This window comes from Eublepharis macularius, chromosome 1 (genome assembly GCF_028583425.1).
Source record: "Eublepharis macularius isolate TG4126 chromosome 1, MPM_Emac_v1.0, whole genome shotgun sequence".
NCBI lineage: Eukaryota > Metazoa > Chordata > Lepidosauria > Squamata > Eublepharidae > Eublepharis > Eublepharis macularius.
The window spans coordinates 17284248-17428426 of record NC_072790.1 but is presented as its reverse complement, the minus strand read 5'-3'; the positions used below and the strand labels follow the sequence as shown (position 1 = coordinate 17428426).

Below are 144179 nucleotides of genomic sequence, written 5' to 3'. Positions count from 1 at the left end.
TAGGAAAAGCTTTTTATGGGACTCATTTTTTTGAGATGCTGCACAGAAAGGGAAATGATGGAGGTGAACAGATGTCACTACTCCAAGTGCAAACTGAGGGCACCATAAAACAATTGCACAGGGTGTTCCAGGTAGGGTTGCTAGCCAACTGGGGACAGAGATATGGGAAATGGTGCCATGCTGGAGCCGTGACCTCACTTCCAGTGAATACCAGAAGTGGCGTCATATTTCCAGCATGACATCAAGGAGCCACTCTAGGATTTGAGTAAAACTCTGTGGTTAAACCAAGTTTCGCCCAAATCCTAGGGTGTTCCTTGTCACATCAGTGACACATCACTCATGACTATTTGTGGCATCATTTTTTCACTTTTTTAAAAAACAATTTATTTGGGCAAACTTTACAAATTTTCCACCCAGACCTGGTCTCCCTAGTGCCATCAGATATTTATTTATTCTGAGACCTCATCTGTGCCACTTTCTACCAAAAGAACTTGAAAAAACCATTGTGAAAACTTTTATTGTTGATCAACATTCCAGTTATCAGTAATGTTAAGATGTATATTTTCAGTTATGCAAATAGGCTTTTTTATACTGGCTCTGTATTTTGACGTAGTTTGGCTGTTTGATTGTAAAATGTTTCTGACCCTTCATCAACACTGTATACTTTAACCGGTTTAACAGTAATCCGTTCTCCCTACACCACTCAGAGAACTGTTCTTCTGCAGGCATGTGTTTGAACTTTCTACCTTCCCTGAGACCTTCTCCATATCAGTTTGTAGAATTTTTCACTTTTTCTCTGTTATGTGTGCAGGGCTTTTTTCCAGCTGGAATGCAGTGGAACGGAGTTCCGGCACCTCTTGAAAATGGCCACATGGCCGGTGGCCCCACTGGCGCGGAGGGCAATCTAAACTCCCCTCTGTCTGGAGATCAGGGGGCGGGGCCACCGGCCATGTGACCATCTTCGCCGAGGGCAATTTAAACTTTAAAAAACTCCCCCCTTGTTCCAGCTGACCCAAAGTGACGTCATTGTGCAGTCTTGAGAAAAAAAGCCCTGTATGTGTGCACATTTATATATATTCCTAGCAAAAAAGCCAAGATCAAAATAGAAGGCGCATATGTAGAAAGACGAATCCCCTGTAATGAGAATGGCTGCACTGGTGCGGTGGGGGCTTTTGCACATACTCTTGGGGACAAACCTTGCTGCAGCTGCGGCTTTTCCCAGCCGCAGCAGCAGCTCATTTAGAGAGCAGAACATGAGGATATTTCCCAGAGCTACAAAACAATGAATGGCTGCATTGTTTACGATTCCATTGGAGACCTGCATCCTCCTCTGCCTGGAAGCAGAGGGCGGAAGCCTTTATCTGTGCTTCTGGGGCAGAAGTGGATGGTTCCTGGCGGGTCTATCACAGCCCCCCAGGGAAGGACAGAGAACTCAAAGTCAAGGAAGGAAGTTGTACTGGATAAACAAAGAAAGAGCCTCAGGAAAGCACTTCAGATGGGCAACACAAACCCCCTCGAGAGCTATTTAAGTTCTAACTAACATTAACCAGTTTTAGAAAGGAATAAAGAAATGTAAGCAGGCGAGACTCGTTCTAAAAACGTCACCGAAGCACTCTGGCTTTATGTCCTGTATATTTAGGGTGCCTTCTAAGCTAGCGGACTCATTGTTAGAAATATAAATAGAATGTTTTCAGAACATGTGGGTTCACGTTGAACTTCCTTAAGAATATTAATAGTTTGGCTGAAAGCGTGTTAACAGTTTGATGGTTTTTCTTTGAAGGATTTTTCTTTGTTAATTTTTATAGCATGCTGTTTTCTTTTTACATGTTACAGAGCTTTTAAAGGCCAGACCTGACCATTTCTTGAAAGCTAATGCAACGTTGTATAGACTCAGTGTGTAAGCGGAGAGGAATTTGGGTAGGTCAACAACAACATTTGATTTTACATAGTGCCCTTCAGGACAACTTAACGCCCACTCAGAGCAGTTTACAAAGTGTGTTATTATTATCCCCACAACAAACACCCTGTGAGGTGGGTGGGGCTGAGAGAGCTCTGAGAAACTGTGACTGACCCAAGGTCACCCAGCTGGCTTCAAGTGGAGGAGTGGGGAATCAAACCCGGTTCTCCAGAGTCCCGCTGTTCTTAACCACTACACCAAATGTAGCCCTGTAAAGCTGGGCTTGAAAGCATGCAGGCAACTTATGGCAAAATTTACTAAGTCAGAGATGAGCACAATAAAAATACGAAATGCCATTAGTAGGCCTGCATATTTCACTAGTCCTTCACAGAACTTAGCAGAATTATACGAACTGCCAAAATATACATAAATCTGCTTGTTTCATACACAGTATGAAAATTTGCCATTGGTGGATTGCCATTGGTGGATTCACAACTCATGATTTCACATCTTCATGGCCCTTCCACATGATGTGGTGTGATACTTTTGCGCATACTCTTAATTATGGCACCAAAAAGGAACCAAGTGGTACAGACCAAGATACAGAGGGGGTTGAGAGGGGTGATGAACAGGAATAAAACACTTATTAGCATTTTATTGGTATTATTGGACTCTCTCTGATTTCCAGTGTCATAATCATTACATGGCCCGTTTTCACATTGCTTACCCAATCACGCAAAACTCCCAGAGCGATGCACCTTCCTGGCGTGATTTCCTGCGATAACTCTGGTTGGAAACGGCCATGGTTACATTTTGTGGGAAATGTTGTTTTGTTACTAGGAGTCTACAGACCCCCCCCCCATCTTCCATTATTCATGGATTTTGCCATTTGCTGGTGTTGAATCCTCCATGAACTGTGAGGGTCTACTGTAGTGTAATTCTGCAAAATTTGACTTTACTTGGCAGAGAATTTGGATCACTTTGGAACAGGATTTGGACTTTTTTTTCAAGAGTACAAAGAACCGTGAAATTACTTGAGCTCTTTTTTTAAAAAAAACGTTGTGGACAGAAATATAGCCTTGCTGCCCAGTTTATCTCCTTGTGAAATGGACCAAGTAATAAGAAGCAAAATGGCATGTTACAGATTTGGGTTGTCTCTCTGTCGTTGCATCCAAATTTGTTACAGGCGTGGTCCATGTCAACAAGAGAGTCCTCACAGACAATTAAATTAGCTCCAGACTGCTCTTTCAAATGTTACTGAGAATAAAATAAAAACAAATTAAAACAACAAAAAGGAGAACTGGAAGAAGGAATGTTTTAGAATGATTTTTGTTTCATAGTAATTGGGGACAAATCGTAAAAAACAGAACCGCACCGTGTGAAGTGGGTTTTTCAAGATGATCCCTACCACGGTCCATGAGGCCCTGGTGAATCACAGTCTGTCAGCCAAACTATTTTACATTGTTGTGAGGTTGGAAAGGAGAAGACCAAATATCTTGCGCTGAGTTGACTGGAGGAAAGGGTTAGATCCCGTGGGAAATTTTCACTAGTGGAAGGGAAGAGCTTTTTTATCAGTCTCTCTTCCTGCTACAATCTTCCCGCTCACACTGACAGCAGTGTTTCCGGCTGCAGTGGCAGCAGAGAGGTGAGGGAATTCTGTTCTGCTGTCAGAAATCCGCTTCCATCATCATAGAGGCACCATGGGAAAGGTTGCCAACCTCCACGCGGTGGCTGGAGGGCTCCCACAATTACAACCCATCTCCAGGCGACAGAGATCAGTTTCTCCGGAGAAAAATGGCTCCTTTGGAGGGTAAGACTCCACTCCCCACTGAAGTCTCTCCCCACCAAACTCCACCCTCCCCAGGCTCCACCTTCAAAACCTCCAGGAATTTAAAAACCTGTAGCTGGCAATCCTACGGTATTGATGCCGTTGTGATAAATAAATACAATTACCTGAAAAGTCCAAACCAATAAACTGGTGTGTCAGATAAGCCCCAGCTTACTACATATCTGCCATGTAGTAAGTGTTCTTTGATATAGTAATATGCCTCTGAGTACATGCAGAGTAAAACCTGATTTCTGTTGCGTTGTTGCTAACTGCTTATCTTGCAGACAAGGTGTTTTGATTGTGAGTAGACATGGGCACGAACAGAAAAAAACCGAACATGGTGTTCGTTGTTCGTTGCTATCCACAAACAACGAACATTGACGAACATGATCTGTTCACGAACTTGTTCGTTGTTCGTGGGGGCCAGCAGGCTCTCCTCCAGCCATGAAGATCTCACACCACTCCCAGAAACCCTACCTGAGCAGGCAGCAGGAAAGATACCAGTAATAAATAACAGCTTGGCTCAGAGCCTGGCAGCAGCCCTGGAACTTGAAGAGGTAGATCCCTATCCCACCACACAAAGAAAATTCAAGCTCCAATGCACTCTCTCTATCAAAATGCCAACAGCAACTCTCTCTCCACTGTCTGCACAGCTGGGAGCCCCCCTCCCCCCTGCTCTTTGCTCCCTTGTAACAAATCTGGAGCTCCACACTTGAAAGGAAAACCAGCCTATCAAGCTCAATTGGGCTTAGATTGGGGTTTCCAGGGCAACAGCAGGAGTTCAGAAAGAGTTCAGGCAGTCCCTGCCTAAGTTGCCAAGGGAATTGATTGCAGGTGCCAGACTGTCTGGCTTGACGAACAGCAACGAACGAGGCTTGCAACAACCACCTGTTCGTTTAGAATGAGGCCTCAAGAACAGCCTGTTAGCGAATAGCAGATTGGGCTGTTTGTGGCTTTTTTAGTTCGTATTGCTGTTCGTGCCCATCTCTAATTGTGAGTTCCTGCCAAAGCCTGGGAACCCGACCTTGAATCCAACACAGAGACTGAACTGAGCTTCCCTTTTTCCTCCTCCCCTCTTCCCAGGCACTGCGCACCAAAACACCTAACGGACTTTTCTTCCCACTGCGGGGACAGAGACATCAACCTATCACTGACCTTGTTTCACTACCTTTAGGCATTTCAGCCAATTCCACTGTCATAGTATCTTGATACTGGTATCTTTCTTTAATAAAAACAACTTTAACTCATACACCTGAGTGATGCAGTGAAGGGTTTGGGGAAGTACCTGGCAAAACCTGACAAGGTGAAGAAATAAACTGGAAGAATTCAAATTCTGCCTCACACACTCACCTTCTAGCTATGCCTCAGGAACTTCCTTCCGTCCTTCATACTTGTTCCTTCCATTGGAGGATCTGCAAAGTCATGCTGTGAAGAATATTCATTCCCCCTCAGGCTCCTGAGCATGTGAGAGGTCAGTTGGTACTCCCCCCACACCCGAGAAAACATGCCAAATTGTGTGTCCAAATACTTGCAGACAATTAAGCCTAGTTCCACCGACTGGGCTAGACTATAACTGACGTCCTTGGAGACTCTCTTGGGCCAAAGAGCTGGCTTCTTTTTCTCTTTAGGCTTTGTGAGAGATTTCCATGGCACAGATGTAATTTTACTTTTGAAACAGCCTGAGCTCAGTCTCCGCTAGAAGCCTTGGACCTTATCTGTCACATATCATTTTAAATATACAGACATACTTCCTTCCTCGAATTTTACAAGACCATTTTTATTTTTAGAACAGACAGTGAATTCAAGCACTGCAGAAGCTAAAGTGATTAGAAAACAATATACTCACAGGGGGGGAAATGTTATATGACCCACTTTGATATATAGGGACTGATATGGACTCTATGGCTTAGATCCTAGGAAGCAAGAACAAAATGGCGCTTGTGCATAGAGTCTTTCCCTCTGATTCTGCCCCCTCCCCCAACTCTCCTATGAGACTTCTGAAAAGCTGATGCTGGGACCCGGAAGGACATTACACTAGAAGGTCTGAGGGGCTGCAATGAGGAAGTGGAACACACAAGCACCACTTGTGTGGGAAAGGAAGGAAGAAGGGAATTATTAATTAGAAACATAGAGCTTCAGCCTTCCTAACACTGGCTGTTTCCACACGTCTTACCTTCTGCTGGAACATCGCAGAAGACAGTGTCTTCGTGTGCAAAATCACATCAGGAAGATGCTGTCATCCGGGATTTTTGCACGAAATCGCGTCTTCCTGGCGCGATTTCGCACAAGAAGACGCTGTCTTCCGCGATGTTCCGGCAGAAGGTAAGACGTGTGGAAATGGCCGTTGTTTCTACAAGCACTGGCAATTTGTTTATATTCATCTTTGGTTATACACCCTTCCTTCCCTTTCTTAAATTGATTGATTTGTTTTATTTATTAATTTTCCTTTAATGCAATAATAAATAATCAGAAGCAGTACACAAAGCAAACAAGTTCAGATGACAAATTAAAAGTAAATGAAGGAAGAGTGTATGCTGTTTCTCCTTTTTTATCCATTCATTTCTAACAGCTTAAGGATTTTTTTAAAAAAATGCAGCCATTTGTTGCCAATTTTTATCATTGAAAATATGCTTAGAATTTTCAATTGCTCTTAGATTGATTATTTATTCCCACATCTTAAAGAACCATTCTAATTTGCCAAGCAATGTTGGTTGTTGCAGAGGTCAGAGCATAGAGTAGTACTTCTTTGGAATCAGTACTTATGGTACTGACACAATTTAAGAGCTGTATTTCAGGTTTCAAATTAAGGCTCAATCCCCATATCTCAAAAACTATCTTTTGTATTGTTTCCCAATAAACTTGAGACCTGGGGCATGGCCACCATATAATCTGTTTTTGGAGAGGTACAGAATCAGCACATACTACTAACTTTAAAGTTAATATCTGTTAGGTTCTACTGGTGAACTGTCATAAAGCAGCTCTCATTTGTATGCTGGAAGAAAACTACATTCCCATAGCATGAATAAATTTCCATTTGTCAAGAATCAAGTAATAACCACGTCTCTTATTTCATTTAAGAATACAGATTTTTTTCTCTTAACTGACTTCAGAGTATGCAGGGTAGAGTAGATCATAGAAAATATCTTCTTGTCAGATATCATTTCAAGCTGTTCGAATGGTGTCTGTTCATATACTGTGTTACTAGACTGAATCTACTGTATGAAAAAGCTTTCATTTATTCCATTATTCTGTGCCTTTCTCATGGAGACCCAAGGCCCATTGCAGAATTATTAAAACCAGGGCTTTTTTTCCAGCTGGAACGCAGTGGAACAGAGTTCCGGAACCACCTAAAAATGGTCACATGGCTGGTGGTTCCAAAACTCCGTTCTACCACATTCCCGCTGAAAAAAAGCCCTGCCATAAACAATGTAGTAAAGAAGAAAGAACAAAGTTGCAGTTGTGGGTGTGGTTTTTTCCTACCCTGCCCCTTCTCCCAATAGTCCCATGAAACTTCTGAAAAGCTGGACCTGAGTGGACAAAAAGCTACATGGCCTCTGGGATTTGCAGTGAAGAGGATGCAGAGGAGTTAGAAGAGGAGGAACTAGAGAGCCAGTTTGGTGTAGTGGTTAAGAGCGCGGGACTGTAATCTGGAGAATTAGGTTTGATTCCCTACTCCTCCACTTGAAGCCAGCTGGGTGACCTTGGTTCAGTCACAGCTCTCTCAGAGCTCTCTCAGCCCCACCTACCTCACAGGGTGTTTGTTGTTGTGGGGATAATAATAACATACTCTGTAAACCGCTCTGAGTGGCTGTTAAGTCATTTTGAAGGGCAGTATATAAATCAAATGTTATTATAGTCTCCACCACTCTTGTGCTAATAAAAGTTCTCAGCCGGAGGAACCACCACTGATGAAAAAGGAAGAAGAGGATTATTTATTCATTTATACTTCATTTTTTGTCTGCTTTTCTTGTTGAGACTCAAGGCAGATTACAGAATTATAAAAATAGAGCAATGAAGACCAGTATAATACAGACAAGAAGCAATGCAATAAAATGGGTCAAACAATTACTGAATAAAAACATCATAATATATCCAATAACCTGGCTTTCACAGAGAATGAAGAAATGAAGACAGTGCAATACATCCAATAAAGAACACTGTATGAAGGTGGAAGACAAAAAGAAAACTCCCTCAAATTTTCACAGGCATTTAAAATGGTGGTGGTAGGAAGTGCTGTCAAGTCGTAGCTGGCTTATGGTGACCCCTGCTGGGGTTTTCAAGGCAAGAGACTCACAGAGGTGGTTTGCCATTGCCCGCATCTGCGTAGCAACTGTAGACTTCCTTGGTGGCCTCCCATCTAATTACTAACCAAGGCTGACCCTGCTTAGCTTTTGAGATCTGATGAGATCAGGCTCGCCTGGGCTACCCAGTTCAGGACTTCAATGCTTTTACCTCTATAAAAAGTGCCTTCCTGCACAACTGTGCTTTGCCATAACCCTATTCTGCAGATAAACGTGCCTTTCTGAACAATTCTGTCCCACACAATCTGCAGAACTATAGAAGTATAGGAGCCTTCCTGACCTCATAAGACAGGCCATTCCACCGGGTGGAAGTCATATCAGAGAACGTGCAGGTACAGGCAGCTGTTCTTGTGGTCCCACAACCTTTTAGCAGCAGCCATTGGGAGGTCTCAGGGAGGATTCTGAGGAATGGAGAAAGGTAAGAAAAACTGCATTGTGAATGGTTATTGTGGGTTTTCCGGGCTGTATTGCCGTGGTCTTGGCATTGTAGTTCCTGACGTTTCACCAGCAGCTGTGACTGGCATCTTCAGAGGTGTAGCACCAAAAGACAGAGATCTCTCAGTGTCATAGTGCATTGTGAATGTTTTGGCACTTGTTAAGGGACCAGGGGTGGGGGCAAGATCACTTGGTCCTGTCACGCTGTGGACATACTCAGGATTGAGTCCTCACTGCATTTTAAAATGGATGAATTTTTCCCTAAAATGATGGTTGGACCTGTGGATGCCGTAACGTCTAGTTTGGCCCTCATACTTTATGGGACCCAAGCTTATTTTTGTGGCCTACTATTCTGATCTTTCTTTCTCCCTTCTTCTGCTAACTTGTGATCATCTTTCCATCTTCTGTTGTTCTGCATACCTTGGTTTCTTACGTTTAGGCAGATCTGCTGAATGTAGGTTGTTGAATCTTATAGTTCAAGGAGCCTGAGAGATGGCTTCATAAAATTCCATCTTTATAGGGTGGGTTGTAGGATCAAAATCTTCTATAGCAAGTTCTCTAGCATAAGTAGGCAACTATGCCAAAAGATGTAGGTTATTTCTTTTGATTTCCACCGCAAGAGAGAGTTTGAGATGTGAACTAATACTATGTAAAAAGAAATCCAAGTATAAAAATGCTACTTAAACACAAATGCAATGGCTTGAATTCAAGCTTAACCCATACCAGTAAAATACCATTGTTGGGCACTGAGCATACTGCAACTCTTGTGTAGGACTTAGACTGGAGCATGTTTCAACACAAAGAAACGAATGATTTGTTGAGAATGGAGGTCTTTTGTATGTGGCAGCCTTAATGTTTCTTTTAAAATGCTTTTTCTTTCAAGCTGATCTTGTATCGAAATAAAAAAGAACGGAACTGAAATGCAGAGCTTTTAAAAACTGCATTTTCTAACGAGACAATCTAGTTCAAATGGCATCATTTCTTTGTTGGGTTCCCAATCTTATGAAGTCTGTTGGCACATTTGGAATATTGAGGATGGGGTGTAGCCACCATCACAAAATGGCTGCTATGGGGATTGGGGCCAAGCGTAAAATGTTGGAAGGTTCCAAGCCAAGCATTCTGTTGAGATGCCCAGATGTGCTTCCAGATGGGCACTCCCTGCAGACACAAAGGTGATACTTCCTGGGGTCTTCTAAAGCTCTTCCTGCTCCAGGGAGGTGGAGGAAAGCCAGGACTGACTTCGGAGAAGAATCAAAGGGGCACCAGGACACCCATAAGTACCACAGTGGGAATTACTGGTCTTAGGAACATAGTGGAACTTCTTATTAAAAACGGTACAGGATACAGCTGTGTTACAAATGAAGTCCATTAAAAAAACTAGTTCACAAAATCGTTACTATTCATACGTGCTCATATTAGCCATATGTATGAGATAGGTTCAAATTAACTTCAGTCTTGTTTAAAAACAGTAATATCTAAAAGCAAAAGTTCAGAGATGGCATTAAAGAAAAATCCATGCACCTCACCTATTAAGTTCTGGGACTTGTCTCATAGTGATTTCAGCCAGGCAGTGATTTCAGCTCATAAGAACATCTTTATTGCCAAATACAACTAAGTAACTTGCTCCTGGGAGAGCCACATACACGCATCCAAACTATGCCCCGTTTCGGTAAAGAAAAATCCATGCATCCCACCTTTATTGGCTTTATGGAAGCAATGTATATCCTAGAGACCCATCTAGGACATTCTCTGCATCACAATTGTTTTCTTTGAAGAAATTGTTTCTTTCTTCTGGTAATTTTCAACATGGATAATTTCAAAAAATGGGTACAGGTTTTCCCACTATTTGCTATGAGCACGACAAAGCCCCCTTAAAATCCCATCCTGGAGAGCAGAGATGCTGTTGCGAAGGGCAAAAAGTGCCGTGGCTCTCTGAATGCAGGGCATGCCTGTCGGGATGTGAACAGCATTCCAAAGGGCAGGCTGTAGAACAATCTTGACTTCTTTTCACCAGCAGCTATTTTGCAGTCCGTGTAAGGAGCAGCCTTGAATAGAGGCTTAGCAGGCAAGGCACCCATGGCAAATCGAGGGAGGCAGGTTATCATGTGGTACTTCAAAAGGCAGACCAGATGTCCTGAGAGAGACATTCAGTGGTGGGGGGCTGCAGTAACATACCATTTGCGGGTAGCCTCACTCCTGTGTCCCCTACACATTTGTTCTACACAGATAACAAACAGAAAAGAGCATCTGGGAATATCTGCCATGAAAAGTGACCATGTGTGTTATCTTCCAACCAGAGTTTGCAAGTGGTTTCAAAAAGGTTGTGGGTTGTGTGCCTGTAGCTGCCATACAATGGTGAAGGAAGTGATCTAATCTCACCAAAAACATCTTCAATTTTTGTTGTTTGGGGGTGGGAGGAGGGGGAAAGAAGAATCAAACAGGTATCTGCTTGAGGATATTTTTTATAGTGGAATGACAGCACAGTGTCTAATGCGGCTTAGATGCTGAGCATCCTAAACAAGCAATCTTAACTCTTTTTAGGATTGCACCGCCATTGCTAGTTGATGGGAAATCAGGAGGGAACTTATGAGGCAGACTTCCCTTGGGAAGGGTTGTCCGTATTTGTAAGAAATGTATGTGGGAAAACCATACTGCTTTGATACATTTCAGCCCAAAGGCCCAGTAGTCCCACCAGTCCGTATAATCCTCCTCCAGGTGGAATTTCCAGTCTTCAGCCGTACTGAGTCCTCTGCTTTATAAGAGTCTAGTAAATTCAGCAGAGGATTACAGCTTGTGCTTGGCTAAAGCTCACCTTTATGCCTAAAGTGGATTAATGTAGGTTAGCTTCAACTTAACCCCACACGGTATTAACCAAACATGGTATTAAGTTCTCTGCTAAAGACAATGTTTTTGTTTTTCACCAGTCATGATGCATTCTTAATAGACCTGCGAGCTAAACCGATTTTGTGAGGGATTAGGTTGCTGCTTTCCTAGCAAGAAGATTTGGCATGCTGAGAACATGTATAAATGTTTATGAACCAAGGCTGGTGTCGTATTTCACTTGGTATCAAAATGATACTAACTCACCTACTGAAGTTCCAGTGACACCAACTGCTTCGTCATAACTATAGACTGGATGTCCATGTGACCACATCATGGTAGACTGTCATGAAGGACTTTCCCATCCTGCTAATTCAGAATAGCAAATGAGCAACTCCAACTGACAGCAACTGGGGTGTTCCAATCATCTTACAGGAGCCTTCCTCTAACTTAGGGGGCGCCTCAGGCATCAGAAGGGCCACTTAACTTGAAGGAAGAGCGAGATTTGAGTCCAGGAGCACTTTAAAGTCCAACAAGATTTCCCAGGATATACGCCTTTGAGAATCAAGCTCCCTTCGTCAGATACAAGTAGAAATAGAGATTCCTGAGCCTTTCTATCCCATTCAGAAAGTGGGAGGGGCATTGCAATGATGGGAGTCAGGATGCAAAAGTACAATGCAAAATGTATTCAGCTTGGTTAGGACAGGGGAGGAAATGCAGAAAATCAGCATCTGTGGCGAGTTAAGAATCCTACGTCCCTATTCAGTCCTGGGGGTGGTGGGGAGGGTCTATTGTTCAGAATTGTGGATGAACTCAGTTTCTTCAATCTAGCATTGTCGTCTCCCCTTGAATTTTCTCTGCCACTGTTAGGTCAGCAATGAGATGTCCTGGGAGATTAAAATCTTCTCCTATTGGTTTTTGAGTATTGTGATTTTGAATGGATTTTTCTCTGCTTTGAGGAATCAAAAGGAGTGAATGTGTACAGCCCAAAACAGAGGAGGATGTGATGATGCCAATGGACAGCTTCAGACGCAGTCCAGGGCTTGCTGGTTAATATACTGGTAAGCGATATGGTTAATATACTGGACTACATTTATCTTTTTTTAAAAGCCATTTTACATTATCTTATTCAGACGACTAAGTGTGGACTGCCCATTCCTATCAATGTTTGGACATTGCAAGATTTTGTACAATACAAAATATTTTTCTGGAAGATATGGGCAAAGCATACTAGGGACAAAAGAGTGAGAAATAATAGCAAGAAACAATGAATCATGAAACTCCCAGGAAATGGAATTCCACCCACCTCCCCTCTGGTCCCCGATGTCTCTGCCCCAATGCTGTTTGTGTTCTCTTTTCCTGCTCCCCTAACGCTGCCTTTTCTCCCTTCTCTATCCAGGGTGCTGGGGTTGCTAGGCAACCCTAAAATGCCACCCCAGATCTCTCAATGTTTCCTGAGATCCTAGTCGGCGTACTCAGCTTGGGAGGGCTTAGCCTCTCAATTTTCCAATTTTTGTCTGTCAACCAAAAACATCTTCCCTGTCTTTACCTGGCCCCATTTGTGAATGTTCTTGATTTGCCCTCTGGGAGGCAGATTTAGAATCAGATATAAAATGTTCTACAAATGCCAGTAGCTTCAGAGAGAATGCTGTTGGGAAAAGAGAATCTCCGACAGAGTCGCAATGCCATTCAATTTACCATGGAAAACCTTTGCCAAAAATTAAAGTAACTAAGAGTTTTTCTTCATGAGACTTATGACACATGAACAACACATGTCAGGACATGCAATGTTAGCTGGGAAGGGTAGTTTAAAAAGACAGAGCTGGCAGCAGGGCAAAGGCTTTGCTATACACTGGAGCTGTCTGAAGGGGCTGTGAAATGCCAGAAGGGAAGCTTCAGCCCATTAGAACCTTTTCAGATCCAATCCCAGCTCTGGAAGGCAGCTCCAGCCCATTTCCATTCCTTGCTGCCCCTCCGGTTGTGATACCACACAGTTTTAGACTGGAGAGGTGAAATTGACAAGAGCCTTTGGGGAGGCGAAGATTAAATTAACAAACCCTCTGAGGAGCGATCTCCACTGGCTTTGTCTTTTTAAACTACGCTTCCCGGCGAACATTGCGTCTCCCTACACTTGACGAACATGCCAAGGCGTCTCATGTAGAAACTCTGAGAGAGAGCAAACCTAAACAGATCTACTCAGAATCTCCCTTGGTTCTATTCAATGGGGCTTACTCCCAGGTAGAGTTATCCCAGTCTAGGCCCATTGAAATCAATATACTGGAGGGACTTGGAATAGAATTGCCTTGCAATCTGATTTGACTGTAAATCTAAATATGGAGAATATGGGGACTCACGACTGAGGGGAACAAGCTTATTGACCTGTAAATGCTGTGATGTAACAGCCTTGACATTAGTTCAGGGTTGGATTAAGTGAAGGTGGTAAAGTTTGTCAAGGGACCCCATAGAATTATCAAACAAGTAGAGGTAGAGTTGTAGAGTGGTTAGCAAGTCAGACCAGGATCTGGGAGACCCAGGTCCGAATCCCCAGTCTGCGATGGGAACTTGCTGAGTGACCTTGGGCCAGTCACACTCTTTCCACCTAAACAACCTCACATGGTTGCGGTGAAGATGACACGGGCCGCTTCCACACGGCTTACCTCTGCCCGTAACGACCCGGTAGATCGCGCAAAAAACGTGGAAGATCGCGTTTTCTTGCGCGAGATTTGTGCGACGTGACGTCGCGCAAATCTCATGCAAGAAAACACGATCTTCCGCGTTTTTTGCGCGATCTACTGGGTCGTTACGGGCAGAGGTAAGCCGTGTGGAAGCGGCCATGGAAGAGAGGATAATGACGGAAGCCACTTTGGGTCCCCATTGAGGAGAAAGGTGGGGCATAAAATGAAGTAAATAAATAATTCTAACAGGAGCATGAAAACAGAGGCCCCACATAATGTGAGCTCCCAAACTGTAGTTTGCTTTTATCTTGTGCACGGATCTGAATTTGAAGCCTTTTTTTAGTGGTATTCTAGAAAGGATTTCGCCTAAAGGAAGAGGTCCATCTCTTGCCCCGAGACATCTGCTGTCTATTAACGGTAGGGGTCAAGGCAAATCATCACATCCATTCAACAAAGAAAAGGCCAAGTGTCCAAGTATCATTTGTAGAAGGTATCTCATGGATTCTTGATTACAATCCCATGGCTTTATCTTTAGAATCACAGGACTAAAAGAAAACATGTGAACACCATCTGCCATCTTGTCCCTAGTTCCTTTACAGGCGAAGACGGACAAAAAATCAGATGAATGGTGGTGCCTGAATGTCCAGTAATGCAGGGTGCGGGAGCTCTCGACATTCTGAGAGGTGCAAAGCCATTGCGCCAAAAATACATGCATAGTTTCCACCCTCAAAGTATCTGGTCAGGAGCCAAGCATTTTGTCATTTATGCCATCAGAACAATCAAGAAATATGACAGCGCCGTAGCTGAAATTCAGTGTGTTTGGTGGTTTTTCCAGATGAAGATAAGCAGAGGCAAACAGTGCTTGTCCGACGTTGTCTACCGAAGGCACAAAGCTGTTTTTGTGGAGCCACAAGTAGGTACTCTGAGTTATGGCAAATAGCTATGGCGGAAAAGTTGACACATCAACTTAGAGTTGTTAAAGGTAATGCCAGAATGTCAGATCTCTATGAAACGTGGCAAGACTTTATTTCATACACTAATCAGAACAGTACCCGATACCAACATTTATCGGAACCCTTCCTTAAGTTACGTCAAAGACATCAGATTTACACAGGGCTTTTTTTCTGGGAAAAGAGGTGGTGGAATTCAGGACTGCATAATGACGTCACTTTGGGTCAGCTGGAACAAGGGGGGAGATTTTTAAAGTTTAAATTGCCCTCAGTGAAAATGGTCACATGGCCACTTGGCGGCGCGGAGGGCAATCTCAACTCCCCTCTGTCTGGAGATCAGGGGGCGGGGCCACCAGCCATGTGACCATTTTCAAGAGACGCCGGAACTCCGTTCCACTGCTTTCCTGCTGAAAAAAAGCCCTGGATTTACAGTATGTATTGTTTTACATTTTATTTTGTTTTATATTGTGTAAGATAAATTAGAAAAGTCTTCTGTTGGCTGTTTGATTCAACATTGCCTGTTTTCTTTTTCATAATTTTTCCTCTCTAATTTTTCTTCCTTTTCTTATTTAATCTTTTTTTTGGGTTGTATTATATGCTCATGCCTTATTCTTATACGTAATATTGTATGTTGTGTATGTGGTTTAGATGGTGGGGTTTTGTTGTTGTTGTGTTTGAAAAATTATATATAAAATATATATTTAAAAAAATTGTGAAGCCACAAGTAGGCCAGTTCTGGAGATGTGGAGGATTGTAGCATAAGGACTCATAGAAAGAAGAATTGGCATCAGCTCGTCATTGAAAAGGGATCACCTAAAGTTTGGAACATTCTCCAGGGGACCCACTTTCTCCAAAAACCCATACCTGTGGGTTTCACACATTCCCACAGTGCCATGGTTTGACTTAAGACACACAAGATTTTGATCAGGGTGAACAACTGAAAATAATCCACTCGGTACAGATGTGCAGTCCTCACTTTAATATTATTAAGCAGGGGTATCCTGCTAGATAATAATAACAACATTCGACTTATATACCACCAGGGTTTTTTTTCTGGGAAAAGAGGTGGTGGAACTCAGTGAGTTGCCCTCGGAGAAAATGGTCACATGGCTGGTGGCCCCGCCCCCTGATCTCCAGACAGATTGTGAGGGCAATCTCAACTCCCCTCTGTCTGGAGATCAGCGGGCAGGGCCACCGGCCATGTGACCAGTTTCAAGAGGTTCTGGAACTCCGTTCCACTGTGTTCCTGCTGAAAAAAAGCCCTGTATACCACCCTTCAGGACAACTTAAGGCCCACTCAGAGCGGCTTACAAAGTGTGTTGTTATTATACCCACGACAATCACCCGGTGAGGTAGGTGGGGCTGAGAGAGCTCTGAGAGAGCTGTGACTGGTCCAAGGCCACCCAGTTGGCTTCAAGGGGAGGAGTGGGGAATCAAACCCGACTCTCCAGATTAGAGTCCTGCTGCTCTTAACCACTTCACCAAACTGGCTACCCAGAAGGGAAAGGCTGTTGCTTCTTTTGAATGGCAGTGCTCCACCCCCAAATTTGGTTCATTCATTCCAGCCCCTCTCATGTGCTTTAGTGTCACTATGGGGTTGCTAACTGGAATTACAACTGAACGACTTCAGAAGGTGGCTTCCATGGCATCATACCCAGGTGAGTTCCCCCCTTCCCAAAACCACTCCCTTCCCTGGCCCCATCCCCAAATCTCCAGGAATTTCCTAACCCACCTACCTCACAGGGTTGCCATGCAAGTAAAATGGAGAGCCACATTCACACTCCTGAGCTCCTGGGAGGATAGGCAGTGTAAAAATGCATTAGATAGGTAGAAAGATCAGCATCATACGTAGTGCTTAGTATGGGAAGTGCTTATAAATAGTGAATGCAAACGTGAACTAGAAAAACAATTATGTTTTACTTCTTATCTATCTTTTTTGTTGCATGCTACCACATTTTTGTTGCTAATTAAATAACTTTTTGTTTTAACAAAAGCATTGATCAGTTTACAGCACAGATTGGCCATCAGAGCTATGTCCATTATGATATGACACAGAGTCCCTTTTATTAAAAAAATGATATCCTCCATCTTTAGATTGACTCCTGCAGCTACAAAGAAAAGAGTGTAAGGTGAACTTTCTCTAGGAAGTACTATGAAATAAAATACTTATCAGTGAAGAAATATAAAGATATTGGATATTTTGTGAAAGGAGTATGACCTTTCCGAGCCTCTGGGACTTTTAAAAATCTTGTCTAGTTTGTGCTCTAAGTAGACTCTTAACCGAACTTTTTTTTTTACTCTCTTGATGAGAATCCATCTCTTTGACTTTTCCTCCTTCTCCATAACAAACCTGGCTTCTTTCATGAACAGGAAATCCTCTATTCTATTTTGTTTCCTAATGTGAGAGCCAGTGTTGTGTAGTGGTTAGTGTGTTGGACTAAGATCTGGGTCTCACATCCTTACTCTGCTATCTCTGCTGCGTGACCTTGGGCCAGTGACTTACTTGCTGACTAACCTACCTCACAGAGCTGTTGGGAGGATAAAATGGAGGAGCAGAAGAGAACTACGTAAGCTGTTTTGGGTCCCCATTGGGGAGAGAGGAAAAGTATAAAAGAAATAAGTAAATAAATATAAATGTGTGCACACATGGATACCTTTGACATTTCCTTCTTCACTCTTGGCATTTTCTGGCCTTTTTGTTTTGCTCTCAGGATGTACGCCGTTATCCTTCATTTATTGCACAAAATGTCCATAGGGTATTTTAGAACCCTCCCCGCCAGCATTTTATTTTTTCCCACACATCCCTTGTCATTCTGCTTTAAATACCAGACTGGCTGGTACCTCAACTTGAAGTTTTTTTCCCATTATCATTGCCTTTACTGTATATTTCCACTTTTATTGTTATAAAAACAGCCTAGCTTCTACTTCACCGGTCTGCTTATAGATTTCTCTCACCTCCTTTAATGTTATATTTAAACAATGCTTCCTTCTGTTTCTCTTCACATTATGGTATGAAATTTCTGCATTACGGGGGACTGCTAGTATAATTTCACCCCTCTCCACATGTTTTAGAAACATTTATGGGGGTCACCCCACAAATTATTATTTTTAAACAAACATTTATCAGTCATTTTTGGACTTTTGCTGGTAAAGGAACCTAAACTGACCAGTTTTCTTTCACAAGCAATTCTATGTAGTTACTCAGTGTTTTTCAGACCATCACTTTCTGTTGTAGCTCAACATCTAAGGCCTCACTTTTTTGCCCTGTTCACAAGTTACGATTAATGTGCTTCCAATCCATGTGCAGTGGACGCTTGATTTTTCTTTAAATGTACATTGAGTAATTCTTCTCTTACATGTACTGCATGCAGGCCTTTTTTTCTGGGAAAAGAGGTGGTGGAACTCAGTGGGTTGCCCTCGGAGAAAATGGTCACATGGCTGGTGGCCCCGCCCCCTGATCTCCAGACAGAGGGGAGTTTAGATTGCCCTCCGTGCCGCTGGAGTGGCGCAGAGCGCAATCTCAACTCCCCTCTGTCTGGAGATCAGGGGGCGGGGCCACCAGCCATGTGACCATTTTCAAGAGGTTCTGGAACTCCGTTCCAGCTGAAAAAAAGCCCTGACTGTACGTACAGCTGAATGTGTGATACAAGCCCCATATTTATCCAGCTATTGGTCCCCGATTTCATTTGTACATTTGGCTCTTTTTAACAGAGATGTACATGCAAGATGTATGTGCATTGGTTTAGGCACTGCCTTCCCATGTAGGGCTGAAGACATTGGCAAGCATCCTAACTGAATTTGGCTAACAGCATCTGTTCATTTCATACTTGCAGAAGGCTGGAATAAGACGTCTTCCTTTCAGCACACTTTGCTCTACTTCATTACAGGTCCAGGTCTAAGCAAAAGATAACAGTTAAGCCGTTCAACAACGGCTGTTGTTTTGGATCACTGAAAAGCCATGCCAGAGTTCATCTATTCTCTGCACACCGTCTTAGAACAAGCTGCTTGATCCTTGCTTTGATTCGTACATAATTTCACAAGCTGTTACCTACTTAAGTGTTTGATTTTTGTAGTATCACAACAGATACTGCAAAAGAACATAGCACTGGTTCAGTCTTTACTGCATACGGAACAGCAGGCTGCACTGAATTTAATTCTTTGAAAAACCTGCACTTTAAGACTCCTAAAGTATGAAAAAAACAGATTTGTTTTGATATGATGTATTTATATTTACATGGTACATTTTTAAAGCAATAGCTATAATGATCATACATATTAGAAACAATAATAAAAAAGTTAAGAACTAAAATGTACATCATACACTTGTATATATATTCTTTACACAGAGGTAAAAAGGCTTATAAAAATCAATACAACAGATTTTTTAAAACTTTTTGTATACAGATACATAATGGAAGTTTGCTTCAGGCACTTAAATTTTGTTAATGTGAGCAATAGCTTGGAAAAAAAATTTCACAACTAAAAAACCAAACAAACCACCTTTGGGTTAATGGATTGTTACCACAGATACAAAAATAAAATCTGAATAATTACTCTTGGATGATTTGATGTCAGTATTGAGAAGCTGATGAGGAGGAAAAACATAACCTCACACTGTTCAAGCACAGTGTGGAAATCAATGGGAAATATTTACAAAAAAATAATCCCCCCCCTCCAAATCTCCCAGTTCTACCCTTGTGCCCGTTTTACTGCTCCCTTCACAAAATAACTCCCCCCTCCCACCATACAGAAGAACAAAACCTTAAAAACAACATGGATCAAAGGAAAACCAAGGAGGAAAAAAGAGGGATATTTCAAAGGAGAATGTACATCAAGGCTTGGCGCATGACAGCTTTAGCAAAATAAATAGGGGCACTTGACAAAATCCGTAAGATCTCTTCTGTAGTGTTGTGCTTTGTAGAGGGGTGGGCAAGACCTTACAGGAAATCAAAAAAGTGAAACAACTTACTTAAAAAAAAAAAACCCAGAAAATGTCATTCCATTACTTTTTTTTTTGAGGCTAACTTGATGTTCACTAGACACCCTTGAGAGATTTGTCGTTTGCAATCAGGCACAAAAACATTTAGTTTATTTTTCCCCATGAGATTATCAAGAACTACAAAAAAAACCAAACACAATTTAACAAAGGAACTTCCCTTACCCTCTTGCATTCTTTTAATATACAAACGGGAAACCTTCAATTTCTGTAAAACTGAAGTCTATTCTCCACATTATATTACTGGCAAATCCCATGCCTTGAATATTTAACGGAGGAGATTTTAAAGCCAACCAACACTTTCTGCAGAAAGAGGTGAGAAACATGTTTGGATTGTACTACTTCAGACTGCAACTGGGGGGGACTGCATTCTTGAACGCTCATGGAACAAAACAAAGCAAAACAAAACCCAACTCCTTGCATAGCAAAACAGCACCCCAGTCATGCCCGATCTCTCCCTGCTATTAAGGGTGTGTGATTTGATATTCTCAAAAAGAAAATATACCCGAATAATACTTTTTTAGTATTATTTGAGCATATTTGGTATACCCAGATAATTCTGGATGTATTTTGGTGTACTGAATACTGGACTCCCGAATATACCTGATTTATTTGGGTTTATCTGGGCCATGTGGTCCATTTTAAAATTGGCAGGCTTCTTCCTTCTGTTCTATCCTGGACATCCCCCCCACTCCATGCAGCATGGAAGAGGGAGAGTGACAGATTGAGGGACCAATGGGCGGAGAAGCTCTAGTTGTCTGCCCAATCATAGGGAGTCTTTCACGGGGGAGCCTTTTTCAAATTCTTGCAAGAACATAAAAGCAGACCTGACTCAGAGCAGACTCCATTCTGAGTGAGATTTCTGGAGAGCGCTCTTAGCCTCTGGTAGCCTTTTGTATTTACCACTATCTTTGGGATCTGTGCTGTGGATTACTGCTACTGCCCGTCTGAAGGACCACCTGAGGAACTTCTGCCTGTTTTTTCTCTATGGGAGGCAGGCTTGGTGTTGGGTTGGGCTAGGGTGGACAGGATCAAGGCGCATGACGTTTTTTTTCCTTTTATACATTTAATTGCTTTTATGTTGCGGGGGTGCTTTTGATTGTTTTGTGGCGGCTATGTAATATTTGTTGCTATTGGCTGATTCTGCACACGTTGGATAATGCACTTTCAATGCACTTTATCAATCGTCTGAGGTGGATTTTTTGTTCCGCACACAAAAAAATCCGTTCCAAATGATCTATAAAGAGGATTGGAAGTGCATTATCCAACGTGTGTGAAATCACTCATTGTCTGTGGAGGAAGTTGCTTTTCATATGTATTGAAGAGTTGTTAAACGGTTTTTGTTCTGCATTGCAGTTGTTTGTTTTTGCTTCTAGTGGACTTTCCTTGTGCCATGTTAGTGGGTCTGTTGCTTTATGGTTGATGTATTGGTACTTAGTTCGGAATTCCCCCCCTCATAGGAAACCGTGGAGCGCAACAGGGGGTACCTTGTTCAGGGGCCCATAGAATGGGACCCCTTGGCCCGATCCTCTTGCAACTTGGAGGGTCTACAGCGGACAGGAAAGATTAGGCTCCTTGCAATTTTGGTGGAGTTTGCATATAAACAGCGCCCCCCCCACTCCCCAGATAGGTTCCCCATAGGATTCCTAAATAAAACCTGGATTAGAATACTATACTGGCATTTTTGGACCTGAATATGAAGAATACTGAATATATATGGTATTTTGGATACTCGGATCTGAATAATACCAACAATCTTTTTTAGTGCACACCCCTACTTTTTACGGTATCTTTAGTATGTAGGGAATTGTCGGTGTGCAATTAAAAAACAAACACAAAACAACGCCCCACTTGCAGACTGTTCAGCATTCCACTTTGACCCATCACCACACGCTATGTAAATTGTAGATCAACTCTAGTCTCATGATTGGTTACTTTTATGGGTGAAAGTTGTTACTGCATGGCTCTTTTCCATCCCAGAAAGGTAACCTGAGAAGCTGCAGGCCACATTGGAAGACCTGCACCCGCAACTCCTCCCAAACTCGACGCTGTCACTGAAGCAGAAAGGAACGCCAGCCCTTGGCTTGCAATCCCTGGAGCACTGAAAGGTGGGAAGACTTCTTGGAAGCAACTTCCTGTTTTAGAACAGGAAGTTATGTCACGATACTAGGAATTTCAATTCCTTGAATGTCATGCTATCACTTCCTATTTTGAAACAGGAAGTGATTCACCTTTGCTGTTTTCACCTTCCATTTTCCTCCCACTGCTCCACTGAGTGAGGATGGAAGGCAGGGAGCATCGCCAGAAAGATGCCTGTCATGGCTGGGTACGTGGCCACCCTAGATGCAGGGAAGGATTGCAGGGTAAGATCCTCTCACACATTCCGGGGCTTCTGATCATCCACAGCCTGAGAAGGGGCCTCTCTATTGAGGCTCTCAAGTCATGTGAGAAGGGACCACCGAAAGAGTTTCTGGATGTACGTTTCCACATACCAGGCTTCTTCCTTTTCAAGACCGTATCAGAGGACTGCCCCCAAAAGTTTCAGGAGTGGCTTGTCAGTTGAATCTGGAGAGGATGCAGGATCTTATGTTTGGAAATAAAATGTCCTCCCAGGGTCTACTTGCCACATGGCCTTTTTTGGGGTGGGTGGGTCCCATGTTTTTGGAAAGACCCAGTGCATACCAAGATTTGTCTGAGTGGGCAGACCCTAACATTTGGTCAAATCATACGGTCAAGAGTGTGTATCTCCTAACATGCTCGAGCTTCATGACTGACCAGATACACCATTGCATATGTAGTTCCATGTGATTTTAAAAAAGGGGGGACGACAAGACTCCTGGAAAGAGCTGCTGTCCCAAGGAGTAAGCAAGCTATTTGGCGAGCAAAAAAAAAAAATTCCAAGAAGCTCCTTTCCCTTTAAGACTTCGCGTCAAACATGCAATAAGGAAGGCAGGGGCGGGGCGGGGGGGGGGGCACAGGCATGCACTCACTGGCAATCGACTGCAGAAAGAAATTATGGCGGGAACAGAAGTGCCAGCTCACACAAGCCGATCCCTAGCTGCCTCGGAATAGTCAGATTGTACTATGCTATATTATAGCTAAACGGCTCTCACATTATTCCTTTGAATAAAAATTATTTTGCTATTCCACATCACATATTAGAAAAATATTATTTCCCCAGCTAATTACAAGCCTTGTACACAAGACATGGCTTTAAAAAACACAACACCAGAAAGGAAAAAGGGGGGGGGGGGAAGGAAATCAAATTCACACAAAATTAGAAGTGTCTTTTTTTTTAAAACCCAGCTGTACGTATTTCACCACATACATAAAAGCCAAATGGATACAGGCCCTGCAAAGCAGATGTGCCTGATGGATAACCAAAATAGTTAACAGTCCAGTAGCACCTTTAGGACTAACCAACTTTACTGTAGCACAAGCTTTCGAGAATCACAGCTCTTTGTCAGATGCATGGCATGACGAAGAGAGCTGTGGTTCTCGAAAGCTTATGCTACAGTAAAGTTGGTTAGACTTAAAGGTGCTACTGGACTCTTTACTATTTTGCAACTATAGACTAACATGGCTAACTCCTCTGGATCTATGGATAACCAAGTTATCGTGAAGCATATGATTTATTGGAACCAGGGTGACCAGGTATCTTGGATTTACACGGCTCCAACCCTGACTGGTTGAGGTTGCCCATTTTTGCCCTTGTGATTGCCAGTGCAATCCTATGAAGAATTACTCCAATCCCAGCCCACTTGAAATCAATGGACTAAGACTGGAGAAACCCTTTGTAGGATTGCACTGTTAGTGCAGCCAAAAACAAAATGCAACAGGGCCCTCTGCTGATGTTGTTCACATGGCAGACAAAAGCATGGGTTGGCACAGGTCCCCAAAGAGAAAACCTTTTAGTGCTATAGCAATTGTTTTGGGCCTTGGTGCTGTTTTCTGCACCATCTATGCGTCACAAGCATTCAAATGGAAATGTGGGAAGTTTCTCATGTGGATGTTACTTCAGTGTTAATTTAAGCGCATTCACAGTGGAAGCACATCTGCTTTGCAGGTTCAAAGGCTTGGAGAACAGGAGGAGGAACAATGTCAAGACATTTGTGAAGTATGCACAGTACAAAATCCTCATCTACAATGTCCAAAAAACCGCATCGCCCCAAGTTTGCTGCATTCCCACCATGCCAATGCGGTTCCTAATATTATTTCTATTCCCCTCAACATCTCACATAATACAAACATTTTGGATGCCCTATTGGAAGTTTGGATAAATGAGGTTACATTGTGTATATAAAATGATTATTTTGAATGCATCTCAACTGGGAATGCGTAACTCTCATGCATGTATACTTTCCCTGTATATAAAAATTAGATTCTTGTTTGGTGCTCACTTTTGCAAATAGCTTAGCTACTATTTTAAAGATTCTTTGCATAATGATTAAGATTATTGGGGGGGGGGGAATGTAGATCTGTTAGGGCAGCGTTGCACATTAAAACACATATAAGGATGAAGTCCAACCAGAGTTAAAACCCTAAAAGACTGCAAGCCTATGTATCATAGATCCAGAGGAGTTAGTCATGTGTGTCTGTAGTTGCAAAATAGTAAGAGTCCAGTAGCACCTTTAAGACAAACCAACTTTATTGTAGCAGAAGTTTTTGAGAACCGCAACTCTTTTTGTCAGATGCATCATCAGCTTTCGAGAACCACAGCTCTCTTCGTCAGATGCTGACGATGCATCTGACGAAGAGTTGTGATTCCCGAAAGCTGACGATGCATCTGACGAAAAGAGTTGTGGTTCTCAGAAGCTTATGGTACAATAAATTTGGTTCGTCTTAAAGGTGCTATTCAATCCTATGTGTATGCATGTAGGGAGTAAATCACATTGAAATCAGTGAGATGTACTTCTGGAAAAAATTGTAGAATTTCAGGCTGCAAGCCCTACAGAATTCAGTCTGTGAGATAAGGCCATGTTTAAGTACCTTCCACTGAGATCAACAGAATTATCAGTGTCTAACAGTGCAATTCTGATTTCAATGGGCTTTGACTGGAACAACTCTGCTTTGGATTGCACTGTAAGTAATGCACACCTTGGGAAGGGGCAGGGTGCTCTAACTTTGATATACACTGATCAGCTCTGAACTGGCAGTTACTCTTGAGCAAGAGATCATATGATAATCAGTGCAATTGTAAGAAAACCCCAATGAAATCAACAGGCTTGGAAAGAGGTGCCTCAGCTTAGAGTTACACTATATGGCATTCAGCTCCATGAAAACATCAATGCCGCAAGAAGCAGCATTTAAAAAAGGCAAAATTCCCTGTTCAAGACAATTAAAAAAAAGGAACTAGGGAAAAAAACCTTGGCAAATCACCAGAATACATTTCTATTCGCAGTGTACAGTACTGGTTACTCCCAAGCCAGAAAGGACATCTAAGGTGGGAAAAGGTACACAAAATGGTGTTGAACCATCCACCTATGAGGCTAGCACACGGAGCTTTTAAGAGCGGCAGGACTCTAACCTGGAGAGCCAGGTGTGATTCCCCACTCCTCCCCTTGAAGCCAGCTGGGTGACCTTGGGCTAGTCACAGCTCTCTCAGAGCTCTCTCAGCCCTATCCACCTCACAGGGTGTTTTTTTGTGGGGATAATCATGACATACTTTGTAAACTGCTCTGAGTGGGCATTAAGTTGTCCTGAAGGGCAGTATATAAACTGAATGTTATTATTATTATCATCATCATTTTTTGGTTTCAAGGACAGCTAAGTGGTATAGATGGGGAACAAGCTATTTCTAAAATTGTGACTGGTGTGCTTGCGTGGAGGGAGGAGAGCTGTCAGCCTCTCTTAATAAAGAAGGTCAGGGGAAGTTAACCAATGGAACCAATTAGCAAGAGATTCAGGACAGGAAATGCTGTTTAACGTAAGAAATAGTTAACCTGGGAAATTTTTGCCCACACTGGCTTAGATGACTTATATATATATATATATATATCTCCTTTTAAATATAGGTTTCTAACAGCCTTGCTGGATCAACAAGAACCCATCTTGTTTTCACCATCAGCTGGGTCAAATGATTTCAGGAAATCCTCAAGTAATGTGTGAGAATAAGAGCGGAACTACAAGTGACAAAAGGCACAGGTTGGACACTTGTCAGCTTCCCTCAAGTTTTGATGGGAAATGTAGGCAGCTTGGCGGAATGTTGGACAAGTGACAGTTGAAAAGTCCACTGGACAGCAGTCGGAGAGCGAAGCTGCGAGACCAGGATGCCTACATTTCCCATCAGAACTTGAGGGAAGCTGACAAGTGTCCAACCTGTGCCTTTTGTCACTTGTAGTTCCACTCTTAGAAGCCTCTCCCATTTTTTGTCCTTATCACAACCGTACTTGCAGATTTCCTGAAATCATCTGGCCAGCCAACAGCCATCAAGGCTGTTAGGAAGTTAAGCAGGTCTACTAAGAAGTAAGCTCCATTTTATTCAGTGGGGCTTAACTCCCAGGAAAATGTTCTTAGGATTGCAGCCTTCGTATAGTTTTGGTTGGATCAGGCCCCAATATGTGTACATGAATATTTGCCACCGTACAAGAGGAACTCATGCCCTTTGACTACACGGGCACTCTGTCACGGTCAGAGGTCTTTCCCACTATGGGATGTACTGCAAGCGCAGCACACAGGTGCTAATTTCCTAACCTGTAAAGCTATCCATTATTTTAAAATAGACCCACCTCAGGATAAAGTGTATTCTGAACTGTGAAGAATGTCAGCACTAAAGCTTTATTTGCTTATTAGGGAGTGGGAGGAAAGGACGACAGTAATTTAAAGTTTCCCTTTCATCAGGGCTTTTTTTCTGGGAAAAGAGGCGGTGGAACTCAGTGGGTTGCCAGCACAGGGCTCAACTCTTGGCGGGAGGTGGTGCCCCTGGTACCACATGCACACATGCAAAGTATGCGCACACTCCCTGGACCACACAATGACGTCACCTTGGGTTAGCAGGAACAAAGGGGGAGTTTTTTAAAGTTTAAATCGCCCTCGGTAAAAATGGTCACATGGCTGGTGGCCCCGCCCTCTGATCTCCAGACAGAGGGGAGTTTAGATTGCCCTCTGCACTGGAGCAGCGCGGAGGGCAATCTAAACTCCCCTCTGTCCTGAGATCAGGGGGCGGGGCCACCAGCCATGTGACCATTTTCAAGAGGTGCCGGAACTCTGTCCCACCGCGTTCCAGCTGAAAAAAAGCCCTGCCTTTCATTGATAATTGTTCTGAAGTGAAGTAAGGCTTCACTTCACATAGTAAGGCTCACATCCTTCACTTGATTGAAATTCTGAGAAACCACTGAAAGCGACTGTTGAAAGAAATGGCGACGGACCCCTGGAGGAGAAATCTGCTGCTGGCTTGAATCGTTTCGCTAAAGATTGTCAACAATACTGTGCCACGGTACACCCTGTGAACAAACACAGCCTCTGTTCACACACACAACAGCAACTGGCTGCAAGTTGAACACACTTCTGAAGTGGGATTTTTCTCTGTTACGTTTTCACGGGTGCTAACAAGCTTGCCGTGGAGATACCAACCTTGAGATGTCTGAAAGTCCATCCCACTGAACTGTTCCTGCTTCTGTGATCTCTCAGTGGGGGTGTGGGGGAGGGAGGTATAAACATGTACAGGACATTCGGCTCGTTACAGATTAATAATACAGAAGTCTATGCCGCACATTAGTCTGTTAGGAGTCGGTGAGCAATCGATGCATAGCAGCCAACGGGGAGAGAGGGAAAGAGTGAGCCAACCGGGTTTCTGAATTCCATCCGGCTCCCGGGCTGTATCCCGATGTATATAGCTTTTAAGAATGCTCCAGACCAAGGTGCTCCTTAGTTAAAAAGAAAACATAAAACGTAAAACGTACTTCACAAGCTTTGAGTGTCGTCATCCAGCCGCCTTGTGTTTCCCGCCGCAGCACTTGCACGCGACCCCGCAGCGGTAACAAGCCCGCAGCGGCAAGTAACAGCACATACAAGGGGCAATAAAGGACAAGGCGATAAGAGCCAACCACCGGAGGCAAAACTTTTCGTCACTGGTGTCGCAAGAACAAGGGTCTGTATAGTCTCCTTCGGGATCAGACATGCAGTGATACAGCATACTATCAGCACACCACATACAGCTGACTCTGCGGATGCAGCTCCTCGCGCGGTCCGGAGCGTCCTGGCACTGACCCCGCCGGTTTTCTTCATGATTGAACATGTCCCTGCAGTAGACACACCGTGACCTCTCTCCATCTTCCTTCCACCGCCCTGGTTTGCAGCGGGTAGGCTGAGTCTTTACCACAGTACCCTTGAGGTCATCCCCCAGGTCGAAGTCCGAGTTGCCCACGTAGGGGTAAGTGTAATCGTGTTTGGGAGCCCCACTTTTGGCAAACTCAACGTATGAGTCTCCGTCGTCCGGATCAATGTACGTCCCCCGCATAGGGGTATGGCGGTAGTCCTCGTAACCTGTCACCCAGATCTTTTCCCGTGGATTGATCCGCACAATTTCTTCATCGTCATCTGGAAAGTTGGCGTGACAATAAGATCTTGGGAGTGACTGTTGGAGGAGATACACCGATACATACAATTTTAATATGTTAACTAAGTTACAAGAGATTCAGTGAATGTTGTTAAAGGAACAAAACAGATTTAGACGTGATAGGTAAGTAAGCACAGCATATATTTTTTTCAATTTTGCCAGCCATTTCCGTATTTTCCATCAAGACTTCAAAAATTTTCAGAAATTTTACATCTGTATCCAAATGCCACAGACATGACGTGTCGGATCATTCATTCATTCAAAATGAATTCTCTGTTAAAAATACGTCCAATGAAGATCCATCTATCTATCTTATGTGCAGTTGAAAGTTCACAGAACACACAATAAGAGCCAAACTAGTGTCATGAATATAGCTAGAACTATAGGGGAATAGTTGCAGGATATGGCCACGGAAGTCATTCAAGATACCTCAGCGCACAGAAACAAGGCTAGTCTGGCTGCGTAACTGGACAGGCCACAAAAGGAGGCCTAGAACAGAACCACCTCGGAAAGGGGCATAAAACCACAGAGTTACACAGTAATATTGCCATGTGTAGATTAGAAGAGCCATCTAACTCATATCACTATATACAACGTACCAAGGCCCAGGTGCAGGGAGTATCTGAGAATGGCAGGAACGAAGAAGCTGGCAATGTTATTTGAGGGTAGTGGTAGAGGGCAAAAAGATATTCAGATGTATGAGAAACTTGTAATCACTAATTCTACATAGAATTAACTTGTTAACACAACAAGTAGCAAGAACGAACTAACTATTGCTATATGTTTCAAGAAGATGTTTCAAATATGGATAACCTTGTCAGAAGCCGTAAGTTCATAAATCAGCCAAGAATTTGAGCCTGTGGAGCAGGACAGACTAACTTGATCGAGAGCTTCTCCTTAAAAGGGGCTCCTCCTTCGTATCTTTGGGTAAGATACTTTTTCTGGACTCGTGTAATTGCCCCCCTTTAATGATCTATGTAGTTATAACGGATGGTATCATTTTCTGTGGACTGAGTTGATATTAAGAATGCTGAGTAATTATTTTGTAATAAGAAAGGCTTAAAATGGAAGCAAAAAACTCTGTAATTGAATTACTTGTACCTCTTTTGACAGGAGTTAAATGATTTGATATAGGAAAGCTAACGAGACGCTCAGGGCTTCTTAAGCGCACGCCTGTATCTCAACTAGGCCTGACCAAAGTCCTCCAGAACATTAGACGTGACCAGGGCTTTTTTTCTGGGAAAAGAGGTGGTGGAACTCAGTGATGGAACTCAGGACCACACAACGATGTCACTTTGGGTCAGCTGGAACAAGGGGGGAGTTTTTTAAAGTTTAACTCGCCCTTGGTGAAAATGGTCACATGGCCAGTGGCCCCACCCCCTGATCTCCAGACAGAGGGGAGCGGCAGGGAGGGCAATCTAAACTCCCCTCTGTCTGAAGATCAGGGGGTGGGGCCACTGGCCATGTGACCATTTTCAAGAGGTGCCAGAACTCCATTCCACCGCATTCCTGCTGAAAAAAAAGCCTGGACGTGACAGAGCCTACAGGTCCAACCTGCAGGCGCTGCCTCCATTTTTATTTTATATTTATATTATTCACAATCCGCCTTTCTTACTGAGATTCAAGATGGATTACACGATGTAAGTCAATATGATCAATGGCTGGGATGTTCAATAAACCATCAAGGGATTTAAAAATGCCACGAGAGCCCGATCCTGATTAGTTCTGAAATGTGACGTGCTAAAGTGCTCTTCTCCCCTGCAGTGTGGAGGCAGGTTGATGTGGCCGTTTTGATATTTGAAAAGGCATGGGAAGGAACAAGGGTGATTCAGGCTGCCGTGCTGTGGGACCAATCAGGACTGGGCTCCTGCGGCATTTTTAAGTTCTTTAAAATAGTGGTAGCGCCCACAGGTTAGACCCGTAGACACTGACACATCTAGTCTGGCCCTACAAGCAGATAAAAAAACTGGACCATACATGCCATCCACATACATGTGAATGTCTCTTGTCACATGATCCCTTCCAACTGTACCCAAGAAAATGATAATGTAGCAAAATTAATGCAACCTGGGCTATACAAGGATTCCTCTTATTGCAAGATCTGGGGGAAAAAAGGGAGCTGATGCAATTGAGGAAACTAGCCAGCTAACAAAGGAAGGGGCTTGCAGAGCTCCCGAAAGGCCCACCATACAGTACCACAGGAAATCAAAACAGTCAAGAATTCTTAGGAAGAGGGCTTGCTAGATTAATTTTCAATGGAACTGCATTTGTAGAGAGTCCTTTAAGCTAACCAGAGCCATATAAACATAAGAACATCTGAATGCCTTGCAGGAGTGTATGACCGGAGAACTATTCTAGATCAATAAAAGAAAGGACTCACTTGTTCTAGATGGTAGTGGTCCGAGCTAAAGTGCTCATGAAGACGTCCCAGGGTGCAAATTCTGTGATGATCGCAGGACGGAGGAGATGCTAGTGTTTGCAAAGGCTGCTCCCTCTTTTGAGAAGAATTAGAAGAGCTGTCTGTAGCGTTCTGTTAGTAACATAAATGGGGGAAAGAAGAAGGGGTGAGTAAAAGATAGCTCGATATTGGTAGACTTCAGTCACGGCCCCAAGACTTTGTTGCTGAAGAACATCAGCACAACTCAGCCTCCACAGCAGAAACTGTTCTGTAAACGGCATGTGAAATTCTGGATTCTCAAGCAAAACCAAACTCTCACCTTGGTACCGTCTAAAAATTAGTGAGGAATAGCTGTGAAGTTCTCTTGTTTCAGCCCCTCCACTGTATAGAAGATCCCATCTGGGTCTAACCACCACGAAGTTAGGAAAGTCACACTAAAATATAGCAACTCCTGGCTTTCTATTAAGGTTTCCCAGTAGAACCATTGCTTTTTATTTCAGACTGAAGTCAGAAGAGGTCGCGACTTCCAAAAATGCTTTGGAGCAGGGACCTGCCCTATCTGTGATTTCCAGAACTTAAAGAAGAGTTCCTAGGTCAGGCAACATGTGGGACCGACAGGAAATTGCACACAGTGTAGGTCATACTTGGCCACTAAGCGAAAACCTTCTCTAGAGCTTCACAAACTACCCTCCAAATGGAGGTCTGATTCCTAATGAAGGTGAGTTTTTCACACCCATGGCCCATTCTGCATTTGGCAGCCTATAACAAACCAGTAAGTCCTACTTTAGCATCATGAGTCCAGGGCTTTTTTTCAGCTGGAACGCGGGGGAACGGAGTTCCGGCACCTCTTGAAATTGGTCACATGGCTGGGGGCCTTGCCCCCTGATCTCCAGACAGAGGGGAGTTGAGATTGCCCTCCGTGGAGTTCCGGAACCTCTTCAAAATGGTCACATGGCTGGTGGCCCCGCCCCCTGATCTCCAGACAGGGGAGTTGAGATTGCCCTCCGTGGAGTTCCGGAACCTCTTGAAAATGGTCACATGGCTGGTGGCCCCGCCCCCTGATCTCCAGACAGAGGGGAGTTGAGATTGCCCTCCGCGCCGCTCAGCGGCGCGGAGGGCAATCTCAACTCCCCTCTGTCTGGAGATCAGGGGGCGGGGCCACCAGCCATGTGACCATTTTCTCCGAGGGCAACCCACTGAGTTCCGCCACCTCTTTTCCCCGAAAAAAAGCCTTGTCTTCATATATACCTTAAACATGGAGTGACTGCAGCAAAAATGCAGGAAAGGGCATTCTTATTCACATCACAACAAATCTGATACGAACTGGCACTCAGCCCATCCCTTAAGTTTTATATTAAGCAAAATATTCCCTCCGCCCGTTTTTTAAAAAAAGCATTTTGTTTAAAACACAAACTGAATAGTAAAACATAATCCTAAGCAGGAAGATGACAAGTCACGTTCCCTGTCTCTTGGTTCTACTGTAGAGGAATTAACGTTTAACTTGAACTGTTGACGTGGCAGATCTTATCGCACAGGAAAGGGATATAAAGCCAGCTTAATGATCAGTTCTGAGACCGGTGCTTTTCTTACCACCGGAGATGGGGTCAACGTGGTCCCGGAATTGGTGTTCAGGAGGGTTCCAAAGAGAAACTTGCCTCTGACTAGGAAGGCCGCACATTACCGTGTTACCAGAATGCCTCCGTACAAGCCAACTGGCTTCAGATACTACAAAGCTTGTGGGCTTTTAGAGACAACCACGTTACACTGAAATCAGTGCATCTGTAAAGGGTGAGAATGGCCAGGGCAAATTCCTAGCTCATACTTTCTAGGAACCAGGGGTTTGGATCCATTAATGGAAGGTGTCAAAGGGCATGACTTCTTCCATGCTATCCTTTCCCCAGCAGTCATTCCCGATACGGGAAATTCTATTTCCAGGGTCGTGGGACCTGCATGGATGGACAGCAATGGGGTCAAGGAGGCTGTAGTGTTGACAGGAAATAACAACAACAATAGATTTATATACCGCCCTTCTTGGCAACGTAATGCCCACTCAGAGCATTTACAAAGTATGTTATTACTATCCCCACAACAATCACCCTGTGAGGAGGGTGGGGCTGAGAGAGCTCCGAGAGAGCTGTGACTGACCAAGGTCACCCAGGTGGCTTCAAGCGGAGGAGTGGGGAATCAAACCCGGCTCTCCAAATTAGAATCCTGCCCCTCTTAACTGTTACACCAAAGTGGCTCTTCCTTCCTCTTTTGTGCTGGTATTGCTGAGAGAGAGCAAGCGAGCAGTTTTGTTCCCTTCTCCCTTACCACTGATCCACATGGCTATTAAGTCCACAAAAGTCCCAAGACCCTAAAAATAAACTTTCTGGGATCTTAAGAGACTGCTGGGACGAGGAGAATGCAGAAAAGATCCATGATCTCTGCAGCTGCATTGCGCTGAATTCAACCCAGGGTGACCTGGTATCTTGGATTCATGTGAACTGCTTTCATCTTTTGATCAATGCCCCTATAAATACTGCTGTGATCAATGTTTTCACCAAGGCAAGAGTTGAACAGAGTTTGCAAAAACATGTAGTGAAGAGAGTGGTTCAATGTTTTGAGCAAAAAACCACCTTTGCATCTAAAATATGAAAAGAGGGGTACCATCACGGAAAAAAACCCAAACAAACAGAAGCCCGGCAAAGAACAGCACGTTTTTGTTCTAGTACGACGCTCTTGTGGACTGGGGCCCACCCACTTTGGCTGTCTCATGACATCAGAATACTTCATGGGTGGAGTTGTTTACCTTTTTAGAAGGTGACCCTCTTGTTTAAAATGACACATATTTGAAATAGTCTATCTATCACTAGTAAATATTGCACTGGTTATGTCAAACACACACCACAGTATTTCAAGTGAATGTACATTAAGCTATCTTTTGTGAAAGTTATTCATTTATTCACAAAATTTATACCCTGCATTTCTGCCCAGTCAGGGCAGCTAACAATTAAAAATGAAGCATTGTAAAGAGTACATCGTAAAACCAAATACATATAAAACTCAAAGACAAGGGCCCTTTTCACACTGCTTACCTTCACTCGCAACGACCCGGAACATCGCGCAAAGAAAGCGGAAAATCACGTTTTCTCGCACAAGATTTCGATATCACGCAAATCTCACGTGAGAAAACGCAATCTTCTGCGTTTTTTGCGCGATGTTCCGGGTCGTTGTGAGTGAAGGTAAGCAGTGTGAAAAGGGCCAGTGATGAAAACATGAGGGAAGAATGAGGGATTATTCGACAAAACAGAAAACTCTTCACCTGCTGGTGGAAGACCGGGGACAGAGGAGCATCCCTAGGGAGGGAGTTCCATAATTTCGGTGCCACAACTGAGAAGGCCTTATCTCAGGTTGCCACCCGTATAAAGCAGGGGTAGCTGAAGCAGGGCCTGAGAAGATGACTATAGTCAGATAGGCTCATGCGGGGGACAGGCAGCCCTTTGATACGCTGGTCCCAAACTGTCCAGGGCTTTTAACTTTCGCACGGATACTCTCCAGGCAGGTAAGCATCCTTGCTTGCATGGAGCACAGAAACATATTGCTAAACTATCTGCATTTGGTTAGAAAAGACTCCATTTTGATGGAATCGTTTAAAAGTCTAGCTTGACTCAATTCGCCAGCTACCTCTCTTTCTGCTTTGTTCCACGAGACGAAGAAACTGGAGATCGCTAAGTGTTGCAACACTTTTACACAAAGCTCAACATATTTCTGCAAGAATAGCTTGGAAGTTTTAGTTGTATCAGCTGTTTGAGTTCTATTTCGGTGGCAGATTCCTGCTAAAATAAACATGGAGGGTCATAAATACGAATAAGTGACCCCATCTGACTTCTTAAAATATCATTTCTGTCTGCTGCAAGAAGTCTCAGCCCATAACAACCTTCCTTTTAACTCTTAAGCATTGGCTAATGAACGCACAGCTGAAGTTCGGTGGCATTTTTAAAAGCTGAAAATAGCCAAATATGAAGGCAGAGCAGGTGGACCTGTGTGAAATGTTTTCGCAAAAAAATTGAATCCAAATGATTCTATTTCAGACAAAAGCTTAGGGAAAACATTCTTGGAAGGGGCCACATTCTTTAAAAAAAATATTTCTTTGCTCCTCCTAATCAGCCCACATTTTGAAGCTTTCCTCCTTCTCCAAGGCTTAGTTCTCCTGCTCTAAAACCAGGGCTTTTTTCCAGCAGGAACGTGGTGGAACGGAGTTACAGCACCTCTTGAAAATGTCACATGGCTGGTGGCCCCGCCCCCTGATCTCCAGACAGAGAGGAGTTGAGATTGCCTTCCGCGCAGCGGCATGGAGGGCAATCTAAACTCCCCTCTGTCTGGAGATCAGGGAGCGGGGCCACCAGCCATGTGACCATTTTCGCCGAGGGCAATTTAAACTTTAAAAAACTCCCCCCTTGTTCCAGCTGACCCAAAGTGACATCATTGGCCCTGGGAGAATGTACTTTGCGCATGTTCATGTAGTACCAGGGGAATTACCTTTCGCCAAGAGTTGCCCCCTGCGCTGGCAACCCACTGAGTTCCACCACCTCTTTTCTCAGAAAAAAGCCCTGTCTAAAACCATTTTTCCATTTTAAAATTTTGGAATAAAAGGAACAATAATATTCGCTCCAAGATTTTTTTAAAGAAAGCCATTGTTCTTTGATTATGTATTCATTTAAAAAGAGCCTCAATTGTAATTTAAAATGTCAAAAGCACTGTGTGGTTTTCACAACCAGTTAACTGGTTATTTGCAGCAATGTTGCTGTTATTTGTAAACTGTTATTCAACTGTATTTCCTGTAGCCCCTAACATCAAGTAACACACCTAGGGAAAAAGAATTTATCCCTAAGTGAGAGATTGGTCAAAACATTACATTTGCAATGGTTTAGAGTGTCAGACGCGGATCTGGGAGAGCAGAATTCACATCCCACCCTATGTGGAATGTTCCTAGCAACCTCTTAGCGACCTACCTCACAGGACTTCCTAGCAACCTACCTCATAGGATTGTTGTGAAGATAAAATGGTTAAGGGAGAATGATGCATGCCATCCCGAGCAAGCGAGATGGAAACAGCAAGAAGCAAAGTGGGATAAAAATGTACTGGGTAAGCAGCTTGGAGACACCCAGTGTGTAGAGAGGAGAAATTAAGTCTTTCATTGAGTCCTCCAGGATCCCCTTGCAAATTTAGAGGTTATTTTTCCTTTCCTGGACTTCCATCTCATAACTCTCCCAGATTCTCTGCTGCACTGCTCTGACAACTGGCTTGGAAGTCTTTGGGCTGCAGTAGGAGGGCGAAGTTGAGGAAGTCTTGCTCCAGTGATGGAGCTCTTGCTATCAGCTGTGATGTTCTGAGGGATCCAAGCTACTGAATGATTTATTTTGTTTTAAGCAAAGCATATTGGGGGTGGGGGTGGGTGGTGATTTAATTGCTAGTAAAATGTTATTTTAAAAGGAGAGTTTCTTCTCTTTGGAACCTTCATGTACATTTCCCCCTAAGCAACAAGAGAACAGAATTCAAAGCCAGATCCGAATATGGTGAAAATGTCTGTATTTTGGCTCTGGTTTTAATTGTTTTAATGATACTTTTTTTTCAAATGGTTTTTAAGATGTGATTTTATTATGTATGTCATAATTTGTTAGTTGCCTTGGTAGCCCTTATGCAGGCAGAAAGGTGGTGTATGCATTTTAGGAAAACAAAATAAAAAAGTAAATAAGGAAAAAGCCAACAGAAGTTAAGAGCACAGTTCCTTATCTACTCGCCTTGAGGTCTTCTATCAGTTCTCCTCTTTCCACAAAGATAAACAGTTCTAACTCAGCAATGTGAAGAAATCTCTCTCCCCTTCCTAGTGATAGGCCAGAAACAACTTCAGCCACCAAGTCCATATCTTGGGTCCCTTCAAGCATTCCAAACTGCCTTGATAATGCCTCTGCAATCCAGGTGGAAAGCAAAGTAAAAAGGATTAGGGAACAGCCTAACAGGAAGTTGTCAATCGCTGCCTTGTCAGGCAGCCAAGGGCGTCCTTCTCCAATATGTTTACATGCCAAGAATGGCTCTGGCCCCGTGTGTCACCTTCGTGAGCAAACTGCAGCGAAGGACAAAATCATACGAGGCTCTGGGAATTTCACAAATGCACCATCATTGAACTAAGCATTCACTTCAACTTTAATTTTGTTCGACTCCGTCAAACTTATTGTCATTCTACAATACGAGTGATTTTTTGTGTGGCCCAGGATGATTTTCTAAAGGCTGTCTCTATGGGTGTTAACCAACAGGTCATTATTAGCTGCACTAAATTTTTCTCAGTGGCCATTGTGAAATTTTATGTATGGATTTTAAATTTTAACTTTTCGTCATTGGTCCGACCAATTCTATTTTCCTATGACTTCACTATATAATTATTGTTTCTGATTTGTACTGGTTGATGAACAAATAAAGAAATTGATTGATTGACTAAACCAGTCTTGCAGTTGGTGACTGGCTTCTTTTGCCTGGACCAAGGAAAAATCCATGGACAAACTACTCATAAGTTTCTGGCATGTAGGTGTACACAAGCAGAAAGAGAAGCAAATGGGTTGCATTTCCCAGCATGACCGTGTGTAATGCAACGTGTCTAACTCTGCAAGTGTATTCTTTGGTCTCAAGACACGTGCATACCAAACACAAGAAACACTCAAACTCAGGGCTTTTTTTCAGATGGAACGTGGTGTAACGGAGTTCCAGAACCTCTTGAGAATGGTCACATGGCTGGTGGCCCCGCCCCCTGATCTCCAGACAGAGGGGAGTTGAGATTGCCCTCCGTGGAGTTCCGGAACCTCTTCAAAATGGTCACATGGCTGGTGGCCCCGCCCCCTGATCTCCAGACAGAGGGGAGTTGAGATTGCCCTCCGCGCTGCTCAGTGGTGCGGAGGGCAATCTCAACTCCCCTCTGTCTGGAGATCAGGGGGCGGGGCCACCAGCCATGTGACCATTTTCTCCTAGGGCAACCCACTGAGTTCCACCACCTCTTTTCCCAGAAAAAAAGCCCTGCTCAAACTATCGCAATTACCTAAGTAGCCATTCTAATCTTTCAAGATTTCAGCCCAATGCCACTCAGAGCTTTTTAGGTGTGCCAAGAGTCCTGCCATTTTGTCAACTCAGTCATTAGCATTCTAATTTTAGAATCCAAGAGTTACCTCCAAATAACGGGCGCCCATCAATCTGGCAGCATTTTGCTAAGGGCCGCTCCTCCATTAGTTACAAAAAAAGTAGCTAAGAATATCATAGTATGCAAGCTGTTGATTTGGGAGACATATGAGTAAGCAATGCTGTCTCCTTTGTGTATTGCTTTGCATGCATAGACTCAGCTCACAAAGGTCTGCCAATCCTCCAGACCTGGTTTACAGACCATGAATCAGCATCACACAGGGAGCACAGAAAAAAAAATCCCTTTGTCTATGCCAAATGAAAGGTACATTTAAGAAAATGTAGAAATACTTTATTTGCTTGAAATGTTGAGCCTGTACATTTGCAAGCTACTGCAGCAAGGCAACCTCCTGTCCCTGCTCAGTCTTGGGCAACTGAGAGGTGAGAGAAAGTTGGAAGGGAGGTGACATTGCAGGAGTGGCGATGTCACTTCCAGTTGCCATGTCTGCAATGATGTAGGAATTTCTCCAATCTTGATGGTCTTTACCACAGAGACTGAGGGCCAAGCTACAAGTGACGAATGACACTTGAATGGCAAGTGGATTGAGCGGAGGGCAAGTGAACAGGGAGAAATACACTTGCTGTTCAAGTGTCATTCGTCACTTGCAGCTTGGCCCTGAGAGAACTCCTGATGCAGTGCCGTCATTTCCAGGGATCTCCCAGAAGAGACCCTGTTCTGCCAGCAATGCTCCCCCTTCCCAAGCTTCATCCGCCCAAATCTCCCAGGGATTGCTTGCACAGAGATGGCAAGCAGCTCTAACGGCACAACATATACAATTAGGCATTCCTATATGCAGGCAATGCAATCACACCTCAGAAACTTTGGGGACCACTGAAAGCCAACCTTCTCAGAAATATTTTTTCTTTGGGAATGAATGACATGCTTTTCATTTGTATTTCTTTACTTCCTTTATTGTCCACCTTTTTCAGCTTATCCAAAATGTGTAGCATGAAAGTGTTTATGTAAGACACACTACACTAGAAAATTATAACCCCTGTTTACACTATCCACATACTAAGATACAGATATATTCAAGGATGTGTTTACTGGTTAAGTGATGCTAATTTTGTCCACAATTACCGTAAGTATGATAATATACTATTGAAGAGATCAGTGTCAATAAATAAGTAAGTTCAATCTCCAAATATGCTTTGAGTCCTATTTGTATGAGTCTTACCTGGAAAGAAATACATTTCCTATTGCTTACTGCACAATTTGTGTTTTCTATTTTCAACTTCAAGTTTTTCTGCCTCTCAGATGAGGAAAATTGAGATACGTGAATTAAGGTTTTATAGGATGCAGGAATGTACAGTTCTAGCACACACACACAGGGCTATCATCACCCCGAACAAACTCAGAGCATGTCTCTAGATGGCACCCAACAAATTCTTACGGCTAGCCAAGTATTTTCAGCTGACCCCAGTGGAACACCCCATGAACTCAAGAAGGCAACTGGGGGGGGGGGGGCTGCCAGCTTGCTTTTTAGGGTACCGTTTGTTAGCAAGGGTGAGAGAGTGGAGACTGTTTACCCACTAGCCATGAAACAGGCAGAGTGTTGAGCTAGGACGGCATTCCTTGGTTTGTGGAGAGCCACATTTCCAACTCCCATCAGCCAAAAGAGCCACATTTACTTCCATCTCTGGCATGAGACCTGCACTTCAGGGAGGCTCGCAGGTTACCCATTCTTCCGGCAGCGGTTTGGAGTGGAAACCACCGGCCACCCGCAAGTGCCACTGGACAAGGGCTCTGCCCACTTTCCCGAAACACAGGACAGGTGCCACATTGGGGAACGGTGCTCAGAAAAGCCACATGTGGCATGTCAAAGAGCCATATGTGGCTCCCAAGGCACAGAGTTAGCACCACTGGGGTTGGACCTGGAAGACCTGGGTTTGAATCTGTACTCTGCCATGGAAACTCACTGGGTGACTGTGGGCAAATTCCTCTTTTTCAGTCCAAGCTACATTGTAAGGTTGTTACGTTTATTTTTTTTTTGGTTGTTGTGGGTTTTCCGGGCTGTATAGCCGTGGTCTTGGCATTGTAGTTCCTGACGTTTCGCCAGCAGCTGTGACTGGCATCTTCAGAGGTGTAGCACCGAAAGACAGGGATCTCTCCGTGTCACAGTTATTTTTTTTTGTTTAAAACATTTTTATGCTCCCTTTTCACCCACCTTAGGGTCCCCAATGAACTGTCAAAAACATTAACACAACTTAAAACACACACACACACAAATAAATAAGCAAATAAATATAACGACTAAGAGAAATGTATAAACAGGAAGGAGAGGATGAATGGAGGAGGGGAAAATTATGTTGTAAGTCCCTTTGGGTCCTCACTGGGGAAGGAAGAAGGATATAAATAAAATGGAGGCCAGCACAGGAAAACTTCTCCTTCCAGCCCCCTCCTGGAACCGCAGGCATCTCCAAACGGAATTGGGGAGGAGCCATGGCTCAGTGGTAGGAGATCTGCTGGGCATGCAGAAGATCTCGGATTCAATCCCATCATCACCATTGGAAAGGATTAGACAGTGGGTGATCTGAAAGACCCTGGAGAGCCACTGGCAGTCTGAGTAGACAATATTGCCTTTGACGGACGGACTAAAGGGCCATTGTCATGTATGCCAGCGTACCTGCCATTATTGTATTATGCATTTCGCGCTGATCAGTGCTGTGCGCCAGAATTATATTCTGTATACTGTGTACGTCATCTGAGAGCGTCTTAACTGCTAACATTAATTGCAGGAGAGCCAGTGGGGCCTCTCCGTTATCTGTTGAAAATATGTACTTTCACTTTTCCAGCAAATGTCCTTGAAGGCGAGCTGCTAGCAGCAAACATTGTATCTTTTCCCAGAGACTGGGATATTTTCCTTTGTACTTCATGTATTCTAAACTAATCTGTTCTCATGTAACTTCTTTGGGGTTTCGCACCAGAATGTCAACGGACCCCAAAGGGCGGGAAGCTTCCCTATAATTAGTAATGCCTTTGTTTGAATTGTCACTTCTGCCAATTGTCACCTTCGGGTGAACACCCTGAACGGTATGGATCTCAATAAAGCTACTTCAACTGGAACACCTGTGTGTTAACTGTGGAGGGCTTGAGGGACCTAACTGCCAGGGACTGACAGCCATTTTCACATTGTCCTTATTGTAGATCCACAGTACTGCAATTGTTCCACTATACTCACAGCCGTACATATATCCTTGTAATCCACCCGTGAAAACCTGTCATCCTCCCATAATCACTGCGCTTTCGGCGAGAATGCAGATTTCGCGTGTATTCCGCTGTGTAATGCTTCTTTAGCGCTTTTTTCGCCTGCATGAGAACGTTTGGAAACACTTCTCCAGAGACCGGCCACTCAACCCCTCCTCCTTTTTTGTTTTCTGCATCCTAGGAAGACATTTCCCCGCACACAACCAGGGATCCCTGCAAGCCTTTGCAGGCTCCTGGCAACAGTGATCTTGGATCCTTTTTTTTAAAAAAAAGGCAAAATGGACAGGAAGGTGCTTTCATCAACTGTGACACGAGCGCATCCACTGCCCACAATTGTGCTTTTTCTGTGGAATATGAATTTCCGGAAGTGCAACAAAGCGGCACAAGTCAAGGCAACGTGATAGTGGGATCACAACTAACGGAATCATAGCTCAAAATTAGGAGAAAATTTAGGATATTTGAAAATGGCCAAGGTCCGATTCGGCATAGGGCAGCTTCATGTATTCATACGATTCTTTAATAGTTGCTATTATTTTTTTCAATTCATTAAAAAAAATTGCAAGTGTACTGATCATGGTTTTCCAGGAGAAAAGCCAAAAAGAAGAGCAATGCTCGGGGAATCATTCATATTTATAGAAACCTTCCCTAATGTTTGGTTAAAAAGACTAATTCACTACAACACGTGCGAATGGGGGTGGTGTACATGAGGAGAGGACACAGGTAGGGAGAAAACAAAAACTCTTCAATGAAATCTCTCAATTCATCAACAACTGGATGCAATTCAATGTCCTTGACCGATTATTCTATGGCTTCACAACAAGAGCCACCTTATTTGGCAAAAATGTTCAAGTTGTTATTATACTAAAACAAAGTTAACCCTATAAACTATTGGACCATACAGATGCATCAATGGACCAGAGTTTTTAACTGGTCTTACCTGCACCTATGCACCGAAGAAGAAAACTTGGAGAGTTGTTACCTGTCCTTCTGGAAACTTCCAATAAAGGCTAGCAGGACTTGAGTCCAGTAGGCCCTTAGGGACCAACAAGATTTCCAGAGTGTAAAGCTTTTGAGAGTCAAAACTCCCTTCCTTCTTCAGATGCTCTGAAAATCTTGTTGGTCCCTAAAGGTCCTACTGGACTCAGATCTTGCTGTTCTGCAGACCAACATGGCTACCTCGTAAAACTACCCAGTTGAAGTTGCATCTATACATCCCTGATCTATCATTGGATCATAGCAACCATTTTTAATAGCCAATGATATGTGGATAAAGTCAAAGTTTTGCAATATCTTGGAAATGCCACAAGCCCATTTTTTGCCTTCAGAATTTTATCAGTAGAGGAGGGTTGAAAAATCACCTCCCATTTCTGATACTCCTCCACTCAGCAAATAACAGGACAATTCACCCATTGTTCTCATATACGCCAGTTTGGTGTAGTGGTTAAGGGTGCTGGACTCTAATCTGGAGAACTGGGTTTGATTCCCCACTCCTCCGCTGGAAGCCAGCTGGGTGACCTTGGGTCAGTCACAGCTTCTAGGAGCTCTCTCAGCCCCACCCACCTCACAGGGTGTTTTGTTGTGGGGATAATAATGGCATACTTTGTAAACCGCTCTGAGTGGGTGTTAAGTCATCCTGAAGGGAGGTATATGAATGTTGTTGTTACACATTGCAGCTTTTATGGGGCAGAATATCTTACTCCTCATTTAGACACTCAATATTTATGATATTAAGTTGGCGCCACCATCCCTCTAAATCCTTTAGCAAATTATAACTTTCTTTTTTTGAAACTGAAGTTGTACGTTGGGGGAGGGGAAAGAAACGGAGGCAATGGCAGAGGAGAAAAAATAGTCGTACCCCTACGGTTAATGACTGGAGAATGCATCTTTGGGAACTATTTAATTATGCACACAATTGTGGTCATTTGAGATATGCCAACTAATAATAACTCAGTAGAAAAGTTTATGTAGACATGGTATTGTAGATTTGAATATTTGATGTAATATGAAGTTTTGCCAAGCAATCTCTTTTTCCAAAAATGGCTATCATTTTGATTCGGCCAACTGATTTTTATATTTGTATCAAATGATTGTATTATACGTTATTTTCATTTGTAGGTAGTTCATAATAATTGATGTTTTAGATATTTATGATCTGATAAGTAATTTTTAGCCTTATTAATCATATGGATTAATGTTTATCCGAATTTACTATATCTGTATTTTACTGGTTAACTAAATAAAATTAAAAAAGAAAAAGATGCAAACTGGCTATGCTAAAGAGAAAAATAGAGCGTGGGATGTCTCCAGTGCAGCTTTAATAGTGTGTTGGTAACATACTTGACACCCATCTGGGGGAGAGAAGTAAGCCAAAAGGTTTTAGGATGGAGTCATCAAGAAGCGATCTGGTTTTTAAATAATGTAAAGGATGGAGAGGAGAAAAAAATAAGATCAGACATGTTTTTGCATTTTACATAATTTATACTGACTATGCAGACAAAAGGATACTTCCTCTGTTAGCAGGATCAAAATATCAAGATAAATCTTACCAGCTTCCTATAGATGGGACAAGGGCTTTTATTCAGCTGGAACGTGGTGGAACGGAGTTCTGGAACCTCTTGAAAACGGTCACATGGCTGGTGGCCCCGCCCCCTGATTGCCTGACAGAGGAGAGTTTAGATCACCCTCCGCGCCACAGTGTGGAGGGCGATCTAAACTCCCCTCTGTCTGGAGATCAGGGGGCAGGGCCACCAGCCATGTGTCTATTTTCTCCGAGGGCAACCTGCTGAGTTCCACCACCTTTTTCCCAGAAAAAAAGCCCTGGATGGCACCAAGCAAGTATGCAAAGCAGCTGAGCTTGTAGGCCGTGGGCGCTGGAGGGAGGTCCGACTAGAAGGTTGTCCAGGCCAGGGGGATGTACACACACCCCTGATCCGGAGGTGGGCGACTAAGGCAGTCATTAGCTTGGTGAAAGTTTGTGAGGAGGAAAGACCAAATGGGAGGGCTTTGCAAAGGAAGCACCGACAGCACTGGACAAACCAAAAGAATTGTTTGTTTTCATGTAGAAATGCTTCCGACTCGCTGGTGTGATGAAGTGTTTTAGGTCGAGAATCATTCTCCAGTTGCCATTGTGCTAGGACACAACAAATAAGATACAGCAAGTCCCAGAAAACCATTCCTTAGATCAAGGTACCGCTTATGACTAACTCGGCTAAAGATACAATTCACTTAATTAAAAAAACAACAACAACTCTCCACCAGCTGCATATATTGCAAGCCTGGACATAATTTGTCTTAGGAAAGACTATATATTACTATCAGCCAAAACCTTGGCCTATCTCACACCTAAAACAAGGACACAGTGGTGTCTCACCATATGTTCCCTGGAGGATCCCTGGCCACAAGGATACTCGCTTGGCCTCGACCAGGGCCAGGGCCTTTTCAGTCCTGGCACCAACCTGGTGGAACTCTGTCTGTTGAAGTTAGGGCCCAGCGAGATTTGCTATCCTTCCACCGGGCCTGTAAGATAGAGATGTTCCGCCAGGCGTAAGGCTGAGGTTGGGGTGGTGGCAGGCAACCCTGCTGGTCTCCTGTTGAGGGTAGACTGAAACCCCTCACCCTGGTTTTCCACTGATATGTTTAATACTGTCTACCAGTTCCCATCTCAGGGGATATTTGGCTGGGTTAATGCAATATGGGTTGCCGTCTAGAGCTTATGTTTACTGAATTTTATACTTCCCTTTTAATGTGATTTTTTTGGTAATTGCCCGATATATGATGTTATTTGCTCTGAGCCTGCCTGCAGGGAGAGTGGACTATAAATTAAATAAGAAACAAAATACAATGCTGTGGCTAGTGGTCCGTTTCTATCCTTGGCCTCCCCTTTCACCTGCCCCTTTCACAAAGTACAACTACGAGAACTTGCTTACAGCTTGCTGTACCCAGGTACAAGTCAGCCCACCAAATGGGTAATGAGTATAGAAATGCCAACCAATTAACGGGCTGTAAACATTTGGTCAGCTGAGTGGTAGCCCCAGCTAACTTACTGACCTTCCAAGCTGGACAGGATTTAAGGGCAGCAAGCCAAGAACGTGTCTCTTGGCCTGCTTACAAAGATCCTACTTTCTTCTGGCTATTTATTTACTTAGAGCTTTTTAAACTCAGCTTTCTCCTGAACTGGATTAATGAGGTATTGTTCTAGCTCACTATGTCAAAACTCTAGGCCATAATACAGCCATGTTAGAATCCTTTCCTTTTATCCCCTTAGCTCATTGATTCATAAATCGAGCAGCAGAAAATACTTATTCCATATTTTTTTGGATACAAGGGCTAAAAGGACTGAGACATATTTTGCAATTGCGAAGTTAAATTTAGGATCCTTATCGTTAAGTGAAAGAGCAGGGTTTCTAGAGTATAATAGGATGGTTGGTTAATTAAAGGCTTAATATAATAATCCTTTATATTTTCAAAGAACCTACATTCGTAACGTTAGAATCAATGAAACCATAAGATGGAGGAAGAGAACTGGAAGAGTGCTTTCAACTTGTAAAACTTGTTGGGCAGATGGAAGTAGAAAAGGGGGAAATGATCAACAGTAAGGAAAGACAAAGGGTGCCTGAACATGTTGGCCTACAAGCTGGATTTTACCTATCAAAGAACCACACCGGGGTGCCCAAGCCACGGTTTCTCCTCCCCGCCGTGCATTCCGCCATGATCCACTTCCCTTGGCATCTACTTCCTCCTTCTCCATCATTTCTTCTCTTGGGCTCTATTCGCTGCCTTCTTCCCTTGTTATGGACTTTGTCTCCATTCTTCCTTTCCCACTGTGCCTCATTTTGCTTAACAAATTCTGTATTTGCTTCCTGGGCACATCATATGAATATATGAAGCTGCCTTACAATGAATGGGTCCGTCCAAGTTAGCACTGTCTACCCAGACTGGCAGTGGCTCTCCAGGGTCTCAGGCAGAAAAGCCTTGCACATCACATGCTCCCAGATCTTTCAACTGGAGGTCCTGAGGATTGAACTTGGGACCTTCTGCATGCCAAGAATATGCCCCACCACTGAGCCATGGCCCCTCTGTTACCTCTCCATGCAGTAATTAAAAAAAGAAAATGCTATGCTTAAACTTCACTCTTGAAACCAGTTTAGAGTAAGTGGTTTTTGATGACCGGATAATCTAACACTCCGAGCCAAAATAGACTAGATGCCTGTCACGTGGAGGACATGCGTCAGTTTCCCGCAAGGTTCCATGGGAAGTGTAGTGAGAATGAACCTCTGCCAGGGAGAAGAGGGAGACACTCCTTCTTCTCCCTGGCAGAGGTTATTTTTATAGGTATCTTGTCTAGTCCGCTCACCTCCCTCTCGCCACTGCCAGCTCCTCTTGCTCCCCTAAAAGGACTCCACAGCCAGAGCGAACCAAGAGTGTGGGCAGTGGCGAGAGGGAGCGGATTGCGCCGGTGGCGGTCAGAGGGAGCTGGCAGAGGTGATTGGCTCCTTGTCCCTCTTGCTCCCTGCCAGCACACTCCTCTTGCTCCCCTAAATGCACTCAGCAGCAAGAGGGAGTTGCGCGCACTGGCAGCAGCGAAAGGGACAAGGAGCCTATTGCCGCTGCCAGCTCCCTCTGACTGCTGCTGGCATAATTGGCTCCCTCTTGCCGCCACTTGCACTTGGTTTGCTCTGGCTGTGGAGTGCTTTTAGGGCAGCAAGAAGAGCCGGTGGCGGCGAGAGGGAGCCGAGCAGACTAGACAACGCATCTAGAGAAAGAACCTCTGCCACAGAGAAGAGGGATTCTCTCGCTCTTCTCCCTGGCAGAGGTTTTTTCTCCATTACACTTCTTGTTAAACCTTGCAGTAAATTGACGCGTGTCCTCCATGCGTCAGATATCTCATTGGTTTTGGCTCTCAGTCTACACATTTTCACCTATCACGCTTATCGGTGAACTACAGCAATGTTTCACAAGTGGATTGCTTTGTCCATGCAGAAAAAATCCAGCTGCAAATGATGGCTAGAGCACAACATCCAACAATGTGCGAGCTCAACCTTAGATGAAGCGGTGACCTGTGAGTAACCCAGAGGCAACTTCCTCCATCCGTAACATGGTCCAGTCTTGGCTTGCCAGACAGAACACGCAAATGGCAGGAAGAGGACGTGTCCACAAATAACCGGGGATGTGACTGCACCCCCCCCCCCCCCAAATCAGAAACCAAGTCTTAAAATTCAAAGGAAAAACAATGAAAATTCAACTGGCAAGGTAATTTTTGAAAAATAAAAATAACAAGCAAGAGATGATGGACCAGTGCTGGTTCTGGAGAGCGCAGCAGAGTCAACCAGGAAAAGGTGAGGGGAGTGGAAAAGTGTTGGGAAGGTAAAGCCCAGTTTCGGTGTCAAACCTTATCCTTCTAGGTTTTGCTGAAAGTGAACTAAATGCTGAAGGTTGCCTGCAGTAGCGGCGATCTTGTTCCAGACACCCAGTTCCAGCAGGCTGCAGTGACTAGAATGTCAGAGGCAGAAGCGCTTCAGGTGGGGAGCTGTGCTGGTCTGCAGTAGGAGAGCAAGACTTGAATCCAGCAGCACTTTAAAGACCCAACAAGTGGGCGGTTGTGAACAGGATGCAATTCAACACAGGTAAGTGCACAGTGTTACATCTGGGCCACAAAAACGTTAAGCACAAATACAGGATGGGGGATACACTTCTGGGTAGTAGTGTCTAAGAAAGAGATCTTGGAGTGGACTGTAAACTAAATATGAGCAGTCAGTGTGATGCGGTGGCAAAAAAGGCTAATTCAATCCTGGGTTGTATCAAAGGGGCCATATCATCGAAATCGCAGGAGGTCATAGTCCCTCTCTATACTGCCTTGGTCAGGCCACACCTGGAGTACTGTGTGCAGTTCTGGAGGCCTCACTTCAAAAAAGATGTGGACAAAATCGAGAGGGTGCAGAGGAGAGCAATGAGAATGATCAGGGGTTTGGAGACTGAGCCCTACGAGGAAAGGCTGAGGGCCTTGGGAATGTTTAGTTTGGAGACGAGGAGATTGGGGGGGGGGCATGATTGTTCTCTTTAAATATTTGAAAGGCTGTCATTTGGAGGAGGGCAAGGGGCTGTTCCAGTTGGCAGCAGAGAATAGGACTCAAAGCAACGGGATTAAATTACATGCAGAAAGGTACCGGTTGGATATTAGGAAAAACTTTTCCATGGTCAGAGTAGTTCAAAGGTGGAATCAGCTGCCTAGGGAGGTGGTGGTGAGCTCCCCTTCACTGGCAGTTTTCAAGAAGAGGCTGGATGAATACTTGTCAGAGATGCTTTAGGCTCATCCTGCATTGGGCAGAGGGTTGGACTAGAAGGTCTGTATGGCCCCTTCCAACTCTGTGATTCTATGATTTCTAGGGTGTAAGCTTTTGAGAGACAAACTCCCTTCATCAGATAAAAGTAGGAAAGATCAGGACTGGGTCCAGTAGCGCTAGATTTCCAGGGTATGGAGCTTTCAGATCTCAAGAACACAATCTCATCAGATCTCAGAAGTTAAGCAGGGTCAATCCTGATTAGTACTCGGTTGAGAGAGCAAGGAAGTCCAGGCTCGCTAAGCAGAAGCAGGCAGTGGCAACCAACCTCTGTTTGTCTCTTGCCTTGAAAACCCTAAGGGGTTGCCATATGCCAGCTGTGACTAGACAACACACACACACACAACACACATGAAGGCAAGACATGCTTTAGTAGGTACCACACATAAATGTGTTATTTATATTAAAGTAAAATTGTATTATTAGGCACACAAGCCTTCCAGGACTACTTTTCTAAAATACACGCCATCGCAGTACATTTCTGTAAAGAATGTGCAAACTTCAGTTTGTGTTAATGGAGGATACTGTCCAACACAATTTTTCTGTCCCCCCCCCCCCACACAATCCACTAAGCTCTTCACAATGTCCCCTGGCCCCTGGGCACAAACGTTTTGGGGAAATCACGTCGTTGCAGTGGAAGACAGGGAGTTCTGTTCCACTGACAGAAGTGCCTTCCGGTAGCAGAAAATTCAGTCTGGAACCAAAGCATATGGTTTTCAGCCTGCTACGGATTGCCAAGTCTAGCACTGTTGTTCACTTCACAAAAAAGTTTCTCACTGATTTTTTGGAATCTCATATCATGGCTGTCCTCAGCTCAGCTGCACAGCGAAATTGTGGCTGTGGAGTCCAAGAACATGTCACCTCGTGACTCAATGGGCCCTTCTTGACGGAAGGACTCTTATCAGAAGGGAAATGCTCTGAGTGGAGAGAGTGTTATTAATTAATTGGAGGCAAAGTCCACATTCAGACTGCTGGCAAGCCAATGCGTTCTCAACAGAGGCAGAACAAATGACTAGCTAGAATAAGGTTGCCTCCAGAGAAGGACAAGAGCTCCAGGGAAGGACATTTATTTTCAGCCATATGGAACACATTTAGGAACTGCAGGGAGGCGCTGGCATTCAGGTAACACTGCATTATACGGTAAGGAGGACATTTAAAAAGGCAAGCTTTGCCTTTGGAAATACGAAGTCGGAGCTGAAGCCCTTTTAATCCCCTTGAATTTCACTGAAAGAGAGTTAAGCATATGATTTATTTCCCTATGGAAAATCAACGGGACACAGTTTGGCACATAAGAGGAATCCTTGCGGGATCAGACCAGTGGTCCATCTAGCATAGCATCCTGTTGCACACAGAGGCCAAATATGACGGGCTGACAAACAGGGCATAGAGGCTAAGACCTCTGTGATATTCCCTCCTAGGACTGCCTTTGGTTGTGGTTCATCATGGCCAAGCAGCCACTGATGGACCGATCCTCCATGAATCAGTCTAATCAGGGCTTTTTTTCTGGGAAAAGAGGTGGTGAAACTCAGTGGTGGAATTCAGGACCGCACAATGACATCACTTTGGGTCAGCTGGAACAAGGGGGGGGGGGTTAAAGTTTAAATTGCCCTCTCGAAAATGGTCACATAGCCGGTGGCCTCGCCCAGGTGGGGCCACTGGCCATGCGACCATTTTCAAGAGGTGCAGGAACTCGGTTCCACTGTGTTCCAGCTGAAAAAAAGCCCTGTCCAATCCTCTGTAGCATTTTGCTCTCTTTATGAGACTTGCATTGCCTCCCTGTCTTTCTTTGTGTTCCCTTAGATTTTTGCTGCTGCCAAAGGCTCTCATCTTAGTTCTCTTTCAGTCTGACCCACCGTACAGGATGGCTTAGTTATATTTGGTAGACTGACAGAACGGTTAGCATGTGGGGAGGGGGTTGTGAGGTAAAAGAGGATCCTTTATTCTAGATAAAACAGATGTTTTGCTTAAACAGAACTAGAGTTTATTTCTAAGTACATATGCATAATGGTTTCATAGTAGTTCATAAATGTAATGGTTTCAAGGCAGGTACAGATCTCCAAATGTTTCTAATGGACTCAGTTACAAAGACTTATTTTTAGCTGCCACTTTTGCTAATAATAGCTACAAAGAAAAGAATACACAGACTCCCCTCAGATTACAGCATTCCACTCTTTCCCCAGAACAACTCTTAACAATGAGAGCCAGTGTTATGTAGCAGTTAGAGTGCTGGAATAGGATCTGGGAGACCCAGTTCGAATCACCATGGAAGCTTGCTGGGTGATCTTGGGCCAGAGACACCTTCTCAGCCTAACCTACCTCACAGGGTTGCTGTGAGGATAAAATGGAGAAGAAGAGAATAAGCCACTTTGGGTCCTCATTGGGGGAGAAAGGTGAGGTACAGATGAAGTAAATAAATAACGACACTCGTACATTGCACTGAACTCTTTTCCCTCTGGACGACTCCTATCAATACCATAGAAAACCAACCACAACACACTCCACTCACCCATCCAGCCCCTTTCTTTCTTCCCTTAGAGGACTGCATTTTAAACCACAGTAAACATACAGTCAAAACTCCACATGAATTAGCTGTAATAAAGCACACAAAAATATGCGCATGGCAAAATGTAACATCCCTTTTAAAAGTCATCTCTGCGAACAGCCACCACTGCATCCACAGGCAATGAGTTCCACAACTGGTTACTTGTTGTGTGCAGAATTTTACACTGGGGGGTTTCTCTGGTGGAATTGTTTTGCTTTCTATTTTGTTTGGCCTTGTCAGGAAGGGACTATTTTTAAGACAAGGTCCTCACTTTGTAGTATGGCGCGCGCGCGCACACACAGCACTACCATGTTAAGCCCAGACAGATGAAAACGTACATACACAGTAACGTATGGAAATGGAAATATGCTCAAAAGACACTGCTACATGGTTGTTACACAACAGCCAGCGATTCCAGCTCCTCCTTCCTGAGATCGATAAATCACTTCTGGCAGGTAGCTGGGAAGCAGCTGCTAATGATAGTTTCACTCTGGAGGAGAGGAAGTAACCTTTTAACCTGGCCTGCTGCTGTTTGTCTTACAACTGTGACAAAAGAACAGATGAAAACAACAGGCCAACAACGGTCACGGGAGACCTGGGTGCAGGAGAACAGGCCCAGACTCACAGCATGAGCACGTATTTCAAATACTGGGAAGCAACCGCCTCAGTCCACAGATTCTGCCTTTATACTCCACGGAGCAATTTTTTTTCTCACACAGAAAACGTGGCACAGTAAGAAATCAATGATAAAGTGTGGCATGGCAGTTAGAGTACTTCACTTAGGATCTGGGAGACCCAACTTCGAATCCTTGCTCTGCCATAGAAGCTTGGGCTACTTTGACCTTGAGCTTGGGCCAGTCACTAGCCCTCTGCCTGAACCTGCCTCACAGTTGTGTTGTCCTGACGATAAAATGGAGAAGAAGGATGTAAACTGCTTTGGGTCCCCACTGGAGAGAAAATCAGGGTATAAATAAAATAACTAAAAATAAATAAATCCAGAGGAGTTAGCTATTAGTCTGTAGTTACAAAATAGTAAAGAGTCCAGTAGCACCTTTAAGACTAACCAACTTTATTGTAGCACAAGCTTTCAAGAACCACAGCTCTCTTCGTCAGATGAGAGAGAACTGTGGTTCTCGAAAGCTGATGATGCATCTGACGAAGAGAGCTGTGGTTCTCGAAAGCTTATGCTTATGCTACAATAAAGTTGGTTAGTCTTAAAGGTGCTACCGGACTCTTTACTATTTTAAAAATAAACAAAAGACTGCCTTGCATAAATATCTTCATACTACACATCTGGAGTAATCTCCCCTCCCCAGCATTTACAGAAAGCCTCTGGTGGATTCAAGTTTATTGGAGGCCAAATTTTCCAATAATCTGAAGGTGTGCAGGTGCCATAACCTTGCTCAGGTTAAGAAAGAAATTATCTGGGAACCCTATATACACTGCTTTGAGCTCAAAGCAACAGTGGGATATAAATGTAATGGCATGTATCCAACCCCTTCACTCCGAAAACTTTGAAATTTTCCTCCATCTTAATAATCCTCCTTCCAGGTAAAGACCCAAGTCCCCTAGGCTACAGGAAGGCTTTTAATTTTGCTGTGCAGCATGGCAGGATTTGGGCTACTAAGTTAGTGAAACATGTCCCAATAAACTGTTGTTTAAAGAATCACAGGAAGTCAAGATTGGTGTCACGTATCTTGGATACTGCAATCTATTGCAGACCAAGACTGCTACCCCACCTGAAACAGAAAGTCAAGTTTCACAACCACAAGCAAAATCTTGGTACCACCTGTGATACTTTCTGTGGCTTAGACAGAGCCACATTCACGGTCACCGTCAACCAAAAGAGTCATGTGACTAACATATGCGCTGAACATCTCTAATGTATCCGCTGCATGGAAAGAAAACCTTCAGAAACCAAAATCAGAAGAGATTTGAAAGACCCAGCCGCATGTGGCTCTCAGGCCACAGAGTGAGTATCACAGCATGAGACCATTAATATTTTCACCCACAGCCTACATTCTTAGCCACTAGCTCTTCACCATCTGCAAAGACTTTCCATGTATATAAATCACAGGGTGGGCAAACCAGGTTGGAAGGCAACACATCTGTTTGTGAAAAGGAACGAAGGCACCTGAGTCCACAGAAAATAATCCTCTGCGATTTTTTTTTTATCCATCATGCCTGAATCCGGTTGCATCTCCCTCCAAGCTACCAAGTGCCATAACGAAGTCCATCAGAGGGGAAAGAGGCAGCAGCCGGGCATCCTTGCTCTGAGGCTAGATTCATCTCCCTCCAAGCTACTAAGTGCCATAACGAAGTCCATCAGAGGGGAAAGAGGCAGCAGCCGGGCATCCTTGCTCTGAGGCTAGATTCATCTCCCTCCAAGCTACCAAGTGCCATAACGAAGTCCATCAGAGGGGAAAGAGGCAGCAGCCGGGCATCCTTGCTCTGAGGCTAGATTCATCTCCCTCCAAGCTACCAAGTGCCATAACGAAGTCCATCAGAGGGGAAAGAGGCAGCAGCCGGGCATCCTTGCTCTGAGGCTAGATTCATCTCCCTCCAAGCTACCAAGTGCCATAACGAAGTCCATCAGAGGGGAAAGAGGCAGCAGCCGGGCATCCTTGCTCTGAGGCTAGATTCATCTCCCTCCAAGCTACCAAGTGCCATAACGAAGTCCATCAGAGGGGAAAGAGGCAGAAGCTGGGCATCCTTGCTCTGAGGCTAGATTCATCTCCCTCCAAGCTACCAAGTGCCATAACGAAGTCCATCAGAGGGGAAAGAGGCAGCAGCCGGGCATCCTTGCTCTGAGGCTAGATTCATCTCCCTCCAAGCTACCAAGTGCCATAACTAAGTCCATCAGAGGGGAAAGAGGCAGCAGCCGGGCATCCTTGCTCTGAGGCTAGATTCATCTCCCTCCAAGCTACCAAGTGCCATAACTAAGTCCATCAGAGGGGAAAGAGGCAGCAGCCGGGCATCCTTCCTCTGAGGCTAGATTCATCTCCCTCCAAGCTACCAAGTGCCATAACTAAGTCCATCAGAGGGGAAAGAGGCAGCAGCCGGGCATCCTTCCTCTGAGGCTAGATTCATCTCCCTCCAAGCTACCAAGTGCCATAACTAAGTCCATCAGAGGGGAAAGAGGCAGCAGCTGGGCATCCTTCCTCTGAGGCTAGATTCATCTTCCTCCAAGTGCCATAACCAAGCTACCAAGTGCCATAACCAAGACAATACCATCTGCGGGGGAGGTGGGGGCAGCAGCCAGGCATTCTTCCATCATACTTGGGCCCAGTTTTCCCTCCTGGAATGCTCTTTTTAATTCTCTATGAAACAACTTTCGAAGTGATCTGTGTGTGTGTAAAAAACAGGGCGCGCGCGCGCACACACACACACACACACAAATCCACTGAATGAAAACCAAACAGTGAGAAGTACTTACTGTAAAGACATCGTCATCTCCAACTTCAGTCTCATTATGGATGGTGGAGGAGGAAGTCGTGGATCCTAGGAAGACATATGATGATGTATGTTATTTTTATAAACTGCTCCTGCAGTCCAGCAGACCTGCTTAGATGGCTGTGAAGGACTATGATTTGGCAGCTTGCGCTGCACTTCCTTTTGGCCCAGAAGCCCGTCTTAAAATTGGCCCACATTTCAAAAGCCATTGGCAACATAAGCAGGCTGTGCCAGAAAAAAAAATCCTAACAAAGACGCCAGCTGCATGCTTGGATCTGATGTATATGTTCTTCTGGACCATGGCCAAAGATTTTTGTTTTTACAGAAGCAATTAATTTTATCGAGATATTCTTGGCGAGTTCTTAAACACATCTTTGAAAATGGTAAAAGTAGGTAGGTTGGAAAGATGACTAAAACCTGTTTAAATGTATTTAAATGTCTTTAAACTGAATTGGGGTTTTTTTTGGAGGGGGGGTAAAGGAAAAATATGAAGCAAGCTAGTCTTAAAATGTAACTGCTTTACCTGGAACCATACAGCCCTGAACAACTTATTCCAACACAAAGAGCAGGCAAGGTTGGAAGTCCTAATATCTCATGAACGGTACTGGGTTATGAGTTGTACAACTGTATTTGATAGGATAATCAAGAAAACAAGGAGACAGATGCCATTAACAGCGATTCTTTCCAACATAAGGGGAAGACTGCTATATTGTATATTCAGACTGGCAGGGGCTTTCCAGGGTCTTGAGGTCTTTCACATCATCTACTGCCGGATCCTTGTTAACTAGAGATGCTGGGAATCGAATCTGGGGCCTTCTGCATGCCAAGCAGATGCCCTAACCACTGAGCCACGGCCCCTCCCCTAATCCAGTCAACCCCAGGAGAACTACAGTAGGTTACTAGCAATGGACAAACTTCTGATGTACAAGTTCTTGGATTCACCAGCAGATGGAAAGCTTTATCATTTCAATCCCATCCCCCCCACCCACAAATGGTAATTTGATATTTTGATTTAAGGGCCGGTAGAAATGAATAAATGGCTTTAGTCTCCAAGTTGGGACCAAAGAGCCAGATTTCTGCTGCAACAGGAAGGATCGAGAAACGTCTTACGCTACCTTCGTTGAGATCTTCAATGGCTTTCCTTACACCTCTGTCAAATGCACGGGCGTCGGCAGGACTTAGAAACGTCAGCCCAAACTTGCGGTTGTCAACTCTCCAGTGGTGAAATGTAGGGTTTGCTTTAGTGTAAATCAAGTCCTTTTTCACATAGCATTCCAGTACCACCTGGAGTTTAAACACAAGCAGAGATAAAGCGATGATTATCAGTAAAAGATGGGTGGGGGACTTCCTCTAATGTACTCAAAAGAGCCAACTGCTTTTTTCTCCCTGCTACAGGGAGATCTCGCTTCATAGAGGTAGTCAGTAAAAACAGTTGGGGAATGCAACCGAAACATGCTCGAAAGCTTCCTGATTGATGAGGAAATGATACACTTCTAGTTCACCCAGAGAGTTTAATTTCCGCACTAACCAAGCTTGGCTCCTCTTCTCCCGCTAGATTCAGTTGCAAAAATATGTAGCTGCTATAAAAGCCCTGGGGTGCAGAGTGGTAAGCTGTAGTGCTGCAGCCCAAGCTCTGCTCATGACCTGAGTTTTGTGGCTAACTCGGGTTTCTGCAGTCCCAGTCGGATGCTCTAACCACTATGCCACACTGACGTGGACAGGGAAGGCCAGGGATTCAATTAAGGGTTGTCAACTCCAGATCGGGAAATTCATGGAATATTGAGGGTGATATCTCAGGAGGGAGCCCAGTTGGGACATGACGCCATAGAGTCCACCCTCTTAACCTGCCATTTCCTCCAAGGGAACTGATTTCTGTATTTTGGAGAAAAGTTGCAATTCCAGAAGAACTTCAGGCTCTACTGGCTGGTTGGCAGCCCTAATCCAGTCACCACAGCTAGTTAACTAAATGAGCCTGGACTAGCACAACAACTCTTGATGGCAGACCACATAGCTCCAGGGGTGATCTACAGATCTGGGGTGACAATTAGGTCAGGATTCAAGGCAGCTGTGTCTTCTTGTTTGTAAAAGCTTCTGAAAGCTAGTGAAGGAGAGCGGAGAGAGCTCCGAGAAGCTGTGACTGGCTGAAGCTGTGACTGGCCCCCAAGGCCACCCAGCTGGCTTCAAGTGGAGGAGTGGGGAATCAAACTCAGTTCTCCAGATTAGAGTCCCATCGCTCTTAACCACTACACCAAACAGGCCAACAGCCAGTGGGCGCAAGGGTCTGAAGGAATGAGTGCCTGAGACCTGTTGTGTCAAAGACAGATATAAATGGGACATATTGTGGTGGAACTCACTGATATGGAGTACTGGCACCTTTGGGGGGGACTTTCCCAAGCCCTGAGGGGGCAACTGGTGAAATTTGGTCCACCTTATACAAAAAGCAGTACATACACATAATGCATCTACCTATATAAATAAAGTTGCCTTCATCGGAAGCACGGTTTTTGTCCACATTTCCAAACTGTGGCTGGGGGGAGGGGCATTCAGTTATAAATACTGCATATTTTGGTGGGTGACCCTAGATTAGAGCTTAAGAACCAACGGGACAGTTTTGTTACCGCCACGCTGAGTTGTGGGGATTAAATGGGCGAATACCACATGCGCAATTCTGAGCACTTTGGGAAGACTGGCACTGATAAAAACAAACAAGACCTTCTTCTCAGGCCTCTTGGTTGATTAAAAAAGCCTGCTTTCTTTCTTGACCCACCCTCTTTCCCATTCAATTTGGTGCAAATCAGCAAGACCTCTCAGTTCTATAAAAAGGTAGGCATCAATCCGCAAGACAAATGGCTCTCGCCTTCTCTCTCTACCAGCCCCATACCTTGAACAGAAGGTGGCATACATTATTCATTGCCATTTTAAAAAGCTTGAATTACTCAGTGCAACTGTGACCAGCTTTGCAGATACTTCACACTTCAAATCCATTATGCAGTTAAAGGCAGCATTTAGGGGAAAAAATAAAGCATCAGTTTCACTTTTTGGAGTAAAGCGTTAAGGATATATACATTATTTTTCTTTTTTTAAAGGAGGTTTGAAACATTAATGTGCAGCTGCTATTTTTGGCAGATGACAGATAACGTTCCTTTGAATTTAGAGGAGAACTATTTTTCACGAAGTGGCATGCACAGTCTTGTCACATGTTAAAGCTGTTTGCATGTTCGGTTCATTTTCTCGTTATTAAAAAAAAAAGCAGAGACTGAATTAGATTCCATTACCAGCTTGTCTTTTTGCCTTTCCCCATGAATCAGAAATCCACTTCTGCCACTGCCCTCAGGGTACATAATCTTGCAGACGCCAACTCGACTAAGGCCGCCTCCTTCTTGAGGAAGCCATCCCCCACTGGAGTCATCTCGGGTCATAACCACAGCTTTGACTCTAACAATATAGCTGTCACTGTAACAGACAACAAAGAACAGGGCATGGTTAGATCAGATTGGGAACTGGACAAATTTTAGCATGTACCTTGAGCTACAGAATCTAAACCTAGAGATCAGCAGCCGTCTTGCAGATGAAGACACTTTTCATAACAGATTCCACCCCCCCTCCCCCGAGGTCCTGGAACTAAAATGTGGAATAGGGTCCACCACTATCCAACTTGATGTTCAACAACACCAGAAAAACCTTTAACTGACTTGGGCTTATGGTTCTTAACCTGCATGTGTGAAACCTGAATTCTGCAACCTCTAAATTCTCTCCTTAAAACATTTAGGTTTCTTAACTCTTAAATGTTTCATTTTTATAAGCTGGAAAATATTTACCATGAGCGTTTTATTTTCCTATTTCAACACTCCCCAAAGATGTATTGAATGCATGCCTTATTCCAGAAGCTCAAACAAGGCCCTGACCTGGGCCGATTCCAGACGGCCCTCCGTATCCCGAAACGTCGCGCGTCATCGCGTTTTCTCACGCGACGGAAATGCAATATTTCACATTTTACGCGCGACGTTTCGGGATGCGGAGGGCCGTCTGGAGTCGGCCTTGGATGGCCTAGCCTACACAATCTCATCAAATCTCAAAAGCTAAGCCGAATCAGCACTGGTTAAGTATAGAGTTGCTATGTAGAGGCAGGTAATGGCAAACCACCTCTGAACATCTTATGCCTCGAAAACCCCACAGGGTCACCATAAGTTGGCAGTGACTTGACAGCACTCCCACCCCCATCCCGTGGCCCAACATGTAATAAGCACGTATCTTATTTCAGAGTTCTGAACACTATGTTGTTCTCTTTTCCCATCTCAGTGTGCCAGTTGTATCCAACACAATTCACTTATTTTCAGCGCTTCTTTACTATTTCCACTTTCTGGACAAATGCCTACTACTTATGAGTTTCAGGTCTTTCTTATTTAGAATTGACAAAAACGTATAATCTAACAGTCCACTTGGAGAGATCACAACTGTTATATTCTTAATTCCAGAAATAACTCATTTAAGATTTGCACATGGCCCATCACATCTCTCCCTCTCAACACTCTATACTTGATGTGTAGCCGCTGAGAGCAGAACCACAAGTGACAAAAGGCACAGATTGGACACTTGCCAGCTTTCCTCAAGTTTTGGCGGGAAATGTAGGCAGCTTAGCGGAATGTTGGACAAGTGACAGTCGAAAAGTCCATTGGACAGCAGTCGGAGAGCCAAGCTGCAAGACCAGGATGCCTACAATTCCCATCAAAATTTGAGGGAAGCTGACAAGTGTCCAATCTGTGCCTTTTGTCACTTGTGGTTCTGCTCTAAGAGACTTTCAGTGCCATCCTACACAGTTACTCCGTTCTTATCTTGCTGGAATTAATAGGCTTAGACTGCATTCCCCTCTGAACTATAAGAATCGGCAAATCCCCCTTTTGAATCCTGCATCTACCATGAACCTGCAAGGTGGGTGTAGGTAAGCGGCTCTCAACCTCCATCCCCCCCAACCGTAATATGTGAATAATAAAAATATAACTAGTGTCTACATAATGCTCTGAACAATCAAAAGTGCTGTAGAAGTGCTGAACGAATGGTAAAGATTTCTTTCCTGTAGCTTTACAGGTGTCCTTCACCATCTGTTTAAAAATTCTTTAAGGTAGTTCTTTTCAATCAAGGCTAGCAGAAATAGAAGTATTCTCAATTAATAAATGTAAGATTCGAGTCCAGTAGCACCTTAAAAACCAACCAGTTTTCCAGGATTTAAGCTTCTGAAAGTGAAAGCTCCCATCATTAGATACCTGGAAACCTTGTTGGTCTTTAAGGAGCTACTGGACTCAAATCTTGCATTTCTCCTGCACACCACCTGAAACTATCTTCCATAAATGTATGTTCCCCAAATGGTTTCTGAAATGGTGTTTGAGTCAGAACACAGCCCCATCTAATTCTTAACTTATGTTCACTGCCTCAAAAATATGTACCTGCACTTTACGGTTACACTTTCTGCACATTTCAGTTCCACCATCTTACCTTCTAGATGTTAGATATTTCTGATTTCCTGTGGGAAAGTTCATGGATTTAAATCCATGTCAGGACGCTCAGAAATTTAGATAGCATGCTCAGTTAATGTGTAAGGGAAACCCATTTCATTTGAATGGGGAGGGGTGGTGGTTGTGAATTTCCTGCATTGTGCATGGGGTTGGACTAGATGACCCTGGAGATCCCTTCCAACCATACGGTTCTATGAGGTCTTATTCCAAGAAGCCATTTTTTATCTTCTCCCTTCAAAATACATTATGTAGGTTCTCTAGGGGCTCTTCTTGTCTGATTATGTACTCAACTGCTGCAACTACTGCCTTATCAAACAGCCAGGTCTGAGATCCAAGCCACGACCACAAAGCTACATATATTTTTGGAATCGTTCCCCTATATTTCTCCTCAGCAAGGAACACCTGCTATTAGATGCTCTGCTTTGTGATACAAAACCACACACAATTATGGTTTGGTTTCAATTGGTGAAATTATTGAGTATCTTTAAGGCAATTATTCAGAATGCAAAATGTTACATACAATATAAAAAAAACTTTTCTAAAAAAGATCACATAATAGTTATGTGAGAAAGCACCACTCAAAGAGAACCCACGCACTCTTTTCTCTGATGGTGTTTTCTAGCTTATGTTAACTGAGTAAAACATAAATCAGGGGGCATCTTTAATACTAACTCAGTTGGTTTGATTAGTCTTAAAGGTGCCACTTGATTTCGGCTTTAATTTTCTTACAACAGACTGACCTAGCTGCTGTTTCGAAAATATCACACTAACTGGTTGGAGTTCTATTTTAGCTCAGTTGAAGGGGAAAAAATACTCATCTCGAGACTCTCCAACTGCCTAGCAACCTTCCAGTCCTTTCCATGGCTGTGTTTAAAGGTTCTTATTCATCCCACCCAGAACAAAAGCTGTAAGGATTCTCACAGCCAAGATACTGGAGAAGACCTCATGTTTTTACTTAGCAGACATTACACTTTACCTCACATATGGAAACAATGGGCTACACAAGGTTCTTGCAATACATTCAATCGTCATTTTGTCTGAAAGGGACAAGGTGCCTATTTTCTGCCTCAGGTGGTTTTTCATAGCATGGGGATGCATATTTATTTACGTCTTTTATACCTCTTTCCAACGGGAATCCAGAGCAAAGTAAATTCTCTTCCAATTTATTATCATACCCTGCTGCTTGCAGATAAAGCTAGAGTTAATAGCTTAGTAAAAGGAGTTGGCACTCCTGGTGTTGACACAATCTGTCAAGCGTGTCCTCAATATAGTCTCCTCTGAAGGTAGTCTGACACACACACACACACACACACACACACACACACACACACACACACACACACACACACACACACACACACACACAACTTTTATAAATTCTAGCTGCCAACTTATTATTATTTACTTCATATATATCCTGCCTTTCTCTCCAGTGGGGATCCAAAGCAGTTTACCTCCTCACAACAACCCTGTGAGGTAGGTTAAGCTGAGAGTCAGTCTGGCCCAAGGTCACCCATAACAGAGTGGGATTCAAACCCAGGTCTGCTAGACCTTCGTCCAACACTGCAAAAATAAGTTAGCATTGGTTTTCAAGGATTCAGTTAATACAGATCATGTAAATTTGATTTACAGGGCAATCCTAAGGACACTTTCCTGGGAGTGTCACTGAATAGACCTGAGTAGGATTCCAAGTAGACCTGTTTAGGATTGCTCTCTTAGAACTTTACTGGCTGCTTCACACACAAGACTTATTTACACTTCTAAATGCCCAATTAAACAGGCAATATCTGAATTGGACACAATTTTTTATAACTTTATTTAAAAGAAGAAAAAAGAGAATGGAAAGTGAGTAAAGAATCCTGAAGAGAATACAGAATAATAGATTTAAACTACAACAAAAAATGTAAGCAAGATATATAACGACATAGCTAATTTTTGTAATATTACTCCTCTCCCTCTCAATTATTTATACCCAGAATTTTATACTCAACATTCTATATTCAATCATATACATCACATTTTTTAGTCAACATTTTTAGGATCTTGATTTTATCACTGATCTATGTCCTCGTTAACTATTCTTGATTTTTCTTAATTTCCAGCTACACATTTCTGGAATGCCTATGTTGGTCTGTTGTGCATATAAGAAGTTAATTTAGTCAGAGGCATATTCATACAATTTATTCGTTCGTTCATCTGGACAAAATTCCGTTTTCCATTTTTCTGCATAAGGACACACATTTTTGAAATTGCTACTGGTGGCTATTTTACTGGTTATTTTTTGATAATTTTGTGAAGTATTGTTTTTATTTTTACCACCTCACTTGTGTCTGTTTTGTGGGAGAAAGGCAGGCCTGTAAAATGCCTATGAACCTACCCATTCACTCTGGTTGTCTCCCGATGCCCTGTTTTGGCTGCCCCTGCCATCTGAGAATAGACAGGTGGCATTCTGAAAAAGGGCCTTCTTGGTCGTGGCACCGAGACTTTGGAATTCCCTCCCCATGGAGACGTGTTTGACTCTCTATCGTAGTCTTCCATTACCCCTTCCTGCTTATGTGTCTACATGTTTCATTTCTTTTAAGTATTTTATATTATGCTTTTTAATGTCTCAAATGTTTTTATTGTTCAGTGCCTTGGGGAGCCTGACTTGGGTGGAAAGGAAGCATAAAAGATTTTAAAGTCAATAAATAGAACACAACACTGATCTTCAGGTTTGGTACAGGATGAGTGTTCCAGCACAAAAATCTACACTTCCACTATCAAACCAAAGCACAGCAAGATCTGTGCTAAAATCCACAAAGTACATTTTCATACCCTTGCTTCACCTCTTTTTAAAAATTAAACTTAGTGGACATGAGGTATTGATTTTATATAATGTTTTATGTTGCTCAGAAGTAGATTCAATGCATTTCCTTTGGAAAAAAGGATTTGAAAAAAAAACCATGCTTGCAATTATTATATCATATTACTTCAGCTGAAAATATTATTGTGGCCCATTGTATCTTTTGAAACACCTTATAAGAAAATGCTTCCTGGAATATTTGCATTAAGTACCCATCACGGTGTGCTCTTTACTTAGCAATCACAGGGCTTTGGCTAAGAAGCAGGATATAAATGTAAAATTATAGGCATTTGTTTAACTGCCTTCTGTTGGTACTTAAGGTTAAAAAAGCATTACAGCTCTTCGTTTTTTTAAACTAGGAAATAACTCTGCCAAAGTTTGATCATGGGATCCTTTTATAGAATTCTACCAATAAAACCACTCCTTTGCTTCTGCTAAGCAGGGCGGAAAGATCTATCAGCACCCACATTCCAAGGGATTTCACCAATGTTCCTATCTATGGGATACGAACTATTCGAGCTGGTTTTGTGCATTTATGCCTATCCATTCCAATTTCAAATCTTTAATTAATAGCCATCAAATTGATTAAAAAAATTGGAACAGAACCTTGACTGGAAATTTTGGCTAAGCTTGTGTCGGAATATTAGCAACATAAAAGCAGCTCATAAAAACTTTGGCACTCCTAATTAGACTTGCAGTGATTCTACATAACTCATTAGGGCTGCAGCCAACAGTTCAGTAACTATGGACAATATTAAGGAGACTGGGATGACCTTATTGTGTGTTCTGTGCCGTCAAGTCGCCTCCGACCTATGGTGACCTTATGAATGAAAGACCTCCCAAACGTCCTATCATTAACAGACCTGCTCAGATCCTGCAAACTGGAGGACATGGCTTTTTTTATTGAGTCAAGCCATCTTGTTTTAGGTCTTCCGCTTTTCCTTCTGTCTTCCACTTTTCCTAGCATTACTGACTTTTCCAGAGAGTCTTATTTTCACTTGATGTGACCAAAGTACAATAGCCTCAGTTTTGTCATTTTAGCTTCTACCGAGAATTCAGGCTTGATTTGATCTACAGCTCACTTTTTGTCTTTTTGGCCATCCATGGTATACGCAAAACTCTCCTCCAGCACCACATTTCAAATGAATCAGTTTTCTTCCTGTCCGCTTTCTTCACTGTCCAACTTTCACATCCATACATCATAATGGGGAATACCGTAGTTTGGATTATCTTGATCTTGGTCCCCAGAGAGTCATCTTTATCTTTAAGGGAAACCCTATGATGAGAAGCCACTGTTTGCATCTACTCCTCCCTCCCCTCTCCATCTATATATCTGACCAGTTTCTTCTTGCCCTCCATGCATCTGACGAAGAGAACTGTGATTCTCGAAAGCTTATGCTACAATAAAGTTGGTTAGTCTTAAAGGTGCTACTGGACTCTTTTTGACCTACGATGAGACAATCCAAAATGATCTTATTGGGAGCCTCTATTCGACGTCAGAAATATATACACTTGTTGACATTCCGGTCTCAATATTAAATCGATCTAGTACTGGATTTATACATAAGTTTAGTCAACTACATGTAGTTTAGAGCTTGACAAAACACTTCCAGACCAGGCCTGCCTAGGGTTATTCCTGCTGCTGGGAGCTCCTCCAGCTGCACTCCCAACTCCGCCTCTCCCTCAACCCTACCCCTGCCATCTTTTGACGGCATGGCTTGCCCAGACTGGCCCCGCCTTCCCAGCGGTGACCCAACTTCCCCCGCAGCTAGCCATGTTTAGTTCTGGCTGGGCTGCTCAGAGCACAGAGATACCCTGCAAGACTGTCCAGTCTTACTGCATAGCTATAACAACATATTATAATAGAACACAACAGAACAACATATTATAACAGAAGACAAACCCAAACGTGTTAAACCTCCTATTCCAATATACGAAAACAAAAAGGAGCTAAGCATGTAATACTTTTGCTGTAATTGTCTTGTTGATGTCTTGAAACTCCACTGCTTCTCCTACTTACTTTTCCCTATTTACCTTTCCTCAGGGCTTTTTTCCAGGAAAAGAGGTGGTGGAACTCAGTGGGTTGCCCTTGGAGAAAATGGTCACATGGCTGGTGGCCCCGCCCCCTGATCTCCAGACAGAGGGGAGTTGAGATTGCCCTCCACGCCGCTCAGCGGCGTGGAGGGCAATCTCAACTCCCCTCTGTCTGGAGATCAGGGGGCGGGGCCACCAGCCATGTGACCATTTTCAAGAGGTTCCGGAACTCCGTTCCACTGCGTTCCCGCTGAAAAAAAGCCCTGCCTTTCCCTGCTTAAAAACCATGCCAACTCCCAGACTGGAAGTTATTGAAATATTTGGCAAGGAGAGAAAAGGGGTTCCCTATGATGAAATCACAGGTCTTCAATAAACCAACCCGAAGAGCTGAAATTCTTCAAATCAAGAACACCTCTTCCAATGTTGAGCCGAGGCAGAGCTTCTTGCAGCAAAGACAATAAGCTACTTGGAACAATGGAAATGGTGGAGCTCTTCCATGGGTTTCCACGTCACAGCCCACACACGGCTGCCTTCCACCAAAAACAAAAGACATGGAAGCCACAAAGGCATAAACCAGTGAAACTGTTGCTTCCCGGCAGCGAGAAGAGACCAAGTTCATTACTCCATCAAAATCTGACAGAAAATCATTGAATCTTTGCAACTATTTCATAACTGAGGGGGGATTTGATCAAGAAGATTCTCTCCTGAGACCACACATTTCAAAAATTCTTACTTTTTATGCCACACTGATTTACCTCTCCAAGGCAGACAGAATTTTTCATATTTCTATCCTAATGTGTGTACATGAAGCCACAAAGTCCTTACATTATACAGCAAGACAAATTTCCTTCTATGCAGCAAAAACACCTTTTCTTTGCTCCAGAAATATCCAGTCTAGAAGTGAACATTTAGCAGGCAGTAAGCTTTAAGAATGGAGTGCGCTTAATGAGTCCGCAGTTTACAATGGAATCATCGTATGGCTCTAAAGCACCCATTCAGCAAAAGACATTATAGTGTCAGAGGTCAAAGGTGGAGGTAGTTAAACGGGAACAGACAAAAGAAAAGGGCGGAATCCAATAAAGAGGCAAATTAAAGGCTGAAACTCCATTCAGAATCGGCACTAATTCCATTCAGCATCTGCATTCACATGATGCAATGGTAAAAAGGAGTGAACCAGATTGATCCAATTACTTAAAAAGAGAACATTTTATTGGATGACTGGTAGAGGTTTTTTTTTTTTTGAATCAGACTCTTTGAAGACTAAAATACTCTAAAGAACGTAGTAAATTCTCATCACAAACCTGCTGGAGACACCATTTAACTATACAAGCTCCTCTGATCTTTTCCCTATGACAACTGAACTACCCCGTAAGACTTTATCTTCCATTTGAAGCAATCTAATTTTTCCATTGTCATCTTTTGTGTACAACCACATATGCTGCAGATCAGTTCAAAAGAACAGATGTCAAACACTTTGTAGCTCATACCACCATTTTTCATTCAACAGCATCTCTGTTCAAGTGCAGAAATGTTGGATTTTGCAAAAGCTCTGTTATTTATGGGCCAACAATAGAAATGCAGATTAAGGCGGCAGACTTCTGGATTTTTTTTAAAAAAATTTTTTTTAATGAACAAACTATAAATATACACGGACCAACATACATACTCTAAAGGGAATACAGGATACAGATAAAAACACTTTTATCTACCAATCCTATCACTGATCCAAAACCTCCTGTCCCATCTCCACCGACATGCAAAATCACACATCACTGGCTCATACTATCGATACCATCTCCAGTTACAAAATTGCTAGCGCCATTTGAATTGCTTCTGACCATAGAAGATCTATACTACAAATATCTCTATTTTTCTGATACACGGTTAATTTCGCTAAGGTATAGATCGCCTTTATTTTCAATAACCCATTATGTAATTTAGGGATATTCTTTGGGTTCCATTGTCTGGCAAAAACCAATCTGGCAGCTGTAATAATATGTACGGCAATTTGCAGATCTCTAGGTAAATTAGGTAGATAGTTCAGCAGTTGTATCTCTGGTTTCTGAGGGATATGCATTTCCAATCCAACTGATATAATTTCGCCTGTTTGCTGCTAGACTTCTGGATTGTACCCCATCAGACAGCAGGTACGGTGTTGTGTGGGCATAATATTTTTTGAGTGAACCCATGCACTGTGTAGGTTGTCCATCAAGGAAAAAGACTTTGAATAGCTCCTGGTCTGCCAGGTCATCCCACGTCATGTACTGTACAACAGCACTAACCAACAGATCAGTATCCTTCGAGTTAAAATCCCAACCTTAATTGGCACTGAAGCTTCGTGGCCTGAGAAAGGATTTCAAACCAGGTCTTCACGAGGAAAGGGGCAAGAGACCCTAACCAACGAACAACACTGACTTTCAATATATACGGCTGTATTTTTTGAAACTGTAAAATTATAACCAGGCCTGACCCAAGGGTAGGACAAAGTAGAAACTAAAACAAGCCTGCTAACTTAGCTAAATAAAGTTTTGATGTCAAGTTCCTCAAGTATAGGGTTATCTACAAGCATTTAAAAGGAAAATCCTGACATGAACATCTCCAGGGCACCGTAGTAAAAGCAGGTTACGCAACAGAAGCATAATTATCTTCTTTCGCACTAGACTGCTTTGCCCTTGTTTACAGAACTTATGCTTCACATTCTCTTTCAAGCTGTATTCCTTTAATACATTGTTTGATCAAGGGACTGGTTCCTGTGCAACGGTCCGGTGGCATTTTCTTGGAGGGTTAGGTATTTGCGCACCAGTCTGATTATATCAACCAGAGGGAGCTGGTTGGGAGAAGAGAACTCTGTGAATGATAATAATTACTTGGACCACAGCAAAAAACTTAACATTTGGTCACCCCTGTTCGGGGGCAGAAAATTGCAGGGAGTCTCAACACGTGGTAGCAATTCCTTCAGCACAAAGCTACAGAACCCCTAAAGTTTTGGGTTGCTTCAACTTTTGAATGGAGCACTGTGTTATCTCAGAAGCTCCATCAGAAGATACTTTGAAATGGAACCTACCAAGGATATTAATAATTTACATCCAAACATTTCTTCCTTGCATTAACTGTAGTCTTATTTTTAAAGGGGGGGGGGAGAAGAGAATTGAAGGCAATAATGAAAATAAATACTAAACCTCAGCAGTATCAAGCTATCAATAGTTTTCTTCTTTAAAGCTGGTTCTATCCCATCCACAAACATTCAAGAATAGGGATATAGAACAAGAAACCATCAAGGATCTCCATTAAGTAGAAGTCACACCACCTGATCCACCAACTGCTTACAGCAGAGGTTCTCCAATTTTTTCAAGCACCTTTAAATTTACTCTACATTTCAGGATCTACTTGCAAAAACAACTCCCCAACTTAACTTGCAAAAACAACCCTCCCCAACTTAACACACAAGAGTCGCACATCAATTAACACTGAACACGTTTAGATCTTCTTGTCATATTTCTACACATTTCTAAGCATTATGGAACATTTCACAGCCATTTTTCACCATGGCAACCACAAATTTGCCACCGACCCCTTTCTGAGCTCAGCCTTTTCTTCCTCCTCCTCGTCCTCGTGACCCAGTGAGGATTTGGAAAGCCCCGAGTTTTTGCTAGAAGCTCCTCAAAGAGGATTACAGTTATCTTATTTACATAGATTTTATGCCATCATAAAAATCAAAATGTCTTTGATAAGAAAAGTATACTGTCAGCTTTTCTGGAACCCAACGCCCTGACAGAAGTTACCTGGAAAGTTTCTGCTTTACAACCAGGGTTTATTACAGCAAAACAAAGTGGTTTAGAAAGACCCCATAAGTTTGGCAAAGAGAATTATCAAGAGATTAAGTAGGGGAAAGAAGTGTCCTTTCAGTAACTTTCCCCCTGAACGTCCCTTTCATCTTTCAGCAAGCTCTTTTCACTGATATGGCAAAGAAAGCCAAAAGTAACAAAAAAAAAGTTCAGAACTGACATTACGAAACAAAAAAATGATAGCGACAAATAGAGAAGAACAGAGAAGCTATTTCAGAATCGAATTCCAGTATTAAATCTGCTTTTCGTTGGCCTGGCTTGTTCAAAGTGACATAGGTCACGTGGGGGAAGTGCAAAGACTTCCAGGGGAGCGCATCTTGTTTACCTCTCCCCCACTATTTCCTGTTTTCTTCTCCTGAAAACCCCCATCCAATAAAACTACAGCCCGGCTGCATGACGCCAGCCATCGTGCTTGGCCTAGGTATGCAGTGGGAAGAGGGTTGCCCGGTCCCTATAACCCTTCTGCTGGGAGGGGGGGCTTAGTACAGAATCATAGTTCCAGTCTCCAGGTCAACGGAAATTGACATCAATATAAGTCTTCAAAACTGGAGACCGTGCCAAGTCCACAGTATTTTTTGTCTAAAGGTGGTTCTCTTTTCAGAAGCAACGAAGGAAACAGGGACTGCCAGGAAATGTCGTCGTCCGCCCGTCAGGTGAATCAGAACACGCATGCCAATGCAAATTCTCCTCTGAAAGCGCTTATTCTCTTTGTGATCTTTTTCTTACTACTAGGTGGAACTGCAAAGATGTAACGAGGACCTGTCCTACAAGCGGCCAGTAAAGATGGCTTGTTTCATGTGACGTTCACTTCCTCAGGGGCCGGTTTGAAATCCACCAAAACAACAAATTTTCTATAAATAAAGGAGGGAGGACTTGGCACTTACTTTGTGCCGGCAACATCTTCTTCACACGTGCACTTCCAACACCTGCACGATGTCGTCACCGCCAGAAGTGGCGTCGTTGCGTCGGCCACAGGAGTGCTCCCGCACTCTGTGTGGGGCCAATTTGGCCCGTTCGGGGCCCAAATTGGCCCCAATCGAAGCACATGAACGCTCACGTGGCCGGCACGATGATGTTATTTCTGCAAGTGCCATCGCCAAGCCTGTTGAGAGCGTGCGGCCAGAGCACATTCCTGAGGTGCCGGCCGGAGCTTCTCCGGGAGCTTGTCACCTCCTGCTGACCACTGATGGTCACCAAGATGGCAAACCCTTGGGAATTTGTCTGCCACTGGTGGGCACCTGGGAACCCTAAGCAGAAACCCCACAAAAACTTGTGAGGAGGCACTTCACGTCCATGGTATCCTCCTATAGTGCAAACATGCAAAATTCTTGAAGAGGCCTCAGAAGGTGGCCACTGTTCTGACCTCTGATCGTTCCAATACTTATTTACAGCTGAAAGCACGGCTATCTTTTGTTATGCTCAGTGTCCTAACGGAGGAGCCTGAGCACCAGGGTTTGCTGGCCATTAGACCAGGCAACCATGACTTTTCTGTGTCTATACAAAAGATGGGTGAAGGAAAGTTCACAGAGTATCACTTTAGGACAAGTCACAGAGGGTTCTCCAAAACCAGGCCCCGGGGCACTGTTGTTGCTGCACAAAGCTCCAAGCAACAGAAGGGATGCAACCCTACCTGCCCCCCACCCTCTTCCTAGCAATCCCCATATTTGGCACTGAGAGGTCATTTGTTTCTTAAAGGTACAGACACTGATTGTAGTATTTTGGGGTATTTTTAACCTCTGTGTGAGTGTTTTAAAGTTCAGATTTTCCAGCAAACCAGGGGCATTTTTCAGGTTTGTAGAAAGATCTGTCTTCTCTATTCACAGCTCCAGTCCCTGGATTTAAGTATATACAGATCTGGCCACGTTGAGAATTAGATATATTATCAAAATCCAGGAGATTTTAGGCATCTAAGGGCTTGCAATGTCATCTTAACTTGATCTGCCTAAATGACAATGCTTTATTGGTGTAGCTGGTGGTAAAAATATATCCTAAAGTCAAAGATTTTTAATTGCCTGCTAGCTCACCCAAATTAAGAGCTATACTTCTGAACTGTGTGCTTTGCTATCCAAAACATCATTTCCCTGCTTCCCCCTTTATTCTACTCATGAGGAGACTGCATTCCTTACCCACTTGCTTCCATTTCAGGCTGTAGTGAACGGCCCCTTAGATACTCACCGTGAAGGGTCCTTCTCCTCTGAGGAAAGGAGGACATCTTGGGTGATTCCCACCGTCCAATCGGGGAGGCAAGAAATGACAAACCTTTCTTCCTCTTCCCTTGTAGGTGGGATCACCCTCGGTTTCCCAGTTCGGGTGACTCCTCTCAGCAGTACCACACAGTCCCTTGTAAGATAAAAACTAGACCCCAACAGGAGTGAAGGAGAAAAAAACATCTTAAACAAGTAAACAACAAACGGCATGCAAGAATTAACAGGTAACACAGTGTTAAAGCGAGCGTGGGAGCAAAAAATGCGGCCCCCCGGCCCCTGCGTAGGCAGACAGAATCAAAGTACGACAAATGTGGAGAGGAGTGTCAAGATGACGAAGATCGCGGGCGGGCAAGATGTCCTCCTTTCCTCAGAGGAGAAGGACCCTTCACGGTGAGTATCCAAGGGGCCGTTCTCCCTCTGAGGCGGAGGACATCTTGGGTGCTCCTAAAGCAGTGCCTCACGATCTGGGTGGGATTGCATCTTCGTCTTCTATTACGTGTTGTAGCACTCTCCTCCCGAAGGCCGCATCTGCCGAAGCACTGGTGTGGAGATGATAGTGCCTGATGAACGTAGTCAAGGAGGACCACGTGGCCGCCTTGCAAATATCCTCTGCAGAGGCGTTCCTTCTCAGGGCTGCGTTAGTGGCTGCGCTTCTCGTCGAGTGGGCAGTTATCCCCGCTGATATCTCGATCCTCTGTGCCTTGTAAGCTTCTGTAATACAGGACCTAATACTGTACACGATCGCTGATGAGGACATGCGCTGACCTTTTTTAGGCTGTGAGATATTGATGAATAAGGCGTCCGTCTGACGAATATCCTCCATCCTGATCAGGTACACGTTGACCGACCTCCTCACATCCAGATTGTGCCACTCACGTTCCCTAGGGTGTCTGGGATCCGGACAGAAAGATGGTAGGTTGATCTCCTGAGAACGATGAAAGATGGAGTACGCCTTAGGCAGAAAGGTTGGGTCTGTCCTCAGAACCACCTTATCCTTGTGAAAGACGCAACGGTCCGGACGTGACGAAAGGGCACTCAATTCCGATACCCTGCGTGCAGATGTAATGGCGACCAGGAAGATCTTGATCCTCAGCCATCTGAGGGATACGCTTCTCACTGGTTTGAATGGTGGCTTGGTCAGGGCGGACAGCACTACGTTGAGTCTCCATGTAGGAAAATGATGGACTGATGGCGGTTTTAACAGCGTGGCCCCCCTGAGGAACCTCCTAACAAGCGGGTGAGACGCTAAAGAGGTACCCCCGCCATCCGTCCAAACTGATCCTATGGCGGCGACCTGTCTCCTGAGGGTTGCTGGCCTCAGTCCCTTGTCGAGACCCTCCTGCAGGAAACCTAGGATGGAATGCACTGTCGGATCCAGGGGCGACACCTTCCTATGTCAGCACCATCTATGGAAGGCTTTCCAGGTGCAATTATATATGCGAATGGTAGAACTCTTTCGGGACGCTAGCAAGGTGTCAATGACTCCCAAGGGAAGACCTTCTCGTTGGAACAGGTTCCTCTCAATTTCCATCCGGTCAGCGCCCACCATTCTGGATGAGGGTGCCAGATCGGGCCCTGCTGTAACAGATCCGGTTGAGTCGGCAACTGCAGAGGTGGTGTGACCGACAACAGTTGGAGAGTGGAGAACCACGGTTGCCTGGGCCACCAGGGAGCAATCACGATGACTGTTGCTCCGACCTGTCTGATCTTCCTTAACAGTTTTGGGATCACTGGTAAGGGAGGGAAGGCATACAGCAGAGAGTTGGGCCAGGACGCAGTGAGCGCGTCCGTGTCCTCCGCTTGCGGATGGAAATAACTGGTGTAGAATCTTGGAACCTGATTGTTTCGGTGCAAGGCGAAGAGGTCCACTACTGGCGTTCCGAAGCGTTCTGTCAGCAAGGCAAATACTTCCTTCTTCAGGGACCACTCCCCTGGATGGAGCGACTACCTGATTAACCAGTCCGCGTGAATATTCTGGACCCCCCGATGTGTTCCGCTCTGATGGAGGAGAGATTGAGCTCCGCCCAGGTCATGATCCTGTGGGCTTCCCTTTGTAGACGGGAGGATTTGGTTCCTCCCTGCTTGTTTATGTACGTTTTTGTGGCGACGTTGTCCATCCATACTAGGATGTGTTCGTGGTCGAGCGAGCTCCTGAAATGTTTCAGTGCCAGGAAGACTGCTCGCATCTCCAAGACGTTGATGGGTAAGTTCCTTTCTGTCTCTGACCACTCCCCCTGGGCAGGGACGCCGTGTAGTGTCGCTCCCCAGCCTCTCAGGCTGGCGTCCGTGAAGAGCTGGGTGAGCTTCGGGGACAGAAAACTCTTGCCTAGGCGTAGGTTGTCGTCGATCGTCCACCACCCCAGGCTTTCCTTCACAGTGTGCGGCACTTGAAGTTTGATGCTCGATCTCTGGGCGATCTGCCACTGGAAGGGGCGCAGGAAGGCCTGAAGAGGCTGAACTGGCCACGAGCAGACCCATTAGCTTTGATAGCTCCATGAGCGGAGACGCTTGTTGTCTGATTACCTGGGACACTAGCTTCCTGGTCTTGGCTCTCTTGTCCTCCGGGAGGAAGAAGCTGCCCTTTTTTGTGTCTATCGTCAGTCCCAGATGATCGAGTCTTTGCGAAGGACGCAGCGAGCACTTGTCGTGGTTTATCAAGAAGCCGTGGCTCTCTAGGAATCGAATGGTGAACATCGTCTCCCTGATTGAATCGGACTCGGAGGCGGATCTTATCAGTATGTCGTCCAGATACGGGTGCACGTGAATGCCTTTCTCCCGTAGTTTGACAATGGGAACCACTAGGAGCTTCGTGAATACCCGAGGAGCTGTGGACAGGCCGAAGAGAAGTGCTCTGAATTGAAAGTGATCCTCCTTGATGCTGAATCTGAGGAACCTTCGGTGCGGCGCGGCGATGGGGACATGCAGATACGCCTCTGTCAAATCTATCAAGGTCAGGAACTCCCCCTCCTGCAGGGCTTCTGCGATGGATCGAAGGGTCTCCATTCGAAAACATCTGAGCTTGATGTGCCGGTTGATATATTTGAGGTTGAGGATGGCGCGCCAGTTACCGTTCCTCTTGGGGACCGTGAAGAATATCGAATACACCCCTCGTCCCCTCTCTGCGGGAGGCACTGGTTCGATGGCATGTATTTCCAAAAGGTGTTGGATTGCTTTCAAGGTTATGTTTCTTCTGGACTGGTTCTTCTTGAGAGGGGAAGGGATAAAACGTTCCGGTGGAAGGGAGGCGAACTCGATCGAGTAGCTGTTGGACACAATCTCTAAGGACCATGCGTCCGCCTTGGAGTCCTCCCAGATCTGGCGGAACAGAAGTCTTCCCCCTACCGGAGCGCCGTGACAGTCAGGGTTTCTGACCCTTATCCTCCGATTCCTGTCAGCCGCCACGGAATCCCTGAGATCTATTGAACTTGGAGTGAAAACTGTTCCGCTTGGGCTCGCCTCTGGGTGGGTTCCAGGCTCTCTTGTGGTCCTGCCTGCTTCTGGCCAGCGTGTGATGTGAGCGAAATGGTTGGTAATTGCTTGGCCTCCTGGAGGTGTACTTTAGGGACCTTGGGAGGGCCTTCTTCTTGTCCCTGGTTTCTACCAAGATTTTTTCGAGCTGGTCTCCGAACAGCTTCCCCCCTTGGAAAGGGTATGATGCTAGGATAATCTTGGCTTGTAGGTCGGCTGGCCAGGCCCTAAGCCAGAGCAGTCGTCTGGAGACCGCGGATGACGCCAGGGCCCTCGAGGTCAGGGACAGGGCGTCCAGGGTGGCGTCTGCCACGAAGGTGGATGCTTTGAGGATCCTATTGGCTCCTTCGGACAGCCTTCTGTTGTTATCTGGAAGCAACTGGATCATCCTCCTGATCCACACCACTGAGGCTCTGGATACCACGGAGGCTATGGCCGAGGCTTTGATAGAGGTAGCCATTGCTTCATGGGCCTTCTTCAGCACGGCTTCCCCTTTCTTATCCAGGCCGTCTCGGATGTTGCCTTGACCGTCCTTGGAGAGAAGGCCTTGAGACTGTAATGCCGCCACTAGAGCGTCGATCACAGGCACCTGCAAGAGCTCGTCCACAAAGTTAGGCAAGACATATAACTTTCTCATATAGTTGGGCACCTGTTTTGTAGCCGTTGGTGTAGGCCACTCTGCTTTGAGCTGGCGCTCGAAGTATTCAGGGAAAGGGAATAGTTTGGGGCCTTCATCTGACCTGGGGAAGAATTCCTTATTCCCTTTGGGCCTAGCCTTGAGGCCTGTGGGCCTAGGCTCCTCTCTCTCCTCCTCTCCCTCGGTTGGATCCTTGAGGTCCAGGGCTGAAAGGGTCTTGGAGAGTAGGTATTGATAATCTTCCAGCTGAAATAATCTGTTGGATGGTTGGGCAGTGATGGGGTCTGACTCCTGCTCCTCCTCTGACAGAAACTCTCCCTCCTCTGAGATGTCACTGAGGGAAAGATCTTCATCATGACAGGCCGAGGCCTTGTTGGTGGTCAGGCCTTGGGGCTGCTTGCGGGCCGCCTTGGTGGGCCAGGTGCTTCTCTGATGAGAAGGACCAGGAGGAGTAGGCTGGGCTGGGCTGGCCTGAGACTGTTCAGGATCCGAAGACTGCCCCCGGCTGATGGCCCAAAGCTCCTCCCGAAGGGACCTCCTGATGGCAGCTAAGATCTGGGGCAACAACTCGTCAGGGGGGTCACTCACTTGGACTCCTGAAGGCGCTGAGCTGCGATTCTGCGGCGAGGGTCCCAATCCGTGCTCAAGGTCTCCCGCCGGGAGGTTGGGAAGCACGTTGTCGCAGTTTGGCGGGAACTCGCGGCTAGCCGCTGTTCCCGCCGAAATTGATCCGCGCGTAGTCTCGCTGGTCTCCCTTCGCTTTCCGCGGCGCGCTGCCCTCTCTGGCTTGGAGGAAGACAGACGAGGGCGCTTCGTTGCAGGGTGGTCTTCTCTCTTTGAAGAACCCTCCCCGGGGGACCGATCAGGCCTACGCGGCGCGTCAGTTCCCACCGGACTTCCCCCGCCGCTGGTAGAACAGGTCCGAGGGGGCCGTCTCCAGCCTTGTCCAAAAAAGAGTCTCCAGAGTCGGATGACTCCCTTGTGGCCATCCTGGCCTCCCTGCGAGTAGAGCACTCCTCTCCGCAGATGTAAGAAGGAAAAAAGAGCACAGGACAAGAAAAAGAGCACCACAGTGAAGAGAGGGAAGGAAGAGGTTGAGCAAGGAAAGGTGTTTTAAGTCAAATAAAGAAAAAAGAGCAAAAAATGAGAGGAAGGTAGGACAGGATAGCAGAGCCAGCCTACACCCTACTGCTCCCCCCTGAGGCAGGAAAAGAACTGGGAAACCGAGGGTGATCCCACCTACAAGGGAAGAGGAAGAAAGGTTTGTCATTTCCTGCCTCCGCAATTGGACGGTGGGAATCACCCAAGATGTCCTCTGCCTCAGAGGGAGAATGGTCACATAAACCCGTGCCTTTATCCGTTTAATATGTAAGTAATTAAAATATGCCCTCCATTAACAACACACCTCTGCAGGAACTTGGAAAGGGGGGACCCCCCCACACAAGAAAATTAAACTAAGCGAACATATACATGCATGTACCTGACAGCAAATGCCATTTCCTCTACGTTTTATATCCCAGTGTGTACTCTTTTGCCATTATTGCCACCATAAACCACACAACAGCCTCTGCATACCAGCTGGTTAGTTGAAAAGTGGCTTCCCCCAAGCCTGAGTCACTCTCCTAGACAAACATACTGTGTTGTACTAGATGAGTCATCCGTGGGCCGTTCTGCGTTTTATATGCCAGCGAGTGGCCGTGTTCTTTTCCCTTCAGCATCCTGATTTTCACACGGAGTGACCCCCAAAACCGTCTAAGTGTTCCTTGCCTTTTAGGGGGGGGGGGAAGCCACCCCGTCCAACCGCCTTCCTAATGTGAAGGTGACTTACCTGTTGCGGCGTAGGCAGGGCTGGCATCGGCATCCCCTAAGGCAGCTAACCCTGGGCCCAGGATGTCTGGTGGTGCCCACTGCTGCAGAGCCTCACCCATGCCCATTCCCTGACACCTGTCTGCACCCCTGCGCCCAACTACTGAGAAAGGGTGTGCACACAGTAGTGAAAATGGCAGCAGCACTCCCAGCTGCACACACTTGCCAGGGCTGTTGGAGAAAGGTGATCATGGCAGTGGGAGGCCGTGAAAGTGGGAGACGGACACATAAACAGGTGGGGTGCATGGAGGTAGAAAGGAGGGCATGAAGGGGGCTCCTGGGTACTCTCAGCTGAAGGCCCCACCCCACCCGAACCAGGAACCAGCCCTGGGCTACTCAGGGGACTGCCAGAAGGGATTAGGATTCTGCTGCCTTTCATACAGTTTATTAATGCAGTTCCCATACTTGATGGAATAAATCTGCCTTCATGAGTTGCGAATAAGTCATGAATAACACACGGCAGCCCAGATCGCTTCTGTGTCATTGGCAAGTGCCTTGCTGTACAGTATTTTTTATTTATCCTCAAAGACAATTTCAGGCACGCAAGTGGTTTACACACAACCCCCTCTGTGCACCGACTGAATGTATACTGAGGGACAGCGGACACAAGCACACTGGCTCCGCCCCTTTCACTGTACAGTCCCTGGATCATTTGCACAGTGCAAACCTGCAGAGGAAGTCTCCGTGTATAAACTCCCCCCCCCCCTCTCAATCAGGGACACTGCTTTCCAAATGTTGCTGATCATAGAGACGGGGGCATATGCAGGAATGCTTCCCTCCATGCACGGGTGATGTGCTCTTGAGCTGACCAGCATGTGAAGACAGCCAACATCCTCTCCCTCCCTCATGTTCAGTCAACGCTCAGAGGAGGCACATGTTCAGGGCTACTGTTGCTGCGACAAGCAGTTTAGCACTTTTTGTGGACTTTTACATTGGCCTCGTACCCTGAGCTGGATAGCCCAGGTGAGCCTGATCTCATCATCTCAGAAGCTAAGCAGGGTTGGCCTTAGATAGTAATTGGACAGGAGACCTCCAACGAAGACCAGGGTTGCAGAGGCAGATAATGGCAAGCCACTTCCGTTAGTCTCTTGCCATGAAAACCCCAGCAGGGGTCGCCATAAGTCAGCTATGACTTGAGGGCACTCCCCACTGGCCTGGTGAAGCCTTTCTCCTTCTCACAAATGTCTCCCCGGCCCCCATCATTTCCTCCCTTGTCAATCTCATTTCTGGTATTAGAACCCCATTGGAAACAAAATATTAAAAATGGCCAAGCAGGTACATTTACCAGAGACGAATCAAGCACCTTCTTTTAGGTCCCTACAAGAGCCACACCACACATGTCTTATGAGGGAACCCCAGGGCGGGGCACCCCATGCTGTCCTTGGAATGGGCGCAATTCTACCCTGAGAGGAAGCGTCTTCTACCACAGCTACTGAGGACAGGGTTTAGCAACAACCCCCATGCTGAAGTCACCAGATAGCAAGCTCAATTGAATATCTGAAAGCGCTTCCTTTAAAACAGGAAACCAGGTGGGCAGGGAAACTGGGTTGGGACCGAAAAGTGATGACAAAAGGCTACAGTCTGGGGAATCAGGAACAGCCAGGACTGGAATTCAGGGTGAACACCTGCCTTCAGCTGCTTCCGCACAGGTTGGATAATGTACTTTCAATACAATTTAGGGACAGTTTACATGTGGATTTTCCTGTTCCACAAAGGAAAATTCAGTTGCAAACCATCGCTAAAGCGCACTGAAAGAGCACTATCCAACCTGTGTGGAAGCAGCCTTCATTATTACTGTCTCGGGGTCTAATTTAACCTTTTATTTGCATTAACTAAGAAATTAAACACTGAGAGTCTATGTTAGGTTAATGAAAAATGAAAGAAATGAAAGGTGGGGGAGGCAGTTTTTTTGTTTAATTTATCCTACTTGCCTGAAAGGAAGACTAGTCTCCCCTCCCCCACCCCTGCTGATACCATCAAGAAAGGCCTGTATTAAAACAGCATACAAATAAAACTTATTTTTCATAAAAGCTTGTGTGTGGTAAAACCTTATGTACAGTGAAACCTTTCACAGGGGTCCTACATTCAGGATCGTCTTTTGTTTGGTAAATATGGTGTTCAAGCGATTATACACACAGACAAGGGATTTTGGCTCTGCATATATTTCTAGTCCTTGTTGTGTGCTTGGGTGCATCATGCCCATTGAGAGAATGGTAGACTGAGGCAGCCTCGGGGGGGGGGGGGGGCGCGCTACTTTCTCGTGAGTCAGAATTCACCTCGGGAAACAGCCAGCAGAATTACTTAGAAGGATGCTGAGAAGAGCGCCCTGTTAGAATCTTAATCAAAATGGCCACGGATAATCTCAGAGATTGAAGGGAAAATCCGGGGGGGAAAACCCAGATACTGATTATAGAAAATAAGCCATGCAGGAAACGTAGGCTCTCGCCAGAATACCCCTGGCCAGCCTGATCTCATTAGATCTCAGAAGTAGACCTTGTTGGTAGGTTGACCCTGATTAGTTTTTGGATGGGAGACCAACAAGGAAAATGGGTTGCTATCCAAGGACAGGCAATGGCAAACCACCACCAGTTTGTTTCCTGTCTTGAAAACATAACAGGTTGCCATAAGCTGGCTGTGGCTTGACAACCCCTTTCCATCACCAGGCTAAATTTGACTATGCAGTAAAGGATAGTAGCAAAAGTGTCTGATGAAGAAGATGGGTGTTGATAAAAGATGCAAGTGAGTTAGATTAGAAGAAGCGCAGAGCACACTAATTTAACCCCCCACCCCACCAGCTTCCAAGTATTTATTTATTACAAGAAAGCTTCAGTGACAACAAAGTTAAGAAATAATATGGAAGATGGCTGGGAAAAATCCAAGCTGCGGCTTAAGAAAGAGCAGAGGATGCTAATAAAAAATTTAAAAAGATGCACAGACAACTGTACTATTTTTAAATATAGCCGGCTTTGAAGTTCTAGCTGCTTTTAATTCTGTGGGATTCATCAAGGAGAAAAGGAAGTTAGGAAGTAGCTTTGAAGCACTTTCAAGAACATGGCTTGGCAAAAGCAAGCAAGGTATTGGAGAGAATTGATTTTCATTCAAGGTAACAGAACAGAAGTGTCTGATGTTTATTTAAAAGCTCCTTCCCTAAGAGGCAGAGCCCACCAAAAATATCCCTGTTTATTCTTTAGGGTGGGGCGGCTTGAAGGCAAAGCAAATATGAGCTTTTCAGACCAACCCGCACTCTGGAAACAGACAGAGGAAAAGAAAAAAGGGAAAAACAACATACATCCACTCAAGCATGGAAGCTTACTGGATGATCCTGGAGAAAGTTGTACAAACTTTGTACAAGTTGGTCCTTGCAAAATTCAAAAACGAGAAGGAAATCCATTGAATACATTTGATCAGTACCAAATTAACACAACACACTGACCTCAGGCCAGTCATGCACACTCAGCCTAACCTACATTATGGGCTTGTTGTGCAGGGAGACAGGCAGGCAGGCAATGAAAGCTCATCAAAAAGGGGGTGACCTTACCAGCCTTACTAACGCACAGAAGCATTTAAATATCTTATTAACATTTTAAGCAACTCACCATGACAATCTTTCAAGTATATTCTGTATTTCATGCCCTGTAATTCATGGGTAGGCCAGGTGAGCTTGATCTCATCAGATCTCAGACGCTAAGCAGGGTCAGCCTTGGTTAGTAATTGGATGGGAGACCTCCAACGAAGACCAGGGTTGCAGAGGCAGGCAATGGCCAATTACCTCTGTTAGCCTCTTGCCATGAAAACCCCACAGGGGTCGCCATAAGTCAACTCTGACTTGAGGGCACTCTCCATCACCACTTACTTTGTTTAATACGTCACACTTAGGCTTTGTTTCAGATTTCTGAAATCCTAGTCCTATTACATTATTACATTTCTCCTCATCCTACTGATGGTTAAGGTTGCCAGATCTCCCTAGCAATCAATGTGTGTGTGTGTGGGGGGGGGGGGGGGCTACTTAACAGGCTCATTCACATGCATGTGCTCCTGGCTGGCGCGTGCTGATGTCACTTCCGGAAGTGATGTCATCGGACTGACTGCAGGAGTGGTTCTGTGCTTTGCATGAATTGGCCCGTTTGGGGCTGAAATCAGCTCTGCGTGAAGTGTGGGAGCACTCCTGCGGCCAGTGAGATGACGTCACTTTCGGAAGTGAAGTCATTGTGCCCGTCTGGGTACATGCATGCTGAGCCTATGCCCTGGATGCCTGCCAGAGGTGGGCAATTGCTAGATGCTTTTATGCAGAGGGGGAACCACCAGAAGTTTGTCCACCACTAGCAGGCACCTGGGAACCTTATTGATTATACTGGCTTACATTATGCAATCAACCTTGAGTCTTAGCGAGAAACGTAGTCCATATATAACATAAATAAATAAATATCTCCCCCCCCCTCCCGTTCGTACACATCACCGATCTCCTGTCTACCAAATGACCAGTTTTTTACACACCAAAAACTAACTTGGTCTTAGAATACTTTATGCTCAAACTCTTCTTATTGGCATACTTCCTATAAACTCTCAACAGGCTAGCCTAAATGAGAACATAAATGCATCATTAGTACACAATAATACAGGATAGCCTGCTGCAACATATCTAATACTGGTTAGTGCTAATTGTTGTAATTTGGCAGCTAGATCATTTACACAGAACTCAAATAGGGAAAGTGTCACCAACCACTCTGAATTTCTCTACTGGGTCTTGGGAAAACCCTGTAGAGCAGACCTTCTGTTCTCCTTCCCTGGGGTTGTGTTATAAAAGCTTTAACATAAAATAAGTAGCCATATATTATACCCCACGTTTTCAATTCAGTGGGGACCAAAAGCAGCTTACAACATTATTCTCTTTGACCTTTTGGTATACATGTTTAATAAATGACTAACTACAAAACATTGACTGGCTGTGCCTCCCCCTCTCCCCAAATCTCAGTGATCCCCCGTGTGGTACCTGCTAATGTGCTTCCAGGTGCCTACTTGTTTCTTTTCCAAAGCAAAGACTAGAGGCTGGTTTTCCTCCAATTCACAGAATTAGGAGGTGCTTCAGACGACCACAGACGGTGCCAACCAATATGGATGTAGGAAGCACCCGTTTGCAAACAGTTGTTTCCATTGTACGATTAACACTTGGCACAGAACCTCCTAACATTTCATGGAACCATCCCAACATTTCGTGATCAGACCTAGTCCATACTTTCGTTTATGGTCCGTGACCATTAAGAATCATCAACAAGTGGTTACAACAATCCCCAAAAAATGGGAAACACATTACGTTTCTGATACGTAAAATACAGAACATCATAAACACATCATAAGGTTTAAAATACACATTAAACTGTTAAAATTGTTAACATCATACTAGAAAGAAAGCACAATAAATCTATATGCACAACCTTACTGTTCGCTACGAAATTTTATAACATAAACATAAAACTTGGCTATAATTTTCATCGATCAAAAGTTTCTCTAAGCAGGCCTCATCTGAAGAAACTATTGGTCTATTGAGAAGGGGAGAAACAATCTTATCTTGTAGTTCCTTGTAAAAAGGGCAGTGAAAGAAGACATGTTCCAAAGATTCCACTTCACTCATAGTGCAAGGGGCCTAGTTCCCTTAGCAGCCATTTTGTGCTTGGTTCCACCACCCGAGGCATCCATTTTGTTGGAAAGCCCACTGCCCTCGCTCCAAATGCTAAAAATTCCCAAAAGATCAACAAGATCGGAGTCACTTCGGGAGAGCTCGTTCTTCTAGAGTGAGATTCTCTGAATAATCATCCCAGTCAAACAATTTATTAAAGAGGAATCGAGGCACAACTTTTGTGACCACATCTGAAAGATTCTACATACACATATTACTTCAGTCTATACTACGGTAACTCTCCACAGTAAAATACAAATGTCATGGGAACAATCTCTATTTCTGAGCAATGGGTTTTAAGTCATTTTATAGATTTCATTCTATTAGGGTTTTAGCTTGTCCATCCTTATGCACTAAGCATTTATTTTGATTCCGTTTTATTTAGGGCAGAGTAGAGTTTGAAAAAAATATTCTTATATTAACTCCATAATTATTGGACCAATTTTTTAATTTACTATTTTCATGTGCATGGGGGTAAGGTATAAAGAGGACATAGGCAGCTGCGTTGATCTGAAGTAAACTCCAAAAAACAAAAGCCGCATCATAAACTGTATTAGGATCAAGCAAAATGTGACAAAATAGCGTGTAAGCTTGAGTTCTTCATAGCTCTTCAGCAGGCTGGATTTCTTTTAAGAGGTAGGTGTTTCAGGCCATGATCATAAGGCAACTTCTATCTATGTCCTCTTTGTGACGGTCTTCTAAAAAGCAGCTCATTGTTCAAAATGTATTGTGATTCATAACACTGGAATAATTTGCCAATTCCAATGGCTAGACTCCTGGGGTTCTTTTCCTCCATCATGCCTACGGTTGTTAGGTCCCTTTCATCTCCTGCTGGGAGGTAGGGAAAGCTGGCACTTACCTCGTGCCACTCACGAGGATCCTCTTCATGCACGCGCATCCCAGGGCTGACATGATGACATCACTTGTGATGTCATCGCATCAGCTGCGCGAGCACTCTTGCGCTCTGCAGGGGGCCGATCGGCCCGTTTGTGGCCCAAATTGCCCTCAAACAAAGCACGGGAATGCTCCCGCGGCCAGTGCGACGATGTCACTTCTGGAGCTCGCCCCCTCCCGCCGATCGCTGGGTGATTGGTGAATGAGGGGACAAATCCCCAGGAGTTTACCTGACACCAGCAGGCACCTGGGAACCCTAATCATGCCCCTAGACTTGAGAATCAACTCAGAGCACATGGCCGCCAGAGAGTCTGGTTGATACCAAGCTCCAAAACGGGTCCAAGACCAAGTAGCTCAGATCCTTCTGAAATGGGACCTCTTCAGCAAAGACAATAATGCCCTTAATTAACAGAACAGTGGGGTGTGGGAATGAAAGATCCTTGGATAGGAAGCCAAATAGGTAGAGGATAAGGGCTCAGTTTAGCCTGGGAACTTATTAGAATTTGTCTGCAGGTTGGAAGCTGCTTTTTAAAAGTCCAGTCTGTTTCCAAATGGGTTTGTTGCATGGTATGGGGCGTGTGCACATTGCTATTCAAGAAACAAGTCAAAAGCTCTCCCCCCTTTGGATACTTAGAACTAACCGTGCAGTTCTCTGGAATCGGGCCAGAAACCATTCATCATTTGCCCATTCAATACGGTTCAATAGCCCATTCAATACGGTTGCAGCAGAGTTCACATTTCTGTAAGCTGCCTGAAACTTCACTTTGCAGAAAGATCTTTTTAAGCTGTTCCTGAAACTGTGTTTGTGGCACTCTGTTCCAACTCAGCCAGAGACAGGCTCTCCCTAAAGCCACACAGAGCTCAAAGCAGACTGAGGACTGCCCGATACATAGACCGCGGCATTTTCACTCTCATATAGCTCATGGAAGTGTATGTAGAATATGTCTCCAGATAAATTAGCAAAAAAAGGGCAAAGGTATCTCAAACAAATGCTGAGCAGCATGAAGGAGCATTTAACACCTTTGCTGGACTCGTCATAAAGCAAAAAAAAATTGTTACAAATTCAGACTCTCTCTCTATCTCTCTATAAAGACAAGTGTCCTGACTGATTCATCAATGCCCAGCCCAAACCCCTGGACCTAGAAACCTGAAATTTGGGGAGGATGTTCCTTTTGTGGTGTAGAGGCTCACTAAGAAGGGATTTTAAGAAATTCGTCCCCTAAGGGGGTAAAAAGGGGCAAAATGTGTCTTCCCATAGGGATACGGCTTCCCTGCGTGGCTGGGGGGCTGCTCCCCCCCCAACTCAGCCACTCCGCCCTGAGGTCATTTGCATATGCGGCCTTGATTGGCCATCAGCCCAACATTCTAAACAGCAGGCAGGGCACATGCAGTACTCAGGATACATTCAATGACGTCCCAGTCATTGAACGTGTCCCGAGGTAAAAAAAATACACCTTCCCTCTAGGGTTGCCAATCTCCCTGTGGGGCCTGGCTTTCCTGTGTGGTTGGCAGGCTGATGGGTCAGCTGTGGAACTCTGTGTTCTGAGGCGAAAATTAGGGATTTTATATCAAAGTCAGTATGGCAGCTGAGTTTTTAAATGTTCATGGGGAGATGGTGCACAACCTTTCTAGGGGTCATTTCAATGCGAACCTCTCACAAGAACCTGCCGAAGGGCCCACCACACCACCCCTCCCTCAGTCCAACTCCACCTCACACTTCTTGCAGCCACCACCTCTTACTGCCCCCAAGAAGCCTCCAGGCAGATGTGCAAGGTACACCAATGGAGGAAGGGGTGTTTTGAGGCACTGAGCATAACCCTCAAAGGGTTATGTCAGGGGCAATGAGAGAGTGATGGGGGGAGTCTTCTGCTGCTGGCTGGAGACTTCTGGCAGTCTTTGCCAGCAGTCCCAAGGGGAGCTGACAAGGCTACTGTGTGTCTCAAGGCCCTTCATCAGGAAACTCTCACTAAGAAAGGACATGAGGGTCCACTTGAGAAGCGAGGGGTCTGCTGGGGAATTCTCTGAACTCCTACTAAAAATAGGGGAAGGAGAGTATCCCGAGTCCAAGGGAAAGGTGACCACCCCTGCAGGCTTGGGCACAGTAGTGATGACCCTAGCAGACCTAACACCCAAGATATACCCTGATATCGCCACTGTCACAGAGAAGTCCATGGATGGGCTGTTCAAGGATGCCATTCTGATCCCCAAGAACAACAAGGTTGCCATCATGAATGAAACACAACTTAATTCCCCTCAAAGGGGCAGAAATGGAGTGCAGACCTGTGGACTCAGTGGTGCAAATGGATGACGTGGTCCACTACCCCATGGAGTTCCTCAACATGCTCAGCCCTCCTGGCTTCCCAGCCCACAAGCTTCTCCTCAAAGTGGGGGAAAACCACCAATGAGGTCTACTAAGAGGTCCTTCAGTAGAAAAAAACCCGGCTGTACGTATTTTTTCTATTTATTGCACTACAATCTTTTCCTTTTAAAAATCTCTTCAATAAATGTTACATTTAGAAATTCACTTCATCAGTTTTTGGCATCAACATGATTCACAGTATTCAAACACTTTTGTGAAGCTCGGGTGCTATGCTATTATACCACAAAACCAACTCAAACCACCACCACCCCCAACCAAAAAACATTACATACCCATAAATATTATAACTGGATTTAAATTTGTTAAATACCGTAGCAAAGCACGGGCATCAAGCTAGCACAGAATATTTTGAAGATCAATATACCATTTAAACTAGACGACTTTTTGTTGGGACTAATGGACAAATAGTTGGAAAATAAATATGGTATCTTATTTTTATATATGACAATGGCGGTAAGGCTTTTATATGTACAAAAATGGAAAAGTACAGTACTGCCTTCAACGGATGACTGGATTGAGAAAATGATGGGAGTTAGCTGAGATGGCCAAACGTACAGCTTTGACCAGAGATAAAACATTGTCTACATTCATGACAAATTGGAAACCCCTTATTGTCTCTGTGTGAAAAGGGAAAAGATGATTTGTGGATTTCATTTGTAAGAAGATAAATTTAGGAAAATTAAATAAAAGGGGGGAAATATAGAAAAGGCAAATTTATGAGGTATTAAGACTACAAGTATAATGTTTGTAAGGTATCACAGGTGTTGTAGAGAAAACCGAAAATGATTTTTACATATGTATTGTTTTTCTGTTCTTTTTCTCTAGTTTCTGTTCTCCTTTCTTTCTTTCTCCTTCTCTATTTCTGTTTTCTCTTTTTTTTCCTTTTCCCCTTTTTAATGGGATTTTAATTTTTAAAAATAAAATAGGAATTAAAGCAACTGGGGGGGGGGGGAAGGAAGTGTATGTAGTTCCGCCCTCCTTCACATTTCCAAGCAGTTTCCCACAAGACATCAAAATGTCATCTCAGACCACTTCACTTGCAGTCTGTCACAGTACAGAGTACGAGATAAGCACAACCAGGATCTAGTTACCAGGCTCCTGCAAGAACGGTGAGGGGGAGGCTAATTGTTTTTACTGTCAAGAAAAATGTACTCATTGCATTTGCCGTTGCTTACCACCATGGTTGCAGGTGCTTTCCAGAAGCTCAGGGGAAATCAGGAACAGGCACCTGTAACTGGCTCAGCAAACAGCCACGAGTGACACCTGTCACTCAGTGCGCTCGTTTTCAGGAAGATGCTTCTCCCCAGAAAAACATGCAGTCCTAGGAAATGATGTAATAGACTTGAATAACCACATTTATATAGTGTATTGAAAGTCTAAAGAGCTTTGGGGATAGATCCTACACACTGTGAATGGAACAAGTTTGCAGAAGGCATTCTGCACTTCCCGGTGTAAGGGGGGGACCTGGCACTTTTCTTGGGCTGGCAGTGTGCTATTCTTCGTGTGCACTCTGGCACCAGCACAATGATGTCACTCCTGGAAGTGATGTCATCATGCTGGTCATGGGAGTGTTCCCATGCTCTATGCAGGGCCGAGTCGTCCTCTTTGGGGCCCAAATCAGCCCCAAACAAAGTGCAGGAGCACTCCTGCAGCTGAAGCAACGATGTCACTTCCGGAAGCAATGCTGCCCTGCTCCTGAAGTGCCTGCTAGTGGTGGGCGACCTCCAGGGGCTTGCTACCTCCTGCCGATCGCTGGCAGATTGGCAGGCAAGGGTGTAAACCCCCAAGAGTTTGCCTACCACTGGTGGGCGCCTGGGAACCCTACATGTCCCCCCTCCCCAAAAAAACCCCCGACTACTCTCATGGAGAGATAGTGTAAGATTTTGCAGGAGATCTGTGGCAAGAAGGGGGCATGACTAGATGTGACCCCCTTCCTGTCTTGCAGAAGCTCTTCCTGCCTTCACAGGAGTTAAAGCAGTAGTGGCTTTACAGTTAGATGTAAAATTCATATGATTATGATAATAAAATTACGCATACAAAGATGTTGCATAAAACAACAGAGGAATAAAGGCATTCAAATGTTCCAACAAAACAGCTTACAGTGCAGTACGGGCAACATATACAGATGGAAGCTGAATCATAATCATATGAATGTTATATTTTTAATTAGTTTTGTTCCCCATGAAAGATCTAGGTAATAATTATTACAATTTCTCCCCTCATTTTAGGTCCATTCTGTACAGGGTCAGGTATTTTGGATTTATTAGCTATATTGATGGAGTGCTTTGTATGAATATATACCACTGAGAAAGACCTTGACCCAGAATACATCTGGTTCTGGTTCTATACATATGAAGATAAAAAGGGGGCATGACCAGAAGTCACCAGACCCCACCATCTCGCACAAACTCTTCCTGTGATCACAAAAGAGTTTGTGCAGTAGCGGCATTAGTTATTTCTGTTAATTTCTCCTTCCAACTAGAGGTGTAAGATTTCTAGGGATTTTCAAGCCACGGGGCTGGGAGGGGATTGGTGGGGAACCCCCTCAAAAAAACAAACAAACTGGGGGGTGGGAATTCAAAATATATGCAATACTTACTTTCCAGTCAAATCTAAACTACTTTTGCTGCTTTAATGATGTAAAGTGCATCATGCATAACTCAGTTTGCATTTAAAACTGCATTAACTGGCGTATTTATGTGTAATTTAAAAGTAGAAATGCCATCCACAGAACATTTTCTTGGGAGTAAGCCCCACAGAATTAAACAAAGCTTATTTCCAAGTAGACATGCTTGAGATTCTTCCCTGAATTTTGTACAAGCAAGATTACAAATACATCAAACATAAAAGCAAGAGAAAGCTACAAACTCCGGCACCTTATGGTGTCTTAGGACATTTCACTCCTTCCAAAAGAAAACGTATTTTGTAGTTTTTTTAAGCGCTTCCCCAAATTTCCCATCAGAAACACTGAGAAAAGTTCTTGCAAAACACAAATGTTCCACTTTTTCTGCACCTTCACTTTTTTACTTCCAACTACACCCTCCACCTAGGGTTGCCGATCTCCAGGTGGTAGCTGGAGATCTCCCGGAATTACAACTAAAGTTGCCAGCTTTCAGGTAGTGGCTGGAGATCTCCTGGAATTACAACTGGTCTCCAGGCCACAGAGATCAGTTCACCTGGAGAAAATGGCTACTTTGGGGGGTGGACTCTATGGAATTATGCCATGCCAAGGTCCTTTCCCTCCTCAAACCCCACTTTCTCCAGGTTTCACCCCCCAGATCTCCAGGAATTTCCCAACTTGGAGCTGGCAACCCTAATTACAACTGATCTCCAGGTGACAAAATAGTAAAGAGTCCATTAGCACCTTTAAGACTAACCAACTTTATTGTAACATACGCTTTCGAGAGCCACAGCCCTCTTCATCAGATGCATCTGACGAAGAGAGCTGTGGTTCTCAAAAGCTTAAGTTACAATAAAGTTGGATAGTCTAAAAGGTGCTACTGGACTCTCTACTATATAGCATATAAGATTCAAAATAATCTCCACATAATCCTTAAAATCCTGAAACGTAAGTTGGATAATTATTTCCATATTGCTGATATAGGTATGTAGGCCCTAAAGCCTTGTCCTAAGTATATGGTAGAACCAGGTTTTTCCTGGCTCACAGCTCATGCTCCACTCTTCCAGTGCTCATATATATGGTCAACTGCCATCTCTTTTCTTGAGGTCTTCCTCAAACTTATCACCCAGCCTCTGGATTGCTACTGCGTGTTCCTATAGCCGCTGGCTTGTGGATTCCTTGAGACTTCTGCTAATAGTTCTCAGCATCTCTCTCTCTCTCTCTCTCTCTCTCACACACACACACACACACACAGACACACACACACACACTACACCTTTCCTTTTCTCGTTCTACATCTATAAGAAAAGAGCAGCAACCCTAACAGCCAGAGCTTGAAAGCTAAGCAGGGTCAGCACTTGCATGGGAGACCACCAAGGAAGACTCTGCAGAGGAAGGCAACGGGCAAATCACCTCTCTGCTTACCCGTGACCTTGAAAACCCCCTGAAGTAGAATTCATGGGGGCCACCATGAGTCAGTTACGAGCCGAGAGCGCACTTTACCCTTAAACAAGGAATGGCATTATCAGGCACCGACACGTCTTTGGAATTGGTTTTGTCTGAACTATTTCTTTTTATATTTCTTCCTCACTCCAAAGTGGCAATTCGGCATAACAAGGAAGGGCCATCAGAGCCGAGCACTGGCTCATCGCTTCCTGCCCTCCTTCTCATGAGCTGCCTAGGTTCGTACTGAGTCACAGAATCAGCATTGCTGACAGATGGCCATTTAGCCTCTGCTAAAAACACCCAAAGAAAAGCCCACCACCTCCCGAGGAAGCCTGTTCCACTGAGAGAGCCCTTGTACCATCAAGAAGTTCTTCCTAATGTTTAGCAGAAAACTATTTTGGTTTCGTTTTAATTCGTTGGTTCTGGTCTGACCTTCTGACCCGACAGAAAACAACTCTGCTCTGGGTTTGGATTTCTCTCTAACCCGCCATCCATCTTGGCTAGATTAAGTTTCAGTTTGGTTGCTCACATCCAACCTTTTGTTGCCCCCTAGGTTCTGATCCTGGGGTTTGAAAGACAAAAACTGTAAGATCTCAACTTCCCACCTTGCAACATTTTTAAACAGGTGAGCCATTCTGTCGGCTGTTCCTACATGCATAATAAAAGCAACAGCCAAGAGAGGTTACAGGACATGCAACACCCTCTGAATTTGTAGCCCAAGAACCTCATAAACCTCCTTCTGACAAACCTCATAAACCTTCTGACAAACCGCGTGGGGGTTCTTGTGACGGCTTAGGGCAGCTCTCAGATTGCAAAGGAGGTGAGGGGGTCAATTCAGGAGGGGTGAGGGTGCGAGAAATTTTAGAAGCAAACATTTAAGAGTTTAACCTTTTAAACTCAGAGGTTCTCTCCAAAAAGTAAAACTGCAAAGAAGGAGCAAGGAGTAGCTAGGGTTTTTGTAAACATATACAAAAATTCAAACACAAAGCAAGGGCTGGGCAGGCATCTTCCAAAAGATACTTTCTGTAAGGTACCTTACAAAACACACACCCCTTCTCTAAGAAGCCGCCGAACTGGTAATAAAATGTGTTTGGACACTTTACTACAGGCGACAATGGGAGCTCTGAAGAGTCAAATATAAAAAACAAGTTACTGACTGCTGTATATCTAGATCATTAACATCCTTTGGCTTCCTGGTTTATGCCCTGGAGCGATACTAAAGGCATGCAGCAGTTACTCAGAAATTCATTACATGCCCTAGCACTGTATAATTTATAGTGAAATCCTAAGCAGAGTTATGCCAGTCTATACCCATTAAAATCAATGGGCGTAGACTGGAGTAACTCTACTTAGGATTTCAATGTTAAAGTGTCCCTATATTATGTATAGATAGATCCCTGGAAGCTGGAAAAGTTCAAGCCCAGACAGTTAACTGTTGGCAAGATCTCTCCTGTTCCAGTACAGCTTGAACGACAATAACTCATCGTTGTGATAGAAAGCAGCTCTCCTGGTACTTTACAACAATATTTATGTTGGTTTTTGTTCTGCTGGGTAGAATCCCTGCTGCTCGTTTCATATGAACTACCTTTTGCAAAGTCAGTCCAGAACATCCAGTTAAAATTGTAAAAATCGAACTTCTTCATGGACTACCCTAGTACTCGGGCCGGCAACTAGGGCTTCTGATTGGGTGCACGGATTAAAACAAATTAGAGCCTTTAACGAGCTACAGCCATACCTGAGGAACACATATACAATCAAGAATGAAACACAAGTTTTGACAGCACATTAATTGTATGAAGATGACCAGCAACTAAGTGCTAATTCGAGGAACATGTTCCTGGAGGAAAGAAACAGGATTGGGGACAGATCCAGAGGAGTGAGCCTTGTTAGTCTGTAAGTGCAAAGAAGTTAGAAGTCCATTAGCACCTTTAAGACTAACCAACTTTATTGGGGAATAAGCTTTCGAGAACCACAGCTCTCTTCATCAGCTCTCTTAAAGCTATATTGTCGAAGGCTTTCATGGCTGGAGAACAATTGGTTGTTGTGGATTTTCTGGGCTGTATTGCCGTGGTCTTGGCATTGTAGTTCCTGACGTTTCGCCAGCAGCTGTGACTGGCATCTCTGTCTTTCGGTGCTACACCTCTGAAGATGCCAGTCACAGCTGCTGGCGAAACGTCAGGAACTACAATGCCAAGACCACGGCGATACAGCCCGGAAAATCCACAACAACCATCTCTTAGAGCTGCTACTGGACTTTTTACAGGATTGGAGATGAGATTATTTCCAGCTGACGCAGATGGCCCAGTCTAGCCCATTCTCATCAGACCTTGCAAGGTAAGCTTGGTTGGCCCTGGCTAGGACTTGGGTGGGTGACTACTAAGGAAGTCCAGGGTCGCTGTGCAGTCTCTTGCCTTGAAAGCTTTATGAGTTTGCCGTACCTCTGCTGGGATTTGACAGCACTTTCTACCACCATCATTTCTGGCTGCCACAAGATGGGAGAGGTGGGAAGTCACCCTCGGTGGGTGGACATCCTCGGAAATGCTAGTTGGGCTCTAAGTCCAAATTTGGATATTCGTTGAGGGATGAAAACAGACTGCTCTTTAACAGTCAAGAAAAATGGGTACGTTCAAGACGCAAAGAAACGGAACAAGATGACCTTGCCTCCCTCTAGATGTAAAACTATTGCTATATTGAGTGACAGAATGTGAGAGTGATACAGTTAGCCACAGGCATTCATTTTATTTTTTAGTGACACATTTAACATTAACTCGCAAGTTTTCCTTAAAATATTTTAATTTGGAAGAAAACAAATACAGGAACTTCTTTTTTTAAAAAAAGAAACACAAGTGATGGAATTATATTGTTGGTTATTTTTCAGCATTGGCTATTTGTGTCCCCTTGGATACGTCAATTATGGGAAATTGAACTCCACTTAACACATGAAATCTACTGCCACATCAGCACTTTCCCTTCCTTATTTACTACCTCGCACTTCCATTTAATGGCACAATCCTAAGGAGAGTTACACTATCCATTTTCTTCAATCATATGAGAACGGCCCCTTGGATACTCACCGTGAAGGGTCCTTCTCCTCTGAGGTAAGGAGGACATCCTGGGTGTTTCCCACCGTCCAATCGGGGAGGCAGGAAAGTTTATCTTTCTTCCTCTTCCTGTGGATGTATGTGGGAACACCCCCTTAGCTTTCAGTTCCGGAGGTCTCCCCACAGCAGTCCATACAGCAAATAACTCTACTAACTTTGACACTGAAACGATAGGAACTTGTAAGTAAAGAACAGCGTCAGCTGTTACTAACTATGAACCCTGTCATAACTTTAAACTACTAGACAAGGTAAAGAAAACAGACAAACTGTAGCCGTTAATTAATTAGTTCAGAGGTAGAAGAGAATGAATAGGATCATATTAGTAAACACTCAGACAGAGGACGAAGAGCTCGGGAGGGCAGGATGTCCTCCTTACCTCAGAGGAGAAGGACCCTTCACGGTGAGTATCCAACGGGAGGCCGTTCTCCCTCTGAGTCGGAGGCCGTTCTCCCTCTGAGTCGGAGGACATCCTGGGTGCTCCCAAAGCAGTCCCTTCAAGATTCGGGTGGGAGCTGATCTTCGTCCTCTACGATGTGTTGCAGGACTCTTCTACCAAATGCTGCGTCCGCCGACGAGTACGTATGTAATCGGTAATGTTTGACGAACGTTGACACTGAGGACCACGTAGCCGCTTTGCAGACCTCTTCTACGGAAGCATTCCTCCTGAAGGCCGCGTTCGTAGCTGCGCTCCTAGTGGAATGTGCCGTGATGCCGGCTGGAACTTCCAACCCGAGTGTCTCGTACGCCTCGCTAATGCAGGTCTTGATACTATAGGCAATAGAAGAAGAAGACATCCTTTGTCCTAACTTAGGAGTGGAAATGTTGACGAATAGTGACTGTGTTTGGCGGAATACTTCTGTCCTGACAATATATGCCTTGAGCGCCCTGCGCACATCAAGGGTGTGCCAGTCTCGTTCCCTAGGATGCTTAGGGTCCGGACAGAACGATGGAAGGACGATCTCCTGTGCTCGATGAAAGGTCGAATAGGCTTTGGGGAGGAAGGAAGGATCCATCCGGAGAACCACCTTCTCTTTGTGGAAAATACATAGATCTGACCTGATGGACAGCGCACTCAGCTCAGAGGTCCGACGTGCTGATGTAATTGCAACTAAGAATATTGTCTTTAATTTTAGCCATCTGAGAGAAATGTCACGCAAGGGCTCAAAAGGAGGTTTAGTGAGAGCCTTGAGCACCACATGTAGCCTCCAGGTCGGAAAGCGATGTACTACAGAGGGATGCAGTAGAGTAGCCCCCCGAAGAAACCTTTTAATATGAGGATGCGTAGACAATGAAGACGTTCCTATTTTAGGGATTATTGAGCTGATAGCCGCTATTTGCTTCTTCAAGGTGGGAGGTTTTAGGCCTCTGTCCAACCCCTCTTGTAGGAAACCCAGGATGTCTCTAATCATTGGGGACAGTGGGTCAATTTTCTTACGTTTGCTCCAGCGAACAAAAGCTTTCCACGTTGAATTGTAGATCCTATTCGTGGATCTTTTCCTGGAAGCTAGCATGGTGTCCACGATCTCTATCGGATAACCTACTTGGAGTAGCGATCTCCGCTCAATCTCCAGCCGGTCAAAGACCACCACTCCGGGTGAGGATGCCAGACCGGTCCCTGAAGCAGTAGATCCAGGCGTAATGGCAGGCGGAATGGAGGATGGGTCGACAGCAATAGCAGAGTCGAAAACCAAGGTCTCCTGGGCCAGTACGGAGCTACGAGAATCAGCGTTGCTGCCTGGTCCTGGATTCGTCTCAGTAGTCTGGGCAGCACTGGAAGTGGAGGGAAGGCATATAGGAGGCCTCTGGGCCACAGCGATGTCATGGCGTCTGTGCCCTCTGCCGCTGGGTGGAAGTATCTGGTGAAGAACCTCTGTACTTGGTGATTCCGTGGAGAGGCGAACAGATCCACCATTGGAGTGCTGAAGTGTTCTGCGAGGAGGTTGAAGGTCTCCCTGTTGAGAGACCATTCCCCTGGGTGAAGAGACTCCCGGCTCAGCCAGTCTGCTTCCACATTGAGTATTCCCTTGATGTGTTCTGCTTGTAGCGAGAGAAGGTTGTCCTCCGCCCAGCTGATGATCTTGTGTGCCTCCTTCTGAAGACGTGATGACCTGGACCCTCCTTGCCTGTTGATATAGGCTTTCGCCGCTACGTTGTCCGTGCGGATGAGAACGTGTTGTGAGGCTAGTTGATCCTAGTTGAGTGTGAAAACGTCCCCAGAAAATAGCTTCTGAATTGGCTACGAGGAGACCCAGCAATTTTGTCAGTTCCATGATGCAGGACGCGCGTTGTTTGATGATGATGGCTGTCCTCTGTTTGGTTTTCTTGATCTTTTCCTCTGGAAGGAAGAAGGAACATACTCGCGTGTTGACCAACAGACCCAGGTGTTCCAGGATTTGCGATGGATGTAATGAGCATTTGGTTCTGTTGATTAGGAAGCCATGCTGCTCCAGCACCCGTATTACTAGTTCTGTGTCCTTGATCGACGCCTCCTGAGAACTCGATCGTATCAAAATGTCGTCGAGGTATGGGTGCAGGTGCAGACCCATCTCCCGCAGTTTGACAACCGGGACGACCAGCAGCTTCGTGAATACCCTTGGTGCAGTAGCAAGGCCGAAAGGCATGGCGCGAAACTGAAAGTGCTTGCTGTTGACACAGAATCGTAGAAAACGTCGATGAGGAGGGGCCACTGGCACATGGAGATAGGCTTCTGTCAGGTCCACTGATGTCAGGTATTCTCCCTGGCACAGCGCCTCCGCGATGGATCGTAGAGTCTCCATCCTGAAGTGTCTCAGTTTTATGAAGCGGTTGACAAACTTCAGATCCAGGATGGATCTCCAGTCCCCGTTCCTTTTGGGCACTGTGAAGAAGATGGAGTACACTCCTGTGCCCCACTCGTGCTGAGGAACCGGTTCCACGGCTCTGATGTCCAACAGATGACGCACGGCGTTGATTGTAATCGCACTTCTGGTTGGGTCTTTCTTGAGTGGAGATATTAGGAAACGCTCCGGTGGAAGAGAGGAGAATTCTATTAAGTAGCCAAACGATACTACTTCCATGGCCCAGGCGTCCGCCTGGGAATCCGCCCAATTCTGACGAAACAAAAGTAGTCTCCCTCCTACCGGGGCTTCCTTCGAGTCAGGGCTTCTGACCCTTGTCCTCCGCGTCAGGCCTGAAGCCACGGGCTCCCATGGACTTGTGAGGCCTGGACGAGAAGTTACCTCTCCGTGACTGTGATCTTGAGAAAGACCAATTTCTCTTGTTCTCGTGTCGCTGTCTGGGTAAGGTGTGGTTTGTCCTGAATGGCTGGAAGCGAAATGTGCGTCTTTCGTTCCCTATAAGCGATCGAGGTAGCGCCTTCTTTTTGTCCTTCGTCTCCACTAGTATCTTGTCTAGTTGTTCACCAAACAGCTTCTTTCCTTGGAAGGGATAAGATGACAGTATGACTTTAGATTGAATGTCTGCTTGCCAGGCTCTAAGCCACAACATACGTCTGGTGACCGTGGTAGACGACATGGCCCTGGCACAGAAGGACATCGCGTCTAGTGTGGCGTCGGCCGTGAAGGTACTTGCTTTCAGCATCCTATTTGCCCCTTCCAAGAGAGAAAGAAGAGGAAGAAATAGAGAGGGATAATAAGAGTAGGTAGGAAAAACCAGAAAGGCAGTGAAGAGCTAGCCTAAGGCGAACTGCTCTCCCCTGAGGCAGGAAAGGAACTGAAAGCTAAGGGGGTGTTCCCACATACATCCACAGGAAGAGGAAGAAAGATCAACTTTCCTGCCTCCCCGATTGGACGGTGGGAAACACCCAGGATGTCCTCCGACTCAGAGGGAGAAGGCTGAAACTTTGCTTAGGATTGCAATGTTACTAATTTTAGCCAGGGGCTTTTTTTCTGGGAAAAGAGGTGGGCTGCTTCCACACACGTTAGATAACCCACTTTCAATACTCTTTAGTGAACATTTGGAACTGCTTTTCCATGTGTGGAACAAAAAATCCTCTTCCAAAGGATTGCTAAAGTGCATTGAAAGTGCATTATTCAACGTGTGTGGAAATGCCCAGGTGGTGGAACTCTAAAGAGGGAAACGAGGGAGAAAGACACGGGATTCTTTGAAATAATATTATTTTCATGCACTATGGACTTACATCAACTGTGAAACAGAACCCCCTACCTTGTGGGGAGGGGGTGGTATTAAACAACATAGGAACTATCCAGTAGGATCATACTTATCACAACAGTCGTGAACTCTTGCCCTGGGCGCAAAATTCTGAGGGGCGCAACATTTCTCCAGCCCTGCCTCTACACCCTCCCCAGGGCAGCTGAGGCGAGTCCCTCATATCTACTGGGGAGACCTGTTCCTCACAACAATCCAGCCTCCCCTCCCCGAGCAGCCACTCACGCGGGATCTCCGCGCAGAGCCAAACAGCCTCTCAGAATTTCGCGCCTGGGGTAAGAGGAGCCGGAACTCCGTTCCGTTGCGTTCCAGCTGAAAAAAAGCCCTGATTTTAATGAACCAGAGTCTGCCATACTATCCAAACTGGTTTGCACTCCAACAGCTTGCAATCTTGGTTTTGAGAGCCAGCACAAAGCAGAGTTTGCAATTTTGTATGCCTTGGCAAAGATGCAGCTTGCGCTAAACAGGAATTAAGTAAATCAAATTGCTTGACGGGAGAAACATGCAAATATCAAACTATTGTCTGCATTACGCAGGAGCCAATCCATACTAAAATAGCCATCACTGGAACAGCACCAAATATGCTTGGGCCGCATTTGTAAGTGATTGCGGGTCACAACGTCTTCGCGCACACGTGTTGTTCTTGTGCAGCTAGAAGAGGTGGGCACCTTTGCTGTCGGAGATTACTCCCATGATTGGCGCCTGGCAGGAGGTAGCACCGCTAATGAGACACTAATGTTTCACTCTGGCAAAAACGATTCAGTGCTTCATTACAGATTCCTAAAAAAACACAAGGAAGACAGTATAGACAGCCCATTCGTTCCTCCTTTACTCAAACAGGAAGAGAAAGGGAGAAGGGGGGAAACACACCAATTCAATTTGTCAGGCAACAAGAGATGTCAGCCTCCACTTTGCATTTCCCGGAGCACGCATTTTGCAGAAAGCACCTGGCTTACCCAAGGATGGCACAGCACTTGCATTTCAGGTAAGGATGACGAGAAACAAGAACGCAACCCTAGGGCAAGCCTCAACAGCTTACCTCTCCTAAAACAACTAGCAAGCTCCCTTTTTAGCATTCTCTCTTTTAAAAAAAACATGCCTGCAACTGTGCCACAGTTCGTGCACAGGCTGCAATTGTGAAGCGCTCCTACTGGGAAAGAAAGTTTGTTCAATGGAACAACATTAGCTTTGTAGTAACGTGTAATTCAGGACTCCGATCTTCAAGCCCTCTTTAAAGCAATGCTACTTTCGCTTTAAATGGAATTCCTGAACTTTATCCTTTCTGCCATCAAAGCGAGCCCAAACATTAACAAAGAGGACAGATTCCAGAAAAACTAACAATGAAATCCAACCATTCAAGCATTTCATTACAAAATTACGCAGAGGAGTTATTCTAAACAATTTATTGAAATATTCATATTTTGCCGTGCTCTGAAGATTCAAGGTGACTGATAATAAAACACAAAAATACTAATAGTACACAGATCAAGTCAACCTACAAATAAACATTATAAAACACACTACTAAGCCCTTCTACTCAATTTTCCCAGGGATGTATCAGCAGCCATCCCGAATAAAGGTCTTAGCAGATGAAGCCGCCTTCTCACTGAATCAAATCCTTTGTCCATCAAGGCCAGTATTATCTACTCGGATGGGCAGTGGCTCTCCAGAGTTTCAGGCAGAAGTTTTTGTCATCACTCAGCACCCAAGCCTTAGTTGGAGGCACCAGGGATTGAACCTGTGACTTTCTGCTTGCAAAGCAGTTGCACTACCACCAAGCCATAGAAGAATGGAGCTAGCTGCTGGAATGAGACATAGTAGGAGAGAGACAGTCCTTTATACATGGGTCCTAGGCCATGAATAAGAACCAGCAGCTCAAACTGAACCTGGAAGCAAGCAGCTACTCCCAGACACAGGACAGTTGGCTGCCTTTTGCACTAATGGGAGTTACTGGGTTAGTTTTAAGGGCAGCCCCGTGCAGAGCATGTTGCAGTAGTCCAGCCTTGGTGGTTACAATAGAATGGAGTAGAGCTTTTCATTCGGTCTAAGAGCATCCCCAAGCTCTTTACCTGATTTAAGTCACATGCAGCAGCATAGCATGGCTTTAGGGCACCTGGGGCAGTGACAGTCTCTCCCATGCGCGCATTGCGCATGCACACTCCCAGGCCTACACAATGACATCACTTTCAGTGATATCATCTTGCAAGATGTGGCCGTGCACCCCCCACACACACACCACCGCAGCCAGCTCGGCCAGCTCAGCATCCAGCCGCATGCATGTAGCATGACTGCTCTCCCGAAGGGCGCAACGCAGTTGCTCGCTGGACGCTCAGCAGGCTGCGGTGGCGTGGGCACTGCACTGCAACCTTTGGGAGGGCAGCCATGTGCCTGTGCATGGCTGGCTCACTGAGCGCTGAGCCAGCTGAGCTTGCAGTGGCGGCGGCAGTGCAGGGGCAGCCATGTCTTGCCGCATTCCAAATCCTGTGCCTGGGGCAGCTGCCCCTCCTGTCTCGTCACACTACGCTACTGGTCACATGGAAAATAGTTGTTTTTTTTTTTTACAAAGACTCACAAAGCTCATCCCATTCCCCAAACCCTCTTTAAAAAATGTTAACATTTCATTCAGGTTCAATCTTTTTTGTAAGACATTTCTCCATTTTGCCATCTTCCTTCATTTCTCAACAGACCATTTGGACCTTCTAGCCAAGTGCTGTCTCCCTTGACTGAAAGCAGCTCCTCAAGTTGTAAAGACACAGAGACAGCAATTTCCCAACACCTGTTACCTAGGACCTGTTAACTGGAGATTCTAGGGATCGAACCTGCCACATTCAGCATGCAAAGCTGGTGGACCCCTTCCCTACTTAGAACAGGTTTGATTAGAAAGGAACAACCTGGGCTTCCTAACTTTCTAAAGAAAATTAACCATTTAAAATTGCCCAGTTGACAAAGGTCCTTCCTAAGTCATGCATTTTGACCATACATCTCCAGGTAAGAAAGGAGATTTTGCTGACATGTTTTGGTGAAGCATAGACAAGAGGAACCAAAATACGAGCAGTAAAAAACTCCAATTTCCCCTCCTGTAAGACAAACCTCAAATGAGTAATCTTCTAAAGCGACTCTTGGAGAAGAAGAAAAAAAGGTAACGTTTATTTTTAAGCAAAAAATGTGGCATCTGTGGACTTCTACAGATAAATCAGCCTTCCTAAAGCTAAGTATAGACAGCGGTTGCTATGCGAGGCCTACAGAATAAGATTTTCTTAAAAAATAGCTAAGGAGAGAACTTTCCATTGGAAAAAGAGGCAAAACCGAAGTTAAAAGTTACACAGCATTCTTCCGCTGGAAGAGTTAGAAGGCAGCATGTTGTAAGCAAGCCAGAATGCATAACAAAGTTGGTTACAAATCTAAATGTTTAGTTATTTTAGAAAGACAGGCCTAAAGCACAGAAACAGCACTTCAAATATATGGGACGCTGATCAATGGTAAGTACAAAACTTTTCTAACAACACGATGTAGTAACTTTGGGGTTCCTGCCCAGATTATTTTAACAGTGTGTAATCCCTACTGATCAAGCGAACCCCAAGACGACTTCCTAAACCACAAGTAAGATATTGAGGCTAAAACTACTTGAGGTAGTTATTCCTGTCTCTTCATAAACTACACAATCCAGTCTTATGTAAACTACACACCCTTTTCAGCGACCTTATAATTCTCCCAAAGCATTGAAATAAGTTGTACAGTTTTTTTTTAAGAAAAAGTCTCCATCAGGGTATCCGCAAAGTTGTAACACAACCAAGTTACTCATACACATCTGAGTTGAGGGGGGCGGGACAGGGAAGAAACCTTTTTCAGAATTCCTAGGAACCACCCTTGCCCCGGACTGAACAAATACTTTAGATTTTCCATCTGCAACGTTTTAGTTGGATAGCTGTGTTTGTCAGTTGCAGCAAACACCATAAGTAGTTCCGTGGTCCCTTAAAGACCCGTTCCAGAGTAGAACAAACAGATCTCCACTCATGTGACGGGAATTTCCTGCTTTCCCCCTACTATTGTTTCCCATAGCAACCCCCAGAGGACTCCCTGGGGTTCAACCTCCCCCCCACCCGACCCCACGAACAGCAGTGAGAGCTATGAGTGAGTTGTAGTGGAAGCTCCCTCGTGAAAAGCCCGCTCCCACTGGCAAAAATTGAGCTTTGGATCCAATCCTAACATTTCTTCGTAGCTCAGGAGGCTCGAATCCATTTCAACAGATGCATGAAAATAAATCTGTTTGCAGACATAGCGACAAGTTAATTGTGACTAGGTGTGCTTCAAAATTATAATTTTAGGGTACAGAAGGGCTATAGAAGGTCTCAGGTGCATTCTCAGTTCAGGTGACTCCAAACAGCAGTGGAATTTTCTGGTACTGGTACTGCTTGAGTGTGACTCTCACCTGGTACTTAAACCTGCGGGATGGAATAGAACAAGGATTCGAAGTGGAAGGAGAGTGAATGTTAGAGGAGACAACAAGGAGTGATAAACACAGAAGGACAGTGACAAGGAACCTGGGAGAGGCAAGATGTCCTCTGTTCCTCAGAGGAGAAGGACCTTTCTCGGTAAGTGTCCAAAGGTCCATTCTCCCTCTGAGATGGAGGACATCTTGGGCACTCCCAAAGCAGTTACTCTTTACAGAGTGGGTCAAGTTCCTCGTCCTGTATCACGTGTTGAAGCACTCCTCGTTCCAAAGGCGGCATCTGCCGAGTTGTACAGGTTTAGCTTGTAATGTCTCACGAAGGCAGATACTGAGGACGAAGTGGCAGCCTTGCAGACTTCCTCCACCAATGTGTTGTTGTGCAGAGCTGTGTTAATGGTCGCACAACTGGTTGAATGAGCAGTGATTCCCCTGGGGATCCCTCTGTTGCCTGATCTGTAGGCTTCTACGATGCAGGTCCTGATATTCCTCCCCAGTCATCACGGCTGACATTTTCTTCCCAGCATCAAGAGGGGAAGTGTTAATGAAGAGGGAATCCGATTTTCTGATCGTATCTGTTCTGTCAAAGAAGCACTGAGAGTTCTCCGCACATCAAGAATGTGTCATTCCTTCTCCTTAGGGTGTGATGGACTGGGACAGAAGGAGGAGAGATTAATCTCCTGCACTCTATGAAACCTAGAGTTTGCCTTGGGTAGGGAGGTTAGATCCGTACAAAGGACTATGCGATCTGAAGAGAAACTAGAGTATACGAAGGACTATCTTCGAGAGTCAGTTTGGTGTAGTGGTTAAGAGTGCGGGACTCTAATCTGGAGAGCCAGGTTTGATTCCCCACTCTTGCACTTGAAGCCAGCTGGGTGACCTGGGGCAAGTCATGGCTCTCTGGAGCTCTCTCAGCCACACCCACCTCACAGGGTGTTTGTTGTGGGGATAATAATGGCATACTTTGTAAACTGCTCTGAGTGGGTATTAAGTTGTCCTGAAGGGTGGTATCTAAATCGAATGTGATTATTATATTATTATTATCTTATCTTTATGGAAGATACATAGGTTAGGTTTGAATAGACAAGGCTCCAAGCTCTAAGAGCCTCCTGGCCGAAGTGATGGCCGTGAGGAAAAAATGGTCTTCAGCTTCAGCCATCTTAAAGATCTGCCCCTTATTGGTTCGAAGGGAGGCCTAGTCAGGGCTGACAAGACAACATGTAGACTCCAGGTAGGAAAAACCGGTGGACAACTGGCGGGCTTAACAAGGTGGCACAACTCAAGAAACACTGTACATGCGGGTGCTTGGACAGAGAGAAAACCTCCAAAGAAGAAAGGATGCCAGGGCTGCTTCTTGTTTTTGCAGTGTGGCCGGCTTGAGGCTGGAGTCTAGCCCATCCTGAAGGAAACCTAGGACTGCAGCCAAGGAAGGGTGGAGGTGGATCACCTTCTTTCTCTTCGACCATCTGACGGGAGCTTTCCACAAGTAAATCTTGATGGCCGGTTTCTTCCTAGAGGCGAAGAGAGTAGGGACCACTTGAGGAAGGCAGCCCAGTTTGATCAGGGCGTTCCTTTCAACTTCCATGCAGTCAGTTACATCCATTCCGGGTGCAGGTGCCAAATCGGTCCCTGATAAGAGTATATCCGGGATGGACAGAAGGTGAAGAGGAGAGGATGAGAATATCAAGTGGAGCATGGAGAACCATGGTCTCCTCAGCCACCATGGTACACTCAGGATCACCTCTGCATTCTGATCCTCTATTTTCGTCAGCAGCTTGGGTAAGATAGAGATCAGGGGAAAGGCACAGAGTAAGCACTTGGGCCAGAGGAAGATGAGACCATTGGTTCCCTCCGCCTGAGGGTGGAGGTATCTGGAGAAAAATCTGGTGACCTGATGGTTTACATGGGATGCGAACAGGTTCACGATTAGAACACCGAAAAGGTTCGTCCCTGTCTGGAAACCTCTTGCTTGAGGGACCATTCTCCTGGTTGAATGGTCTGTCTACTCAACCACTCGGCCTGCGAGTTGTCTGTACCCTTGATGTGTTCCGCCTGGATGGATGTCAGGTGGACTTCTGTCCATGATATGATCTTGACCACCTCCTTGTGAGGTCTGGAGGACCGAGTGCACCCCTGTTTGTTCACACAACCCTTGGCTGACATGTTGTCCGTGTGGATCAGAATGTCTTTGCCTGTTACGCTCCTGGAAAAGTGAGATAGAACTAATCGAATCGCCCGCATCTCCAGCAAGCTGATATGGAGCCGAGATTTCCCCTCGGACCAGAGGCCCTGGACCAGTTGCTCCTCCAACGTCACCCCCATCCTGACAGGCTGGCATCTGTGAACACTTGGAGTCTGTGAGGGCTCAGGAAGGCCTTCCCACGCCGAAGGTTGGCATCCTGTAACCACCACCTGAGGCTTTCCTTGACTTTCCATGGGACCTGTACGAGTCTGCTGGACTTGGATATGATCTAAAATCGAAATGGTCAGAGGAAGGAAGGTAGATCCCGGGAGTGGAAACGTCCCCAATAGACGGCCTCGCAGTTTGCTACTAAGGATGCCCTCAGCTTGGAGTGTGTTGTGAGTGAGGAGGAGCTGCTTCGGATCACGGATCCGTCGAGCCCCCTGGTCTTTTGGACCTCTTTTTTTTGAGGGAGGAAGAGTTGTCCTTCCTTGATGTCGATTGTCAGACCCAGATGAACCAGCCTCTTTGAGGGAAGAATAGCACACTTGTTCATGTTTATCAGGAACCCGTGGCGCTGCAGGAAGTGGATAATCTCCCAATTGACTTCAGGCCAAAAGGTAGTGCTTTGAACTGGTAGTGATGGTTGTCGTGGCTGAATCTTAAGAAGCAACGGTGCATTGGATATATAGGAATGTGGAGGAAGGCCTTGGTGAGGTCTATGGAAGTGAGAAAGACCCCTGAGCCAAGCGCTTCTGAAATGGAGCGTAGTGCTTCCGTGCGGAAATGTTTTAGTTCGAGGAAGTGGTTTACAAACTTTAAGTCCAGAATTGCTCACCAGTTCCCTTTTTCTTTGGTACAGTGAAGAACAGGGAATACACTCTGAGGCCCCTCTCCTGATAGGGAATGGGCTCTATGGCTTTGATGTTTAAAGGATGTTGTAAGGCTTTCAGGGAGATAAGCTTTCTCTGAGGGTCTGCAAAAACAAGGAATTCAGGAAATGATCTGGTGGATGGGATTTGAACTTGATGGAGTACCCCTTGGATATTACTTTGAGGGTCCAGGCGTCTGCCTTGGATTGTACCCATGTTCAATGGAACTGTAGTAGCCTCCCTCCCACTGGGCACCAAGGCGAGTCAGGATTTTGGGATTTTAGTTTCAAAATCTTACCTGTCCCCTCAAGACTGATTAGGCCTGTTGGACCTAGAGGTGAAGGAGCTTCACTTGAAGCTTTGTCTGTTATTGTTCCAGGAGAAAATGTCTGGGCTCCCGGCGAGATCTGGCCAGGGAGCAGTGGGAACGAAAAGGCTGAGGATTAAAGATGCATCCATCAGATCTTCTGAGCGTTCTGGGTAGAGCTTTCTTCTTTTCCTAAGTTTCCCCCAAGACCTTATCCAGCATTTCTCTGAACAGTTTGTCGCCCTGGAAAGGATAGGCCATAAGGATGAATTTGGAGTGGAGGTCAGCTGGCCAGGCCCTTGGCCATAGAATTCTCCTTGTGACTGTTGCCGATCCTATGGCCCTAGAGGAGAAGGTCAGGGCATCTAGGGTGGCGTCTGCTGCAAAGATGTTGGCCTTCAGAATCCTGTTGGCTCCCTCCAAGAGGCATCTGTGGTTTCTCAGGAGCAGCTGGATAAGCTTATGGATCCACACCACCGAGGCTCCTGATATGGTTGAGGCTGTGGTGGAAGCTCGTATGGCCATAGCCGAGGCTTTGTGGATCCTCCTGAGGGCGGATTTGGCTTTCCTGTCCAAATTATCATTCACGGTGCCTTGGCCAACCTTGGCAAGCAGTCTTCAAGACTGAAGCGCTGACACAGGAGCGTCGATCCGTGGAACCTGCAACAACTCATTAGCATTCACAGGTAATGCACATAACTTCTTAACAGAACTTGGGTATGATTTATTGGCCACAGGGGTAGCCCATTCAGCCTTCAATTGCCTCTCAAAGTACTCTGGGAATGGAAAAACTCTCTCTGGAATATCAGCCCTGGGGAAGGATTCCCTTCATCTTCTGGGCCTGGAGGCCTTGCCTGCCTTAGGGTCTTCCTCTTCCCCTCTAGCGTTCCACTGTAAATCCAGGGCAGCCGAGGCTTTGGTCAATAAGTCCTGGAAGCCCTCCGCTTTGAACAGCCTGTCGGTTTGGCCAGGGATGGTGATCTCTGCTCCCTCCTCCTCAGAGGGGAACTCACCCTCTTCTCAAATCTCACCTTCAGAGGACGTTCCCCTCCCCAACCTTGCCCATGCCCCCGGGTCTGCCCGAGGTGGGCTTTTGGACTGCCTTGGTGGGCCATTCTCTCTCTGCTTGGTGGGGTCTGTTGGGGGGAAGGGGGGCAGATGCTGTCTCACTAGTGTCCCTGGTATGGGATTGGCAAAATCTAAAGATCCCTTCCCTCATAGTTTGTCTTAAAAGGGAGAAAAGGTTGCCATGAAGATGGGCTCTGAATTCACCAAGTACATTACCAGCCATAGAAACACTGAGGTCTGGATTTTGCAGGGTCCAATCCACACTGGAAGGGCCTGCTGCGCCTTCTCCCGGCAGGAGGGTGGTAAGCGTGTCACCTCTGGCTGCGTGGGTGTTGGCGCGGCTGCCACCACTTCCCACCTTTTTCACAGCCTCTGTATCAGCACAGTTCTGCCTCAAGGCACAGAAGCGCTGCGGATCCCGTCTCCTGCTGCTTCTGGCGTCCTCCTTTGTGAATAGTACATGGCTCTAAAGCCGGAAAGTTGCTGGGATTCTGTTCCAGCCAGGAAGGCAGGACCATACCGGGGGGATCCGTATTCTCCGTCGCAGATGCAACTGTAGCAGGGCTCTCCTCTTCGCCCTCCATAAAGCTTCCATCAGAGTCCGCGAGCTCCATGCTCCTTTGAGCTCGCCAAGACGGAGGCAAAGAATAGAGGGGAGGGAGCAGACCGAGCGATAGCAGAAATGGTAGAGAAGAGAAAAACAGAAAGAGGAAAATAGAAATAAAGAGTGAAAATAAGGCAGTACAAAGGATTGATGAGCAAAAGTGGCACAGCGATCTGCCCCTGTGACGGCTCTCCCTGGAGGCAGGAAAGAACTGGGAAAGGGGGTGTTCCAAGCACCAACAAGAAAGAGGAAGAAACTTAACTTCCTGCCTCCCTGATTGGGTAAAGGGAATCACCCAAGATGTCCTCCGCCTCAGAGGGAAAACTCCGGCACTCTGTGTGGGCCCGATTCAGCCCGTTTGGGGCCCAAATTGTCGCCCAAAGAAGTGCAAAAACACTCCCATGGTCGGCACGATGATGTCACTTCCAGGAGAGATATCATCATGTTCCTGGAAGCATGCACACTGTGCATGTTCCCAAGGTGCCTACCAATAGCAGTCAACCTCCAGAGGCTTGCCACCTCCTGCCAATCGCTGACAGATCAGTGGGCGAGGGCGCATGCAGCTGCCATTTCATTTTTCATATTTTTTGCTTTGCACACACTTCCCCCCCGGTCAGCTCTTATCTTGAAGCTTTGCTATCAAAATGAACAGCATCGTTAATTTGAACAAGTTGGTGCACTTCTCACCTTTGTTTTCAAACCAGTTTTAAAAGTGAACAACGGTAGGTACTTGCTGTAGAACACAATGTGAGCTGCCCTTCGGAAGTCATGAGTGATTCAGAGCAATGAATTGCAAAAAATACATGTTAAGGTTGTGCAAAAACAAAGAAAAACCTGAACTAGAAGCTGTCAGAAGTTTACTGTAAACAGGTGCTTTGAAAGTAAAATCCGAAAAGGCAATCTTGAAGCTAAGTTTTGCTAGGAAAATATCAGGAACATGGCAACCAGCAACTTCATTCAACATGTCAACATTATACTTAAAGAGTTTTCTTGACAACTTGGAGCTTAATTTTCTAAACTGATGGGTCCTAAAGCTAGACCCAGATGAGAAATCTTCCAAAGTGGTACCCCTTCTTGATAATCTTGATAGAAATGCCAACTGATAAGAAGAAAAAAGCTACAGTAGTACAGAGATTAGACAGTCAGACTAGGATATGGGACACCCAGGTTTGAATCCCCACACTGCCAGGGAATCTCACTGGGTGACCTTGGGCCAGTCGCACACACTCGGCCTAACCATGTCAAGAGGGTTGGTTGTTACGAAGATGAAAGTAAAAGAAGGGAGGGCTCGCCGCTTTGGGTACCCACTGGGGACAAAAGCAGGGTATAAATATCTGAACAAATAAATAAAAGAAAAACAACCTGGCTTGTTCAATATTTTAATGAGCACATTAGCTGCCTCCAAAACCTAACCCCTTGCCTATTTTCACAGATTCTTGTAATGTTATTAATGCTATGACCAAACTGCAGTAGTATAAATAGAGCACTTGGCATTACAATTACACAAAGCTAACCTCCAACCTAGCTTCTCCCCAATTTCTAACGATTTCATTACTGTTTTAAGAAGCACTGTTTAAATGAATACTGCAACGAGTAGAGAAAGCAACAGGTTAAGAAGCAAATTCATGTACCACCATGGAGTATGTGCAAAGTTTAATTTATAACAAATGAGCAACGACAATAACTTCATACATTAATTTTTGAAGTCACAGAACATGTTCTAATGCAAAATAAGCGAGTTTTGTACTTTCACCAACACATTAAAATCAGTATCAAATATACAAAGCAGTAATGATGACATTTCTAGGCACCATAGTGACCTGGCAGCTGGGATTTGTGGGAAACTTGACTCAGAGAACTGTTCCTCTTTGCTTCTAGATGAGATCACACAGCTAAGCCTTGAAAACAAATTTTCAAGGCTTGAATTGGACATTGCTATCGAGTCTCACAACCAGAACAAGTGTAAATCTATAGGTGTATGGCTTGCTTCTTACTCTTCCAAGTGCTCAAAGCCCTTGGGCTTAGAAGCTGCCAACTGTGCCTCCTCCCCTGCCTACTTCCAATCGGTTGCTGCAACATTATCCCTCTCCAGGCGGTTGAAGTGATGCAGCATGTCCTTCTAGGCTCCTTTTCAGCTTTCCAAATTTAAGGGCAGAACTAAAAGAGTGAGCAATCGGAGCAGCATGGTGCCATGGAAACAAAGGTGCATTGCTACGGCAACCGCCTGTCTCAGTGGTACGCAACTGGTGGTGGTGGTAGAAGGCGAGCAAAGAAAGGGGTAGGTGGCAACTGCCTTTCTAAATATGTTCAAGGCTCAACTATACCACAGAATAAGTCCAGTATGATATACCACAGTAAGATTGGAGGACCACTAATAACGAGGAAGGAAGGAGGAGATTTGCGATCAACTCACAGACCAGTCCATTTGAAGATATTCACCTGGGTTTCGGTGCAGGAGTTTTTTCAAGACAACAGTGAGAACCAGTGTGGGGTACTGTTTACAGTGTTGGACTACGATTTGGGAGAACTGAGTTCAAATCCCTCCCCCACAACGCCACTGGGTGACCTTGAAGCAGTCATATAGACGTTCAGCCTAACCTACCTCAAAGGCCAGCCATGAGGATAAAATGGAGAGCCATGCACACTGCTCCGGGTTCCTTGAAGGAAGGATGCAATGAAGGTGTAACAGATGAAATTTGAAATATCTGAACTATCTCCTTCCAAGTTTGGGGTAGTGGTTAAGAGCGCGAGACTCTAATCTGGAAAGCCGGGTTTGATTCCCCACTCCTCCACTTGAAGCCAGCTGGGTGACCTTGGGCTAGTCACAGCTCTCTGGAGCTCTCTCAGCCCCACCCACCTCACAGGGTATTTTGTTGTGGGGATAATAACGGCATACTTTGTAAACCGCTCTGAGTGGGCATTAAGTTGTCCTGAAGGGCGGTATACAAATCGAATGTTATTATTATTATTATTAAGTAGAAAGAACTGAAACCTTTGCCACTGCGACTGCTGCAGACCTCATGTTTATTTTTTTTTAAAAAGCAAAAACCTGCCACTACCATCTGCATGCAAAATCCTCAAGGTGCAGTGTTATTGTCTCTCAGTATAGCTGTCTGACACACCAACCACTACTACCCATTTCACTAGATGCTTCAGTAATCCGGGAGGATAGTTTTCGACGAGCAGCCTTTTTGGTCTGCAGTAGAACAGCAGGATTTGAATCCACGGGCACCTTAGAGACCAGCAAGATGTTCAGGGTGTAAACTTCCAAGAATGTGTCTGAAGAAGGGAGCTCTGACTCTCGAAAACTTACACCCTGAAAATTTTGTTGGTCTCTAAAGTGCCACTGGACTCAAATCCTTCAGTAACCCAATAACCCTGGAAGGCAGGCCAATACACAGTTGGGAGGTGGGTAGAAGAGAGCCCCAACATACAAAGAGCAGTGGCTTTACTGAAGACTTATTTATTAAAATATTTATACCCCACCTTCCCTTGTGTCTTAAAGCGGCTTACAAATCATTTTTACACACGCCAATTGAAAATCAACAAGCAAGCCAAATACTTTCCGTTTATATCCGATTAAAATCACCAGAAAACAAAATGGCAGCCTGCTTTTCAAACACCATGAGCGCTCTAAAGCTATCTATCAAGATCATGGCTGAGGTGAAACTTGAGCCACAAATTTCCTGGCTCTCTGCTCACCCCTTAGATTGCAATCCTAGGAACAATCAGCTCTGAGTAAGCCCCACAGAATAGTAGGATACTCAGTAGAACTGTGTAGGAACGCTCTCTTAACCACTACATTACAGTACAGAGGAAGTTATGTTGCTGGAACCATTTTTCTCCGATTCTCACAACGGGTCTATTTATTTATAACTAGATTTAAATTCTGCTTTTTCCATGGATCACAACATATATATATTTCATTAAAAAAAAACATTTTGATTCACAACTATACACTTACTTGGCCTGTGAGAAAAGACAGAGAGATTTAAAACAAAAAAGATTTTTAAAATACTCAACTCTAAACAAGGGCTATCAGAAAAAACTCTAAATTGGTTAATTATTAACGAGGGCAAACTATCAATCAATCATGTGTGGCATTTGGGATTTTAGACTGCTTCTTCTCCCCAGCTGCATTACCTTTTGATAGTCAGCAGAGGAGGATAAAACGCTGGATTCCTCACCCAGAGCCTTACAAAAACAGCACACAGAGAGCAGGAATTAAACCTAACAAGTTGGTTGATGGCCATCAGGCATAAGGAGCTCATCAAAAGTATGCCTGAGAATGGTAAGTGTACGCTTAGGACATAAATATACCCAAATAAAGTTGTCTTGTCCTAAGCACTTTAGGGGGGGGGGTGTCCTTTTTTATTTTTTACTTATGGCCTGTGGGCATTCAGTGATAATATTGCATACTTAGTGGGCGGACGTGGATCAGAACCACGGCTGCAGACGATGACAACATTTCTCCTCCCACATATGAAGAACACGGAATTCCTCTGGACACTCAAGGACGGAAGACACTTGGCTGTAAGATGGTGTCTCGGCCCATCACACCGTCTCTTGGTTCTTTCTCATAGGGCATTTGGTCTTGTACTGGCTTGTAGTGAAAGAGACAGACGTGGAAAGAAAAAAAGGCATTTATTGAAAGCCCTGTCTTCTTACTGTAGAAGTTGGTTAGGTGCCAATATGCCAATTCTAACACTTCTGGACAGAGTAGCCAGCTCCAGGTTGGGAAATTCCTGGTGATTTAGGAGGAACTTTGAGATTGAGGGACTTCAGTCAGGTATAATGCCATAGAGTCCGCCCTTCTAAGCAGCCACTTTCTGATCTCTATAGTCTGGAGAGCAGCTGTAGTTTTGAGAGATCTCCAGGCCTAGGATTGCTAGCCCAGTTCCTGGAGATTTTGGTGGTGAAGCCCAGAGAGGGTGGGGTTTAAGAAAGGGAGGGGCCTCGATTGGGGTATAATGCCATAGAGTCCACCCTCCAAAGCAGCCATTTTCTCCAGAGGAACTGATCTTTGTGGCCTGGAGGTCAGTTGGAATTCCAGATCTCCAGTTTCCCACCTGCAGACATTGACTGTTCAGATTCCAAAGTGAGCAGGCTCATTTTTTGTTTGACGTCTGAGTAGTTAAAATTTCCACTGTTTCAAACAACAGGGAATACAAAATGGTCACTGTGCAAACATATGCATGCCAGCGTGTCCCCCCACCCGCAACCTTCCCTTTTCTTCACCTCCAAAGAAATCCAAATCCCTTTCGGAAGCTGGTGTAAATAATATGGTGAAGTGGGGATGGCAGCCTCGCTAGGGTTACACGTGCCAGGTTTCAATATGAAATGAATTATGTAGGCCAGACTCGAAATCCTGAAAGCTAAGTTTCCACTGCAAATCTTCAAGCAGAGCTGCAACAGCTTGCACCCTAAGCTCATTTTACAAGAGGCATCGTGTAGATAAGACAAACACACACACAAGCGCTTCCCCAGCAGTTTCCGGTGGGTAGCCGTGTCAGTCTACAGTAGAAGAGCAAGATTTTGGCCCAGTAGCACCTTAAAAAACAACTAAATTTCCACAGTATGACAAAGGGAGCTCTGACTCTCAAAAGCTCATACCTTGGAAATCTAGTTGCTCTTTAAGGTGCTACTAGGCCCTTCCCTAGTCCCTTCCTCTTCCCTACAGATATCTGAAGCCACCTCTGCAAAAGGCAAGGGAGATTCAAATGTTATGTGCTTCTCTCCCATGAATTCAGCAACGTAAGTTTCGGGTGGGTGGCTGTGTTGGTCAGCAGTAGAATAGAAGATTGGAGTCCAGTTGTACCTTAGAGATCAACTAGGTTTCCAGGATTCCCAGACTCTTGAAAGCTCATACCCTGGAAATATAGGGGCAACTGGACTCAAATGACGTCAGCAGAACACCCTCCCAAGAAGTTATTATTTCGAGAAGTCCCTAACGTGATTTTTAGGCTCTTTCCCCCCCTTTAAATATAAATCATCCATAGGCTTCTTTCTGTTTCCCTTCTGTGTGATAGCATCAGTCCGATGATTCCACACACGTTGGATAATGCACTTTCAATGCACTTTATCAATCGTTTGAGGTGTATTTTTTGTTCCACACACGAAAAAGTCTGTTCCAAATGATCTGTAAAGAGGATTGGAAGTGCATTATCCAACGTGTGCGGAATCACTGTCAGATTAGGAAAGCTATCAAATTTTGCAAGTTTGCATGCCCATGTTTAACTTTGTCCTTCCTGCCGTGAACATCACGCCCATGCATTTGCTTCTTCGCCATTTTTGGTTTCTGAGCATCGAATATTTCCAACAGAAAATCTGCATATCAGTTATTTAACACTACACTTTAGATGCCTATAGGCCACCCACCACCTCCAACCTCCTTCCCTTTGTCCAAGCAGCATCTTCCCCACTCCATCATGACCTCGGGCCAGTCACACACACACCGCCTAACCTACCTCACCTTGTTGTGAGGATCAGATGGAGGCAAAGAGAATGATAAGCGCTCCACTGGGGAGAAAACTGGGTCACAAATTAAGTAAACAAATCAGTCTTGACAATTTATTTCTAAGAGCCAGCTTTACAATAAAAGAAATTATCCAGGGCCCATCCAAACAGTACGATTTCATCCCTGGATCTTTTCACAGAGAAGAGTCTGAGAAGTCAGCTCAGGCGGGCACAGGCTTTCTTGTGGTCACCATTCAACCTGCCTACTACAGAGAGACATCAGGGCCTGGGATATTGCTTCCGAGGAACCCCTGTGGTATGGGCAAAGGTTCAGATCCAGGCCTCAGTGACAACTGGTGTGAGTTCGCCTACCTACAGCCATCATCCTCCACACCGTAGACCAGATCTGAGCTGAGCCGAGCCTGAAAAAGGAGGCCCTGACTGAGCCAATAACATAAAATGTACTCCAGTTCTAACGGCCAGATTGCTCTGGTTTGGTCTTTCCACCTCATGACACTGTGAGGGGATACTGAAGAGGGGGGTGAGAGTCCTAAACTCACTCTTCATCATCCCCTGGGCAGAAACCTCAGGACATTACCTGCAGAGGCCCTTGGAAATATTCCCCCTTTCAGAAAACAGACAGAAACTGGGATCTTTGCCTCTTGGATATGGATCTTGACCATCAGATCTGCAGTCATAATTCCCCTGACAATTGGCTACACCCACCGCACTATTTCAGGGTTCTTTTTCAAACTCTATTTGCCACACCCGCATCACATTCACAGAGATAAAGACACTTGAGTTCATAATCACAACTAATTCAGCAAACAAAGGTCAGTTATTGTTTTCAACTGCCTGGGTGAATCGAACTCTTCCCTTCTCCCATTATGAACTATCTTCCAAGGGATCATGAGGCAGCATTGTCTTTCTTTCTATTATGTAGCACACAAAGCAGAATACCACAAGAACAGCACATTGGTTTGCCTGAACAGCTCACAGCTAATGCAGATGATTAAGAATATCAGGGCCTGGTTTTGGTTATTCTTTAGCTATGTAGGATAGAAAATTACCCATTATACTGTTACGCCAGATAACAAATGGTTCCCAAAACTAAGCCTTGTCCATATTTCAGGGTATCCACATTTCAAAGACACCAGCAGTGATTCGAACAAAACACTGCAGCCCCAACTGCTGGACGAAAATTTGACTGCTGTCGTTCCAAGGCCTGCACGGTAACACAGCCACACAACCTTCCATTTCTGCCCCACCCAAAAAGTGTTAGACTAAGTTTTCAATTGATGATTATAAACTACGACTGATTAAAGCTTATTGCTGTAGTAAGGATTAATCCAGGATTAGATGCGGGTTTTATACATGTACCGTTACTACTTATTTAAATAATAAACCATTACTACTTATTTAAGTAGTAAATAATTGCATCTGACAAAGAGAGCTGAGGTTCTCGAAAGCTTATGCTACAATAAAGTTGGTTCGTCTTAAAGGTGCTACTGGACTCTTTGCTATTTTGTGACTACAGACTAATACGGCTAACTCCCCTGGCTCTATTACTATTGCATGAAACTCCTGGTCCACTGACAAAGGACAGGAGACAAAGAGAAGAAACAGAATCACGTCCCACCTATTCTGCAACCCAATATTTGAACATCGAGGTATTCGCAGCCTTTATGTGCTTTGCCTGAACTTGAAACTCACGCGCACGTGTGCTGCACACGCCTTCCTTTGTATGTTCCAACTTGAATTCTTAGTAACCCTAGATCAGCTCTGGGGCATAACTTTTACTCACAGCCTATATAAACAGTCAGACTCCTTTTCAAGTGCTAAAATACAAGCAGTGAATCCCCCACCCCACAACTCCTCCTAACAGTTCTAAAATTACACTGTTAAAACATGTTTGTACAGAAAATGTAGGCTGAAAACAGGGGTTAACCAGAGAAGGACTTGCTTTGCATCCAGGAGGTGCATTTCTTTGAACCTTTGATAGCGGGGAAAACACCTCAATTTAAACATCTTTACTTAACAGATAGCCTGACCTGGATCACCCAGGTAAGCCTGATCTTGTCAGATCTCAGAAGCTAAGCAGGGCCAACCTTGGTTAGTAACCAAGTGACCTCCAACAAAGACCAGGGTGGCAGATGCAGGCAACTCTGTTAGTCTCTTGCCATGAAAACCCCTCCAAGGGTTGCCATAAGTCAGTTTAGACTTGAGGGCACTCTCCACCACAGCTTAGCAGAGTACCATTTTGATCCTGGGGAAATGGGATTGGTTATCCCCAGGGCTTTTTCTCAGCTGGAATGTGCTGGAACGGCGTTCCGGAACCTCGTGAAAATGGTCACATGGCTGGTGGCCCTGCCCCCTGATCTCCAGACAGAGGGCAGTTGAGATTGCCCTCCACGCCGCTTGGTGGCACGGAGGGCAGTCTAAACTCCCCTCTGTCTGGAGATCAGGGGGCGGGGCCACCAGCCATGTGACCATTTTCACGAGGTTCCGGAACTCCGTTCCAGCACATTCCAGCTGAGAAAAAGCCCCGGTTATCCCCCATGAGACCAACTTAAATGGAGCTCCTTACAGCCACGTTAGTGCAAAAGCAAAATCCTAAGGAAAGAACCCAGTCTATATAAATCCTTTTTATTATCTGCTCTCCCCGCATGTGTGCATATGTGCCAACAAACAGCAACCGATTTGTGGCGACCCCCCAACACGGGGTTTTCAAGGAGAATCAGAGCTGCTTTGCCATTGCCTTCCCCTGCATATTCCTTTCCCCGTCCAAGTACTGACTCTGCCTAGCTTCTGAGATCTGACAAGATCAGGCTATACCAGACTGCCTTCCAGGGTGGATAAAAATCAATTTTTTTAAAAAAAGAAATCCCCCCCCAAAATTGATTTTTTAAAATGTAAATCGGCTATTTTTAACAAAATGTTTTTTGAGGAAAAATCTAAGTTTTCTATTTAAGATACATTATAGTCCAAAGGTTATCATCATGAAATAAAGAATAGTTTTTAATTAAGTGGCATGAGGCTGTATATTCATGCAATGTTTAAATTTGGGTAAGCAAATTCCATTAATCCATTCGCAATGGATTAACCTCTTCCAGCGGTTTCTGTAAGATTATTGGGCAATTTTTCTATCTAGAAGATATTATCACTTTATGCTTGGTTTTACAGTTCTCAAAACTGTGAATCTGCAGACATCACATGTCTCTTCTTCACAGCAAAAAGGTTATAAAATAAACATGCACAGTTGAGAAAAAGACCTTAATCCCATTGTTCCTTTGCAAATCTTTGTACACACAACCAGCCCCTTACCTCTTAAGTGGTAAGTTTCAAAAAAACTCAATGAATAGAAGATTGTTAGGAGTAAAATAGATTTGCACAAGAAGCTGTGAGGAGTCTTTATGTAGAAGAGAATGAGTCTTTATGTAGAAAACCATGACTTAAATCTAGTCTTACTGACTAGTGATTTATATCGTGATTTAAATCGATTCAATTAAATCAAATCCACCCTGCTGCCTTCCCTCCTCCACCTTTTTATTTTGTGTTTCTCCAGCCTGGTGAAGAGTTCTGGAGAACTTGAAAGCTTGCATATAGTTTTGCATTATTTTGGTTGGTCCTAATAAGAGATATTGCGTGGGCTGTTCTCCATGTTCTCGGTTTGAGACCAAGTTAGAGTCAACCTCAAAAAAGAATTAAAGTAACACAAAACATATTCAGACGGGCGCAATGAAGGTCTCACAGACCATACTACCACCCTACTCTTCCTTGCATTTATGAGCTCCTTCCATGGTCTCTATCACATAATCCCTCTTTGTACCACGCCATTCTCAACAGTCACACCCTTCTAAACCCACTGAATTCACCGGGTGTAGAAAGGGGCAACTCTTTTTAGGAGGGCACTGCCAGACATTCAGTAGACGGGGTGTGTGTGTAAGATTTATTCAGAGGAAGTGACCCATAATCTCGTGTCTGTGAAACATCTCTTAAAATCGCAACAGCAGCTAAAACACACCACGCATCATTAGTCAGTTCCCACTGGAAAAGATGCAACCCATATCCTTCTTTTCTGTGTAGTTCTTTCTCCCATCTAAGAGTCTGCCAATCACAGATCACCTGGCAAAAAAAAATACAAAACTGACCCAGAGCACCCCTCACATCCTTCTAGCTATTAATCTCCACCCAAACACGTAGTAGCTGGACCTTAAAGCAAGCAAGCGTGAGTAGGCACAGGCTTCTTGTAGATGATGCCCGTATCAGAAATCCTAACCTTCAGGCTCTAACTCAGGCTCCTAACCTTCAGCTCACAAGTTCCTAACACTGCCAGGAGGTTTGGGGGGAGGGGGGAGAGGATGATGCCCAGGAAGGATGAGGTTTGGGAAGGCTGTGGTGCCACTTCTAGGTGATGATCCAGAAATTTCTCCTAATCTCTACAGTAAGGATAACAGAGACTTGGAGAAATTCCTAGAATGTCCCTACGGAGGCCTTCCTTCTCCACTCCTCAGTTTCTCCAGGGTGGGAGATTGGGGCTGGAACAGGGCGTTTCCTACCAGGCCTAAGCAACTGGGGGAAGTCTAGCACTCACTGATGTATGCCCTGGTACCTGCTTGCTTCTCTAGTCTCAGGGACAAAACCCACAGAATTTTGCATGGAACAAACAACAAGTAACAGGGAACTCCAGGTCACTTCCTTCTGTCTCTCTGCACTTGGACATCTCTCTCTGTGGCCATGCAAAGAGTAAAGCCTCTACTCTCCTTGTAAGCTGAAACCAAACAACTCCCGCTCACCAAAATGGGGTGGTGACACAATATTCTCATGTTCACAAGCAGCCCTGCACCCCTTCCTGGCTGCCATTTTGTGGTGGCGCCCACTTCTCTCTCTTTAAATAGGTCAAAATTCCCCATTTGTTCTGATCAAGCTCTGTTTAGGACACAGGATAATTTTCTGAAATGTTCTTGAGAACATTTTCCAACCTAGGCCGTTTTCACACTGCTTACCGGCCATGGAACATCGCGCCGAGCTCCCGTAACGACAGTGTCTTCCTGGCGCGATTTCGCATGAGAATGGGTGCAACTTCTTCTGGTCTCCATTTTGTTAGTTTTTATTGAAGGGAAGATCTCAGAAGCTAAGCAGGGTTGGCCTTGGTTAGCAATGGAATAGGAGACCTCCAACAAAGACCAGGCTTGCAGAGGCAGGCAGTGGCAAACCACCTCTGTTAGTCTCTTGCCATGAAGACCCCACCAAGGGTCGCCATAAGTCTGCTATGACTTGAGGGCACTCCACCACCACACATGGCTAGTAATTTATATTCAAGACTGAATTCAAGACTGTGCTGTCTGCTGGTTCTGCCATTGGGACACAGTTGTCAACAATATGCTGGTTCATCAGTGGGCACTAAATATTTAATTTTGGGGGCCTTTGAGTTCAAAGGCAAAGCTAAGCCTGGCAGTGTGGGTTTTTCAGAAAAATACGGGGCCGTTTTCACACTGCTTACCAGCCACGGAACATCGCGCCGAGCTCCCGGAACGACAGCGTCTTCCTGGTGCGATTTCATGTGAGAATGGTAGTTTTATACAGAATCAAAAACGTTTAGGTGGGAACACGTTAAGCAGCATGCTTGCATATATTTGCCTCAATCTGGTTAAAGCCTCTCCTGGGCCGATTCCAGACGACTAACCTGAAGGCGCTGCATGCCTTTCCACGTCGCGATCCGGAACATGGCGGCATGCAGCGCCTTCAGGTTAGTCGTCTGGAATCGGCCCTGGAACACTGCTTGTTATTAAACTGAAATCAGCTGCATTTTTCTTTCAAGAAACAAAACTGAAGAACAGCCGTCACGCTTCCATTTCCCAGGACTGCATTTCCGTCTCTGAAAGAACAAATGGACGTATTGACAGAGGAGCACCGCGGGGATCCCACGCTGGAAAGCTCATGTCGACAAATAACAGTTGGGCTGCTTATTGCTACTGCAAAGCCACTGATAATATTTCACAGGAAATAGCTGCCCAGAGAAAGAGAGAAAAAGCCGATGTCACGGGAAGTCACCTGACACAAAGCAATGCTTTCAGAGTGGTTGGGAACCAGGTAAAGAACAATGCAGCTTATTAAAATAAGATGTTCGCTTGTTCTGGATGGGATAATCTCTGTGAAGCGATGGCTGAAAAAGGCAGGATTAAACTGGCAGCAAAAACGTTACGATCAACTAAACTGCTTGTTGCTGATCTGCTAACACATTAGTCTGGTTTACATATGAAACAGGTCATGAACCAGTAGTTATTATTAGTTTTTTATTAGTAGTAGTTTTTATTATCATTTGTTTTTACTCCACCTTTCTCTCCAATGAGCACCCCAGGCTGCTTACATAATTCTCCTCTCCTCCATTTTATCTTCACAACAACCCTGCAAGGTAGTTTAGGCTAAGAGTGTATGACTGGCCCAAGTTCATCTGGCAAGCTTCCCCGGCAGGAAGGAGGATTCAAAATCTGGTTCTCCCAGATCCTAGTCTAACACTCTAACCACTACACCACACAGTCTCTCCTTTGCACGTAGGCAGGGCGCCATAGTGTCATATCCACAGAGCCACTTGTTTCTATTAACCCAGGAAATATTGTCCCACAGCATAAAGAATGAGAAGCTCATATGATCACAGCAGTTAATATACTATACTGAAGAGAGGACTAGGTTTTAACTATCAAACAGCAACGTAAAACATGGGATCATGCCATAAATGTTAAAAAATAATGAATTATGTTTGTGTAAATGGAGGCCAGCGCCTGTTAAGTTAGCTACATTTTACTGACTTTTTTGCAAAGAGAATTGCACATCAATCTGACTTTTCTGTTACGTAACTGTTTTTTATCATATATGCAATAATAAAACACACAGAAAAGAAGCCCAGATTCTTCCGCCCACGTAACTATAAAATCGTGTAATAAAGATACATGAACAATTGGTTTCAAACTCTTGAACAGCTGGGGGGGGGTGTGTGTGTAAAGGCCAAGAGTACGACCCAGAAGGCAGCACAGCCTCCAGTTCAAATGTCACCTCAGCCTGCCCCTCCATCTCTAGGCACTTTTGCACAAGCCACTGTTTTCTTATCTATATTGCAGATGATGGGCTAAGAGTCACCCAGGATGTTGAAAGGGTCACCGAGAAGACGCGAGTCTTTTCCTGAGCAATGCAAAGTGCTATATGATTTATGGAGATGAGAGCAACATTTTCTTACAAATAAATTCTAAGAATTGGTAGGCAGTAAATTGTTCGAAGAAGGCTTTTGCATTTGGTTGTTGTGGGTTTTCCGGGCTGTACTGCCGTGGTCTTGGCATTGTAGTTCCTGACGTTTCGCCAGCAGCTGTAACTGGCATCTTCAGAGGTGTAGCACCAAAAGACACCAAAAGACACTGAGAGATCTGTCTTTTGGTGCTACACCTCTGAAGATGCCAGTCACAGCTGCTGGCGAAACGTCAGGAACTACAATGCCAAGACCACGGCAATACAGCCCGGAAAACCCACAACAACCATCGTTCTCCGGCCGTGAAAGCCTTCGACAATACATCTTTTGCATTTGCTTTGGCAAAAAACAGGTCTCCAGTTTAACGGTCTTGCTTCTCTCAGACTATTGCCAACACAAGTACCAAACGCTTACTGAACAAGGGTCCACAATTTTCGCTTTGGCTTATTAACCAGCCATTATTTCTCGTTGTCACTGAGCCCTGCCCCTCAAGGTTTTCTCTCTACCACTCGGGTTTTCAAGATGCTCCTAGAGGAAGGGGGACTTCGCTCCCTTGTGCTGGGCTTTTGGACAAGGCACCAACACAACCTTGCTCCCGCAGCTGTTTTTTGGAAAGAGATCTTGATTCTGGTCACATGTTGTCCAGTCACTACTGGGACACTCAGATACCTTTTACTTCCCGTGAAGTTAATATTACATAAAAAGCTAAAGATGGAACAACAGACCAATGCCACTATTCTGACAGAGATATTCAGTACTTATTTTTTGATTTTTATTTTCTTTGGATTTCTATTCCACCCTCCCCATGAAGGGCAGACTAGACACTTATGACACCAGCTCACGGTAGCTTTCTCAGTTGACTACCCGAGGCTATCTAGCTAGTTCTTGTGGCTTGTTATAGCACCAAGTACTGTCATAAAGAAATGGAAATATTCAGACTGCATTGTTACATACGAACGCGTGGGTGGAAAGAGACACCCTTCCTAATGAAACCGTAACACGCGCAAGTTCAGTTCCCTCCATGGATCCAACGCTTCCACTGAGCCAATGTTCATACTAAATCTGGAACTTGTACTGGGACATGTGACAAAGTACATCAGCTATCATCTATGTGAGCAGAAGGGAGACAGAGCAAGCAAGCATTTTCACCATTAAGTAATACACCGTTCCAAGACAAAACCCTCATGTTTTCTACTTCCAAGGGACAATAGGCATTGAAGACCTGGTGATATGAAATATGGCCTGTGTGTGTGTGTGTGTGTGTGTGAGAGAGAGAGAGAGAGAGAGAGAACTGCCTTCCTCAAGTCATATACGCAGCATATTAATGTTCTACATATGCAACAGATGTATGGGAATTTTTATACTTTTGACACTACAAAAAGCTATTTAGGTCCATTTTATGAGCCAGTTTGATATAGCGGTTAAGAGTGGCAGGACTCTAATCTGGAGAGCCGAGTTTGACTCCCCACTCCTCCACTTGAAGTCAGCTGAGTGACTTTGGGTCAATCACAGCTTCTCAAAGCTCTCTCAGCCTCACCCACCTCACAAGGCAATTGTCATGAGGATAATAATAACACACTTTGTAAACTGCTCTGAGTGGGCGTTAAGTTGTCCTGAAGGGCAGTATATAAATCGAATGTTATTATTATTATTTTATATGGTGGCAAACCCAAGTTTGACACTAAGGTATGTTCTCGAGGAAGCCATGACCAGTTCCCCTCCCACAACAAGAGCACTTATATAATGCATGCATTTCTCACAGGAGCATGTTACATATGGCGCTAATACTTTACATTTTAAAGTAAAACACAAGCACCAAGGAAGGTATATTTTTCCTGTCAACCAGGAGAAGGCTGAAGGGAAGCATGGTGCCGGCAGGTTTTCTGCTACCCAACTATTATGCTGCTGTTGCTTGTCCTCCCTCCCTGATGAATTTGTGGGCAACGTGGTTAAGGTTCCAAACGACCGGGTTGGATTCCCCTCTCCTCCGCTTGAAGCCAGCTGGGTGGCCTTGGATCAGTCACAGCTCTCTCGGAGCTCTCTCGGTCTCACCCACCTCACGGGGTGTTTGTTGTTGGGATAACAATAACATATTTTGTAAACCCCTCTGAGTGGGAGTTAAGTTGTCCTGAGGGGCAGTGTATAAATTGAATGTTGTAGTAGTAGTTACTGTTATTATTAACCCGCTTCGACATTTCTCCCAAAATCCCATGCAAAGGGCTGGGTGAAAACGTCTCTCCAAACAATGACCAAGGAAGTTATTTAAACCGCACCTACAATACGCCCCGATTCCAAGTAAGGAATATAACCAATGGACTTCCGGAATCCAGTACTTTGCTTTTACAAGTAGTTACAGATCTATTCTCAGTTCAGCTTCCAGAGTCCACTCCTTTCACATATCCTGGGTAACAGACTTTTTCATCATATGATTGACGGCTTCTGTTTAGTTTGTGGTCAGCGTGCAGATGCAACACTGGCTTCCTGCCACCATCGACTGTATATTGGGAGCCAGCCTCACAAGTATGCACTGCGCCCTTCCAAAAGAACTCCCTTCCTTCCTTCTTCGTTTAAACATGAGCCTGGACTGAACCAGCCTATTGGTCCATCAAGGCCACTACTGTCTACTCTGACTAGCAGCACTTCTCCACGGTTTTAGGTGGCCTTTCACATCACCCAGTACCTGATCCTTTTAACTGGACACGCCAAGGAGTGAACCTGAGCTCTTCTAATGAAAAGAAGATGCGCTATCAATGACCCATTGCCCCAGCCCATACGGACACAAGAGCAGCCTTCACTGGATCAGACCAGGAGGCCACCTAGTCCAGTATCCGATTTCACAGATGCGTTCCCTGATGTCGTCTCCGAGCCACAGGTGTTTCAGAGGCCGATTGCTTCTGAATTCCAACATGGCCTCTTGTAACAAATAAGCCATGCTCTGAAGAAGGATTGCATGCCACAGGTACAGAAGAAGTTGGTTTGCATTCACCATGGCTTGCCTTAGTGAAAAACCCAGCTAATCCAGGGGGGGGGGGACAAAACTTGTTCCCAAGGGGGAGGATAGGAGGTAAGGCGTCATAAAGCCGGCTTTGAATTTGCAACCCAGCATTACATCAGCACAGGGAAAGAGATCAAAGTAGCATTAAGTTGAAGCCAATAGTACTTTCCCTGTTAGCAATCTCACAACGCTGGACACGCATCTTAGCAAAGCACGCCTTTGATGGGCACGCATGTAAAGCGAACTGGCTCATCAACGAAACACACAAGTTGGCAGCCTCCGTGACTTCAGATCTTCGAGTGAGAAGGAAAGTGAATCCTACGTGTATTACTGAGGAAGCTACAAAGGGCCTTTAGACAAGCTGCAACACAGCCACCGAATTGCTAGTAGCTAAGTGTTTCATGCGGTTATTATTACTGCTTTTGCAAAAGTACTGCTCTAAGGGACGTGTAACCGCACCGTCTCAAGCACTCTGTGTGTCACTAACATCCACCACTGATAACATCAATCCAGAAATGCAACAAAGAACTCGCTCGACAGGTACCTGGTAATAAGGACTAACTAGTCACCAGCTTCCTATCAGGCGCTCATTTTTCCTTGCACGCCACCCATTAAAAAAACACAGTTGCAGAAACAATTTCGATTAACCTGCAAATGTCACACAACAAAAGCCTCGCTATTAACCCCCCCACACACACACAATCCTGCAATTATTAGCTTTCCTTTTAATACTTGAGACAAAGCCAACAAGAGAAAGCAAAAACAAAGAGATGCAGTAGGAATGATGAACCAAAAATTGGTCTGCAGAATTCCTTGTTTCTCAGAATCACAACAATTAAAAAGGGCTATTAGACACCAAGGAGTAGGAGTCTGCAAAACAGAACTTTTCCATCGCCGGTTAGGTCTGAGAGCCTAGAAATGCTTACATGCTACAGGAAAATCTCTACCACTCAAGCAATACGCTTTGGCAGGGATAAGCAAATCCACTCCGTTTTCTGGCAATCTGAAGAACAAACTAAAAATGCACAACTATGTTATTTTTGACATTTATCTCCCACTTTCCTGTCCATTCAGGGCCACCAAGGCAGCTAAGAACTAAAAAAGCAAAATAAAATAGGCCCTGGAGAGCGGCTGCCTGCTGGAGTAGACCAAACAGACCTTCAGGGACTGATAGATTCAACAGACGGCAGATTCATGTATTCTTCAGAAAACCAATTTTAAAACAAAGCTAAAATGCATACATAAAACAGAGGGCAGCCAATTGGAGCACAGGGTAGGAGTGGAAGCGTGTGAGAAGGACAGAAGGGTGTGCGTTATCTTTCACACCATTTTACCTATGCCTTGGAACTCAGAGCTGCTCATATACGGGTCCCAAGTTGTCTGCCTCATCCACACAGTTTCAGGGCAAAACCTGTTTAGCTTCAGAACTCGAACAAGAATAGTGTTTTCAGACCTGTCTCTAGAAATTCTCTTGTATTTTGCATGCTTCGTTCACATCCCACTGGAAATTCCCCCGTGCATTCTTCAAATAGAAACCTTACGCCAGGTATCAGACAGCCCATGGAAATGGAGCCAATTGCCGGTTGGGCCCACGGGGAAGCCCTAATTGCCAATTCATAGCAATGCTGCAAAATTCCTATTTTTAAACTTATTAGCCTAGTTTCAAAGATCTGCCACCGAGAATGGTGGAGCTATTTTGGAATGAACTATTGAAGTCAAGCATCCGATTCGACAAAGAAAAAGGACTCCAAATGTAACTACAAACTGACAATGTTATTTGTCAAGAAAGTTTACAGATCACCTTTATACCCTATTAGATTACCAAGGTGGGTTAACAACAGGTTTCAAAAGCAATACTACCTACAAGGTTTTGCAAACAGCTGAACAAATATCTATAGCATCAGTTTGCAAAGCTTAAAATTGAAAGTCTGACAGTACTGCTGTAAGGAAATGATAAAAAGATGTACGCTTGTCTGTCAAAAGCTGACAGAATTACACAGAATGAGAAAAGAAAGGGGGTTTCAATTTTCAAGGGAAAGGAGGTGTTCATAGAGATACATTTTAATTTTGCAGTCTTCAAGACTTTCTATTTTCAGGAAGTCCTTTCTGGGAAAATGTGCTAGGATTCATAGGAAATCCTGGCACGGTATCACCTCACATGAACTCAAAATGCACCTAGAAATAACCAGCCCTTCCATTCTGATAGTGGTAGCCAAGCTGTTCTTTGAGGAAGCTTTCTTACCATTACTGTCATAATTTAAAAAGAGTCCAGTAGGACCTTTAAGACTAACCAACTTTATTGTAACATAAGCTTTCGAGAATCACAGTTCTCTTCATCAGATGCATAATTTAGGCTCTCAAAGGACAAAAAACCGCCCCCCCCATCACTTCTATAAACATTTATAAAAGAATATTTACCAGTTCTAGAGTGGGCAAGAAATGTGCAGAACTGACCAGAAGACCGCCATTCTCTATGGGCTCTGGACGTATGAAAATTAAGAGAATGGTTGGAGTGTATCTAGGGTGCACAGATGAAATATTTACTTGAGTGAATTATAGCCATTTTCACACTGCTTACCGGCCACAGAACATCGCGCCAAGCACCATGTTCACGTGGCAGTTCTCGTGCGATGTTCGCGCCAGGAAGACGCTGTCACTCCGGGAGCTTGGCGTGATGTTCCACGGCCAGTAAGCAGTGTGCAAACAACCCCTGTTGAGCCGTTTGGGGAATTTCAGTGTTAGGCCATTGCCCTGGAATTACATCTTTTTGACACCACTAACCATGTTAGTGTGCTGGCATGGCTAGTTCTAACACCACCAATGCAACCTAGTTTCACAGTGTAGTATAGCTGGCACAGTAAGAAGTATCTCCTATCCTTTGAGTTTTTGTATTGGCAAAGGAGACCTTCCTATCAGATGACCCATAAGATTATCAGCATCCCCTCTACTAGTAATCTTCATGGTATCATGTAACTCTTAACCTGTTACCACTAATGGTTTCTAAACACAACTGAAACTATCTGTTAATTGGACATTTTCAGAAAATACATTTCAAATCAATGGAGAATCTCAACTTTTCCCTGTTTAAACGATGTCTCGTTAGCAGAAAGCAGGAGGTTAGGATTTAATACTCTTGTTTTCATTCAGCCTCGGTTAACATAATGCACCGAAGCAAAATATCTTGCACACTTAACTGTTGATTAACATACATCAATGCAGAAAGTTACCCCAGCAAATATTAAAAGCACAAGGAATACTGTAAGAAATATTAGAGTCCAAAACATGCAACCGGCCAAGGGTTTTTAAGGTACTAATCATACGACTGTGACTAAATGAGAAAGCGCATACTGCTAAAAAAGTCTTTGCTTGTCCCAATAGGATTCTCTCTTCAGCCATTGGAACAAGCTGGAATGTGCAGTTTTGGTCAGATGCAGCCATAGAAAGCGAACGAGACAAAAGCATTTCTAAAAACAAGAGGGTAAAAAAATGCAGACCCCAGAGCATGTTAGGAAACAGTTTCCTAGGAAGCTTGGAAAAGTGACCCAAGAAATGCTGTAAAAAAAGTTCTGAAGTTACACTTGACTTGAATAAAAGACTGCAATCAGAGAATGGGGCTGGTTAGTTTAAATCAACATTTTTATTTTACATTTTACTTCATTTATACCCTGCCTTCCCCTCCACAAAGGTACCCAAATGGCTTACACCCATCTCCTCTCCTCTATTTTATCCTCAACTACCCTGTGAGGTAGGTTAGGCTGAGGGTGTGTGACTGGCTCAAAATCACCCAGTGAGCTTCCGTGACAGAGCAGGGAATTGAATCTGGGTCACCCAGATCACAGCCCATCACTCTAGCCACTATACAACACTGCCTCTCACATGTGAAATTCAGTCTTGGCCCACTCCCCCACCCCCTTAGGCCTGCTTACCAAATCACAACGTTGGAGAGATGGAAGAAGTGCAGCTGGCAAAGTTATCCATTTGGGATACAGACTGTCGACCCAGCAACCCAATCTCTCCAGTGGTCCCCACCAGAGACTTGACCTCCTTCCGATCTAACTCGTACATTTTTTATCCCGCCCTTCTCCCTCCAAGGCGGCTGCCATGGAGTGGCACCCATGGTTATCGCATCCCCACTTTAAGACACCCCTGACGTGGGTTAGGCTGAGAGAAGGTGACTAGGCCAAGGTCTCCCAGGGAACGTTGTGGCAGTGTGGGACTTTGAACGCAGGCATCTCAGATCCAACTCTGACACACTTACCACTACACCACACTGCTTCCCTGAAAGCTCTGGTAACAGTGAGCATCCGCCCCGCCTTTGTGCGCTGGGTGATGTCTCACTCAGTTTCTCCCATTCTTCTTTAACTCTAACTCCCTATTTCCTCTGTCAATTCTCTGCTCTTTAGCCCAGTTTTGCCCAATATTTTTTATTTACCCTGCTAATAACTCCAGAGGGATTTCCGTATCACTCTGTCCCAGCAAAAATAAACAGTTTATTATAAATCCACACGCTGTCTTTCTGACCCCCAAAGTCCCAAATCCTCAACAAAAAGGTCTTAAAAAGGACTCCATCCTAAAACTGAGAAATGGTTTTACGCCACTCTCCCTGCTTTTCAACATGGACTTGACATTTGTCAGTCATCACAGATGCTGTTTTAACAAATCCTGGGGCTTCTCACCCATCAACACGGGTTAACCAATGAATGGTCTCTTCGTATTTCTTGATTAATTTGAATTTAGCATCCTTCTGCCCCCCCCCCCCACTCGTACAAAAAACAACTGTGTTCTGAAGACCCACGTAATGTTTCTCAAAGTAGATTCCAGCCCATAAAACCTAATATTTTTTAAAAAATTATTTACTTCATTTATACCCTGCCTTTGTCCCCAGTGGGCAGCCAAAGCAGCTTATACCATTCCCCTCTCCTCCATTTTATTCTTACAACAACCCTGCGAGGAAGGTTAGGCAACTGGCTCAAGGACACCTAGCCAGCTTCCACAACAGAGTGGGGATTCAAATCTGGGTCTACCAGATCCTAGCATGACCCTCCAACCACTACTCCCTTATTATTGTTGTTGTTGTTGCTGCCTGCCTTTCTCACTTAGATCCAAGGAGGATTAACACGGCAAATGAATACAATTTAATCGATTCAGGTATGCTAATTGTCATTTTAGTCCCCCACTGAATACAGTCATTCTATCCACAAACCACCTGACAGTTCTTCGGAGACTGGTTTGGCTGCGAATCAGCACTCTACTGGTTAGAATCCCACTACTGCCATGAGCTCAGCAGGTGGCCTTGGGTCAGCCCCTCCTCTCAGCTCCAGCTGCATTGTGGGGATAATAATAACACTAACTTGTTCTCTGCTCTGGATGAGGCACTAATCTGTCTAGAAGAGTGGTATATAAGTGCAGTTGTTATTGTTTTCTCTTTCTTGTCCTTTCTCCTCTGCTCTTCTCAGTCTTCATTCTCTACCTACCTCTTCCAAATCCCCCTTTCTCAGTCCACTGCCTACTCTACAGTCTCCTCCTCTACATATTCTTTGCTTTCCTACAGCCAGCTCTCTCTTCCCTGTCTTCAGCCTGCTCCATGGGTGAGATTTTAAAGCCAGCCAAACTGACGTTCCCTTCCTGGCCAGAAGCTGGACTGAAAAACACTTTGAGCGACTCAATATCCTGCGCATCACATCAACACTCAAGGCTTTGCCATTATTTATTTATTAATTATTATTATTATTATTATTATTATTGCCTTTGCCATTGTTATTATTATTATTATCATTATCATTATTATTATTGCAATACAGAAAGATCTCGAAAGCTCACTTGGAATATTTCAGAGGCCAGATAAGAACAGCCCGGTCAAGCCACCTAGATTTCCAGGGTATGAACTTCCCAGAGTCAAAGCTCCCTTCTTCAGATAAAAATGATTGCACTTGTCCATGGAATGATGAAGTGTGACTTAAAACAAAAATAAAATGAGTGGGTATGCTACTTTGTATCGATCATACACCGAAGAGATAAATGCTGAAGCCAGCTTGAGATTCTGGTGCCCACCTCAGTCCAACCTGGGCAGCCAAGGGCATTTATGGAACCGCTGCGCCCGTCACCCCCCCCCCCCTTTCCAGAAACCTGAATTGGCACCAGTAACATCCTCTCTACGGACGTGCTCTTCCAAACCTTCCCCATCAAACGTTGCACGGAAAAGAAAGAGAAAGCGACTCACTTCCCATTTCCAGCATGGAAGGCAGGTCGGGGCTACCCAGAGGCCGCCCGTCGGCCAACCCTGCAAGGCGCTCGCCACTCGCTCCCCCCGCCCCCGCCTTGCCTTGCCTTGCCTTCTCTCTCTCTCTCGACTCAGGGAAGGCGAAGGGCAGCGGCGGCGAGTGAATGAGCCGCGGCTGAAGGTGACCGGATTTTTATGAATGTCCGGATCATGTGACGAGCCCGACAGCCCGGCTGATTCACAAAAAGGGAGCCCAGCAGCCCGCGCCGCCCGCAGCCGTGCCGAGCCGCTCGTCGCCTCCCCGCCGGCCGGGCCAGTCACCTTTCATCGCCCCGGAGCCGGCGGGAGCCCCACCCCGCCGCACAGGCGCTGACCGAGCCCCGAGCAGGGGTGCGGCCGGGGGGGGGGGCGCCTCGAGTGGGTTTGCAAAAGCGACGCTGGAACTTTGCAAAGGCACCGCGGTCTTGTTTTTTTCTTGCACGCATTTCGCTTACAGGCTTACGCCCCCCCCCCAGCGGATTTGCAAAAGCATCACGTCTCCCCCCCCCGTTATTTTTCTTGCATCGTTCTCCCCCTCCCCCAACCTTCGGTTATTTTCCTTGCATGCATTTCGCTTGCAAGCTACGTTACTCTCCTCGTGCAGGTTTGCAAAAGCAACTCGTCTCCCCCCCATTATTTTCCTTGCAAGCATTTCGCTTACAGTCTACGCCCCCCCAGCGGATTTGCAGAGGCATCACGTCCCCCCCCCCGTTATTTTCCTTGCAAACATTTCGCTTACAAGATACGCTTCCCCTTAGCAGGTTTGCAAAAGCAACTCGTTCCCCCCCTCCCCTTTATTTTTCTTGCATGCATTTCGCTTACTGGCAACGCTCCCCCCCCCCCGGAAAAAGGTTTGCAAAGGCAACACGTTCTCCCTTCCCTTTATTTTTCTTGCCTGCGGTTTTCTTACGAGACTACCCCCTCCCCCAAGCTGCGTTTCTTGCACGAGCCCCCCCCCCTCCTCGGCGCAGCTTCCGAGCTCGCCCCCCCCCCGCCGATCAAGAGTGCAGCCAGCCGGCCCGGATCTTGCAAAATAAAGTCGCCCCCCCCCCCCCGGCGCTCTCTCCCCCCCCTCTCCTGCACAGACTCTGCCTTGTTGGTTTTTTTTATGAATGGAAATGTGGTATGCAAATGAGGGCGATTCAAGAAAAAAGCGAGCGAGAGCAATGGCGGAGGCGAAGGCGGCGAACACACGCCAGCCCCGGGCGGGGAGGGGGCGTGCGGGCCGCAGAGGGGCGCCCGGGCGCGCCGCAGCCGCAGCCCCGTCCCAAGGCCGGCCGCGCGAAGGGGCCAGGCGCGCCCCCGCCCCCGATCCGGCTCCTGGGGGCGGCGGGGCCGGGCTGCCCTCCAGCCCCTTCCGACGGGGCCCCCTCCCCGAGCATCCGTCCCTTTCCCCGGCGCGGCGGGCACGGCCAGCCGGGCATCCCGCAGGCTCCGCCCGCGCCCCTGCCTCCCCGAGCGCGCCGCCAGATGTGCCCGCCCGCCGCCCCTCTGCGCCCTGCCCGCGGCCACTCACTCGTCCGGGCGGCCGTCCTCGGTCATCTTCCCCCCGCTGAAGCTCAGCCCCCGCCGCGGGCAGCCGCGCTGCGCCTCTTCATCTTCCGCGGCCGCCCGGGGCTCTACATCGCGGGGAGGCCGCCTGGCTGCGGGGCGGCGGCGGAGGGCGAGGGGGGGGGGGGCCGCGCTGGGCTGGGCCGGACTCTGCTCTCCGCTCCGCTCAGGGCGCCGCTCGGGCCGGGCGCGGGGCGAGCAGCAGGCGGCGGCCCCGGGCCAGCCCCATCGCCGCCTCTACTCCATGTTGGATTCTCGCCGCCGCCGCCGCCGACGGGAGGAGGAAGCTGGGCGGAAGCGATGACGTGAGCCGCGGCCCAGCTGCCGCCGCCGGGGAGGGAGCCCCAGCCCAGGAGGCGGGCCGGGCCGGGGCTGCAGCTCGCGGCGCGGCCCCTCCTCGAGCCTTCCCCGCCGAGAGGCGTGCTGCCGGGGAGCTCCGTTGCGCAGGGGGCTCTCGTACGCGCAGGGGGAGGGAAAGGGGCTGTCGGCTGTGCTGCTGGGGGCTGCTTGACGGGTCGGAGCTTGGAAGTTCAGATTATCATCATCATCATCAATTATATTTTTAATCCGCTCTCCCTGCTAACGAGCTCAGAGCGGAATACAGCATATATTAAAATGTGTAAACATAGTACTTTAAAACCAGATAAAAACATCAATGCACATATAATGCAATCCCATGCAAAGTGGCCACCACAAGTATAGTGATACAAATAGATAGGGCTGATGGTAGGCAAAGCACAACATCACAATCTTCGTTATAAATATAATTTATAAAGTGCTCAAGTGGCAAAATTGTTAATATCACAACTCTGATAGAATAAATACTATGCAAACGAATACATCATTTGTAGATATTTATTATCACAAATTCATTCACACAGATCAATTTAGACATAATCACCATGATGGGAAAAGGCTTGGCAGGCCACTGACCTCAAGGTAAGTATTTGTCTCTGGATCCCTGTGTGGGTTAACAAGTCCACTGCCTTATGTTTCTTTGTAGATGCCCACGAGCCTTAATAAAGCGACTGGAAGTTTTCCCCGGCCTTGCCGGCCATCCGGATTCTGTCAGAAACAATGCAGGGAATTAGGCACCTACTTTCATTGCTGGTGGCTTTGTCCACACATCAACAAATTTTGGAAAGAAATCTTAATCCACATATAACATATTACTGGATACCCTCTTCAGTCAAACCCAGAACTGATAACTACTGAATTTGTGGACAGGTACTGAAGCCTCAAAAAAGTTAAAAATTAATTAGAATACTGTAGTAGCAGCAAGAGCCACTATTGCAATAGTCGGGAAAGACCCCAAACCTCCCACTATCACAGTGTGGCATAGAAAAATGTGGGAGTGTTATTTTATGGGGAAATTCGGAGATCATATAACTCATATGGTGTCAGACAGGGCTTTTTTTCAGCGGGAATGCGGTGGAACAGCGTTCCTGAACCTCTCGAAAATGGTCACATGGCTGGTGGCCCCGCCCCCTGATCTCCAGACAGAGGGGAGTTGAGATTGCCCTCCGCGGAGGGCAATCTCAACTCCCCTCTGTCTGGAGATCAGGGGGCGGGGCCACCAGCCATGTGACCATTTTCTCCGAGGGCAACCCACTGAGTTCCACCACCTCTTTCCCCAGAAAAAAAACCCTGGTGTCAGATATTCCTCACTCAAGTTTTGCTGAAATGTGGTACCCAGTTCTGGAATACATGGCCAGCAGTGGCTTACTGCCAGATAAAGCACACCCATTTGGCCCTTTTATATGATAAAGACTATCCAAATGTATGTAAATCAAGAAACAGTTTGACTTTCAATCAAATTTTCCATTGTATATATCCTCTTTGTATATAGTTATTGTCATATATGCCTCCTGCATATCGGTCATGAATGTATATCGGCCTCTGGTGCCTGGTCTCTGAGACCATGTAGAGTTCTTTATTGCTGCAATGCCAGTAGGTTATCTTGCAAATGGTTACTTTCGCTTTCTTGCTCCGCTAAGCCAGTGTCCTTGACTGCCAGCTGAAACAGGCTCGAGATGTATCCTTGAGAACCAAAGGTAAATTCATCTTTCTCACTGTCTACTCTAAAACAATGTCTCACCCAACCCTCCCTGTTAATGGTCTTATAAGTATAAATAGACAGTTATAAATCTATCTATAAATGTCTCACCCAACCCTCCCTGTTAACGGTCTTCTTTCCCAAAGGCGGGAAGATTCCCTATAACTAACATTGCTAGCCCCACACACGTCACTTCTGCCAATTCTACTGTCTAAGCACCTTGTACTGAATCGACCTCTAATAAAGTTACATCAACTGGAACACCTGTGTGTTAACTGTGCAGAACTTGGGGACCCAACTGCCAGGGAATGACAGTTATAAATCTATGTTTCACTAGTTTATTTTTGTTCAAAAACCTAATAAACAGTAAATAAATTTAAAAAGAGCAACATTCAGGTCAGGCTGCACCTTAAGACTGCCCTGCAGTGGAGATGGGGTTGCCAGTTCCAGGTTGGGAAATTCCTGGAGATTTGGGGGATGGAAACTGAGGAGAGCATTTGGGGAAGGTAGCGACCTCAGTTGGGTGTAAGGCCATATGGTCCATCTTCTAAGGCAGCCATTTCCTCCGGGGGAACTGATCTTTGTTGCCTGGAGATCCGTTGTAATTCCAGGAGATCTCCAGCCACCACCTGGGGGTTACTGGCAAAAAGAGTGGAGATCCACACCTGGGGAATTATCCAAGAAAGAAGATAATGCAACAATACTAATGTGAGGAGACTACATATAAATTTGTAAATTATTAAAGTGCAAAGTGTTCAAGTGCTATAAGTCAATAAATACATTAATAGATATCCATCATTCACAATAAATAAGCATTATACAAAGTTTCAGGTTCTCATATAATAAAGCAATGGCCAATCTATAAATAGTAATAAATATCAAAGTCCAAAGTCCACTAGCACCCAAATAAGCAATATAGCTCTCAAATAAATAATAATCTTCTTATCTCTTGTGGGTGCATGGAAGGAGATGCTCCAGAGGATCCAAAAAGGACGAGTAGGTAGGTATAACACATTCAATACTCATAAAAAATTCTTGTTCTGTTAATTCTTTAGGTGGTCCCAAATTTTACGGGAGGAAAATCCCTTCATGGACCCAACAAGGGGCCAGCTGATTTTAAACTCGTTTCTTAAAGCTTCATCAGGGGTCTTCCATAGTTCCACCGATCACAGTCCTAAAGAATAAATGGTATTAAATAAAGAAATTGCATCTGGCAGGGAGAGCTGTGGTTACCGAAGGCCCATACTGCATTGGAATTGGGTGGTCTAGCTGTTTGGCTTCTACAAACTAACAGGGCAAACTCCTTTGAAGCCAACTGATACACACACCAAAAGGAGATGTTTACATATACTAGCAAAGGAATGTTTTGATTGCTCCCTCCCCCTTCCTCCCCCTAATTGCCTCTTCCCTCTCCTGCTCTTCTGTGTTTGACCAGTCTCTGTATCAGGCATCTGACGAAGAGAACTTGGTTCTCGAAAGCTTATGCTACAATAAAATTGGTTAGTCTTAAAGGCGCTACTGGACTCTTTTTGATTTTGCTACCACAGAGTAACACGGCTAACTCCTCTGCAAGAAAACATAAACAGTTTTGTAGTAATGTGTAGTTTTGTCAAAAACTTACCACCTCATATCAGTACATTCACATAGAACAACCTCAGCACACAAAAGTAACAAGCCGTGTGCAAACCTGGAGTGATTCCGCACATGTTGGATAATGCACTTCCAATCCTCTTTATAGATCATTTGGAACGGATTTTTTTGTGTGCGGAACAAAAAAATCCGCCTCAAACTATTGATAAAGTGCATTGAAAGTGCATTATCCAACGTGTGCGGAATCAGCCCTGGAAGACATTAATGACTCTTACATCTTTCAGGTTTGCACACAGCTTGTTACTTTTGTGTGCCGAGGTTGTTCTATGTGACTGTACTGATACCACCCAGGTGTGGTTCTCCACTCTTTTTTCCAGTATTTTCCTTGGGGAAGGCTTCTTTACAGTTAACCACCTGGAGGTTGGCAACCTTGTCAGATGTGAAGAAGAATCAGCTCTGCCATCCCAGACCCCACAAAGGAAAGGTGTGTGCGTGCTTGTTAGAGAATTTGTTTATTTATATTGCCCCCTTAGGCTTACCCACAGCTGTATCCATGCCTTTTAGACAACTATATTGGCCTATATTGCTCTTGGCACCAGGCTGATTCCGCACATGTTGGATAATGCACTTAAGCTATCGTTTGGAAGTGGATTTTTTTGTTTCACACTCAAAAAATTCAGTTCCAAATGATCTCTAAAGAGGATTGGAAGTGCATTATCCAACGTGTGCGGAATCAGCTATGTATTTGTACTGTATAGTATTGAGCCTTTTAATTACTGCTCTTAGATACCTGTTTATTATTTTAATGTATAATGTTTTCCTTTTGTTGTTCGCTGACCTGAGCCCATTCGTGGGGAGGGCCGGGTATAAACATGATAAACAAATAAAATATGTATTTCTGTCATTTATAGTCGCCTTTCTCACTGAGACTCAAGGCGGATTACACAGTGTCAGATGAGTACAGTCAATATCAAGGACATTCCCATAAACAGTGCCATAGGATAACTAAGAGCTGAAGAAATGCTGAAACGGAGCATAAGCAATTCTAGAACTGCCATTAGACAACACAGAACTACCCAGTAGGATCACACTTAAAGCAACAGGTAGAACACAGGGGCACCTACTTAAAGCGACAGATAGAATGTAAAGCAACATAGTGGTGAAGTCTATGGTCCCTAACTCATTCCTTGGCCTGAGCCCGGAAAGTCATTTTATTATTATTTATTTAGGTTATTTATAGTCCTTCTTTCTCATAGATAATTTCAGGAAGGTAGCAATAGAACGGCAGGATTAGAGACATCTTAAAGACCAGCAAGATTTTCAGGGTATGAGCTTTCAAGAATGAAAGCTCCCTTCCACCGGAAATCTAGTTAGTCTTTAAGGTGCTGCTGGATCCGAATCTTGCTTTTCTACTGCAGACCAACACGGCTACCCACCTGAACTATCTCTAGTAGTTAGCTTCTGTGTCGTTTAATATGTCATGTCAAAAATTGCTTATGTTTTGTTTCCACTCTATTTGGATTTCTGTTGCCCATAACCTATTGTATTGTTTATTGAGTGTCCTAGTCATTGATCCTATTAATCCTTCTCTGTATAATCTGTTTTGAGCCTCAATGGGAAAGTGAGTTCACTGGCATCTTAAGAGACCAACAAGATACAAGCTTTCAAGGGTCAGAGCTTTGTATCTGATGAAGGGAGCTCTGACTCTTAAAAGTTTACACCCTGAAAATCTTGTTGGTCTCTAAAGTGCTGGTGGATTCTAATCCTGCTGTTTTACCACAGGCTAATATAGCTACCAACTAAAATTATCAGTGAGAAAGGATAACATAAGATAAATAAATAATATGACATAAATAACATAAATAAATGATAAATAAAATTCCTTTCTGGGCTCAGGCCAAGGAACATGCAGTTTTTTTAAGAAAATTCTTCCAACACACAGAGACACGTGCCTGCCTTTTATTCATGGAGTCCAGGACTGCTGAGATGATTCTTCTCCACCTTAACCCAACAGCCCTGTGAAGTAGACCCCCCAAAACTAATGCCAGATGGGTAGCCAGTCCACCTGAGTTTCACAGCAGACAGGATTCCAATGTGGAAGCTTAAAGCCATTTTTAAAGAAGTACAGTCGGATAGTCAAAAGTGTATACTGGAATAACTGCAGTTTATCTTTAAAGGGCTACTGGAGTCTTGCAAAAAACTTTTGTCTTGATCTAAAACAAACAAAAAAAAGTCCCAAGCTGTGTAACGCCCTTGCATATGACCAACCAAAAGGTTGCGACACAGTGTGCAGGCTGTAAAGTTCACCAGAACTCTTCCTCAAGTGTGAGGTTTTTAAAAATGTCCCCCCAACATCCTGCCTGGTGCAGAGTTCTGGAGAACTGTTGCGTTACTGTGGTTGGTCTTAATCACAGATGTTGTTGTTACTTGGCTTTTACCTGTCAGGTTGGTTAGGTGAAGAGCGAATGATTTTCTGAAACTCGCCCAGGAAGCTTCATGCCAGCGTTTGGGATCTGAACGCAGGTCTCCTTGTCCAACATCCTAACACTGGTATTTATTTTAGATTTTCATACTGGCTGATCCTCCAAGAAGCAGAATGGCTTCCTCCCAAAAACTCAGAACACTTTAAATGCTGCAGGTGCGTGACGTTCATTCCGTCCACAGCTGGCTTCCTCCTGCGCTGCTATTGGGTCGCTCTGTTTTGGGGGATGGGGGAGTCAGGATATCTTGCTGTGTGTTGGTGCCTCGAGTTGCAAGACAGGAAGGGCCATAGCCTAATGGTAAGAGTGCATGTGGTAGGTGTAGAGGTAGGAGCGCATGTGGTAGGAGGTTGCCGACCTCCAGTTGGGGACTGGAGCACTCCGAGAGTTACAATTCTTTGAACCCCAAAGAAAATGTTAGCTTTGGAGAGTGTCTTCTGTGGCATCACATGCCAATTGAGTTCCCTCCCGAACCTCCACCCTCCACGCTCTGCCCCCAAATCTCCAGGAATTTCCCAACCCCAGAGTTGGCAACCTTAAGAAGATTCCAGTTTCTTCATGGCCCATTAAAAAGATTCCGGGGCTGCGATAGACCCTCACCTGAGACCGTGGGCAGCAGTGGGGTTAGAAGGCAGATTTGCATTGCGGTAGATTTGGCCTAAGGAGCTTACTGGGCACTAAGACAACGAACATTAACATCAACATCTATGGGGTCCTCGAGAGAGGATCATTGCTAGGAGATAGTTCACATCTCTGTAGCTTTTCCCCGGTATAAGCCGCTAGAAAAGGGGGCCCACCCAGCAAAAGGAAGGAGGCAGAACTGTAGGTGCATGAAAAGAAGTAGATTAGAACTGATTGATGGCCGGGAGATGGCGGAAGCACTGCAGAGGGTGGGTAGGGAGAGTTTGCAGACTTCCTCTCTCTCTTTGGAGATCTTTTGCTGTGTACTGGATCTGTTGTCCTGCAAGAGTGTCTCTGGACCTTCACATGTGCTCATCAAGTATGTAGTAAATAAAGCAACTTGTTAAAAAAATAAGCCACGTCTCCCACGTTCTCATCCCCAAAGGGAACCAGCTTGTATAAGCGTTGGTACTCCTCAGCGCTCATAGCGGTCTGGCACATGGAACAATGCGTTCCAAGAGTTTTTAAATTCCCACACACTTTGTACAACAGCCTTACTAGGCTCTGGGTTCCAAAGGTATGTTTCACAATCACTGGGCTTAATAAAGGGATTTGGATTTACCATCTCCAGCACTAAGACAAAACCAGAAATCTTTCCTTTAGCTATTCCTTGTTCTTTTTTGAGCACTTGTTTTTTCAAAGGGCTTTCTTGCTCCCTGGGATGATGCACTTTCCCCAAAAGCATGCTGAAAACAATCCCATGCAGGGAAACATCAGAGGCGCCATCAGCTTTCGAGAACCACAGCTCTCTTTGTCAGATGCATCGTCAGCTTTCGAGAACCACAGCTCTCTTCAGCTGATGCTCTGACGAAGAGAGCTGTGGCTCTCGAAAGCTTATGCTCCAATAAAGTTGGTTAGTCTTAAAGGTGCTACTGGACTCTTTACTATTTTGTGACAGACTAACACAGCTAAGTCCTCTGGATATAGGTTTAAAAGTTCAGATTTTCCCTCCCGCCATTTCCCCTGGCCCCATCCCTCCAATGGCCATTTCCTTCTGCTGCCACCAGAGGCTTATTGTTTTTGTTGAGCAATTAAATTAAATTGCTAACCTCTGAAATTTCAAGTGATCTACAGACAACAGAGATCGGTTCCCCAGGAGAACACAGCTGCTTTGGAGGGTTGACTACATGGCATCAAATCCCTGCTGGGCTCCCTCCCCCAAATCTACCAGAGTATCCCAAACTGGAGCTGGCAAACCCTCGTGAGTATAGCTATGTAACGCTATAACAACCTGTGTACCAGGTTCTCTGAATTCTCACTTTTTGAAAATGGAGGTCTCTCTCTAGCCCATTTCCTTGCAGAGATATAAGGGACAAAGCATATCTCTGCAACAAAAGGGGCTAAAGACCTTCACTTTTAAAAATGAAAGCCGAGAAGTCAGAAGACCAAATACACAATAGTTAATTGCCAATTTTAAAAAGTGAAAAAGCTTCAGTGGCCCAGGAGAGGAGGGATAGCTGCTCCTGAGAGACTGGACTGTGGAAATGTCCCATGTGGAAGTCCCATAGCCTACCTCACAGAGTTGTTGGGGTAACAAAATGAAGGAGGATAGAAACACATCACACAGAGCTCCTTGGAAGAGGGCAGAGTGATAGAGGCCTTTTGTTGACCGGTTTGATTTTTATGCATAAAATTATCAAAAGATTCAACATTTTAAAGTTAGCTACAAACACATTGTGATTGTATCATTACTTGCTGTGTTTTTGTCCCGTCCTTTCTCCTAAGGTATTCAGGGCAGCATATGTTGTTCTCACATCCAACTTCTCCTCACAACAACCCTGTGAGAAAGATTAGGCTGAGAGAAAGATTAGGCCGTTTTCACACTGCTTACCGGCCACAGAACAATGCGCCAAGCTCCTGGAATAACAGCGCCTTCCTGGCACGTGGGTCAGTCACAGGTCCCTCAGAGCTCTCTCAGCCCCACCCACCTCACAGGGTGTTTTGTTGTGTGGGGATAATAATGGCATATTCTCAGTTCTCAGTTCAATCCAACATTCTTGCAGGTCTGTTCTTGTGAGAACATTTCTTGTTCCACATCCAAGGTACAGGGGTGACCCACTGAACAGCTGATTCGCAGAAGAGACCTTATTACAAATCAAATAAGCTGGCAGTGCCATTGCAAGCAGAGTTAACACCCTTCTAAGACCCAAGGTGAATGTTACCAGTGAACTCATGATGCTCACTACTTTGGGGGCCCAAAGCATCTGTCTGCAAGACGTGCTGGTACAGTTTGATGTAGTGGCTAAGAGCGCGGGACTCTAATCTGGAGAGGCGGGTTTGATTCCCCGCTCCTCCGCTTGAAGCCAGCTGGGTGACCTTGGGGCAGTCACAGCTCCCTCAGAGCTCTCACAGCCCCACCCACCTCACAGGGTGTTTTGTTGTGAGGATAAATAATAAACAATAGCATACTTTGTAAACTGGTCTGAGTGGGCATTAAGTTGTCCTGATTATTATTACTGTTGAAAGAAGTGACAGTATTGCCAAGAAAAAATGCATTTTTGACATGTCTGGTTCCCCTAATCTGACTGACTCAAGAAAGGGCCCTGATGGGACCTCTTTTGGGGCGCCTTTGAAGGGGTAGGATGGTACGGTAGATGTGAAATAAAGCACCAGGAAAGCCATGTAAGGACCTCGTCTGAGGAAGCCAGCGACCTTCTACATCGTTGTAAAAACTGAGGCGAGGCCTGGAGTTGTCCTAAAATCGCAACTGATCTTCAGGCTACAGAAATCAGTTCCCCGGGAGAAAATGGCAGGTTCAGAGGGCAGACTCTATGGCATCTCATCCTCATCTCATCCCTTCCTGAAACTATTCTCTCTGATGACCACCAAAAAATCTCCAGGAATTTCCCGTGCTGGGGCTGGCAGCCATACTTGTACACCCTGTAAATTGCATACTGGGTGAAAAAATTTGGTTAGAAAATCTCCACATAAACAACCCTTCAGAATATACCAGGAAAGAGCCTAGGCTTGCCTAAGTTTGCCTGGTTTAAAAACAAAACTTGCCGTTATTCCTGGGCATTATGTTGTCCCAACGGAATTTTTAAAAAACAATACTTCAAACTGGTTCTTTGATTCCTAACAGCAATAACTAAATATTATGAGCAGATTCATAACGCACACAAGGCCTGCAAGCGACTTGACAGGTGGGGGGCACTGAGTATATGCCCCTTTCTTCTACCTCATCTGCCACATAAACAGGTGACTGCATAAATCCAGCTACCGCCTCCTTTTTTTGATAGGGAACAAATGTGTGATTTGAGCGTGGAATACCCACCTCACATTTATTTAATTTTACTTCATCGATACCTCACATTTTCTCCCAATGGGATCCCAAAGTGGCTTACATTGTTCTCCTCACCACCATTTATTTTCACAACAACCCTGTGAGGTAGCTTAGGGTGCCTCGCTTGTGGGACAGAAGGTGCACACACTCACCTGTGCACTGCCCAAAGAAGTTTGCGAGTTTGGTATGTATAAGAACTAGGCCTATATCGGAAACACAATACACACTTTAAAGCTGTGGCACTGTACAGACTAGCACATTTATTTTTATATAAGCATTTGTGCATTACAGTTTATTTCATCACCTATATTAATATAAAGTGGTGGGGGGGGCGTCAAAAGGCCATGAAACTCATGTATTTTGTGCTCTTTTGGCAACACAGTAATGGACTCCCCCTTTGATGCCAAGAGTAAGAAGTGAATGTGGCCAGCCTTCTGATATGAACATTGAAATCTGGCAAAATCTACAATTTAATGATGCATAAACCTATACATGCTGTCTTGAACCAAGAGGTATAAATATTTAAAGACATAAATATCAAATCTCTCTTCATTATTTCTGTTACTGTTTCTAGGCATCATATTTTTGCAGCTCGGCAACTAACAACTATAGTCTCTCATCCTCCAATCATAGATGCAGAGGAGTTAGCTCTTTTTGGACTCTTTGATTTTGATCCTCCAATCATGATGGATTTTTTTAGGCAATCCAAGCCCACCAAATCCGGTAATTCAGGATCATCGCTGGATGTGTCAGCCTAACTTGTTATCCAGAAATGCCTTCATTTTGAAAGACCAAGCTTCGCAGCGACAACACCCTATGCTGGGTGATCTGAAATGGACGCTTGGGATTCCAAGAAGGAATGGATTCCCAGAGAATGGAATCTTTCATTCTCAAGTCTTGTCTCCTCTGGCACCAGGCTCCGAAGCCATCCATAAGAAAATTGTGTCTTTCGACTTCGAGTGGCCATCTCCAGCTGATAATCAGATTAAGCAGGGCTTTTTTTCAGTGGGAACGTGGTGGAACGGAGTTCTGGCATCTCTTGAAAATGGACACATGGCCGGTGGCCCCACCCCCTGCTCTCCAGAGCAGGGGCCATGTGACCATTTTCGCCAAGGGCAATTTAAACTTTAAACTTTAAAAAACTCCCCCCTTGTTCAATCTGACCCAAAGTGATGTCATTGTGCAGTCCTGAGTTCCATCACTGAGTTCCTCCACCTTTTTTCCCAGGAAAAAAGCCCTGAGATTAAGTAACATCACAGGACAGAACAAAAGAGCAATGCCAGCTCATGCTAGTAGATAAACATCCATTCTTAAATTCACATCTGAAGAGCAAAGTTTTGCCACTAAGCGGGCCAGTGGCTGGAAATCTTTAAAATATTTTCAGGGGCAGATTCATAGCTCTTCATTCACATTTCCCCAGCTGTAATTAAGGTTTGGGGTGGTTTTGACACTACCTGTAGGAAGTCCAGAGGAGTAGCCGTGTGGTGGCAAATCTAAGCAAGAGTTTCATGGCATGCTAAGGATTAAGAGAATTTTATCCAACATTCCCCTTTTGTAGAGTTGGCCCCTTCTTCAGTGTATCCCCAAGAGAAACTTTCAGCCCTCACCCAGGGCTTCAGCATTCCATCCTACCTATTGGAGAAATTCTCATGCAAATTGGCCTACTGGCTCCTTGTAGACTCCCAGCAAAGGGTTCTTGTAATCAGAGAACGCTTTGCAATTTCCTACCCTTCTCTGTGTAGAAAAACTACTGTTAGTGGACTTTCACAAAAATAAGATAATAAGAAGACCCTGCTCATACAAGCACTGTTGTTGTTTTAACATGAGCATTTTGTTCCAGGAGCTGTAAATTCAAGACAAGACCGGAGTTCCTCTTCTGTGAAGTGGACAGTTGCAACTTCTGAAGAAGGGGCTGCATTGTGAAAGTCATGCCGATATTTCGCTCCTCATGCACATGCTGGCTTCTCATCCAAAGACATGAGCTGTGACTCATGAAAGCTCATACCCTACCACAAATTTTGTTAAGTCTTCTAGGTGCTACTAGACTCTTACTCTTTTCTACTGCTACAGACAAACACGGCTACCCATCTTGATCTGGCTTCTCATCTATTCCTGGAACTAATTTGGCAACATTTGGGTTCATTAAGGTTATGTTTTTAATATAACCTGCTCAAAAACTGAAATAAAAACATGTAACTGTATTCACACCCAGTGAGAGCCTTCCGTTTGTCCCCATATGTTCAGACATGGGCCGTTTCCACACGGCTTACCGCTGCTCGTAACAACCCGGAAGATCGCGCAAAAAACGTGGAAGATTGCGTTTTCTCGCGCAAGATTTGCGCGATGTCACATGACGTTGCACAAATCTCATGCGAGAAAACCCAATCTTCCACGTTTTTTGCGTGATCTTCCAGGTTGTTACAAGCAGCAGTAAGCCGTGTGAAAACGGCCCTGGTGAGGGATTATAGATTACAGTGAACATAAGTAAGAGTCAATGCAGATCTAGCCACAGTGATCCATGCCTTAGTTACATCTTGACTGGACTACTGAATGCACTCTACTTGGAGCTAACCCTTGAAGATGGTTTGGAAGCTGCAGCTAGTGCAGAACGTTTTGGCTGGACTGCTGGTTGGGGCCAGGCATTGGAAGCAGGTGCCCCCGATATTCCAGCTGCTTCGCTGGTTACCAGTCTTCCTCCAAGCCCAATTCAAGATGCTGATTCTATCCTTCAAAGCCCTACATGGCTTGGACTAGGATATATGAAGGACTGTCTTCTCCCAGGAGTTAAGATCACAGGGTGAGGCCCTCCTGACT

At 45.0% G+C, this 144179-nt stretch overlaps 1 protein-coding gene across 1 annotated transcript; it reads right to left on the bottom strand.

Moving 5' to 3' along the window:
* Nucleotides 1–27090: 27090 nt before the first annotated feature.
* Nucleotides 27091–131528, bottom strand: SPRED2 (sprouty related EVH1 domain containing 2). Its single transcript, XM_054975526.1, has 6 exons — nucleotides 131241–131528; nucleotides 57879–58056; nucleotides 55719–55887; nucleotides 54587–54651; nucleotides 30840–30989; nucleotides 27091–28477 (listed from the first exon to the last, which is right to left on the bottom strand). Exons 1-6 carry the CDS (start codon nucleotides 131264–131266, stop codon nucleotides 27824–27826), a joined length of 1242 nt encoding a protein of 413 aa, XP_054831501.1. The 5' UTR covers nucleotides 131267–131528; the 3' UTR covers nucleotides 27091–27823.
* Nucleotides 131529–144179: the final 12651 nt, after the last annotated feature.

What these genes read in the sequence shown, in the direction of transcription:
- SPRED2 (XM_054975526.1), bottom strand. Translation starts at nt 131,266, where the DNA reads ATGACCGAGGACGGCCGCCCGGACGA. An exon ending in GAGGACGGCCGCCCGGACGA is followed by an intron (nt 58,057 to 131,240) that starts GTGAGTGGCCGC and finishes TGTCTGTTACAG; the next exon opens with TGACAGCTATATTGTTAGAG. An exon ending in AAAGGCAAAAAGACAAGCTG is followed by an intron (nt 55,888 to 57,878) that starts GTAATGGAATCT and finishes TTTAAACTCCAG; the next exon opens with GTGGTACTGGAATGCTATGT.